Source organism: Zootoca vivipara, chromosome 16 (genome assembly GCF_963506605.1).
Source record: "Zootoca vivipara chromosome 16, rZooViv1.1, whole genome shotgun sequence".
NCBI classification, from domain to species: domain Eukaryota; kingdom Metazoa; phylum Chordata; class Lepidosauria; order Squamata; family Lacertidae; genus Zootoca; species Zootoca vivipara.
Genome location: NC_083291.1, coordinates 28,879,269 through 29,022,780, shown reverse-complemented (window position 1 = coordinate 29,022,780; position 143,512 = coordinate 28,879,269). Strand labels below are relative to the sequence as shown.

At 45.1% G+C, this 143,512-nt stretch overlaps 4 protein-coding genes across 9 annotated transcripts in view; 2 read left to right on the top strand and 2 right to left on the bottom strand.

Moving 5' to 3' along the window:
• Positions 1–16,800, bottom strand: part of ATP6V1A (ATPase H+ transporting V1 subunit A) — a 28,955-nt gene extending 12,155 nt beyond the window's left edge. Inside the window, exons 1-8 of one of the 3 annotated variants that reach the window (XM_035140676.2) lie at positions 16,427–16,800; positions 7,810–7,904; positions 6,594–6,722; positions 5,392–5,606; positions 5,086–5,223; positions 4,171–4,322; positions 3,321–3,483; positions 1,982–2,090 (exon numbers count right to left, since the gene is read on the bottom strand). In XM_035140676.2, coding sequence (XP_034996567.1) covers positions 1,982–2,090; positions 3,321–3,483; positions 4,171–4,322; positions 5,086–5,223; positions 5,392–5,606; positions 6,594–6,722; positions 7,810–7,891 — 988 coding nt within the window. In that variant the 5' untranslated portion in view covers positions 7,892–7,904; positions 16,427–16,800. Of the gene's footprint in view, positions 1–1,981; positions 2,091–3,320; positions 3,484–4,170; positions 4,323–5,085; positions 5,224–5,391; positions 5,607–6,593; positions 6,723–7,809; positions 7,909–10,520; positions 12,186–16,426 lie in introns of those variants that run through there. The other 2 variants (XM_035140675.2, XM_035140677.2) reach the window with 2 other exon arrangements.
• A 3,899-nt stretch (positions 16,801–20,699) lies between these two features.
• NAA50 (N-alpha-acetyltransferase 50, NatE catalytic subunit) lies at positions 20,700–39,575 on the top strand. 2 transcript variants are annotated; one of them, XM_035097414.2, is made up of 5 exons: positions 20,700–20,842; positions 34,082–34,215; positions 36,082–36,201; positions 36,369–36,435; positions 38,200–39,575. In XM_035097414.2, the coding sequence occupies exons 1-5, from the start codon at positions 20,835–20,837 to the stop codon at positions 38,378–38,380; spliced, it is 510 nt and encodes a 169-aa protein (XP_034953305.1). In that variant the 5' UTR covers positions 20,700–20,834; the 3' UTR covers positions 38,381–39,575. The 2 variants fall into 2 exon arrangements, with proteins under 2 accessions (XP_034953305.1, XP_034953304.1); XM_035097413.2 differs by having other exon boundaries at positions 34,079–34,215.
• A 6,436-nt stretch (positions 39,576–46,011) lies between these two features.
• On the top strand, positions 46,012–68,551 carry USF3 (upstream transcription factor family member 3). 3 transcript variants are annotated; one of them, XM_035097412.2, is made up of 7 exons: positions 46,012–46,142; positions 51,038–51,120; positions 51,366–51,427; positions 54,690–54,718; positions 54,889–54,971; positions 55,695–55,791; positions 55,941–68,551. In XM_035097412.2, exons 3-7 carry the CDS (start codon positions 51,384–51,386, stop codon positions 62,366–62,368), a joined length of 6,681 nt encoding a protein of 2,226 aa, XP_034953303.1. In that variant the 5' UTR covers positions 46,012–46,142; positions 51,038–51,120; positions 51,366–51,383; the 3' UTR covers positions 62,369–68,551. The 3 variants fall into 3 exon arrangements, with proteins under 3 accessions (XP_034953303.1, XP_034953302.1, XP_060125015.1); XM_035097411.2 differs by lacking the exon at positions 51,038–51,120 and having other exon boundaries at positions 46,017–46,142; XM_060269032.1 differs by lacking the exon at positions 46,012–46,142 and having other exon boundaries at positions 46,162–51,120.
• A 985-nt stretch (positions 68,552–69,536) lies between these two features.
• Positions 69,537–138,636, bottom strand: SIDT1 (SID1 transmembrane family member 1). The gene is made up of 25 exons (XM_060269166.1): positions 137,617–138,636; positions 118,901–119,022; positions 118,396–118,566; positions 116,286–116,331; positions 110,671–110,772; positions 109,354–109,437; positions 108,084–108,177; positions 107,097–107,168; positions 103,734–103,827; positions 98,010–98,053; positions 95,273–95,344; positions 94,084–94,229; positions 92,148–92,221; positions 91,567–91,633; positions 90,859–90,932; positions 90,536–90,659; positions 88,513–88,630; positions 84,478–84,614; positions 83,653–83,761; positions 79,276–79,352; positions 76,978–77,024; positions 76,068–76,173; positions 74,935–75,045; positions 73,351–73,464; positions 69,537–71,926 (listed from the first exon to the last, which is right to left on the bottom strand). Exons 1-25 carry the CDS (start codon positions 137,815–137,817, stop codon positions 71,864–71,866), a joined length of 2,469 nt encoding a protein of 822 aa, XP_060125149.1. The 5' UTR covers positions 137,818–138,636; the 3' UTR covers positions 69,537–71,863.
• Positions 138,637–143,512: the final 4,876 nt, after the last annotated feature.

The following is a 143,512-nucleotide window of genomic DNA, read 5'->3' as shown; positions in this document are numbered from 1 at the left end:
CTTATAAATCCTGATCAACTCACTGGGTTGTCTGGGCTGCCGGCTCCCGGGGAAAAGAAAGGTTTTCCTTAGTCTTTACCTCTCATAAACCACAGTCTCTCTCCTCTTTCACCCTGCATCAAAGGGGAGATTCTCTTTGATGCCTTTGAGGGATCCTTTTAAGTTAAGATCTTCTGTTTACGGCTTCGGGTTTCTGTTTACTGTCTCTTATGTTACCGTGGGGGGGGGGTGGCTTCCTCTTTCCCCCCTCTCTCCCAAATCCAAATTGCCTTAATTTAAATTCCAAACAATCCAAATTACTCACAGTCTATTCATTTGCTAATTATTCTTGGAAGAATTGGCCGCCTCCACTTCCCAGACTCACAGCTTCGCGCTCTCAGAGCAGCAGTGTCAGCCTGTCCGCCGCGGTTCACCTCCTCGCTCTCGGGGGCTTAAACAAAGCCGATCCGGGGAGGAGAGAGCCCGCTTTTGGCGCCGCCAGGCAAAATCCGTCCCCAAAAAGCTCGATTTGGGGCTTTTAAGGAGGTTTTGCTTCGCTGGAGCAATTCCCTCCACCTCTGAAGCGCCGAGGTCCGCTCCGCTGATCGGACCCCCGTCTGAGCAAAGATGGCGCGGTCAACCGGAAGCCCCCAGCACCTCATATCCAAAAGCGACGAAAAAAATTGCGTCCCACTTCACTGTGTGAAAAAGCTCTTCTTTTTGCCTGTCCTTAATCCTCCAATACAGTGGTACCTTGGTTGTCGAACAGCTTGGCTCCCGAACAAATTGGCTCCCAAATACCGCAAACCCAGAAGTGAGTGTTTTGGTTTGCAAACGTTTTTCAGAAGCCGAATGTCCGACGCGGCTTCCGGTTGAGTGCTGGAAGCTCCTGCAGCCAATTGGAAACCCGCGCCTTGGTTTTTAAACTGTTTCGGGATTCGGATTGCCTCCCGGAACAGATTAAGTCCGAGAACCAAGGTAGCACTGTATTTAGCTTCACTGAATGACCATGAAGCCAGGGTCAGTATGGGAATCATTTCTAGTTGGAAAACAGCAATGATGAAGCAAGCAGCTGCCACAGATGCGTCAGAACTGGCTGTTGTCATATGATTTTGTTATGGTTACCTTCCTAGGGGAGACAACAGAGGCTCAAGGGCTGTAACTGTAGGCAGATGTCTTCTGGAATGGTGAGGGGAGGGCGAGTAACTCAGGTAGGTACTGAGGTGGAGACAAGGGTGTATGTAAAATAAATATCCATGTCAGTCCTCATCCCTTGAGCTGCACAATGGAGATCTCTGATCTTAATGAAGGGGCCAGTATTTGCCAGTGGAACAGAGGGGTGGGAGGGAGACAGGGTACCTGCCAAAACTCTTGTCTAGCTCAAAAACCTACTCAAATGAGGCTCTGCCCAGTCAGAGGGACTGCAAAAACCACAAAGCAGACCCACAAAGGAAGGTAATTTACCACAGGTACCAATCTCTTCTACAGCAAATAGCAAGTCTTAAGCACAGAGCTTGGCTGCCAAGTCTCCCATTTTTCGCAGGAAACCCCCATATTTTAAACCGTTTCCCGCTGGCAGACCAGATTGGGAAAAATCCCATAAATCCCCCGGATTTCCTACCTGCCAGGGAGGCTCCATTTTGGGTGCCGGCGCTGCCCGATTTCTGGTACCCATCATGGGTAGCGCAGCACCGGAAGTCGCTTCTACGCATGTCCGGATATGCGTAGAAGCGACCTCCGGTGCCGCTCTGCCCATGCCTGGGCACCAAAAATTGGGCAGAGAGGCACCGGAAGTTGCTTCTATGAATGTCCAGACATGCATAGAAGCGACTTCCAGTGCCGCGCCGCTGCTGATCCTGCATTTTTCAGCGGGAGACTTGGCAGCTATGGCACAGAGTAAAATCCTTAATGATAAACTTAAGGATTGTCTGCACTGCCTTTGGCTGAAAAACCAGGAAAGAAGCATGAGCCCCAAATAGTCTTTTGTATTCTCAACTCTTACCAGTGTAGATGGAAGCTTCCCTGGCAGCGACAGGCATGTTGGAGGTGTTTGCTACCAGAGCAGTTCTCTTCATAATGCTTTCGACCTTACCATCAACCTCCAATGTGAGCTGCAAAGGCAAGAGAAACAGGACTGAAAACCCACTGGAAAATATGCAGGTAATAGAGGCACATTTGACAAAATTGGGAGAAATAACAGGATTGCAAATTAATTGGTCCAAATCAGAGATGATGGTATTTAACTATGATGAAGATGAAAAATGAAGATGAAAAAATAGATATAAAATTAAGAAATGCAATGAAGTACTTGGGAATAAAAATAACAAGAAATTTAGAACAAGAGAATTTCAACAAATTAAAGAAGGAAATTAAGGAAAAGCTGGAGGACTGTAAGAAAATTAAGCCTTCATAGTTTTGAAGAGTGGTGATAATAAAAATGAAAATTGTGTCTAGAATAATTTTTTTATTTAGAATGCTACCAATTAAGATATTGGAGAGAGAGAGATAAAGGGTTGGCAAAGTATGATCAATAAATTGTGCAATGGAGATAAGAAACCTAGAATCAATAAAAGAAGATGGTATAAACCCCAGAAACAGGACTGAATCTGCTGAACATGATGGCCCTATTTGGGCATTCGCCTTATGTATGAAACGTACATGCAGAGAGAGAGAGAGAGAGAGAGAGAGAGAGAGAGAGAGAGAGAGAGAGAAGAAGGAAAGAAGGAAAGAAGGAAAGAAGGAAAGAAGGAAGGAAGGAAGGAAGGAAAGAAAGAAAGAAAGAAAGAAAGAAAGAAAGAAAGAAAGAAAGAAAGAAAGAAAGAAAATGCTCGCTCACAAAACCTCCATAGGCAGATTAAGCACCCTGCTCCAGACCTTCGCTATCCGTGAGTGGAGATGAGAACAGAAGGATGGAGGTTAACATACTCAGCCCCCACTCTCCCTGTTCACGTGTTATGTTTTATATGAGAGCAGAACATCTAAATAAGGCTAATGGCATGAATTCTTCTAAACGTAGGTATGAAGCGTCATCAGTAGACATTGAAATTCAATGACAGCAAGATTGGACTGCTTCAACATTTCACTTCCAATCTCAGGGTTGCCCTATATTCCTATTCCTATATTCCTATTCACATGTGCTCTAAGGTTTATGGAGAAAACTAAAATGGAATATTAAGATTACCCCTTATAGCTTTGTTTACTCAATTTAAGTCAAGCTAAATCAACTTGGACATTAATCCCCTCCCCAAATCCACTTACTTTGCTTAGATGAGAACTGCATTGAGGCACGAAGACCACCGCCTACGTTTTGCTTGAACAGCATTTCCATACCCAATACTGACCTCTGGGAAGTCTCTGAGGACTTCAGACATTTCATTTCCTCGTTCCCCACAGCCTACGTATATGATAACATCACTGTTGGAATATTTGGATAGAGACTGAGAAATCACAGTCTTTCCGCAGCCAAAAGCCCCAGGAATAGCCGTTGTGCCTCCTTGAACACACCTAAATGAAGAAGATAGACTGCATTAATATTTTAACTCTGAGGGAAAGAAACAATGGACAAATAAGATAGAAGGGAAGTGCAACATATATTTTAAAACTGGCACAAGCCCCAAGATTTAAAGAGGACCTACTCCAGCAGTATTTAAAATGTCAGAAGAGTAGCTGTGCCCTGTGAGCACTCTTAATGAACTTTGAAAGCCACTTTGGAGCTCTTTCGGCTAAAGAGTGAAATAAAAATGTTTCAAAGAAATATGGGTCTGTTATAGCAAAAACAGAAACCTTTGCTCTTGCTTCTATGTAAACTGGCAGTTTGCATGGGCTGTATATGTTTGTTCGTTCTTGCCAACGGAAAACACAACCGAAGATGTGGTTCAGCATTAATAGGAAGATCTTCAGCTTTTTAATATTAAAATCTTTATCGTGGTTTTTCTCAACCAGTATGCCTCCAGATGTTTTGGGACTACAACTCCCATCATCCCTAGCTAGCAAGACCAGTGGTCAGGAATGATGGGAGTTGTAGTCCCAAAACATCTGGAGGCACACTGGTTGAGAAACACTGCTCTAAGCATTGCACATACAGTTATTCCAGTTATGCTGTCAGCGACAGTTCTACTATACATAACCGGAGAACTTTTCTACTAAAAGAAGCAGTAAAAAACAGACTTTGCAATCAGAGTTGCTACTTACGGAAAGAGTGCATCAAGGACTCTCTGACCAGTTAAGAGAGGGTGATTGGCGGGCAACTTTTCTGTGACGGGGCGGATTTGCCGTACAGGCCAGACCTGGACCATAGTGAATTTCTCCTTCACTCCCTCAAACTCCAGCTCCAACACAACATCCTGCAAGAGGGCGGTGAAACCAAGAACAAACAAGATGTACTGGAAACTCTGCTGGCAAAAAGTCAGCTAGGACAACGGCATGCTGCTGACTTCAGCAAAGTCCAGTTTATATTAAAAAGTGGGGTCCTGGTGTCATTCATAGTCACCAGACAGGAAGCAAACAGGTTTGCTTTTAGTGGTAGGTCCTGCGTCAAGCCACCTCTGCAAGCTGCCTCCATGACGGCAATTCAACCCTCAAGCAACCCTAATCTGCCAGGAATTTGTGGAAGTCAGTAGGACTCCCTGGTGGTGGAGAGACAGAGGGAATTTTACCGAGCAGGGTAACCTGTCTTTTCCCTGCTCAAGAGATTGCATATTCTGCACAAGTGCTGAGGCAGTGCTTGCAGAATATGGAGATCTGCCTGAGAGGCCACAGTTGTCTATACAGAGGGCATAACAGAGTGCATGGCCTCATAACAGAGAACTGGAGATTTTCTTGCACGTGAAGTGTATCAGTGAAATTGAGTCTATCGTACCCTCACCACCTCCTTCCCTAATCAGGCCCATTTCTCTCTCTCTGTCTCTCTCTCTCTCACACACACACACACGTGTGTCAGGAAAGTGCACTACAGTGACTCCATTGTTTGAGCAAGAGCAAAAATTTATGAAATGGGAAGTGTTTTCTCCAGTGTACTACCATGTCTGAAACAGTTCACACAAAACCCGGCATCATGCAAGGACATTAGACAGCGGAGAAAAACTTATTATTTGCAGAAAAACTTACAGATGTGTCGTAATGCCCAGGTGGAGCAATGTACGTCACTGTACCCCTGTTTCGCGGGGGCAACATGATCTTGTGTTTGATAAGAGAGTTCTCAGTCACTAGGCCATAAATATCACCACCTGTGATATGACTGCCAACCTGCAATTCAAAGAAACTGCTAATATTAATATACAGAGGTATTATATGTCCACAGTACGAGATGCACTAAAAACATTATGGATACCCAACTGCAAAGTGGGTCAATTCAGTTTGGTCAACAGTGCAGCCAAAATACAATCAACAGCAAACATGTTCTCCGTAACTTACCCGCAGGTTTTTGACAGGTGAAAAGTCCCATTTGAGATCTCTGCTCAGAGCTGTCACATTTACTCCTCTGGGGATGTAAATGCTCTGGGTTTGAGCGCTGATGTGTGACAGAGGCCTCTGAATACCGTCAAAAATGGCTCCCATGATTCCAGGGCCAAGCTCCACCGAGAGGGGCTTGCCAGTACGAAGTACGGGGTCTCCTACAGAAACACCAGCTAAACAATTGGTTAAGGAAGGCATCCTAAAGGTGGTGTCAAGCTAACTAGAAATGTATTAACTAGTTCACTAACCAATTAACCTTCATGGTGGGCCACAAAAAACATCTTGCAACGGAACTCAAGTTTCAGCCATTGGAGTATAAAGGCTCCCGTTCTGGGAGGGGGGGAAACATTTGGGTGAGCCAACAAGTACAGTTGTACCTTGGTTCTCGAACAGAATGAGTTCTGGGAGTCCGGAACTGTTTGAAAACCAAGGCACGTTCTGATTGGCTGCAGGAATGTCCTGCAACCAATCGGAAGCCACAACAGATGTTCGGCTTTCGAAAATCGTTCGAAAACACTCATTTCCAGATCTCGATTGTACAGTCGGATTTTGACTGTATTTTCAGACATTCCATAGAATAGCAACAAAGTTGTTTCCACTCCAGATGTCTTTCACTTAACATAAACCATCCCAGAGAGTTTAGCAAAGCAATGTGGTTCTGAAGGTGGGCAGAATAAAGTTTGGTGCTATTTTTGCCTCATCCTGGAAAAAAGGAAATGAGTCGCAAGCCATACTACAATGAACTGTATAATTCTGATAAACCTGGTGTGATATGAGTCTCTTTTACCTTCTACACAGATCATCCTTGTTTTGCTTACTTGTTTATACCTGTGTTTTTGGGTGCTTTTTTACAATTTCAAATAAAAAATACAAAATGAATTGCTTAGTTCCCCAGGTGGATAGGATTATGCCCATTATGGATGGGGTTGCACTTGCCCTTAGGGATCAAGCTAGCAATCTGGAAGTAATCACAGACCAACAATGGTGTTCTGGTGTCTAGACAATAACTTTGGCCCATAAGCTTTGGCTGGTACGCTAAGTTTACCCTCTACTTGAAACCAAGGATCTTGGCTCCCACTGAAGTAATTATCCCATTTTCACTTTTACTCTGCTCAACATACCCTTGAATGGCAGAAATCGCACACCAGCCAAAAGGATACAGGTTTCCTCATATACCTGAATAGTTGCCATGTCCCCCTCCAGCCGGATAATTTCTCCGACAAGTTCACAGTGGCCAACTCGTACCAATTCATACATGGCTGCACCTGCCATGTTGCAGGCAGTGACAACTAGGGAAAACAAAAGAAAGAGATGAATGCACATTCAACTGTGATTTCCCGCTGGTGGGAAGGGACAATTCAGTAGCTTTGCATTTTTTTATTTCTGCAAATATAGTATTTTGTTTGCAACTGGAAGTAGAGCCCAAAATATTGCTGTAATGCATGAAAGACTCCTATTGCTGAAGTGGTAAGGTAACCACGTGTTTGGGCTTCTCGGCTGCAAGTCCTGGAAGACCTGCTCCCTTTCTTGCTAGCCTTTTCCAGCTAGCCTGGGAGGGTGGAGACCGACTTACTAAAGCTACAAAAGCTGGGGCTGCTGAACAGACTAGTGGGCTGAGGTGCTATTTAGGAGTTGTTGCTGCTATTGATATTAATTTTTATATCTTTATTTTAGATCTTATGATTTATATCAAAATGTTCAATTTGGTTCTGTACTTTTTGATGCTTTGCTTTATAACTACTTTTGCTATGTTTGCAATTATGCAATTTGTTTCCGTTTTGCAAGCCGCCTCCAGCATGGCTTGAACTGTGGAAAGATGGTATACAAATAAAATGATGCATGCATGTTCCTTCCTTAAAGAAAGGTGGATGCCAGGAAGCAGGGTTCTAGCCTAGCCTTCTCCCTGGCATGCTACTTTGTAGAGCAATATTATTATTCTTTTGTGCAGAGGAGAATTCTGTCATGAGGTCACAGAATCATCAAGTTGGAAAGCTGGAAAAACCACAAAGTCATCTAATCCACCCCCTGCAATGCAGGAATCTTTTGCCCAGCATGGGACTTGAACCCATGACCATGAGATTTGCAGTTAAGACATGCAGTAAGGTCAGCAAGAAAGGAGATGGCTGGTGGTTCCTAATGTCACAAAAACCCTGATGCTTCTCAAAAGTGGGGGGTGGGGGTGGGGGTGTTTCCAACCTATGCAGAATTGGTCTTCCTTGGGAAAGGGGGCATTTAAGGTGAAAGGATGCAGGTTCCCAAATAATTTCTATCATCCTGTCCTGAGCTTTCAGACCATGCCTCTCCTGGATACTTCTTTCTAAGCACCATTTCATTGCTACTCATTTAAAGTACCGTACACATACCAGGAGAACTTACCAGGTCCTGAAACTCCAAAGACATAGCCAAAGGCATCCTCTCTGTCTTCATCACGTATTTTGGGAAGTTTGGAGAAATCCATCTTTACTGTCCAGCTAGCTGAGAAGAAAGGGGGGGGGAGAGAGAAAAGTCTAGTTTGCATGTTTGGTTAGCCTACATCAAATCACAGAAATGCCACTCACAATTAACACAAAATGCAATTCCCCCCACCCACATTACTTGCATTCTCTCACTTTTTGAGTCTGAATCTTGTGTTCCCCCCACAACTGTCAGTTAAACAGCTGAGCAACTATGTAGGACTATATACCAAGGTTATTCTGCATCTTGAAGTGTATACAAAATCTTGCCATGTAATACAGTGGTACCTTGGGTTACGGACACGATCCATTCCGGGGTGCCATTCACACCCCGAAAAGTCCGCAACCAGAGCATCACTTCTGCGCACATGCAAAGCGCGATAGAGCACTTCTGTGCATGCATGAACCGTGCAGAACGCTTCTGCGTGTGCGGCAAAACCCGGAAGTAAACACTTCCAGGTTTGCAGCGTTCTTAACCTGAAAAGACGCAACCTGAAGCGGACGCAACATGAGGTACGACTGTAATCAGAGTGATAAAGAACTCAGTAAGTATTCTTTTCAGTTCCCTATTTTAGCTGCTGATCTCTGTGGAATGCTCTTCTGGCTTGCACTCTTTATAAAGACTTGAGGCATGAGATTATTACCCCTCTCTTATTGTCCATTCCGGGTCGCCTGACCACTGCCACAGTGTCCTTTCTCCTGGCAGATAAAGAGGGAGCAGGTGACAGCAAAGGTTGCAAAGGTTTTTAGCTGGGGCAATCAGAATAAGGTCCGCTATTTGACTGCTGATTCAGGAGCCTAAAGGAGCCTAAAGAACTTTTTATTTCTGTTCTTTGTATACTGCATTGCTGTTTTGTTGCTATGGCCGATGGCTGATGCAAATAAAGATTCATTCAAGAAGGGTATCTATGAAAGTCTGTGGGTACACAATATGCAACCACAACTGCTAGCTCAGCAGCCCTGGAATGTACAGTGGTGCCTCGCTTTACGAATGCCTCGCACAACAAAAAAACTCGCTAGACGAAAGAGTTTTGCGTTGCGAGAGGCATTCGTAAGACGACAAAATTTTCTATGACTGCCGCCTCGTCTTACGAAGCGCGGCCATAGAAAGCGGCAAAGGAAGATCAGCTGTCAGCGCGGGACAGCTGATCTGCCCCTGCCTGTCTTCCCCTTGGCTCAGAGAAGACAGGTGGGGGTAAGCAGCGCCCGCTGCGATTCGGCTCTGTCCCCCAGAGCCACCGCCCCGCCCCGCACCACCGGGGAAGACAGGCGGGAGGCGGCGGGGGGAGAAGCGCTTCTCTCCTCCGCCGCCTCGCCGCGCACCAGTGGCATGAGACGGTGCTGCGGAGGTCTCCGAAGCGCCGTCTCATGTCGGGGGAGGCAGTTTCTCCCCCCGCCGCCTTGCACACAGCCGGCATCGGACGGGGCTTCGGAGACCTTCTCCGAAGCCCCGTTGCATGCCACCGCCAGTCCCCCCAGAGCCTATAGGAACACATTGTTTAAGTTTCAATGCATTCCTATAGGAAACTGGGACTCGCTAGACGAAAAATTCGTTACACGAATTGACCCGTGGAATGAATTAATTTCGTCTATCGTCTAGCGAGGCACCACTGTATTTGGTGTTGAGGAAGCTCTCAACACTATTCAGACATAGCTACAAAAGAGTATGCTTATGGTTCGAACATTTGCTACAGGTCTTCCTTTGGGCTGATCTTAAGCATCACCAAGATAGCCGTATACAACCCTGACTACCTACAAGTGTTAGAAATTAGCCAGGTGTGTTTTGCTACTGGCGTGGGTCCAGTTGCCACCACGTGGAGATCTCTGGATGCCAGGTTGGCAACTGACATCTCCATTTGGCTGGTCCCTCCAGCTTTCTTAAGCAGGTAAGCAGAATAGCTTATTTATTGCATTTATATCCAAAATCCCCCCCCAAAAAAGCATAATTCAAGAGTTGCTCCACAATCTATTTAAACTCGTAGTTGAGTAGTGGAAGGGGAGGCCAGTTGTGGGGTGGGGTTCCTTTGTTGTGCTGTTGTATTGTGAGCCGAATTGTGTTTGTATGAGGTATGGTTTTTTTGCATTGCAAGGTAGTCGAAGCAAAATTCCAAGTATGCTTGGTACTTGGCCAATAAATTATTCCTATTCCTATTCTATTTGGGTTTTGACCCTTTCAGCGGGTTCCTCTTTCCCTTAAACCTGTTTTTAACATTCCCACTATTTTATGAAGCTATCCACTTACAAAGGTTATACACTGTTTCGGAGATGGGCAAATGGGAGTTGCAGAGTTGAATACTGTACACACATTTCTACTACATTCTTTAAAGAATTCTGCTACATTAAATTTAAAACACATTTTCACCCATAACGTGGCATGTGGATTGCCTGAGATCAATTTTAGCCAAACTAAATAACCATTTTACACTGCAAGGCCTTAACAAGAGAGTCCCCTTGTTCAGCTCACACTGGGGAGTCCAATATGTTTTGATCTAAGGTTTTATAAAAGACTGGATTTTTTGCAACAAAATCTGAATCAGTTTGAAATTGAAATCACATGTGTGTCACAAATCAAGATTCTCGTCTGAAGCAATCACCCAGAAAGCAATGCATGGTAAAATACTAAAAAGTCCATACCTTAGGGGAAGCAACAAAAAAAAAATCCACAAGTCTTATGAAGAAATCCAAACACAAGCTCTAAGATATCAGGAAAAAGCAAATGATTGGCCTTCCTGGCTCCTAGCTCTCACACCAAAGAGATAGGAAAGAAGGCATTTCAGGAAGACACAGCAAAGAAAAGATTGTCACCTGACCAGATGAGTCATCCATTGCTCCCAAAAAGGACTGCTGCAATAGCAAGTCACGTTGCTCAAGGCCAAACTAAATTTAAAATGTGCTCTTTTTGAATTTCAACACACTCCACCGTGCTGAGGCTGAAAGCAAAATCAACTCTCAGTCACAAGCTGTTTCCGTGCTTGGGCAAGACCCAAAGAAGAAGAGACACACTGTTTTTGCTATCTCAAGAGCCCATTTATGAAATGATCAAGTCAGAAAATAAAATACCTCTGTTTTATTGCATTCCTCTCTTCTGCAGAACTAATGAGTCACTGTCCAGTGCTAAACACTGACTTTAACTGCAGCAATTACCTTGTGGGGCAAGAATGGGGATCTGGTGACCTTATGAAATTGTAGTCCAGGTAAAGGACCCCCTGGATGGTTAAGTCCAGTGAAAGGCGACTATGGGCTTGCGGCGCTCATCTGGCTTTCAGACTGAGGAAGCAGGCGTTTCGGGTCATGTGGCCAGCAGGACTAAACCACTTCTGGTGCAACGGGACACCATTACAGAAGCCAGAGTGCACAGAAACGCCGTTTCCCACCGCAGCAGTACCTATCTTTTCACACTGGCGTGCTAGGTTGGCAGGAGCTGGGACAGAGCAAGGGGAGCTCACCCCATTGCGGGGATTCAAACTGCTGACCTTCTGATCGGCAAGTCCAAGAGGCTCAGTGATTTACACCAGTGTTTCTCAACCTTTTTGGGGCCACGGCACACTTGTTCCGTGAAAAAAATCACGAGGCACACCACCATTTAAAAAGTTAAAAAAATTAACTCTGTGCCGCCCTATATTATAATTATGACTGTAAGAAACACTTGCCAAATATTGCTTTCTGGCGGGTCAGTGTTGTGTATTGGCGGCCGCCAGGCTCGTTTGCACTGAGCTTTGGGAAAGAGGAGGAGAAATATTGCTTTCCGGCGGGTCAGTGTTAGTTATTGGCGGCCGCCAGGCACGTGACAATGCAAATCGCCCTTCTCGTCGCCGCACATCGCGGCACACCAGCCAGCGTCTCGCGGCACACTAGTGTGCCACGGAACAGCGGTTGAGAAACGCTGATTTAGACCACAGAGCCACCCATGTCCCTTTAGGTCTAGGTATGGCAGAAACATTCCCCACACATTCACTCAGAATATGTTTTTGAGCTGTAAAACACTAATTCCACACGTTAATGCAATCATATATGAACAAATGTGGTCATACAACCAAGTGCTGATCCAGACCTGATTAGTTGCAGCAAGGTGGACTTCATGTGCTTTCAGCTTATACCAGGCACATCCAACAGGTAGATCGTGATCTACCGGTAGATCACTGGCTCCCCCCATAGAAGCTTAACAACTTTGGCTCAGCTAAAAAAAGCTCAATGTTTTCTCCCTGCACCTCCCAAAAATGGGGCTTTCCTCTCCCTAAAAAAGAGCTCAACTCTTTCACCTGAAAAAAAACAGGACTTTCGTTCCTAAAAAAACTCAACAACTTTGACCTGACCCCCCCCCAAAAAAGGGTAGATCACTGCCAGTTTTTAACTCTGTGAGTAGATCGCAGTCACATGGGAGTTGGCCACCCCTGGCTTATACCAATGGGGACATCCATATTTTATTACAAAACCTTACTGCTCATGAGTGGGTTGCTATGTAACAAAAGAAGCTGCCCCCTCCCATTACTACAGTGGTTCCTTGGTTCTCAAACTTAATCCGTTCCGGAAGTCCGTTCCAAAACCAAAGTGTTCCAAAACCAAGGTGCGCTTTCCCATAGAAAAGTAATGCAAATGGATTAATAAATTCCAAACTTTAAAAAACAACCCCTAAAACAGCAAATTAATATGAATTTTACTATCTAACAAGACCACTGATCCATAAAATGAAAGCAATAAACAATGTACTGCGGTCACACAATCAATCAAGCAGTAGCTGAACTGGGTTCCACAGAGTCACAAAAAAGAGCTGCAAAAACAAAAATGCAAAATAAATAGCAAAAGGAGACAGGCCTCAGCGAAACACTCAAAACAGAAGTGTGGCACTCAAAATGGAGCACGTTCGGCTTCCGAAAAAGGTTCACAAACTGGAACACTTATTCCAGGTTTGCAGTGTTTGGGTTCCACGTTGTTTGAGTACCAAGGTGTTTGAGAACCAAGGTGCCACTGTACTTTGCTAATAATCCTAATCCCAAAATATCAACACTGCCTAAAGCTAAGGAACATCATGACACTGACTGACCCAAATCTGCAAGCCTGATTCTTCCACGTCTTTAGGGGAGGATAGCTCTAATTCTCCACTGTGGTACAGGCAGTCCAAGCACTGCCAAAAAGTAGTTTAATCCAAGCTATCATATACACATTTTGAACCACATTCTTCTTTTAATGTCTTCAAGTACAAAATTGGTGGTGTGAACTAATGTGATACAATTGCCGATTATGCATTTTGCCCTCTCCTTTATAATTAAAAAGCTGGTTCAGACTCCCACATAGAGAAAGTTGTAATTTTCAGTCAACAGATTTCTCCTTCAGCATTCAGTATCTTAGACTGTTTGAATTATTGGTGCTATATGCATTGACAGAGGACCAAAATGTTCTGGGCCATTTCTAAAAACTCCTGCAACACAGCACTAGAGAAAATCATCTCAGAAGAGGCCAAACCTAATCCTTCTACAGTAATTTGGTTCAAACTTCACCCCAATCCAACCCAGACACATTAGTTAGATCAGAAAGAATGATTAACAGTGAATGACTAACAGTGAAACATACATGAATTATTCTCTTAAGTCTATTGCTTGGCTTGAGTTGTTCCATTGCAACTAAAGGAGAATCAATTTTCCCAAGGCAAATTAAGCATTAGGTTGATGGAAAATACTGACGTTACTTCTTCCACTTCTCAATTTTTTCTCTATTGAACTTTATTAAGACAACAGGAAATAGAACTCAAGCAGCCATTTGCCTATACAGGAACAATTTATTACACCATAGGAAGCCAGTGGTGTTTAAATGGGGAAGGGGAAATATATGAACACTAGCTGGCCCTGCCACACGATGCTGTGGTTCAGTTTGTTAAATGGAGGGTCAGAGTCCCCCTTCAGACTTCCCTGACTGTCAAGAGTCCCACTGTTTTTCGTGTGTTATGTTTAGATAGGCGGATCCCTGTGTCTCCCCCCACCCTGTACCGACCCATTACCTATCCCTGTCTCCTATTCTGGATCCCCGTAGGGTACGGAGGTAATGGTTGAGGTATCCCTGTCTCGTATTTGCCCCCCCCCCAGTCCACCCAGGGAAGGACTTATCTATCCCTGGGTCGTTTTTTGGTCCCCAGACCCCACCCAGGGTAGGGGTTACGTATGCCTGTCCCCTATTTTGGTCGTCCCTATCCCACCCAGGGAAGGCGTTACCTATCCCTGTCCCTGGGTGGGGTGGATGGCGGGGTGTGTTGTTCTCGGGGGTGCGGTACGTTGTCTTGGGGTGGTTGGATCGCGGGGTGGGTTTGATTTTGTTGGGGTGGATGTCGGTGGGGTGTGTTGATCTCGGGGTTTGATTTTGTTGGGGTGGATGGCGAGGGGGTGGATGTCGGTGGGGTGTGTTGATCTCGGGGGCTGTTTGACCTATGCAAAGGCCTATTCCCTGGATGGTCCGGGTCTCCTGGTGAGGCGTTGGATGCTGAGCGGTCTCTTCTCAGGGCGACCTGGTTCCTGTTGACGGTGCGATGTGAGGGGCGGGACAGGAGCGCAGATCAGGGGGATGGGGATGGGCGCGATCTATGGGGCAGGTGGGGATCCCTGGGGAGAGGCCTGGTCTCAGGGGGCCTGCTCCCTGGTGGTGGTGCAATCTCCACGGAGGGCGTGGACCGTGGGTCAGGCGGGATGGGGAGGGGCGCGATCTATGGGGCAGGCGGGGATCCCTGGGGAGCGGCCTGGTGTCAGAGCAGCCTGTTCCCTGGCGGTGGAGGGATCTCAAACGCCGGCTCCCTCGGCCTATAGAGCGAGATGAGCGCCGCAACCCCAGAGTCGGACACGACTGGACCTGATGGTCAGGGGGCCCTTTACCTTTACTAGGATAGAAACACCATTTAAGGATACATAGGGTGAAATTCTGACAATACTAACTACCTCTGTGTTTGGCAGGCAATATTTATAAGAGGACCTGAATATTCTCCAGAGGCATCAAAAGGTATTTAGTAAGATTTAGAAAAACGCATATTCTTCTAGGTACTTGCAAATGTGCATTAAAAGTGTGATGTTCATTTAGCTGTTAAGTCCCATTCTTCTCAAAGGGGTTTATTCTGACTCCCGGAACAGATTAAGTTCAAGAACCAAGGTACCACTGTAACACTTTGCAATTGTATATATATTTGCACAATAACGTTGCCTTAAGCAGGTGTTTCTATATATGCTGTCTGTACATACGTTTGTATGTTCACGAAGTAGTGTGCATCAGTGTTCTCCCCTCCCCTCTATCCTCTATCCAGACCCCCTAAGTGCTGGTGGAAAGAATATAGCAGTTCACTGCACCCTATGCCGTTCCTTCCTTCCTTTCGTAAAATACGTAGTACATCTGCCTGTATGTTAAAATATTTAACAGAAGTGCTTCAGGTGCCACCAGCATCAGAGGTGTGGTGAGCGACTAATGGAGAAAGGTCCTTTTTAGTGTGAGACACCCCAGCTTTAGAATACTTTCCCCTGGGGGACTCACCTTCATCTCTTAACATCAATGAGACCCTTTATTTCCCCAGGCTTTTAACCTAATCAGTTTGATCTCTGCCGATTATTTCTTTGCTCCACTTTAAAATAATGCAACACCACCATGTTTTTATTTTAAAAATGTGTTTCCTGTAATTGTTATAAACCACCCGGGAACCTATTGAAGGTCAGGCTACAAGTCCTTTACGATGCACACCCAGACACACAGCTGCATTGAGGATCTACCTTTGCTCTTTTGCTTTTACGGTATTTTGTTTTCATAGCTGCAGATGGGTAGCAGCTTGCTGCAATTCTCATTTATGCACCTCTCCTTCTACAATGTCAATGGCCACCACACATGCATTCATTATCAGGCCTCACGCAACCCATCGAAATGTCAACCGCATTGTTACGTGAAAGAGCAATTTTACACAAGCGAATGAATACAGGAAGCAAGTCTTATTTACAGGAAAACAACAACAACACCCTAAGCTCCTCAACCACAGTTTTATAACTAAAACAGCCAGAACATAACTGAGGCAAGGATTTCAGAGGAGGGAAATGTCCCACCTCTGTGGTGTTATGAGTTGTCATCCTGTTTTTCTCTGTAAGCCGCCTTAAGTCCCATCAGGGAAAGGTGGGGTACAAATAAATATTATGATAGGTTAGTGACCGGCTGTAGGGTGTTTTTGTTTGTTTGTATCCGTTTGATTACAAGACTTCCCCTGCTGTTTGGTGCCGTCTCGTCAAAAACAAGCACTCAAAACACCGCCATATATAAGCACCCCGTTTTTTTGAACCGGCCTAGAGGTGGGGAGGGAGATGCCGAGCTTTTGCTCCTGGGGGGGGGGCAAGGCGATGTTTTGCACTCTTTGAAGGGCCCACGGAGAGAAAGGCACACTTTAGCGCAAGGGAGAGGTTGGGTGAAGGGGTGGGAATGAACCGTAACAGCTCCTGGGAAACTGGTCGGGCTCCCCGCTTCTAAAGGGAGGGAACGTCGCGCGGAGGGAGCAAGAGGGAGAGAAGGGTGGTGAGATGGCAATGGCGACTCACCTCGGACTAATGACTGGAGCGGCTCCGCGCGTAGTGACTCAGGAACCGGCTGACCACCGCAGCAGCAGCCGAATGCCGATGCGCCCTTTACCCGGCGGACTAATCCTGCAGGCGCCTCCGGAAGTGACGCACAAGCACTTCCCGCCGAGCCTCTCAGCGCCCCCCGCGGCTTCGGAAGACTTCTCGCTGCGCCTGCGCGCTTCGCCGCTTCTCTCACTCCTCTGTGGTGGTAAAATGTCGTAAAATAAATAACTGGCGTGGCGCCGGATTGATCCAATAGTTTATGTTGCGACAAGCTCGGAGGACGGCGGCGGGGACGCCTGTGCGTTTTTTCGGCCCGACGCAGCCTTTATCGCTTGCCTCACAGACGTGGGTTTAGCCCCACAGAGGTATGAAAAGGATGGAGGTGCGCATCGTCCGTCCGGAGATCGAGCTTCCGGGTTCGCGTCGCGCGCCATTTAAAAAACTTTCCCGCAGAGGGATGGGAGTGAAAGCTGCCCGTCGTGGGAACCTGTGGGGGAAATCCAGGATTTCATCATAGCTATCTGAAGAAGTGGCGCATGCACACAAAAGCTCATACCAATGACAAACTTAGTTGGTCTCAGAAAGATTTTTTTAAATTTCATCATAGCTGTTGGAAGGCTAGAGCGCAAAGCCCAAATAAAAGAAGCAGAGAGCAGGGCTTTGTATCGTTGTTGTGTGTTTTTTTTAAAAAAGTTCATTTCGTGTGAACAATTTTTTTAAAAATTAGGTTTTTAAACATTGGGAAATGGCCCTCCCAAAATAAATTCAAAACCAAAGCAAACACTTTAATGTGCTTTTACACAAGCGCGCACACATATACACAGTGCTTTTTTCCTGGGGGGACACATGGGTACACATACCCCTAAACATTTGTGAATCTTTGTACTTTGGTCAATTTAATGTATTTATTTTTCACGACCTGAACTATAAAATGGGGGAGGGGTAGTCAAAATGAGAGTACCCCTAAACATTTTTTTGGGGGGAGCACTGCATATGCATACACAAGTTTAATAAAATATGCATAAAATGCAAAGTGTAATTTAATGGGGAGGAAAAAAAACCTTAGCTGATGTTGACACTGCTGTTTGTGCTGGGGCAGTTTAATAATTGTGAGTTTTCACTTGTCATATGTAAAATGATCAGCACAGAGTTCTCCCCCACTCTCCCGCATCCCCAACTTTTATGTTAATGTAACTTTTCTACCTTGAAGGAGGAGCAAAGAAAGTCTCTAAAGAATGTACTTCAGCTTCTTGCAAGAATCTCTCCTTGATTTTAAAGCTCCCTTTACAGATCCCTTGAAAGGCATTGCGTTCAGAAGTCATACTGGGGAAAGTCTTCTGGTAGCAATATAAAAACAAAAGTTGTTTTTCAAAAACAAAAAAGTAAATGCAATAAATCAGGCATCCCCAAACTGCGGCCCTCCAGATGTTTGGGCCTACAACTCCCATGATCCCTAGATTAGAGGATCAATGGTCAGTGATGATGGGAATTGTAGTCGAAAACATCTGGAGGGCCAAAGTTTGGAGGTGCCTGCAATAAATGATCCCATGTCGCAAATAGGGGAGGGGCTGTGACAGCCCTGCGGTGTAATCCACTGTTAATAGTGCAGGCTGGAGTCAAACTGAGGATGAGAGCGTTTCCTAGCAGCTCTGTAATATACCAGTGCAATTCTGTCTTTCTTGCAGGTTGGAGATTAGAGACAGGCAGAAAATGGCAGGTGACGTCATGTAAAAATCCTGAATTTTCATACTGATAGCTTTCATTTCTGCTTGAGAAAAAGCTATCAGGCTTTCACTCGGGTTCAGAGACCTATTACTTACTGATTTATCATGTCTTTTGCCATTTACATGAAAAACGTGAGCATGGTCACATGCCAATTCTGCAACGTGCATGGTGGTAAGAGCACAAAAATAGAATCCGAGAGACAAATCTCATCACCTAGAGAAGCCTGTTCAGATTTCTTGATTCCTGTTGAGAAGCCATTCTTAAACTTCTCTTTGGCAGAACAGCGTTGCCCTTAAAAATACAGTAAATGGATTTACTGTAGCTAAATCCATATTTGAAGTAGCTGCCGATATCATAATACTGTTTATGCAAATATAAGGTGCAACCATATATATTGATGCTTTTGAATTATGGTGCTGGAGGAGACTCTTGAGAGTCCCATGGACTGCAAGAAGATCAAACCTATCCATTCTGAAGGATATCAGCCCTGAGTGCCCACTGGAAGGACAGATCGTGAAGCTGAGGCTCCAATACTTTGGCCACCTCATGAGAAGAGAAGACTCCCTGGAAAAGACCCTGATGTTGGGAAAGATGGAGGGCACAAGGAGAAGGGGACAGAAGACAAGATGGTTGGACAGTGTTCTCGAAGCTACTAAAATTAGTTTCATTAAACTGCGGGAGGCAGTGGAAGATAGGAGTGCCTGGAGTGCTCTGGTCCATGGGGTCACGAAGAGTCGGACACAACTAAATGACTAAACAACAACAACAACAATGGTGCAACCGCATTTGGAAGACTGTACAATTCTGGTCGCCTCACTTCAAAAAGGCTATTGTAGAGTTGGAAAAGTTTATAAAATTATGCATGGCGTGGAGAGAGAAAAGTTTTTCTCCCCTCTCTACATCCACTGTTGTGAGGCAGCCATGCTTCTGAATACCAGTTTATGGAAACCACAGGAGGGAAGACCGCTCTTGTGCTCAAATCTTGCTTGCGGGTTTCCTGCAGGCATGTTATTGGCCACTGTGAGAACAGGATGCTGGTCCAGGTGGGCCATTGGCCTGATCCAGCAGGCTCTTCTTATGTTCTTAAATTCTGCCTTCTTTTAGACATCTCCTAAAAACTGTTATTCAGACAGACCTTTTCATTGTGCATTTCTTTCCACCAACCAGTATTGATGTTTTTATTTTATTGTAATTTGTTGTATTTTTATGAAAGTGTGGTCTCTAAATATTTTAATAAATAAATCAGGTGAATGTTTCATCAGTGCAAGGGTTTCTCCTTGCACAACATAATATTCTCTTCCTGTTCTCTCCCTATATTCTCCTAAATCTGTTTTGGACTTTTCCCCAACCCCCAGAGCAGATTTGAGGACAGCATGGGAGGAGAGGGGTGAAATTCTGTTACACTAGTGTTGATCCTTGTGCTGGAGCAGTGGTTTCCCATTAGCTAAGTACTGCGGACCCTCTCTTTCAAAAGCCAAGCCATGGACCACCTACTTCTGAAAATTTTGAGATCTCTATGGTAGTTTTTGTTACGCGAGTGGTGCCATGGGCTCCCTTAGGCGTTTCTGGGCCCCATTCTGTCAGGGGCTCTGAAGCAGTAAGACCTCATAGCTACAGACCCGAAACAAGGTGAGGTTGGAGGTAGGGGAGAAGAGGCCTACAAAACTCCTGCGGCTTCAGCTCAGAAGGAGTTGTGTGTCTGTGTCTTTGTGTTAGAAAACCTGCCAGGCAGCATTAGGGGAAATGCTTCAGAGGCGGTTGTTGAGCCAGGATATGCATACTTGCGATGTGACACGGGGCAGGAGAGGCACATGAAGGTGAAAGATTCAGCTCTTCACATATTGCCACTTTCAAATATCTAATGGTCACATGGAGGATGAAGCAAGCTTGTTCTGCTCTGGAGGGTAGGACCCAAACCAATGGCTTCAAGTTACAAGAAAGGAGATTCCAACTAAACATCAGGAAGAACTTTCTAAGGATAAGAGCTGTTTGGCAGTGGAACGGACTCCCTCGGGAGGTGGTGGACTCTTCTTCCTTAGAGGTTTTTGAGCAGATTGGGGGGCCACCTGTCATGGATGATCTGGGTGAGATTCCTGCATTGCAGTAGCGCCAGATTTAGGATGAACACAGATTCAAGGGGGCATAAAATTGAGAAGATTCATAATTGAGAAGATCCATTTGGTTTGTACAGGCCCCCATATTACGAAAGATTACCAAAGGTGCCACTGTAGATGAATATAATAAGTTATATTGAAATCGGAAAACCATCCAAGCGGCTAGACTGTTAACAAGCTTCACTTTTCTGTGGGCAAATCGCGTGGCAGAGAAAAGAACCCGGAAGTCGATCTCTGAGTGACTTCTAAACGGGGGGCGGGAACTAAAGAACCCGGAAGTCGGTTTCTGAGTGACTTCTAAACGGGGGGCGGGGCGAAGAGACTATCGGAGCACGTGCAAAGTGTTACGCTAGCAAAGCGTGCTGACGTCGTCACGTCGCCGTCGGGTGAAAGGTCGAGTTGAGGCGGGGGTGGGGTTGTGCGCAGGCGCGCGCGGTAGCTCGGAGCGGCCTGAGGCCCATGTGGAGCGGCGGCGGCGGCAAGAGCAGGCGCAGCAGGAGCAGCTTAACCGCCGCTGCTGGATCCCGGGGCCCTCGGCAGCAGCTATGAAGGGGTGAGTGCGGGACCGGCGGCAGCCGCTAATACCTTTCTCTCCCCTTTTCTTCCCGCCTCCCCCCGGCCCAGCCACCACCACCGAGCACCGGTCTCCTCAGGCGCCCTCGAGGTTTTCTTTTCCCCTCAGGTTCCCCCCCCCCGTGGCGGCGGTGGGTCTTTGTTTCCCGCGCTTCTTTCCCGGGAGGGGGGAGTTGAAGCGAAGCTGGCCCCTCCGGATTATTCTCCCAGCTCCCGTTTTCTCAGGAGAGGATGCGGTTATGTTACGTCGGCGAGGGAGGAAGGGAGAGAGGAAGCGGCTCGGACTTGGCGGGTTCTGGGTTCAAGGTGCGCCATAAGGTTGCGATGAGAGTGAGCCGTGCCTGATTCCCGCGAATGGACCAGCAGATTGTTTTCCCCCTTCCCCACCCACCCCAACTTTATTTTCATTTTTTTAAATAATATTTTTTACATTTTAACTTTAACCATTTCAAACATTAAAATAAAAAGTTCTTTCCATAGTTAGCAGAGTTAATTCCACTTTACAAGTGTCATTACATCCCTGCCAATGATTTTAACTGTTTACAGTGGTCTTTTAAATAAATTAAGAATTTACTCCAGTCCTTTAAAAATACTTGATCTTCCTGGTTTCTTATCTTCCCCGTCAGTTTTCCCATCTCTGCATAGTCCATCAGTTTCATCTCCCACCCCAACTTTAAAAGTGCCACCGTGGAGGTCGCAGGGTTGAAATAAATGCAGGACATTTTTTCTTTCTATCTAAGCAACAGCAACCCTTAACACACATAAATATTTTGTCCACGTAGAAAATCAGCATGTGTTGTAGATTCTCCTCAGCATCTGGTCAGCCTAAAGAGAGAGGGGTAGAAGATGGCTGTATGTAACAAAACAAACAACTCCCTCCAAAAGTTGCAGGTTAGGGCTAAAAGTGAGTCCTCTGAAAAGACTGGTTAAACTCCCCCCCCCTTTTTCTTTTTGGAAACAATTGACTTGATTTTACAAATATAAAATTTTTAGGTAAAGGTAAAGGCGCCCCTGACCATCAGGTCCAGTCGTGTCCGACTCTGGGGTTGCGGCGCTAATCTCGCTCTATAGGCCGAGGGAGTCAGTGTTTGTCCGCAGACAGCTTCCGGGTCATGTGGCCAGCATGACAAAGCTGCTTCTGGCGAACCAGAGCAGCACACGGAAACACCATTTGCCTTCCCGCCGGAGCGGTCCCTATTTATCTACTTGCACTTTGATGTGCTTTCAAACTGCTAGGTGGGCAGGAGCTGGGACCGAGCAATGGGAGCTCACCCCATTGCAGGGATTCGAACCGCCGACCTTCTGATCAGCAAGCCCTAGACTCTGTGGTTTAACCCACAGCGCCACCTGGGTCGCCAATAAAATTTTTACAATATCACAAATATATTCAAAAAACAAGATTCCCTTGAATCTGACTCCCCCACCCACCTGCATTACCTCCATGGGTCTTTATGTTGTCCTTTATGCATTTATTTCATCAGCTATATTTTAAATCTATCTCCATTATTCAAAGTTTTTGTTACAAGTGTTCTTAAAAACCTGCTAATGTTTTCATTTGTTTACAATGGTCTCTCAGATAAAGTGTGAATTTCTCCTATTCTTTTTTGAAGCTTTCGTCTACTTGGTTTCTGATTTCTTCCGGTCATTTTTGCTATTTCTGCATATTCCAGCAGTTTAGTTTGCCATTCCTCTCTGGTAGGGACTTTGTCTTCTTTCCATCTTTGGTTAAACTTAAAACAACTGGAGAACTGTTCCAGGCATCAGGGCGTCCTGGCGCTGCTGAAGTAACATATTGCATTCGAAATGACAACCGTATTTTATTTGATGTGTAATAGAGAAAAATAGCTACTATTGCTTACAGAAGAAGAGATTCCAACTGTGTGCAAGCCAAAGGGTGGGCTGCTTTTGGTGGAACATTTGAAATACTGAGTTTTAATATACTTCTGATGGCAACCCATATAATGTATGGGCTTATGTGTTTGGGTGTTCATTCAAAACTACCACAGCTCTTTCAGAACTGAGCGCATACTAGTATGATTGTGAGATGCAAGTGTGACCTTAATGTAACTCAAATAGTGGTGTCACTGTGTTGGTACAAATCCTCTAGTTTGGATACCAGTTGACTACTGACCTTTTACACATGTAATAGATATTGTAACTGGGCTTTTTAATACCAGGCTTGAGCTGTATCTTTGTTTTGTAAGAGACTGTAAGAACAGTTTTTGATAGAACATCTCAGTATCGCCTAGAATCCCAGAGCCACAAAGAGTGCCCCTTGTGCCCCAAAGAGCCATGTCAGTAAGCTAGAAAGGGGCTTCTATTTGCTCTCCCTCCAGTAACACGGAGGGACGCGGGTGGCGCTGTGGGTTAAACCACATAGCCTAGGGCTTGCCGATCAGAAGGTCGGCAGTTCGAATCCCCACAACGGGGTGAGCTCCCATTGCTCGGTCCCAGCTCCTGTCAACCTAGCAGTTCGAAAGCACGTCAAAGTGCAAGTAGATAAATAGGTAAACAGCGTTTCCGTGTGCTGCTCTGGTTCGCCAGAAGTGGCTTTGTAATGCTGGCCACATGACCTGGAAGCTGTATGCCGGCTCCCTCGGCTAATAACGCGAGATGAGCGCTGCAACCCCAGAGTCGGTAACGACTGGACCTAATGGTCAGGGGTCCCTTTACCTTTACCTTTACCAGTAACACAGAGGTATAAAGCAAGTAGAGTAAATCCTCAAAACCCATTACCACAGTAGACATCAAGCTAGCATAGAGCTTGCTATGTCCCAAAAGGACACCCCCTTTGGATAGGCTCTCTTCAAAAGTGGTCTGCCATTTCCCCCTACCTAGAAGTCTCTTTTCTGTGGCAAACAAGCAAGTCATGGTGGATGGTACGCGGACTACTTAGCCAGATCTGTCAGTAGCTCAAAAGACTGCAAGGCTCCTTACTTAGAGCCTTAAAATCAGCTGGGGGAGCTGTATTTAATGGGTTAAAATAGATGAAATGTTGAAGGAGGGTTGAATACACATTGAAACATGAAGCTGCTTTTGCTTTCACCATGGTTGCTAAAAAGCCAAAAAGATCGCTAACATTATAGGCTTGGAGAGAGTTCTCGGAAAGCAGAAGCTTTTTAAAAATGTTCTCTATGGAAGCTTGTAAATGCAGAGTTGATGTCAAAATGAACTGAGGAAGGTTTGGCTATCAATAAAGAAATGTGTTTGGAAATAACTTTTTTTAAAACTGTGTGTTAAAAACCTACAGGGTAACTGTTTATTTACTTTATCATTTACTTTTTAATAGGAGTACTCAAGGGAGTTTACAAGCTACAGTTAAAACCAATTTTAAAACCTTAATATTTCCCTTGCCAAGTTAAGTCCCGCACAGGATTTGTTCAGAGAATACGGAATAGCTAACCATCACTTGTTACAAAGAATCTAATGATTGTTTAATATATGATGTTTCTTTGGTGGAATACAAGACCAAACATGTATGTATCATGTATAAATATATTACATTTACAGAAATTACATGCATTGATTTACCATTTACATGAAATGGCCTGTTGGGTTGACAGCCTCTTCCCCCTTTTCCCCAGTAAGCCCACAGGCTTTGCCAAGTCTCCAGCATTTTCAGATTACAACTGAAATCCATCAAAAGGGTGGTTATTCACAGCCTATGTATGTTGTATAATTGGATTCCGACCCATGTCTGCTGGAATTGCAAGATAATTCATTTACTGAATTCCTGCCACCTGCATCTCTGGTTGATGCAGTGGAGGTCAGAGCATCTGCCCTGTAGGGTGACATCATGGGGGCATTTTGCCATTTGCTATGGATTAGCACAGATGGTGAACATGGTGTTAGAAACACAATGCTCTATGGATTCAGAAGAGTTGGTCTTGCCTTGTGTACTAAAAGAGTGACTCTTGGAGATAAGTTCAGTTTCAGTAGATGCCAATTTGCTTCTGAGAGCATAAAAGATCCTAACTGAACTACAGTCATACCTTGGTTTTCAAGCAGCTTAAGTAGTTCGCGAACGTTTTGGCTCCCGAATGCCGCAAACCTGGATGTGACTGTTCCAGTTTGCGAACTATTTTGAGAAGCAGATTGCGCTTCTGCGGCTTCCAATTGCTGCACTTTGGTTTCTGGAGCAGATTCCATTCAACTTCCAAGGTATGACTGTATATTGATGTTACACAGATGTTAGCAGCTACTATTATAGCACCATAGGTTTGCTTTAGAGTTGGTCTTTTCTTAGGCTGTAATGAACAATAGCAAACTTCCTTGACTATGCATTGTGCTAGTAGTCAGTGAGTGTCAAGGAAGGTCTGTTATTGTGCATTATTTTTCTAATACCAGGCTCTCTTGGTGGTCCTGCAGTTTTGTTCTATAATTCTTGATAGAGGTTTTGACGTTCTTTTCTGTCTTGATCTATCCTTATTGCACTCAGATATTGTCTTTTGACTTGGCATTGATGGAAATTTTTGGCAGGATCTTAGTGGGTTGTAGACTGAGTCAGAACAGCAGTACTAGTATACTACATATATATGGTAAAATATATATACTGTATGGTAAAATATATATGGTAAAATATGCATGTTTAAGTTAAATGTAAGGCTGGATCTGAAAGGCTGAAGACTGCTGGTTTAAATGAAGGCAATGCTAAATCAGATACTTTATGGATGCAGAGGGTCTCATGTTCAACCCTGACATATTCAGGTAGGGCCGGGGAAGGCTTTTGTCTGAATCCCTAGAGAGCCACTGCCAGTCAGAGTAGACATTTGCACTTGATGGACTAACAGCATGATTCAATATAAGGAAGCTTCCTCTACTTTATCAATAAATGTGCACAGTACTCAGCGTTTTAAGCATAAAATCCATTGATTTAAAGCAGAAAACCCTTTATACAACCATAGAGCATATTATTAATTTCTTAAACATTTAACTCCAAAATCCATGGTTGTGTAATACTTTTTTAACACCAACAAAATGCCACAAAATAGTGCACAAATGTTTGATTTCTCCAGAACTCTTCTGCAGGGATTGGGAGTATGTGTGAGGGGGATTAGACGTTGAAGCCTTGCTCTCAGACTTAGCCAGATGATGAAAATTGCAGACTGATTTAATATCTGCTAAGTGCTTGCGGGTATCTGGTTATGTTTAGGATTCTGTGATGAAGAATGGCTAATCCCAATTTTAAAAAATCTATTTTCAGTATGCAAAACCAAAACAACATAATGAACTACCGTGTTTCTCATATTATAAGTCATGTCTTATATTAATTTTTTCTTCAAAAAAACACGACATGGCTTATTTTTGAGGGATGTCTTATTTTTTAATAAAGTGCACGCGGGCGCTGTTTGCCGGGCTTGTCAAGCCCAGCAAACAGCGCCCGCCGATCTTCGGTGACAGGCGGGGGTGGGCGGAGAGCGGAGAACGATCTCCGCTTCCCCCCACCCCCGCCTGTCACACAGCGCAGGTCGGCAGGCGCTGTTTGCCGGGCTTGTCAAGCCCAGCGAGGAGCGCCCGCCGATCTTTGGTGACAGGCGGGGGTGGGGGGAGAGCGGAGAACGATCTCCGCTTTTCCCCCACCCCCGCCTGTCACACAGGACAGGTCCGAAGATCGGCGGGCGCTGTTTGCCGGGCTTGTCAAGCCCAGCAAGGAGCGCCCGCCGATCTTTGGTGACAGGCGGGGGTGGGGGGAGAGCGGAGAACGATCTCCGCTTCACCCCCACTCCCGCCTGTCACACAGGACAGGTCCGAAGATCGGCGGGCGCTGTTTGCCGGGCTTGTCAAGCCCAGCAAGGAGCGCCCGCCGATCTTTGGTGACAGGCGGGGGTGGGGGGAGAGCGGAGCTCCGCTTCCCCCCCCACCCCCGCCTGTCACACAGGACAGGTCCGAAGATCGGCGGGCGCTGTTTGCCGGGCTTGTCAAGCCCAGCAAGGAGCGCCCGCCGATCTTCGGTGACAGGCGGGGGTGGGCGGAGAGCGGAGAACGATCTCCGCTTCCCCCCCACCCCCACCTGTCACACAGCACAGGTCGGCGGGCGCTGTTTGCCGGGCTTGTCAAGCCCAGCGAGGAGCGCCCGCCGATCGGTGACAGGCGGGGGTGGGGGGAGAGCGGAGAACGATCTCCGCTTCTCCCCCACCCCCGCCTGTCACACAGGACAGGTCCGAAGATCGGCGGGCGCTGTTTGCCGGGCTTGTCAAGCCCAGCAAGGAGCGCCCGCCGATCTTTGGTGACAGGCGGGGGTGGGGGGAGAGCGGAGAACGATCTCCGCTTCACCCCCACCCCCGCCTGTCACACAGGACAGGTCCGAAGATCGGCGGGCGCTGTTTGCCGGGCTTGTCAAGCCCAGCAAGGAGCGCCCGCCGATCTTTGGTGACAGGCGGGGGTGGGGGGAGAGCGGAGCTCCGCTTCCCCCCCACCCCCGCCTGTCACACAGGACAGGTCCGAAGATCGGCGGGCGCTGTTTGCCGGGCTTGTCAAGCCCAGCAAGGAGCGCCCGCCGATCTTCGGTGACAGGCGGGGGTGGGCGGAGAGCGGAGAACGATCTCCGCTTCCCCCCCACCCCCGCCTGTCACACAGCACAGGTCGGCGGGCGCTGTTTGCCGGGCTTGTCAAGCCCAGCTAGGAGCGCCCGCCGATCTTCGGTGACAGGCGGGGGTGGGCGGAGAGCGGAGAACGATCTCCGCTTCTCCCCCACCCCCGCCTGTCACACAGGACAGGTCCGAAGATCGGCGGGCGCTGTTTGCTGGGCTTGTCAAGCCCAGCAAGGAGCGCCCGCCGATCTTCGGTGACAGGCGGGGGTGGGCGGAGAGCGGAGAACGATCTCCGCTTCTCCCCCACCCCCGCCTGTCACACAGGACAGGTCCGAAGATCGGCGGGTGCTGTTTGCCGGGCTTGTCAAGCCCAACAAGGAGCGCCCGCCGATCTTCGGTGACAGGCGGGGGTGGGCGGAGAGCGGAGAACGATCTCCGCTTCTCCCCCACCCCCGCCTGTCACACAGCACAGGGCCGAAGATCGGCGGGCGCTGTTTGCCAGGCTTGTCAAGCCCAGCAAACAGCGCCCGCCGATCTTTGGTGACAGGCGGGGGTGGGGGGAGAGCGGAGAACGATCTCCGCTTCTCCCCCACCCCCGCCTGTCACACAGGACAGGTCCGAAGATCGGCGGGCGCTGTTTGCCGGGCTTGTCAAGCCCAGCAAGGAGCGCCCGCCGATCTTCGGTGACAGGCGGGGGTGGGCGGAGAGCGGAGAACGATCTCCGCTTCTCCCCCACCCCCGCCTGTCACACAGCACAGGGCCGAAGATCGGCGGGCGCTGTTTGCCGGGCTTGTCAAGCCCAGCAAGGAGCGCCCGCCGATCTTTGGTGACAGGCGGGGGTGGGGGGAGAGCGGAGAACAATCTCCGCTTCCCCCCCACCCCCGCCTGTCACACAGGACAGGTCCGAAGATCGGCGGGCGCTCCTTGCTGGGCTTGACAAGCCCGGCAAACAGCGCCCGCCGATCTTCGGACCTGTCCTGTGTGACAGGCGGGGGTGGGGGAGAAGCGGAGATCGTTCTCCGCTCTCCCCCCATCCCCGCCTGTCACCGAAGATCGGCGGGCGCTCCTAGCTGGGCTTGACAAGCCCGGCAAACAGCGCCCGCCGACCTGTGCTGTGTGACAGGCGGGGGTGGGGGGGAAGCGGAGATCGTTCTCCGCTCTCCCCCCACCCCCGCCTGTCACCAAAGATCGGCGGGCGCTGTTTGCTGGGCTTGACAAGCCCGGCAAACAGCGCCCGCCGATCTTCGGCCCTGTGCTGTGTGACAGGCGATCTCCGCTTCCCCCCACCCCACCCCCGCCTGTCACACAGGACAGGTCCGAAGATCGGCGGGCGCTGTTTGCCGGGCTTGTCAAGCCCAGCAAACAGCGCCCGCTGATCTTTGGTGACAGGCGGGGGTGGGGGGAGAGCGGAGAACGATCTCCGCTTCCCCACCCCACCCCCGCCTGTCACACAGGACAGGTCCGAAGATCGGCGGGCGCTGTTTGCCGGGCTTGTCAAGCCCAGCAAGGAGCGCCCGCCGATCTTCGGCTCTGTCCCCCGATGCGCGACGGCTCGGGGAAGCAGGCAGGGAGCTCCTGCTGGGTCCCGCGCCTTCGCCTCTCGCTCGGTCGGGGCTACACGACATGGCTTATTTTCGGGGTATGTCTTATTTTTCACCAACCCTTAGAAATCCTGTCATGGCTTATTTTTTGGGGATGCCTTAAAATATGAGAAACACGGTATCATTTGCAACCAACACTCAACGGAGAATTGCTGATCCTTTAAAAAAAAAAACATACAAGCTAACCAGTACCCATATTTCTCATGCTTCTAGTGACACAAGCTCCTGGCTAGGTGGAAAGCAGACGTAAAGAGCAATCAGATGGTCATTATATTGACAGTGCTGTAGAATGATTTTATGTGGTGGTGTGGGTAAGAGTCAAATGAAATCAAATTGCTTGCTAGTAGCTGGAGAGCATGTAACTATCAAAATGCAAAGTCCCTGCATATTTTGCTTTCTTTGATCGACTTAAGCATTATTCTGCTACCAATACCATCTTCCCAGAGCTTCAGTGAAATTCTCACTGGCTCCAAATTAAGAACGCCTTTAGAGACACTTCCTTTTCTTGGGTTTATTTCTGATACCACTGTCTCACCAGTTTTCCTATTCCTCTCAAAGTCTGTGGTGCTAAAGAGACGTATTGTGGGGGGCAGATGTTTGGAGTCTTTCCCCTTGTCTACCAGGTATTTCTGTTGCCAATACTTCTGCCGCTCTTCTGACAGCAGAAGTTTTCTGTTTTAAAAGTTTTCAGTGCTTTAAAGTAAAGAACATGATATTAAACAGGCCCAACTTGTGCAGTCCAAAGTTTTCTAGAGATGGAGGGGACAACTGGAAAATTAGCAGAGAAAGTTTGAATCTTAGACATGCAAGAACACTGACTGGGGCAACTTTCTTACAGAGTAAGGCTCAAAATTTTCCCAAAAGAAATGTCCGATAGGTTGTGGATACATAAGTTTATTTCCATTTGTAAATCAAATGTGCATGTGGTCCATTTTGGTAACTGGCTATAAATATATTGAGAAGTGAGCAGAGCTGTGAGCTGTGATATTGCTGTGTTAAGGTGGCGGCTTAGATCCCTGTCTCGGTTTATTTTTGCTAATTACTTTGTAAAGAACTGGCTCATCATTCACAAGTAGACAGCATTCTGTGACTGAAGTCATGGCTGAAGCAAAGAGTTACAATCCAGCAGAGGGAAATTAAAAGCTTTTCATGCTCAGAGGGCAACTTGACTGACAAGGAAGAAGACCTCATAATGGTCGCAAAACTTCCAAAATCAGGCAGCCATGAGGGACTGAATGCATACAGACAAATCAGCTTACACCATGGTTAATATAGGGGAATTTGCCACCTTCTTCAATGCATGGTAGAGTGCAGCAATACAGATTTCATACTATTCTATCATTGTTGGCTTTATCAAGGGCAAGACTGCCAGAATTGCCACTGGCATCAGCAATGAGTTGCTGTTCTTCTAGACAGCCAGAATCTGAATAGACATAACCATATTATAAGAATTGTATCTTTTAAAGTGTCTAAATGTATATTCCCTTCCTCCCGCCCATTCCTTTTTACTTATGTGTTATGTCTTTTTCAAATGTGAGCCTGAGTCTTAGTACTGATTTTTGAAAGCGGATCTGAAAGCTTTTTGACTAACAGGTGGACTCTGTCTTAAATAAATAGAAATGCCTCCTATGTACTGCTACAGTGTGCAAATAACTTCCTGGTTCTTTGTTTAGGGAAGAAGATTGTTAATTTGTTCTCACAGTGTGTTAAAAGTCTGTACTACATGGTGGCATTTCCAACTGGCCAATAAAACATTGTTTCTCCTTTGGAGTTACTCTCTTTCTAACAAGAGGAATGTCGTGCACTTAAAAATGTATTGTTTTTAAGAAAGCTGTATAATTTGACTGTAAAATCAAGATAAATCATATAAATTCCCAGTTCAGCCCCCTCAGTACACAACAGACACAACTGCAGCTTCAGAAAGATTACTACAATTTCTCACTTAAACACACACACACACAAGCAACTCTCAAAAGAACTTGACTAATCTAAAACCTTTCGCAAAGTTGTTATTAGTGGCTGGAGCATGAGTTTATGCATAGATGCTTTTTCAGTTACTGCCTACTTTTCTTAGTCTACCATAAGCAACTATGAGTTGTATTTATATATTAAAAGGTGCTCCTTTCAAAACACTCCAAGACTTAAGTGAATAGGTATTTTTTTAAAAAAAACCTGCAAATAATGACTCACACTCTCTCTCACACACACACATACACATTCGCATAGACTAGAAATCTGAAATCTTGCATTTAAAATATGAAAAGCATCGAAGAAAGCAGTATAAAGTTCTTTATCCGTTCTTTCTTAAGACACTGCTGGAGCTAGCCTTGAGATTCTTTGACTATATTTCTCATTTCATATTTCCTGATATAGATAACTAATTTTCTAAGTGGTTAATATGAGCAAGCCTGTTAATGTTTTCAACCTCTACTATTCTCATTGCATTTGGATTCAGCTCCTGAGCGCTCAACACAGCTACTTCTCAGTTGCCTCATACAATAATAATAAATAGTAATATTTGCCAGGTCAAGTATTATCCCTCTTAGTGAAGTCAGTGATTGGGTAGGAAACTGACCCCTCCTTCTTGCCCAGTTTGGAATGGCAGGGATCTCATTGCAGAGTTAAATCTTGCACTTGTACAGCACATCTCAACCAGTGTATAAACCCCATGTGAGAGCAGAAGTCAGATGATTAGGCACACAGTATGGACTCTATCTGGCCCTATGCCCTAGCACATAAGAAATAACTAGGTGCCAGACACATTTTACAACTGGTGTGGGTCTAATTGTGACCACATGGACAGTGTTCAAAACTCCCATTGTTCTAGGAGCGTTTTGCGACAGGGAATTTCATAAACGTGAGCAGTTTCTGAGCTCTGGGTGCAGTGCTGCACCTAAGATTTCAGATTAATGCTGAGGGTGTGGGAGGAGAAATTCCTCCCCGCTAGACTTCCAATAGATCTTGGGGGCGTCTTGTACAGTTGTACCTTGGAAGTCGAATGGAATCCTTTCCAGAAGTCCATTCGACTTCCAAAATGTTCGAAAACCAATGCGTGGCTTCTGATTGGCTGCAGGAAGCTCTTGCAGCCAATCAGAAGCAGTGGAAGCCTGTCAGACGTTGGGCTTCCAAAAATAGTTTGCCAGCCAGAACAGTCACTTCCAGGTTTGGGAGTCAAAATATTCGAGAATTAAGCTGTTGGAAATCCAAGGTACGATTGTACATGGAAAAATACAGTGAGTCTTAGGTGTGCGAACTGGACACTCAAGGTGGGTGTCTCTGCCATCACTTGTATAGGCCTTTAATATGTGTTAATTGTGGTGTCAAAATATATATTTATATGAATGAAAGGGGGTGTTTGGAGAATCCAGGGTTTGTATGCAGAGTGGAAAGAAAGGAGGACCTTTTTCTGCCTCCCCACTTCCAGCCACTCTGAATACTGGAGAAGAGACCCTCTTAACAATATAAGGGAGGTGGACAGAGGAAGCATGGTTTTGTTTTTTGCAGTCTTCAGATGAGGACTAGACCAGGGGGTCAGCAAACATTTTCAGCAGGGGGCCGGTCCACTGTCCCTCAGACGTTATGGGGGGCCGGACTATATTTTGGAAAAAAATATGAACGAATTCCTATGCCCTACAAATGACCCAGAGATGTATTTCAAATAAAAGGACACATTCTACTCATGTAAAAACACCAGGCAGGCCCCACAAATAACCCAGAGATGCATTTTAAGTAAAAGGACACATTCTACTCATGTAAAAACATACTGATTCCCGGACCATCCACGGGCCGGATTTAGAAGGTGATTGGGCCGCATCCGGCCCCCGGGCCTTAGTCTGGGGACCCCTGAACTAGACCACGTGAAAATGAATAAGATTTTAGCTGCAGTTCATTCACTTTCAGCTTTGTATTCTTGTTATAAAAAAGTGTGCCTAGACTTGCCATTGTTGCACCCATAACCTAGGTTTAAGGTGCCATTTAGCTTCTAGCTTTCAAACCTCAGTTTCTAACCTTGCACATGGATGCCAGGTTGGCAACTGACATCTCCATCTGGCTGGCTTCTCCAGCTTTCTGGGTTTTGTCCCTGAGACCCTGACTCCTTTTGGGGGTTTTAACTTTCTTAATGTGAACAAGAAACTACAGCTGTATGCAGTTTCACTGTTGGAAATGTGTTTTGGGTAATGGCTTATAATATTATATGTGAAAACGTATTACAGCTTAAGTATGTTCCTGTTTTCTTGTTCTGTTGTCTTGTTTATATGTTTGACTGAGCCTTGTAATGTGAACTTGGGAATTCTTTTCATACAGCCAGTGGTTCAAGTCTCCAGCATGGCTCATGTTACTTCCTGCCATTCTGAGGAGCTAATTTAGCTTCCTTCTCAACTCTAAAATGACAGGTTGTTTTCCAGGATCCACACATTATGGCTTGGTTTACTAGGCAGCTACCGTACTATTTGTGGTTACCACTACCTGTCTCTCCCTCTCACTGAGACTTGCAGACATTCCACAAAATTGTGAAAGTGGCAAAGTGTCCTGTTTCACTTTGTGAAGAGTTTCAAAGTAAGTTTTTCTTGCTTCTTTCCCAGTGCCTTTAGATGTGTTAGGGAAGGAAGCAAGCAAGCTATGAGTGTGATTTATGGGTCTTCTATCCCCTGAAACTCCCAAAAGTCACATGTGCCAATAGATGGGTGATGGACCGTATTTCACCTCTTCTGTGGCTTTGTGTGAAGCAAGACACATGACTTCCATGCTCTCTGCAGTTTAGAGGACTTGCCCTTGAGAAGCTGGATAGATGATGGTTTGACCCTGTTGCTCTGGGTACAATCCATGTATAAATTTAATTGCTGTAAGATCAGTGTAACATGAAAGTATGGGCCAAATTTCCATATGAGTAACTGCAAGGTGTTTGCTTTTTTAAAAAGGAGTCCTACTATATCCTGCATGATAGATTTAGGTGGGTTCTGTGTAGAATGGGGATATTGCACCAAAGTGCTTGGACATGACAAGGTGACCAGTTCTACTGTTTCTAGTATAGCTTAATCAAAGTGGGATTCCTAGAGGTATTAAGCATGTTTTGATTTGTTCCAGTAGCCGGATCGAGCTGGGTGATGTGACGCCACACAACATTAAGCAGCTGAAGCGGTTAAACCAAGTCATTTTTCCCGTCAGCTACAATGACAAGTTCTACAAGGATGTGTTAGAGGTTGGCGAGCTCGCCAAACTGGGTATAGTACCTTGCTTTTTTATTTGGTGGGTTGGTGGATAGAGGGTTTTCCATTGTTCTTGGTTTATCTGCTAGATTCAGTACATCTGTTACGTGAGGATAGCTTTTCCAGATACATTAATTATTCTGACTGTATGAAGGCCTTGCAGCCTGGGCCTGCATATATAATACAGATACCTTTTATTCAGCCATCTTACTCAGGTATGTACCTCTTTTGCCTGAGCTAGTTGTCCATCCTCTTTTCCCCTTGTCTGTGCCTTTTCCTACCCCTCCACCTCCTGTTCTAGCTACCAGCTTTTACCTTCCACAGCTGCTCAGGAAAACTAGTGCCCTTGTTGGTTGTTTTAAAAGCTTCAGCAAGTGCGGGAAGCAGTGGCCCATTTCCTCATGAAGATCCTTCATGCAAAGTTGTGAGTGTTTTAGCATCACCACTCGCCTCCTGTTGACTGCAATATGCAGAACTGACAACTTATGTAGGCCTAAATTACTTTTCATGTTACATTAGAAACCCGTTTTCCCTTTATACTACATCATGGCCTTTAAAATGAATAATATCATTTTTTCTACTCAAATGCTTAACATATCTTGTCACATGTCTCTGATATGCACAGAGAGAAACCCTTTGTGTAAACCTTCGTCCTGTACACACAACAGGGTTTTTCAGCTTTTTTTAAGGTGGCCTTGGACCTCCCCTTAAGCCTATGCATGCTTTCTCAGAAGTATGTCCCATTGAACTGAATGGATTGGGTCCCAAGTAAGCCATGCTTTGAGCAGACCCATTGAAATCTTGGTCCATGACTAAAATAAGCTGTTGATTTCAGTGGGTCTGCTTTTGTATGGATCCAACCCAATGAGGCCTATTCTGAGGTGGGTATTCATAAGACTGTAGCTTTTACCTCTCGCTGCACCCCTGCAGGAGTTCAGGGACAAGCCCCAGCTTCACTCCAGGCTTTCTGAACTGAGGAAGGGGAGTAGGAGCTTACTTTGGAGCTAGCTGGCTGAGGCACTGTGAGTGTCTTGACTATTCACCAACATTTTGGTGGCAGGCAGCAGAAGCAAGAAGAGTGCCATGGTCAACTCTAGCCTTCCTGTTTAGCTTGGAGCTGGAGAGGGGGTTGAGGTCATCCCGCTTATTGCAGTCACACACACACTCTTTGAAGTTCAGCACAACTCAGTTGATGATTCAAGGTAGAAAGAGGTTTGTTCCCCTCTCATTGTCCTTGCCATAAGGTAATGAAACACACACTGTGGTGGGGGTGACAAGCAGAACTATGGACCACTGTGCATCAAAGTTATGCTTGAATGTTTTCCTAAAGTATTGCAAGATCTAGCTCTTACTGCAATTGTAAAACTCTGTCTTGATTTTATCACTTTAGGCTGTACTTCAGGTCTGATTGAATTGTCCATTATACATAGTATTTCTGGCACATAGAATATGAGGGGAAAGGGTTCTACCCCAGCATTCTCTTTAATGTGCTAGTTTTATGCATGCAGCATTATAGATCTTATTTTTACAAGAAACTATTCTGTCCCCTTCAGCCTGGAGTTATACCAGCATAGTACAGGCTTCCTTCAGTGAGAATTAGACCTTGTTTGACCTGATATTTGATATGTGGAGTTAAGTTGGGATGGGATTATTTTTATTGTTACATATTTAGTTTGAGGCGTGGAGTTAAGCAGGGATGGGATCACATTTATTGTTATATATTTAATATATATTTAATATGGAAGTGTGTCTTGCTGTTCTAATTATGCAGTATTCTTAAATCTATATATTTATATTTATCCGAAACCCTTAGGGTATGGTGGATTTTTAAAAAATCAAAATAATATGCTTTCTTCCTCTCCCCACCCCTCTTTTTGGCAGCCTATTTCAATGATATTGCAGTGGGTGCAGTGTGCTGTAGAGTAGATCATTCTCAGAATCAGAAAAGACTGTACATCATGACGCTTGGATGTCTGGCCCCTTACCGAAGGTTGGGGATAGGTAAGGCTGTTTTGTAAATGATGAGGTGGCTCTTGGCTATGGAACATGTGACTCTAAAGCTTACAGAAACAAAATTTAGTACTTGTTTATAAAATAACAAATATTGCAAGATGCAGTATTTGAAATTGGGAATAACTTTCTTCCATTTTGTCTTGCTTCCTTTGTAGGAACTAAAATGTTGAATCATGTGTTAAACATCTGTGAAAAAGATGGCACTTTCGACAATATATATCTGTAAGTAGAAAGACATTGCTGGCCCCCTAGGCAGGAGGAATTGGTTGCTTACATGTTTAGTTGGCATGCATGGAAATGTTGGCGCTCAAGTCTTGTGGCATAGTATTAGAGACCAACTGATATAAGACTTTTGCTTTTGAGTACTAGAGTTTGCTGGGAGACATTAGAGCAGGCATCCCCAAACTGCGGCCCTCCAGATGGTTTGGCCTACAACTCCCATGGTCCCTAGCTAACAGGACCAGTGGTCAGGGATGATGGGAGTTGTAGTCCAAAACATCTGGAGGGCTGAAGTTTGGGGATGCCTGCATTAGAGGCACTAATTATATTGACACTACCATGCAGTGCAAATGCTAACCACAGGAGGTACATACATTACAGTCATACCTTGGTTCTCAAATGCCTTGTGACTCAAACATTTTGGCTCCCAAATGCCACAAATCTGGATGTGCGTGTTCCGGTTTGCAAACGTTTTTGGAACCCGAACGTCCGATGCAGCTTTTGCGGTTTCCGATTGAGTGTAGGAAGCTTCTACAACCAATCAGAAGCCATGCCTTGGTTTTTGAATGTTTTCAGAAGTCGAACGGACTTCCAGAACAGATTACGTTTGAGAACCGAGGTGCAACTGTACAGTCTTGTTACTTTTTGTAAGTGATGCCCTCTTTTTTTAATCAGTATTGTATCTGGATTGTTTATTATTAGTGCCCCCTATATCCATTGACCAGGGACATGCTGAGCTCTGCAAGAGCTTATAAATAAACAGCAGTTCAAAAAGCTCCTGAGCATAATTCTGCACATGTAAACCCAACCTTGTGAATAGGTCCTCTAAAGTTACTAGCTGTCCCCCAATCTGAGATACAGCACGTGAGCATGTAGGAAAGGACTTGCTTGATCATGGCACCACAGTTGTGGGATGCCGTCTCAAAGAAGGCCCACCTGGTGCAATTGTTGCTGGGCATCTGCAGTGGTATCAAGGTATAGCTTTCTTGGGGGCCAGTTTAGTAGTATTGGTGCCTTCTGGTTTATGAGAGCCCTGCAGTACTGTATGTTGTTTTCTTTTGCATCCTGGACTTAATTTCCATCATCCCTGGGATGGCCATGCTATCTGAGGCTGATGGGAGTTGTAGTCCAAAGTACTTGGCGGACAACAGGTTAGGAAATGTGCTCTATAGTAGTTTTTTGTGTTAGAATGGTTGTTGTTGCTGAAGTCAGAAAGGCAAAAGGTAGGTAGTCGTTTACATAGGATGGTCATAGACAGTCGTACCTTGGATCCCGAACACCTTGGTACTCATACATTTTGACTCTCAAACACCACAAACCCGGAAGTGAGTGTTCGGGTTTGCAAACATTCTTTGGAACCCAAACGTCCAACAGGGCTTCTGCAGCTTCTGATTGGCTGCAGGAGCTTCCTGCGGCCAATCAGAAGCTGCACTTTGGTTTACAAATGTTTTGGAAGTCGAACAGACTTCCAGAACGGATTCTGTTAAACTTCCAAGGTACGACTGTACTTGATTTCTGGGCACTTGTGTTATAAGTTGGCATGCAATATGCAAGTAAAGATGATAGCTGAATGTAACATGGGATACAGAAGTTGAATGGTCTTTTGTTTATTATCACATCTGGTAACATCTGTTTTAATCTCTATCCTTGCTTTCCCATTTTTTCCCCTTCCAATCTTCAGATAAACAGTTCATTAGCATATAGATCCAAGTTCCAGCCTTCATAAATGATAATGCTTTTCTCCCTTGGTTTCTTTTTTTACCCCAGACATGTCCAGATTAGCAATGAATCTGCTATTGACTTCTACAGAAAGTTTGGATTTGAGATCATTGAGACGAAGAAGAACTACTACAAGAGGATAGAACCAGCGGATGCTCACGTGCTGCAAAAAAACCTCAAAGTCCCTTGTCTCGGCCAGAACACAGATGTGCAAAAGTCTGACAACTGAACAAAACCCAATGAACGCTTTCTTGCACTTTCTTGTCACCAAATAGGGAAAGAGAGGCCTGGTGTCTGTTTTTGGTTTCCCCCCTGCTCCTAATGTGTGTTGTATCCTCTCCAACAAATTAATAACTTCCCAAGGATTGTCAAATTGTATGTTTGGGTTCCATAGCTCTACTTCTTTGCAATTTTGGGATGGAAGTAGTATGCGGTTCTAGCTGGGGTGGGGCCTTCATTCGGTCTTCCAAAGGTCAGCTTTTCCTCTGTATGTGTGTGATCCTCCTGCATTCCCATTGAAGGGCAGAGTTTAAGCAATACCTTGCATCCAGGCTCCTAATACCATGCCACTTTTTTTTTTTGTAATGGAGTCTATCGGTCTCTAGTTTTGAACTTGGTTCGGCGGTTTTGGCCTTGTTTACTATTTGAACATGCATCAGTTTGGAAGCCAATCCAGAGCATTTGAGCTGCCATTTCTTCATTGTGTTTTGAGACAAAGTGGCTGGCGAGAAGATTCAACTTGCTGAGCAGTTGGCAAGTGACCAGCTGATGCCGTGTTTTCTTGGCTGATGTAGGTGAGGATTCAGAGTGGACTGTACCATCTTCCACTCTTCTCTCATTCGTTATAGGTATTGCACTAACAACAGAACGACCCTTGGCTCTGGCAACAATGGAGGAGCCAAACATTAAAGATTGCTAAAGAAGATCAGTCTGTGACTTTTACTTTTAAAGAGAGAGAGAGAAGGAAGGAAGCTTTGCCTTCTAAATGGCTCTGCTGGTTTGAACTCTGCTTGCTTGCTGAGATTATACGCTCCCTAAGATAGAAGATGATTAAAACTGTCCCCCCCCCATTACACTTCTGAAGATTTGGCACTCATCTTAGAAGAATATAAAAGGGGGTGCAATGGAACATCAGATGGAAGTGGCTTATTGGGGAGCATTGTGAGGATTCAGAAAATAACTGGTTTTCTCCTGATATTGTAATGTAAGAACTGTAGCCTACTTTACCAAGCTCTTGCTTTGTATTTTGTTATGCTTTTGTTTGCAATTTCATTTTGAGCTTCTAGCAATTCAGTACAGCAATGCCAGCTTAACATTACAACTCTTCTCTCCACCTGGGGAAACGTACCAGGGAGGGGAGGGAACCTGCCCTATCACCTAAATCAATATTAAACTGCATTTATTTCCTGATTTTGAACTTTTAACTGTATCTTGCGCTTTTCTGCTTTGAAAAATCTTTATTGAGGGTGGGTGGGTGGGGGTTACAATGTAACCTTGCTAGCAGATGTAATTTCACTGTGATGCTGAATTGAGAAACAAGGGGGTTTGAAGACCAGGAAAGTTCAAGCAATTTGCAATATTGCGCAACCTTTAATTGCGGAGAAGTCAGGAAACACTATTCCTTATCAGGCTAGCAGAATATCCTGACACCTACTTGGTCCATTAGACATTTTGCCCAACTGCATGCTTATTCTTTTGATCAGAAGAAAAACAAGTTCACCCTTCAGAATCCTTATACAGGAAATGTTCTCGTACTGCTTCTCTGGCCATAATTTGCTAAGTTTTATATTGTATTTCCTGAGGATTTGTTTTCCTTCTGCAAAGATGTTGTTGAAGCACATCTAAATCTCAAGTGCCAACACTGTTTTCCCTGATCAGTTGTAGATAAGGCAAAGAAGATCAAAGGGGAAGGTACTGCATTAAAGAATGTATATACAGCCCAAGTCAACATCTGCTCATAACTATCTTCTGGTGCTAAGGAAAGTGTATGTCCTTTTTTTTGGAACTGAATGGTAGATACTTGGAATTGGGGGTTGGGAAGTCAATGGCTTCTCTTGATCTACAAATCACTTACAGGTAGTTTTCCGCTTAGACTTTAAAAACCCATTTATATATTTTTTAATCAACTGTCATTCTGTGAATGTATTTCTCAATGTTTCTTGGGGTTTCCATTGTGCAGTCAACCTTCCTTAGTAACTATGTTCTACAGGAGGTAGGAGGAAAAGAAATTGGAAATCAAAGCTCCACTTTTCATGACTATCAGTCCTGCCAGTGATTCCTTGCTTAAAAAGAACACAGGTTTTAATCCCTAGCTCCTTGAGCTGCATCCCCTCTGCTTGAGTTTGGCAAAGAGCAGCAGTTCAGATGGTTTCTTTCTGTGAGTGCTGCAAAAGTTTGCCAATTTGGAGGAAATGTCTTGTCTTTTGAAATAGTCAAGCAGGGGGTTGTCTAAAATGGGTGTTTTTTAATGCTTCATGTAACTCGTCAGTACTTTCCATTCTCTTGCAAATCAGCGTATGTACAACTGCAGTAATTAGTTGGGAGGTTCAGTTAAATTTCCATCATCAGTGCTTCTCTTGTAGAAGTTTACAAGGAGAATGTGTGCAGCATACTTTACATATCCTATAGCAGGGTAAATGTAAAGGGGCTCAGCACCGTACTTTTCTCTTCATATAACTATGAACTTCATAACTGGACTTCATAAAGATTTTTTTTCAGTATTAAGTAACTGATATATGCAACAAGAATGGAAAAAAGCACCCAGGACAGACATCCTTTACTTGGCATGGGAGGGGGAATATTTTTGTATACATAAAAGTGGCTGGGATTACTTGATTCAGTTAATGATTGAATATGTCCATTAAAGATGACATACTGTTACGGCTGAAATAAATTCTAGTTCTGTTTTCATTAACATTTAATGGTGCCTTGTGATGTCTAGTAAATGTGAACCTAATTATATATATTTTACCCTCTGCACAAAATCAGTTTTAGTCTGCAGCTACAGGGATTGTCTAAATCCACTCCTCTCCTGCCCCAGTTATATTGATTTCAGATTTGTTTTGAATATGTTAATGTTCATCTTACATAGCAATGAGTTACCATGCTGAGAACATATCTTGATCTTGGAGGAAATTTGCTGTCTACTCCTAGATAACTGAAACTGCTTTTATCTTTCACTTCATGGATAAAGTTATTCTTGCTTAATTGGCAGCCTGTTGCAGTTATGTGAGAAGGGATGCTGTCGCATATAAAAAAGGAGGGTGTTTTCTTTGTGCTTTGTGACATGACTGTGATTATTGCTGGGGCATTTCACAAGATAGAATACCTTGTTTAAATCTTTCATGAATAAGCAAGGAAAACATGTTCACAAATTTTAGGCCGCTGCCTTTGTATATCAGAAGCAAGTTCACCTTTCTGAAATCCTAGGAAGCTAAAGATTTTTTTTTTAAAAAAAACAAAAAAACATTCTTGATAAATGTGCACCACAAGTTACCGTACATTGCCCATGAGCTGGCCTTGTGTTTTTGGCTTCCTTTCTCCCTTACCTGCCTTTCTCTGTTAAAGATGGACGCATTCTCCATTCCCCCCCCAAAAATTTTTTACCACTCTCATGCAGTAAGAGTAGGACCAGCTTGCAGAGAAACATCTCCAACCCAGACATGCCTTTTCTCTTAAGGTAGGCAGAGAAAAGCTGCAGTGGCTGCCAGGCAACAGCCTGAATTGTGTCTCACTTCTCACCCCTTCCTCTGTCCCAGCAAGAGAAATTGCTGGTCTCCAACCCTGCAAAGTATATGATATAGTAACATGCTGGCAAGCAGAGACTCTTCTGAAGCAGGTATAGTTTGGTCAGAGGATTTGCAGAAAGCCCCAAATGCAGATTCTGCTAATAAATAAGAAAGACCGTGCAGAAGAGACCTGATTGCACTATCATGGTCTCGTGGAGAATCAGGCACTTAACTTTTAAACTGGGTGAAAAGCCTGTTGCAGTACTGTTCCTGGTGGGGGTAATGTCAGCAAAGAGACTAATAAAGCAGTTCTTTGTATATATGCTTGTGTAAGAATCCACAAAAGGGGCTCAGAAAAACAAATGTCACTAGATGTAGACAAGATGCAAGCATTAAAAAATGAGGCTGGATGAACTTCTACCAGAAGCTTATCTACCCAATTCGCAGGCACCAACTCTCCATACACTGACACAATTGTCATATCCCCCACATAACAAGGCTGTGATGCAATTTGACAAATTGGATAGTCCTCTCAAGCAGACTTTCCACCTAAGCTAGCTTTGTCCTTGCATGCTTTGAGTGAAGATGAGTTTATCTGTGGAGAAGGTGAAGCAGCCAGAAACTCATTTGCACTGACTCCAGCAAAGTACTCTTGTAGGTCACAACTTGGTAGATTTACAGGAGAGAGATAAGGAGCACTCAATAAGGTTTAGTTGGTTTACAATATGGATTCCTAAAGAATTTAGGACCAGATTATCTGATTATTCTCCTTTATAGGCCTGCCAGGTCACAGAGGGGGTCATCTGATGAGGTCCTGGCGGTGCTGCCAAGATCCTCTGGAGTGACATGGACAGGCAGCACCCCTTGTCTCTTATGGAATACCTTCTTCGGGCACCATACATTAATTGTATAAATGCCAACAACAGGGTAACACTAGCCTGTGAGCGCTCCAATTGGAGAACAGCCTTTACCAAAGGTGTCATGGGTTTTGAAGACGCTAAAACTCTGGACGAAAGGGAGAAACGTGCCAAGAAGAAGGCACGCTTGGCAAACCCTCACCATGATCAACTCCTGCCCGGAAACATGTCCCCACTGTGGAAGGACGTGTGGATCCAGAATTGGCCTCCACAGTTAAAACCTGTGTTTATGGAAGACACTCTTCAATGCACACTAAAGATTTTCCCAAGCATTCCTGTTTTATTGACCTAACCTAGCCACTTGGTCACTCATTGGTTCTATTGTTTTTAAATTCTACTTTATTGTTTGTATTGTTTTTGTATCTGCTGTACAGCACTTTGAAATGTTTATGGTCTGAAAAAGAACAAATGAATAAATAAAATCATAGGTCCCTGCCAACAGGATATTCAAGGTAGGACTGACAAGTCAAACCAGGCCTAAAACGTCACATTGGTTACTGAACTGTTTTCTTTCACAGATGGCATTTTATTTAGCAAGATGTATATAGCACTTCATTTGTTAAAAATTACCTTTCAAGGCGTGAACAAGCTTAAGACATGTTGAGGATAAATACATCGTATGATCCAAGTGGGTCGCTCAGTTCATTAGAGCATGGCGCCGATAACACCAAGGTTGCAGGTTCGATCAACTCTACATGCAGCTGCTGGGTGACCTTGGGCTAGTCAGACTTCTCTGAAGTCTCTCAGACCCACTCACCTCACAGAGTGTTTGTTGTGGGGAAGGAGGGGGAAGGAGAGGTTGGACTGGATGGCCCTTGTGGTCTCTTCCAACTCTATGATTCTATGAGAATGTTAGCCGCTTTGAGACTCCTTCGGGTAGTGATAAAGCGAGATATCAAATCCAAACTCTTCTTCTTCTACAATTCTATTATATTTCTAGCAATATGCTCTCAATATTTTGCTTTCCCTATTGTACTTTACATTTACAGAGCGTGTGGTTTTTTTGTTCTCACTTGAGAAAAACTTCATTTTTTAAAAAAAGGAAGCTTCCTTCACTTTCACACTTGATCGTATCTTTCTGTTTTTAGCATATTTTCTTAACCAATGCCCTCATACTTCAAATTTATCTTCTGATGGCAAAAGTGATACTTTTTTTGGTGATTCCATACACATACATATGTCAAATGCATGAGCAAAGCAATCATCATTCCCAGTGAGTTCTGAAGTATGTGCACCAGGCTCTGGGCATAATTTGGATTAACTCCAGGGTTACCTCTGTTCTGGTGTAGTTTCGTGACCAGCTGCTCTTAAGGGACCATTTGGCATATCTAAACTTTATGTCTCTGTCATGCTCTAACCCATGTTTAACCCAGGTGGCGCTGTGGGTTAAACCACAGAGTCTAGGGCTTGCTGATCAGAAGGTTGGCGGTTCGAATCCCTGCGACGGGGTGAGCTTCCATTGCTCGGTCCCAGCTCCTGCCCACCTAGCAGTTTGAAAGCACATCAAAGTGCAAGTAGATAAATAGGAACCGCTCCAAGCGGGAAGGTAAACGGTGTTTCTGTGCGCTGCTCTGGTTCGCCAGAAGCAGCTTTGTCATGCTGGCCACATGACCTGGAAGCTGTCTGCGGACAAACGCCGGCTCCCTCAGCCAGTAAAGCGAGATGAGCGCCACAACCCCAGAGTCGGACACGACTGGACCTGATGGTCAGGGGCCCCTTTACCTTAACCTTTACCATGCTCTAACAGTCATTTACATGAGGATAGGCCAGAGAAGCTTGAAAGACTCCAGTCTGAAACATTTAAATAACATTACAGTACCTCACCCCCTTCCCCAAAGGAGTCTTGGAGTTGTAGTTTGTTACATGTGCTGGGAATTGGAGCTCTGTGAGGAATAAATTATCCCTCACAGGTAGTTGTACTACCAACCTTACTGTATGCTTGTGAAACGTGGACCACTTATAAACACCATCTCCAACTCCTTGAAAGATTCCATCAACAGTGTCTCCGAAAAGTTTTACACATCCCTTGGGAAGACAGGTGAACTAATGCCAGTGTACTGGAAGAAGCAGAGATCACCAGTGTCAAAGCAATTATTATTCTTCAACATCAACCTCGTTGGACTGGTCATGTGCAGGTGCCTGATTATCGTCTTCCAAAGCAACTACTATATTCCAAACTTTAAAATGGAAAGCGTAATGCTGGTGGTCAACAAAAGAGGTTGAAAGACTCAATGCAAGCCTAAAAAATGTTTTAACAGTGAGTCCGTAAGTGACTGTGGAGGCCAATTCTGGATACACGCGTCCTTCCACAGTGGGGACATAGGTTTCTGGACAGGAGTTGATCACAGTGAGGGTTTGCCAAGCATGCCTTCCTCTTAGCACGTTTCTCTCTTTGGTCCTGAGTTTGGGCATCTTCAAAGTCCATGACACCTTTGGTAAAGGCTGTTCTCTAATTGGAGCGCTCACAGGTCAGTGTTTCCCAGTTGTCAGTGTTTATACTACGTTTATTTTTAGATTTGCCTTGAAAGAGTCTTTAAATCACTTGTTGACCACCAGCATTCAGCTTTCCATTTTTAAGTTCGGAATAGAGGAGTTGATTTGGAAGATGATAGGCATCCGCACAACATGACCAGCCCAACGAAGTTGATGTTGAAGAATCATTGCTTTGACACTGGTGGTCTTTGCTTCTTCCAGTTTGCCTGTCTTCCCAAGTGATGTGTACAATTTTTCAAAGACACCCTTGATGGAATCTCTCAATAAGGGCTGGCATAATTCGGCGAGAATCTGGAAAGAAAACAGGCCACACTGCCCTCCCCCCACATGCGCCACTTCGAAAGCATCCTATTACCGCGCATATGTTTTCTGCTGAGCTTCTATCAGGCAGATTTCGGCTTCTTGGACGCTCCTCCGCCCCGCCCGCCCTCGTCTCTTCCCAACTGCTCATTGGCCTCTCGCGCAGTTCCTGTTCTCTCTCTCTCTCCGCCCCCGCGCCCCACGTCAATCTAACCTTAGCGTTGATCCAAAAGCCCGTGCGGGCATCCGTCTGCGCCATATATGGTTTGAAGTGGGCTGGGCCTCAGCCTTTCCTCACGGTCTCGACCTGCCCTTTCCACTTCTCGGGGGCGCCGATTGGTTGGCTGGCGGCCGAGCCGGCTCTCCATTTGCTGTCCTGGAAGAGGAGGGACGGCACCCTCGGTACCTGTGTAGACGGTACCGACGGTGTGGTGAGGAGAAGGAGGAGTTTGTAGGAGGGGAGGCGGAGGGAAGGAAGAGGCCTCCCCGGAGGAGGAGGAGGATGGTCCCCGCGGTGGGGCCGCAGCCGCTCAGCCCGCCCGGCGCTCCGTCGGTGAGTCCCTCAGGTCTCGGTCGTTGTCGTTGTCGTCGTGGCGGCGGCGGCGGCGTGAGGGGAAGGGCCGCGAGGCCGGCTCCCCCTTCGTGCGCGTACCTCCTCCCCACACACACACCCGGCCCGACCCGGCCCGCTTCTTCCCCGCCTCACGCCAAAGTGTCAGTTCGTCGGGCCGGTTGTGAGGGGCTGCCGTGGCGTCGCGCTGCCCGGTTGTGAGGGGCTGCCTCAGTTCTGTCAAAACGCGTGTATGTGTGGGGCCTCCCTCAACCCCTCCCCCTTGGAGCTGCTGAGGGTCGTCAGGCATGTTGGCGGTCGCCCCCCCCCCAAAAAATATTTGCCAATGCAATACATGGTGTGGTATTTTGGGAATTATCCAGTGCTTTTTTTCTGTGAGGACGCAGGGGGACGCGTACCCCTAAACGTTTTGTGAGTAGGAAAATGAGAGTACCCTTAAACATTTTTTAGAGGGGGGGAGCACTGGAATTATCAAGTGGGGTGAGAAACGGGTCCCTTATTCTTTCACAGCTTCACACGTTATATTTCTACAAGAGTTCAGATATGAGACAACCAACTACAGTACAGGAGACGGGGTTGTTGCTTTTATTTTGATCAACCTCCCAGGCTGCCCCAAATGTCCAGTGCTCCCGGTTGCGGCTTTCTCTGCCGGGCGAGGCTGGGGTGGGGTGTCGAGGGGACGAGGCTTCCGAGGCTACGGGCCATGCACTTCGTGTCTGGAGCGAGGAGGTCTGAACAGGGCGGCCCGCGGAAACCTCCATGTGCAAAGGCAGTGTACCCCCTGGAGCAGATAAGATGCTGGGGATGCGCAAGGGAAGATTGGTTGCAGCTCCGTGCCTTGTTTGTAAATTTTGCAGGAAGGAGGCATCTTGGGGGGCTGCTGTCGGAAACCGACCTCAGGACTAGGTGATCTGTTGCAGCGGGACTCTCCCTGTGTAGCTGTTATACAGGCAGGTAGGCAGGCAGGCAGACATGCTAAGCACTTTGCAGGGGACTGTATAACGCATTATAATCTGGATTTTGCTTGTAGCAAAGGGAGCAAGGAGTCTAGTTACCAAAATACTCATTTGATAACATGGCCATGTTGCATGCCACAGACAAAAAAAGGTCTGGCAATAGTAGTGATGATGATGATGATGATGATTTATTTAAATTACAACCTCAGTCTGGCATTGGCAATATGGGAAAAAAATAACGCTGAGTTTTTGTACAGGGCTTTTGTGAAGATTATTGAATTGAGTTATGGAAACGTTTTGGAAGTTATGAGATGCCAGATTAAGATGCCACATAAAAACCACATCCTCCTAATTTGTATCACTAGTGAGTTTCCTTGCTTACATGGCTGTCGTAAGACACTGTTCTGGTGTTGTTGTGTTATAGTTATGACATACACTTTTATTATTCAAGCTAAATGTATTAATGGTAAATTTGTTCTCTTGTTTTGTACCCATAATTTTTTATTAACCTCTTCATGTTGTTTTATTTACACACACACACACACACACATAGGCAGACATACTCTGTACAGCTTTTTGTGATAATGCAATTATATTTAGTGTTTACATGCTTGGCAAATTTTTTTGAAAACAACATGAAAAAGGGGGCAAGCATTGGGGGAAGTTTTGGTACTCTCACCCGCCATTGAACTCACTGTGTCTTGACTATACACTATTTTGGCTTTAGGCACTGTCCATGGAACATAACCTTGGCATAAATTGGGAATCGCCTGTACTTTGAAATTTTCTTCTATATGCTTAACTTTACATTCTGACAACCATATGCTTAACTTTGCATTCTGACAACCATATTAAGAAACACAGACTACAGTCCTAACAATGCAGATCCACTTGTGTCAGTTTATTTTATTTTAGAGGAATTTGTTCCCAGGTGATTGTATAGGATTGCAGCCTCCTCTTCAAAAGTAAACCAGTAAATACTACTTTCAAATCAACATGATTAGGATTAAGATTGATTGGTAGCATGCCTAAGCATTGTTTTTCTGGTCCCACTACAAATTTATAACACCAGCCCCCTCCCACACACATCCCATAATCCCATCCAATACATACAGTTGCACGAGGCATTAACTAAAAGTTTGTCTTTTAATTCTGAAATTATATTTTTTGCATTTCCAAAATTATACCATGGCCTACTGTAATTGGGGCTTTTCAACCATGCCCCCCAACACCTAGCCTGAATATGAGTCCTACGAATGTTTTTGCCTATTTTAACTTTTTGGTTGGTCCTAATGTTAGTGTTTTTATTTTTTATTCTAATGGACCAGCATGTGTACAAACATTTTATATATTGACCAGTTTATTTTTTGTGTTTTGTGTTCTTTTTCTTTGCTAAATTAATTAACTCCTCAAAGTAAATTTCTCTTGCAAACTGACTCTTGTTAAGAGAAAGTAACTACATTGCTTAACCATTCTTATTTTCTGTAAATCACTTGCAATTTTTGATGACTGCTAGCTCGCTGAAACTCATTTTCTACAAGAGTCACTTCCAATTGTTAAGAAAATCCACAAAGCAATGCATACTTTACAGAAAATTCATTGCAGTTGGAGTGTTGTGTGAACTGCATTTAATAAAAAGTGAGGATAGTTTATATTCTCTTCAAGCAACATATCACAAGGGGGGGGAAATCAAAGATCTAGAGTGTACTTGTGAGAGCCTGTAAATTCTGCCAGCAATGCTGAGTCCCGCTGTCCCTGGAATCAATGTCTTTGTTTATTATGATGCTTTGTCCACAGAGTTGCTTGTTCTGCTCTAACACTGCTTGCCATTGGCTTCTGCTAAACTCACAAGATCTCAGAAATAGGTACAAAGACAGAGGGGGGGAAAGTTTCTTTATCCCCAAGCATGATTTATAGGATGCTAGCTTACTAGATGCTACTAGTAGGAAAGCTGCCTGTGGACAAATGCTGGCTCCCTTGGCCTGAAAGCAAGATGAGCAACACAACCCCATAGTCGCCTTTGACTGGACTTAACCGTCCAGGGGTCATTTACCTTTTTACCTTACTAGTAGGATACTAAGGTGGGGGTCTAATTTGAAGTAACAAGTGCAAGTAAAAAAAGAGAACCAGATACCATATTGGCCTGAACATAAGCCACACTCCCCCCCCCCAAATTCCGACCATGAAAAGTTAAAGTGCGGCTTAAATTCATTACCTTACACCGCTAGCAAAGCGATGTGGCTCCCAAGCCTCCCCCGAGCCATTGAAATGAAGGGGGAAAGGGGAAGGTTGTCGGCAAAGTGGTCCCCCCCCCCAGGAAGCAGCCCGGGTATTGTCTTTTTTTTCTTGTTCCCCATTTACATTTAAAGGTGCAGCTTATATTTGGGTGTGGCTTATATTCGGGCCAATACGCTATCTCTTTTGATGTAAAAACTATGATCACCCTTCCAGGCTTTATACATGAAGGGAGCTGGCACATGAACAACGAATGTGGCTGTCTGGCCATGTTTAATCTCTGAAATTATTATTAATAATGAATATACCACTTAATGCCCAGTTGTCTTCTAAGTAGTTTACAAAACAAAAAACAACACTGTTAAAATACATAATGGAAACAAAATTTTAAAAAATCCTTCCAGCAGCACCTTAGAGACCAACTAAGTTACTCCCTCCTACCCCCACCACAAGGAGGGAGTAATACCCCTCCCCATCCTCTCACTATATATAAGCATCTGGTGACTTCTGTTTCAGTGTATCTGTATGTGCATGTACACGAAAGGTCATACCAATGACAAACTTAGTTGGTATCTAAGGTGCTGCTGGAATTTATTATTATTATTTTTTTACTACGTCAGACCAACATGGCTACCTACCTGTAACTAAAATACATAATGATATGCCATAATTGAAGTCCACTGGAAAACAATCCAATCGGGATGTTAAAATGCAAACTTCATTGATTAAAGTATTCATTGAAACAGCCCCATTAAAACAGCACAAGAATTAAAGCAGGAGACTTAGGTGAAGAGATCAAGGGAATGCCAGGTGCATCTTCAAAAGGCAATGGGATGCCAGTACATTCCACAACACTGGTGCCATGAGTGAAAAAGCCTGACACCACATCATTAGGGCATGGATGATATAAAACTAATCAGGTTCTGTTTGTTGATCTTAATGGTCTTACTGAGCAGTGGAGGTGAAACTGATTTTTCAGGTAACCATGTCCAGTGTTGTTTAGGGCTGTATATCAGGCACCCCAAAACTTCAGCCCTCCAGATGTTTTGGACTACAACTCCCATCATCCCTGACCACTGGTCCTGTTAGCTAGGGATCATGGGAGTTGTAGGCCAAACCATCTGGAGGGCCGCAGTTTGGGGATGCCTGCTGTATATATACGTAACAAGATGTTAAAACTGGTTCATTGACCTATAGAACCATAGCAGAGCCTTTAGTGATGGTGTGATACATGCCCAGTAAGAAGCACAATTAACCACCTGGGCTGTGGCATTCTGTACCAACTGCAGTCTCTGGACTAGTTGTAAGGCAGCCTCACACAGAGCACATTACAGTAATCCAAACGTGAGGTTACCAGCACATGAGTCACAGTAGCCAACTCAAACCCAAGAAAAGTTGAGTTTGGAAGTTCACAAATATTTGTGGAGTTCCACTTTACAAACCATAGTAGTGGTTATTAGTGGTACACAAACCAGAACATTGTATCAATATATTTTAACGTTTCTTGGGAGGGCGGATATGCTGAAAGGTGGGCTAAAAAAATCTATTTAACTACAGTAAACTAAACAGAACTTGGTTTCTCTCCCCCTCCTATTACTGAATGTATTTAATTATTCCAATGACTGTATCCTTTAAATGTAAGCAGAGGTCCTTAGAATTCCAATAAATTCTATCTGTCTCACTTAGGATTGTGAAGTATGGTTTGAGAAACATCAACACACTAGAAGCTGGAGTACTATTGCAGTCTTGTAAACAGCCACTCACCAGTGGTGAGTATAAATAAACTACCTAGTCACCTATAGAGAAGCTTTGCATGGTTGCATTTTTTAGGCTACAAATGAGGCCTAGCAGGCTAGTTAGTGTCCTTCGTGGTGCAATTTATTAGGTTGTGCTGATCTAAAAGACGCCAGCGGAAGTTTAACTGTAGAAAAAAACGCTTGAGAGTCAGGGTTTTCAGATGGAATGATAATGTTTGGTGCTTCTAGAATCGTTACTTTTGGTTCTGTTCTTCTAGATCCTCATCTCTCAAACTATGCCAGAGATGACAGAGAAGGCTCCTCTTAAGAAACAACACCGGTAAGTGTCCTGTTCACAAATATAATTACAATGCAATTCTTCGTCTATCTGTTTTCTAGGCAGGTGGTGGCAACAGGAGCATAACAACTTAAGCTTTTACAAGTGTTGCTATTAGGTGAAGTCAAAGACTCTCCAAAGATTATGATGTTCAGTGGTACTAAGATTATTTTCTGAGCCCTGTATACATTATACAAAAGAGAATACAAATGTGCACAAAATTTGGATACACCTTGCAAAGTCTTACCCTCTTTTGCAGGTAGTGTATAGAATACATATACAGTCGTACCTCGGGTTACGAACACCTCGGTTTGTGAACAATTCAGGTTACGAACTGCGCAAACCCGGAAGTGTTTTCGCCGTGCATGCGCAGAAGCGGCGCGCGCGGTCGCATGCGCAAAGCGCGAAAATCGCAAAAATCACGCTTTGCGCATGCACAAAATGGCGCTTCGGCTTGCGTTCGGCTTACGAACTTTTCGGGTTACGAACTGCGATCCGGAACGGATCGTGTTCGTAACCCGAGGTATTACTGTATGCACAAAATTTGGATACACCTTGCAAAGTCTTACCGTCTTTTGCAGGTAGTGTATAGGGCTCAAAAATAAATCGGGGGGTCATGCACAAGTAATAAGATGTCTGACAGACAGAATGTCAACAACTGAAGCTTTTCTTATAATTGTATTTCCATACCAGAAAAAGTTTTAACCAGTTGAGTGTGTGCTTGCTTAAAGGCACAAGCCATGAATAGTCCCATTTAAGTGTTTAAGCAGCAGCACCAACCCTTCTCCAATGTATATTTCCCCAATTGGTGGGAAAGCAATACTGCCCCCATGTTGCTACTACAATAATCTTAAGTCCCCCCCCCCTGCAAAAAATAAAATAAAAACCGAACAGACCAAAATGACTTGATCACAACACTGGAGCACTGTAGGGGTGGCAGGGCCAATAACTCAGCAGTATTAGTATAGCAACATTGAGTTACTTGGAGGGTGATTTTTTTTAATGCTTAAAATTCATTTTAAATTTCATTTTTGCATGAAATTAATGTGAACTCCTGTCTTTGCTGCTACCTGTTCCTTTTGGGTGGGCATGCTACTGCCCTGACGCAGGTGCACTGGATTTGTCAGTTATTTTCTCTGAGCAGTGATCTCGCCTATCCCATGGAAGACCAAACAAAAAACAAAAAACTTCAAAATAAATTGGGCAAGCCTTCTCTGTTGTTTGACTCTAGAGAGAATTAGAGGGAGATGTGTACCTGGAAAGACCAAAAACAACATAGTAAGTCCCTTCCCTGGATCATTTTGAAGCTGTCTTTTGGTCTTCCCTTGGGTTTGCATTAATATTTTTTAATATATGGTCCTTTCCATGTCACATCTGACATTTTAAAAAAATTAAATAAATGTTTTTAGTGTGTTAAATGAACTATCAAACAAACCAGTACGCCTGTGCATTATTTACATGCAACATGAAATATGACCAATCAATATAGATCCCTGTTCTGACCCTCTGCTGAACTTCCCTTATAACAAGATAAGGAAAAGATCTCTGCCAGCAATGTGGGGACAGGTCCATACTTATGTGCCATATCTCCACTGGTGTACTCTGGTACTATTCATCTGAACAGCACTGTCTAAGCTCTAGAGTTGAATGCGCTTTAGTGTTTTTAACCCACATTTTATATCCTTGTATCTGCCAAGTTTCTTATAAGACCTCTCCAGACAGGTCATGTAACTTCTCATGTTCACTAATGCACCTTCAGGGAAATGGAAGCTAAGCTGCACCACTGTTCTTATTGCTGAGTTTCTTAGTCATCAATAAGTACAGTGGTACCTCAGTTTAAGAATAGCCCTGTTTGCGAACTGTTTGGTTTACGAACTCCGCAAAACTGAAAGTAGTGTCCCGGTTTGCGAACTTTACCTCAGTCTAAGGACGGAAGCCGAACGGTGGAAGGGCACTAGCGGCAGGAGGCCTCATTAGGGAAAGCGTGCCTTGGTTTAAGAATGGTTGGACTTCTGGAACGGATTAAGTTCGTACACCAAGGTACTGCATAGCCTGCACATGATGAGAAGTGGTTATAACTTAATTTGTTCTCTTTGGTCAAGTTTCTAGTCCCATGATTGGTATACAAGTGTGCAGTCAAACCTACAAAATAAGGAAACAGTGCAAAAACATGCTTAGGATAGTAAGAGTACATAAAATTATGATAATTTCCATCAGTATGAAAAGTACAGCACCAACAGGGCAAGAGTTTCTTTGAAGTAAAGGATGGTGGTTCCTTATATAACACAGTACACACATTGTTAAGCCCCACTGATTGGGGAGTAGTACTATGCCTTTGGCAGACAATTGGCAAGCGAAAGTGGTAGGACCTTTTCTGGGGTGTTGTCTGGTTGCATCTTTGGCTAGGACACTGGCAGAGGAAGAGGAGTGCACACAGTACACACATTGTTAAGCCCCACTGATTGGGGAGTAGAACTATGCCTTTGGCAGACAATTGGCAAGCCAAAGTGGTTGGACCTTTTCTGTGGTGGCTCCCAGATTCTGAAACGTTTCCCTCATAGAGATTAGCATGGCCTCTATGCTGTGGATTTTTAAATGGGCTCTATAGACTCATGTTTTTCTTTCTGCCTTTTCCTAAAGGCTTTTTCTTCAGAGGTATCTACAAAAGTTAGCTCTGTTTTATTAATCTTTGTAACTGTTTCAAATGGCCTTTGTTAATGTGCTACTTTTGTTACTTTTGATTGTTTTAGGTCATTATATTTATTGTTCTTTTTATGATATTGCAAACTGCCTTGGCTAGGCTGTGTCCCAAAATGTGGCATATACCCTGTTTCTCCGAAAATAAGACGTAGCCATAAAATAAGCCGTAGCAGGATTTTTAAGCGTTCAAGGAATATAAGCCATACCCCGAAAATAAGACATAGCAGCAATGCTGGCCACGGCAGGAGGAGGAAAAAAATAAGGCATCCCCTGAAAATAAGCCATAGTGGTTTGTTGTTTTTTTGAGGAAAAATAAATATAAGACAGTGTCTTATTTTCGGAGAAACACTATTTCGGAGAAACATTTTATGTCTACACACACACACATAATGCAAGCCAGATATATGTCTTGGGGATCCTTACAGCAAATGTGGTTATTTCTCTTCTCCCTTTTGTGCATTTGCTGGCAGATTAAAGAGAGTGGATTGATTAAAGAGAACTTCCTAGATACCGTAGCAAATATTGTAATTTAGCCATTTACATGTTACCTTTTTTTTTTTTACAGAAAGAAAAACCGTGAGACTCACAATGCAGGTAAGAGCTTCAGTGCTGCTGTTGTCAGAATGGAGCAGGCATTCCTCTTCGAGTTCTTCCTTCCACCAAGCATGCAAATATATGCCTTCACAATCAAAAGAGAAGTCTTATTGTTTCTGGATATGCTATCAATATACTGTTATACATCTTATGTGTTCTGTTTTTGCTAGTGGAGAGGCATCGAAAAAAGAAGATCAATGCGGGAATAAATCGAATCGGTGAACTAATTCCATGCTCCCCAGCACTGAAACAAGTTAGTCTGCTCTTCATGGCAGCTGAATATTTATTTATTTATTTATTTATTTATTTATTTAACAAAATTTATATACCGCTTGGCTGTACTAAAACCTCCAAGTATGAAATATTAAAATTATCAATGAAAACAGTTTAAACATTTAAAGATTATTAGAATTATCAGTAAAGAGATGAAAATACATCAACATCTACATGTGTGGATAGGCTTGCTAAACAAAAATGATTTAAGCAAACACCAAAAAGAGTACAGCAAAGGTGCTTGCCCAATGTCAATAGGCAGGGATTTCCAAAGTGTGGGTGCTGCCACACAAAAATATAAATTTCTTACAAGTGTGTAATGAGTATTATGTGGCACCTGTAGTGCTAGTTCCAGTCAAGTGGGAATATGTAGGAGACATGATCCAGCAAGTAAACTGGTTTCAAACTGTTAACGTCTTTATATACTAATAGTAACACCTAAAGCTTGGCGCAGAAACAAATTGCCAACCATTGAGTGTAGGTGTTAGAGACTGACAGCGTTTCACTTCCATTCAGCAACTGTGCATTGCAGTAATCCAATTTTGAAGTTGCTAGTGCCCTAACTGCTGTGGTATACAAATTTAATAATAGTAGTAGTAGTAATAATAATAATAAGTAGTAGTAGTAGTAGTAGTAGTAGGCCTGTTTGTATTGTACTGAGTCTCTGAATGTTTTTCCTAATTATCCACATGTTCCCTTGCAGAGCAAGAACATGATCCTTGACCAGGCATATCAATATATAACAGAAATGAAAAGGCAAAACAATGAGCTCCTGCTGAATGGAGGAAACAATGAGCAAGGTGAATGGGGGACTGGCTAGAATGCTCTTGCTAGAATACCTCTGTTTTTATTGTACATACATTTCAAACTAAACAATCTTTGTCTAACGTAGTAGACTTTTGCAGAACCTTTGGTCATTCAGATTTATTTATTTTTTATTTCTCTGCAGCTGAAGAAATAAAAAAGCTCCGGAAGCAGTTGGATGAACTTCAGAAAGAAAATGGGCGCTACATTGCATTATTGAAAGCCAATGACATTTGCCTTTATGATGATCCCACTGTCCACTGGAAACGGAACCTTAAGCATGCAAAAGTTTCTGTTGTTATCCCCAATGATCAGGCGCAAAAGAAGAAAGGAAACCTTAAAAAGGCAAAAGTGTCTGTTGTTATCCCCAGTGACCAGCTGCAAAAGAACATCATTGTATATTCCAATGGCAGTCAGCTTGGTGGAAGCAACCAGGGGGCATCAGTCCAAGGAATAACGTTTAATATCAGTCATAATTTACAGAAGCAGACTGCTAATGTTGTTCCTGTCCAGAGGTCTTGCAACCTAGTCACTCCTGTGACCATTTCTAGTATCTATTCCACAGAAATCAAATCAGGGGCTCAGACTTCGGTTTCTCCACTGGTATCAGGCCCATCAAATCCAGCCAAGAAAAGTATTGAGCACTCTACCTCTGAGAATGAGCAATGCCTAACTACTAGTTCTAGTGCTGACAGCTCACGGAATCCCTTGCAGCTAGTGAGGCTACAGCCTGAAATGCAGAGTTCTCCACAAGATGAAGATGACATCTCCAAATCTAAAAATAAACCAGAGACTTTCAAGTTAATTGAGAAAGCGGGTTTGCCTAGCAACAGCCTTTCTTTCAGTGCTAGTGTGGACAGATCTCTGGCTCAGCTGGCAGACATGCCCCCTAAAGAGGATTCAAGAAATGGATCCCTAGAAAGCTGTGTAGTTTCTGCAGCTAATACCACTTGTACTCCATCTGTAATGCTCTCCATTGATGGAAAGCCATCTGCAGGAAACATCCTCAAAAGCAGCAGCGGACCAGCAGCATCTGCTGTAGAAATCCAGAAGGCTGTAACAGAAATTAACACTTTGCCTGCTGCTTCTATAGATAAGTGGCCTTTCCCCAGTTCTTCAGCTGTTGGCACTTCAAATTCCAAAACCATGGGTAGCCTGACGCGAATGACTTCTGCTGGAAACACCCAGACTACTTGGACTACTTTGCAACTAGCAGGGAATACTGTTCAGCCTCTAAACCGTACTCCGTCCAACATAAACGCAGCCCTCTTAAATCAGCCAGTTAACAATGCTAGCATTACAGCATCCACTCCTAACAGGATTTTGGCAACTACTCCCAGGTTAAATAATCCTCTACCTGCTGGTGAACAAACAGCTGAGCAAATCATGGTTACTTTGCCATCCTATCCATCCTTACCTATGCAGCCGCTAGTCACTAAGACGCAGGTTCTAGCACAACCTTCAAGCAGCCTCCTTCCATTGAATCCAGCTGTGCAGCTGATTCAGATGCCCCAGCCAGTAGGTCCACCTGTCACTGCATCACCTGCTAAACAAAATGTAGTCATTTTACAGCCTTCAAATGCCAGTGCAGGCCCACCAGTGTTGAGAACTGAAGTCCCCAACAAAACTGTTAGCCAGCAGATTGTAATTATACAGACTGCTAACCCAAATCCTCTCTCCCTTTTCTCTGCTCCTCCTCCTCCTCCTATCAGAATGCCTATAAATGGAGCCGCTCCCTCAACAAGTGCTAGTAATCCTATGCAAAACGCCTCTGGCCCTCATATGTTTGGTGGGAAGCATCTTGTCCATATTTTGCCAAGGCCATCTTCTGCACCATCTTCTGGCCCCACACAAACGTTTTCAGTTGCAATGGCTAACCAACATCTTCCACAGACTATTTCTTTAAATGGGCAGCTGTTTGCATTGAAGCCTGTGAAGTCCTGTTCTGGAGGTTCTGATCAAACCCCTATGCAAGTTATTCAGCCTACCACCAGTGAAGATCCAAATACAAACGTTGCCCTCAATACATTTGGTGCTTTAGCTAGCCTCAATCAAACCATATCGGAGATGGCTGGACAGAATTGTGTGCAGGTGTCTACCAGTCAGCCTACAAATCCATCAACGATCAGCAGCCAAACCACACCAAGTAACCCTGTTCTGCTGTCAGCTACTGTAGCATCCTCTTCAGCTGCTGAGAATGTAATGTTAACTAGTGTTTCGTGTTCAGTGGGTGCTTCTCCCCCCAAAACCTCATTTGGTCTGGGTTCAAAATGGTGTAATAAAAGTACTAAAAAATGCTTGGTGGCCAGCAGCAATCTTGCAGGTCAAGTGAATTCATGCAAAGATTTGAAGAAAATTGATAGTGGGGATGTGGAGGCTACCCCTGAGCATCCTGGAAGTGACATCTTGCTTGAAAACATGCCTGATAATGTGGTGTTGCAAAGCTTAGCCATATCACAAGCAAATAGTAGGGTAGCACCTAGTGACGTTGCCCAAAATGATGCTTCCGATTCCCATCCCAAAGAGAGACTGAAAGCTGAACAAGATATGGAAACTACCCTGGCATCTGACCTGAATGCAGCTATAGTGCCGAGATCGTTGCCTCTCGAATCGGCCTCATCAGAACAGTTTGAAGTGGTTGCTCCCGTCTCCAGAGAGTGTGCATCTCTGACTCCTCAAACTAATTCAGCAACAAATTCTAAGTTATCAGAACCATCCAAATGCATCCCCACCAGCCCTTTAACATCTTCTGACTCTCAGGTGACAGCTTCTCATATTTCTGGGACATCTGTGGCAAACAGTGGGGCGAGTGCAGAGGGCGTTCCCAGAACAGAGGTGTCTGAAATCTGCACAATGGAACAAAATTGTTCCATAGTCATGCAGGCCAGTGATTTGTTAGAAGAGCAAGGCCTGACCAAGATTTTCTCTGATTTCAGTAAAGTGGGAGAAGCTGTAGAAAAAAACTTCTCGGCTCAAGTTGAACACCCTGATTTTCACACCCAAAACACTAAATCAATTATAGACTCGAATGACTTGGCAGAGAAGCAGGAAGGGCTCTTGCTGGTGAACATTGAAGAGGAAAACCTTGCACAATCTCACTCCTGTACCTCTGAACAAGAAACAGTCACTGCTAACAGACAAGCAGACTCTCCCATGTCAACTAGCTCAGGCAGCAGTTGTGGATTCTCAGTTGCATCCATGTTGCCAGACACATGCAGAGAAAATGTTCCCAACAACACTTCAGTGAATACATGCAACAGCTGTACATTTTCAGAGCAAACGGATATTGTAGCTTTGGCAGCAAAAGCAATTTTTGACCAAGAGGCTCATGCAAAAGGTATAGCAGCAGTGTCAGGAGTTGCTGTTTCCGTTTCCAAGGATGATGAAGTGGCATCTCTAAGAAGAGACCAGTCTTTTAAGTCTCACACCATTAAAGATGCAGACCAGATAGAAACAGCGCCAAGAAATTTCAGCACCCAGAATGCAGTGAAAATAAATGTTGATAGGTCAGTCGAAAAGCAAAGCTGTTCTGTTGGAGTGGAAGTGTCCAGTGTAACATTGCAAATTCCAGTCTCCCAGTCTTCAAGCACATCAAGCTTAAGTGTCAATAATCTCATACATCAAAGCTGCATCATCCACCCTGTTGTGAGCTGCTCAGGTTTACCCCCGACTTCAGGCCAATCAGCTGTTCCTGTGACTATGACTCCATCCATGCCCACTAATCCATTTATGACTCAGTCTCCAGGACATTCTCCAGTGCTAATGACAGATTATGCTTCAGAACAACTGTCTGCTGTTCGGACCAGCACCATGCAGGCTTCTCAGATGCATGAGCCACACTTAAAGCAACAAAGCCAGGAAAGCCGCAAAGACCCTGTCAAACGTCCTGTTCAAGATGATCACCTGCTTTCCACACCGAAGAGACAGAAACACTGCCAGACGGCACCTATGCAGCTTGAAGGGATGGCTTTGCTGAACCAAACAGCCAACGATATTTCAGATCAAAGTCGAATCCTTGTCAACCAAATCCCCTCCAACTCTTCCAATATGGCAGTATCAGGGAGCAGTCAAGGGCACACTGATAGTCTTAGCCGGTTGTTCCCAACCAGCAATTTTGTGTCACCTGCTCTGAGGCAAGCTGAAATTCAGTGTAATTCTCAGCCTTCTGTCCCAGATCAAACAGGACAGCACCTGCAACCTATTCAACATGCTCCCACTCAAGGAATGACCCACCTTCATACCAATCCATATATAAAGCAGCAGCAACAACAGGCTGGACAGTTAAGAGAAAGACACCAGTTGTATCACCTCCAGCATCACATTTCTCATGCAGAAAGCCCTATCCATTCCCAAGCCCTCAGCGTCCACCAGCAAAGAGTAATGCATCAAGAGGCACAAATGCAGAAGAAAAGAACCCTCATCCAAGCAGCCCAGCCTACCACACTTGCTTTACAGCAGAAGCATCATGGAAACGACCAGTCACGGTCAAAGAGCAGCCAACCCCACCCCCATCACCCGCAGATGCAGCAAATGCAGCAGCACTATACATCTTCTCAGCCTGAGAAGACATGCGAGAACCCCACTGCAAACAGAACTCACCACAGCCATCCTCAGAGCCATCTGAATCAGGACATTCTGCATCAGCAAGCACCAGATGTGGGCAACAGACAGACAGGTTCTGGAGTTTCTTCTGAACATGTGCCAGGACATAGCCAGATGCAAAGACTTATGACCTCCAGGGCTTTGGAGCAGCAAATGGTATCCCAACCTAGTATTGTCACCAGGTCATCCGACATGACCTGTGCCCCCCACAGACAAGAAAGAAATAGGGTTAGCAGCTACTCTGCAGAGGCACTTATTGGAAAGACTCCCTCTAATTCAGAGCAGAGGCTAGGAATATCCATTCAGAGCTTGAGGGCTTCAGATAATCTTGAAATGAGAAATTACCTTGATATGTCTAGGAATAAAGGATTGGTAATCCATAACATGCAGGGACGCATGTCAGTAGACCATACGGTTGGATCAGATGTTCAAAGACTCTCTGAGTGCCAGACATTCAAGGCAAATGGCACTAACCAGCAGTTTGATGTGCAGTCCTCAAGGAACAGTGAAATAGGGACCTCAATGTCATCCCTCAGAGGTATGCAGACACAGGCTTTTCGAATTGCTCAGAATGCTGGACCACCCATAGACAGACAGAAGAGGTTGCCCTATCAGCCGGTTCAGGGCATTTCAGCAGGAAATGTTATTCCTCCCCCAAGAGACAATGAAAATACATGCCACCAAAGTTTTATGCAGAGTTTACTTGTCCCTCATCTTGGAGATCAAGTCAGTGGGGGCCAAAGACCAATTCCAGAGCACCAGAGAAATCCACAGTGTGCCACTTCTTCTATTGTTGAATATAATTGCCCCCCAGCAAGAGACAGTATTCACATTCGAAGAGAAGGTGATGGTCAGAACAGGGAAAGTTGTGATATGTCTCTTGGTGCTATTAATAATAGGAACAATACATTAAATATCCCTTTTTCAAGTTCCTCTGGAGATATTCAGGGTCGCAATACAAGCCCCAATATTTCTGTTCAGAAATCCAATCCCATGAGAATGACAGAGAGTCATGGAACCAAGGGTCACATGAATGCTCCAGGTTCTAGCAATGTGCATGGAGTCGCCCGACCTCCTCTCACCCACCCACCCGTCTCTCGGAATGCTGAGCAAGTCCCACCATCAGTTCGTCAACCAAATTCTTCAGTTACTCAGCGATCAAGACATCCTCTCCAGGATAACAGTGGTTCTAAAATTCGCCAGCCTGAAAGAAATCGTTCTGGAAATCAAAGACACGGAAATGTGTTTGATCCTAGTCTTCCCCACCTTCCTTTGGCTGCCAGTGGTAGTATGATCCTTGGAAGGCAACAACCTGCTCTAGAAAAAAGAGGCAGTATTGTGCGATTCATGCCTGAGGGACCACAAATGACTAATGATAGTGCAGCTCCTGATCAGCACAGTCTGTCTCAAAATTTTGGATTCCCTTTTATTCCAGAGGGTGGAATGAATCCCCCAATAAATGCCAACGCACCGTTCATTCCACCAGTGACTCAATCTAGTACTACTCGAACACCAGCCCTGATTCCAGTAGATCCTCAAAATACGTTGCCATCTTTTTATCCGCCATATTCTCCTGCCCATCCCACCCTTTCTAATGACATTTCAATCCCTTATTTTTCTAACCAAATGTTTCCTAATCCAAGCACAGAGAAGCCAAGTGGTGGAGGTTTAAACAATCGCTTTGGCTCCATCTTGTCTCCTCCCAGGCCAGTGGGCTTTGCCCAGCCAAGTTTCCCCCTTTTGACGGACATGCCCCCAATGCATATGGCCAATTCATCTCACTTGTCCAATTTTAATTTGACTTCTTTGTTCCCAGAGATTGCTACAGCTCTTCCTCCAGATGGTTCAGCAATCTCACCTCTGCTCTCTATAGCGAACACTTCTGCTTCTGATTCTTCCAAGCAATCATCAAACCGGCCTGCTCACAACATAAGCCATATTCTAGGTCATGATTGCAGTTCAGCTGTATGAAATGTAGTGGCCAGGAGTTAGAATGGTGAATTATTTTATGTGTGTAGTATGCATATTTGTGTTTATACATGCATGTGTTCATGTATGCATTTGGGATTGCCATCCTTGAAAAGACCACTCATAGCATCACTGTTTGTGGGGAGTATATATACAATAGCAGGTGCTTCTGTATTTCTACATACCCATGTTGCTAATTTAAAGTAGCAGGTGCCTATCTCAATGCTTACTAGTAAGATTAAGACTCAACATCTTGATCTGTTTTAACAGAGTTCCAGATTATCACCCCCTGTGCCAAGATGAGCCTTGTGCAAAATTAAGTCCAGGGAAACTGAAGAGTTGCATTTATAGTTCTTGGAGAGTGGTTTTTCTTTTTTACCCAGGAAGTAGATACATGAGGGTCTCAAACACATCTCAAGTTGGTACAAAGGTTTTGAGTCAATGCACACTAGATCATTTTTACTATTTGTGTTGAAGTTTATCATAGACATCTTTCATAGGGCTGACTTCATGTGATAGATTCTGATGGGCATTTAAAGCTTAGTGCCATGCCTAGCTTCTGAGGAACTGTATTAATGTATTGCGTAATGGGAAATGCTGCCTCTCTTCTGAAACATATTGTTTATTGCTCTCCTCCTGAGGCTTTTATTTTTAGCATTTTTTCTGCTAACAATCCATAGAATTTTTTAAAAAATCATTTATGTTCCGTTCCGTTCATATATGTTGATTTCTCCCCCACAGCTTGTATGCTGTGAGTTTCTCAGGGTATCATTTTTGTGTCTTGCTTATCACTTTTTTGAGGAGGGGAATTATCTCCATTTTTACCATTGTAATGTTTTTCTTTCATTTTCCCTCAGATAACTCTTGACTCTTGTAACATGAGAGCATGTAATATGAACATATTGTGTGACAAATATTGTTGGGTGAAACTGTAGGCAAATACAACATTAGTATCAAGCGCTTATTTAAATGTATTAGTTTGCACTTACAAAGCACCTTCTGTCCAGAAACTCTTTGATGGGAGCAGAAAGAGGAGCATGTGAGGGTTTGAGCACTTAGCAAAATGGGATGGTCTTGATGAGGCAAAGTTACAGCGGAGAAGCACTTGTCAGTAACTTAATAGATGAAATGTGGCAAGTAATAGGTGAATGGCTCATTTCCTGTTGTAATTGTTACAATTGCTTCTTTTTTGCACCCTTTTGGATTGTTCAGAACATACAGCAATATTGTTTCAAAGAGTCTTCCTCAGCTGATGGTAGCCAGGCTATGCCCTGGCAATAAAAAAATTGGCCTGGGCTACTTCCTTGGTGATTGCTAACTTCTTTGTGGGACTTAAGAAGAAGAAAAACGTAGGCAATTAGATAGCCAGAAGAACCTTAGAGGTAGCATATAAAGGGATCTTAGAATGGGTATAGTATATAGTCATTGCTTAGTAAATGTGCTGAAGTTACAGCATGGGTCTGTCTTGGAATAGCGATTCAACAATGTCCTCAGCAGCACCAGTTGTTTTTAGGGCCTCCTGTCTCAGAACAGGGATTTGTAATCTCCAGTGGGAAATCTGAAGTCAGAATCAGAACTGTAGGAATATCCACAAACTCAGCTTTCTAATGAGTACCCCAGAAGGTTCAGTTGGCCATACTGGAAGTTAGCTTTCTAGTATTGCAGTGGCTGATTCACAAAGGGAAGTAAGGTAGGACAGAGTGGAACAGCTTCCATGGACCTGCATGACACATGCCTGAAAACAGAGGGAATTTGAATCTTGGACTCTGACTTTCTGTGTATATCTAAAAGAAGGGTGTGCATATTATAATAGCATATTTCTGTTTTGAAGGATGTGCCTTCAGTTTGCCCTGGAGTTCAAGTGTCCTTATGTGCTTCAAAATGCTATCCTCTTGCTCACCTTTTCAGGGTAGGACCCATGGCTTGTTGCTTTCTTCTAACTCCAGCTATAGTAGCTGCCACATAACACACATTTTTGTCAATCAGCAATGGCAAAACAAGCCATTTCCTCTTAGAATCCAGTATGTGAAGGTAAACTTAGAACCCCGGGGCATCCAGATTACTTTTAAAACAACGAACAGCTCTCTTGGCCATAGTTTGTGCATAGCATGTTGGGAAGCATCTAGCTTCGTGGTGATTTCAGTTCATTGGCTTGGCAGGGTCATTCAGCCTGGATATCTGGGTCTCCAAGTGCTTGGGGAATTCATCACTGTGAAAGAATGTATGCTACCATAGTTGTAATCAAGAGCTTGATTCCATATATATTGTCTCAAGAAAAGGGTGGATACAGTAATTCTTTTCAAAGGGCATACTAGCATGATAAGACATGTGTGTGTGTGTATGTGCAGACATCAGAAACACATGGATTCCTAGCATAATTTTTTCAAAAGCAATTGTCAAGTAACCAGTTATTTGGATTCTTCATTTCATGTCATTCCAGCTACTTGGTTCAGTTTGGAGACTTCTCTGTGTTGTACAATTTAACTACTTAAGAGATGTAATAGAATTCTCTCTGAGTTTCTGATAATATCACTTGGATAATGTCTGAAATGAACATCTGACTCTTTCTTCGAAGGCTTTATCTCTTGCTGCATGAAAGTGTTGTCATTTGCCATGATGAATAAGGTATATTTGACATGCCTTACTCCACTTAACCAATTTTCTAAGGATGTGGAGCTGTTCCTTAGTGTTATGCTCCCCTGAAAAAGCTGCAGGACCCCTTAAAAACCCTTAACTATTCAGTCTGTTTAAGTTTGTTAGACATGCACTAATTGTGTTTGAGGGGTTTTTTGTAGTTCAGAAATCAGAAGGACTATCTTGATTGTCGATAGAAAAGTTAAAAATTCAAATCAATTATTATTTGCTAAATTTATAACACACTCTCCTGAAGGAGCCTAGGACAGCATTCACATCAAATTCCTGAAATTTCTACAAGTAATTTAATTCTGTAATGAAAGAGGACATAGCAGGTTAACTCTTTTTCTGTCGTGGACCCCATGCTAGGGTGTGGAAGGGGCACTTTGCTGTGCTACTTCTTGTATACACATGCCAAGTTTCTGTTGAGTTGTCCCTGTGAAAATGGAGAGCTCTGTGTTGCATTTGTTAGTCAAGTATTTTTAAAAGCACTTGAAAAGGTCTGCAGTGTCTGGACTAAAATGTATGGAACTATGAACATTTTATTTTTAAAAATTATTCATAATTAGTACTCACTGGTTTTTTTAAAAAATTAATAACTCACATTTGGATTCTTTTTTGCTTCCTTATTCTGGTCTTAAAAATGGAAGGGAAAGAAAACTGCTACTTTATAGAAATTATGATGTTGTGCCTTGACACTGCGTTGGTATTGCCTCACTGTTCTATAACTTACATTGTTTAACCACCTTCCATCCCCCGTTTTTAGTTGGTTGTGCTTTACAGTTAGTGGTACCACTAGTATTGAGAATAATCAGTTTTCTTGTCATTTTGCATCAGAGGAATTCAGTTTAAATACTCAAATAATGAAGAACTAAGGAAACTTAAAGAGAGACTTTCCAAGACAACATGGCAAGTCAGAGACATATTAGAATCCTAGTTTTCCTGGGATGCCTTTATACTATTTTATATTTGTCATAGAAGTTCATTTCTATGCAAAAGGTTGTGCTTAGGTTGTGCTTAGGATTCTGTAAACTGGTTAGATGTGGTTTAAGTGCAGATAATGGGGAAGGGCTGGAAAACAGGCCGTTCAATATGAGAAAAGGCTTCTGCATCTTATTTTTCTGAGCCAATATCTATTGTGGCCCTCCCCTTCCCCCCGCCTGGTTTTTATTTTAGTTCTGCCTCCACCGCCAAGTTAGCAAGACATCTACAGAGCTGGGAGGGTTTATGTTTTAAATTCTGTAAATTGGTGTCTATTTCCCACTTTCTGACGAAGGAAAAAATTAAGACTGCTAAAACGTTCAGTGTGTTCTGTGGTATAAGATAATAGATAAACCACTTCTGTGGGTTTTATCTATATTGAAACTTCTTACAAGGACTTTCTGGCAGACACAACTGTGGTAGATAGCTGCTAATGTGAACCTTAGTGCTGTTAAGACATTTTTTAAATGTCTGTCTTGACATTGTCTGCGGTGGCAGTTTTGCTGTCACACATGCTAGAGGAGCTTGAGTGACTGTGGGGAGTTCTGTTTAGCCAAAAATGGTCATGTCTCAGTAGAATCCTTGGAGTACAAACTGATACAAAGTCCATAAATTCGATCACATCTTATCTTCTCCTTTCAGGCGGTTGTGTTCTTCACTAAAGAGCCAACATGCAGAGATCTTCTCTCTCTTCTTTGCAGAATGTGCTGAACAAATTGGTCTGTTATGTACTAGCAAGCCATTTGACTCATCATCTCTTAGCTTTATTTTCTTAATACCGCTGTGCAGTTTAGTAACATCGCTGTCCAATTTTGTAATCTTATCAAGATCTTTTGCATTATGCGTGACCTTCTAACACTTTCTCCTTACCAGCACTGCTTAAGGGAGTTAAAACAACAACACTGGGGACTTGGCAGTTTATAGGTCCTATGGGATGCCAAACTGGAGACATGAACCATTGTGCTGTTCTCACTATCACATGCAGATGAGTTGCATGTAAATATAGAAGCTTTAACAAAGTGTGCATATCACATCTTGTATTGTTTCTGCTGGGTGCAAGCAGACAGCCCCTTTTAATGGGAGCAATTATGGAAAACTGGATACTATACAGATTATAGGTTGTATATCATCCAGCTTTGGCAGATTGCTTCATCTCCAAGCCAGAAGCAGACATCCCGATACCCTTATGATTCCCTTAAACAACTCATAGTGAGCAACGCTTCCTTCTCTTGAAAGTAACAAATGTATTCCCTTGATTTGCACCAGTTTTTCTGCAGTGCATCCCCTAAAATTCCACATATAGCCCCTAGATTCTTTCAAGCCCTAGTACAGAAATGTGTGGTGATGTTGATCAGGCACACGAATTATTGTAAATAAGATTTTGTTCCATTTATTTTGACATCTTTTTACAAATTCATTGCATTCAGATGTAAATATTTACAACAGTGGTATTGATGAAAGGTCTCAGATTTTTATTAAATGTAACAATTTATTGATTGTATAAATTGTATAGATATGAACAAAATGGTATTTTATTTTAAAAATGTACAGTTTGTGTACTTTAATTTTTGCGTACTCTATATACTTTCTAGTTCCACTTCCTGTCCCCCTTCCAGGAAAAAAAACCCAATGCCTGTGATCCTGTGCTTAAATCCTGGCTGAAGGTTGCAGCCAAAGTTTATAAACTGTAATTTTTTAAAGAAAAATGTAAAGAATTTAAAGTCAAGAAATTCTTTTTGTGGTTTTTAACTTCTTTGATCTGCCTACTTCATTGTGGATATATTTATCATTTTTAACATCAGCTAGCAATGTATAATACAGTACATATGAAGTAACAACAGTGCTTCACTTACATCCTATCAAAAGTTCTTAGCTGAAGGGCAGGCTAATATTTTACCCATTGACAATGGAAAGTGTCCTGAGTCTCAGAGACAGAATTGTGCCCATAGCTACCAAGTTTATGTTGGAGGTGGAATTTGAAACAGCCTTTCCACCTCACACTGTCCATTGCTGGCCGCAAGTTTTATGAAATACAAAGGTTGATAAACAAGTATTTGAAAAGGGGTTCATGAATACAGTCTCTTTAGACCAGGGGTGTCAAACTCAAATTCATCGAGGGGCGCATCAGCAGTTTGGTCACCCTCAAAGGGCCGGTTGTATCTGTAGGACTATGTGTCCACTCTTTATTATCATAAATTATTGTCACTGCATTCAATTATTACTGTTTTTTGTAATAATGTAAGTAATAACTAACATAGTCAGAATAATGGCAAGTAGATATTCAAATGTACAATTCTTGTACAATTTATTGAAAAATGATTTTTGGTAACTGCACTGGGTGGTGGAGGCTCACTAGGGTTTCATGCAGGAGCTTTGCAGAGCTACTGGTACCTGGAGATGCTGGGGTCCTTCTGCATGCAGGACAGATGTTCTGCCAGTGAGCCACCACCCTTCACCAAAGGGACTGGCTGAGGTTGACTCACTGGAGCTGTTCTCCTGGTTCCAGGGTTTAAGGGCCAGAAGTATAAAGCAGCATCCTATGTTTCTGAGGAGAGGGAGAGGGAGGGAGGGAGGAAGGAAGAAAAGAGGGAGTGGGAGGGAGAGAGGAAGGAAGAAAAGAGGGGAGAGAGAGAAGAGTAGGAAATAAGGAAGGGAATAAAGAAGGAAAGAAAAAGAAAGAGGGAGAGAAGACAGAGGTGAAGAAGGAAGGAAGGAGAGGGAAAGAAAGAATAAGAATGAGGGAGAGGAAGAAAGATGGGAAGGACGGAAGGAAGAAAGGAAGGAAGAAAGAAAGAAAGAAAGAAAGAAAGAAAGAAAGAAAAGAGGGAGCAGGAGGGCGAGAGGAAGGAAAGAGGGGAGAAAAAGAAAAGTAGGAAATAAGGAAGGGAATAAAGAAGGAAAGAAAAAGAAAGAGGGAGAGAAGACAGAGATAAAGAAGGAAGGAAGGAGAGGGAAAGAAAGAATCAGAACGAGAGAGAGGAAGAAAGAAAGGGAAGGGGGGGTCACTGCCTTGATTCAGTGCCAGAAAAGAGCGCGAAGGGACCCAGGGGCAAAAAGCATTTCCCGTGCAGCGTGAGGCAGCGGGTGTCCATTTTAGGAGACGTGTGTAAAGCCTCAGAGTTGCACGTTCGTGAGGCTGAGCCGCTGCTGAGCTCACGTTCATGAGGCTGAGCCGCGGCAGGAGGAGGAGGAGGTGAGGCAAGAGGAGGAGAAGGCGGCGGCTTGCCGGGTCGGTGCCCAGCAGCGCCGTACGGAGAGTCCCGAGCCTCTGGGACGCAGCAGTGCTCTGTAGCACTTTGAATCCTCCTCCTCCTCCTCCACGCGGCGCTGCTGGGTGCTTTATCTGTGCTTCAGCAGCAGCCGTTTCCAGGCGCCGAGCCATGGCAGGAGGAGGAGGATTCAAAGTGCTACAGAGCACTGCTGCGTCGCAGAGGCTTGGGACTCTCCGTGCGGCGCTGCTGGGCGCTGACCCGGCAAGCTGCCTCCTTCTCCTGCTGTGGCTCGGGGTGTCCACGCAGCGCTGCTCCGGCCGCCTTTCTACCCCCCCCCCAGGCCCCAGCTGTTTGTCGGCGCTTTGTCAGCGCGGCGCTTCAGCAGCAAGGTGCCGCTGCTGGGTCCCGCTGGCTGGGGCGCTCGGCGGGCCACATGACGAGGTCTGGCGGGCCGGATTCGGCCCCCGGGCCTTGTGTTTGACACCCGTGCTTTAGACTCTTGAGTTCAACCTCCAGGCAGCAGACATGGAGTAGGTACAAGTTAGGGGTGCAGAAGAAGCTTTGGGTGGGTTCCCCCCCCCGCTTTTTTAAAGTTGATATAAGAATGGAACTAATCTTGTTTTGAGTTCTCGGGTTTCCTTTAAACATTTGATTGCATTTGACACGACGTTGTGAAAACATCAGTGCAGAATTTCAGCACCTAAAACTCTGATACAAAAGTACCGTATTTTTCGTTCCATAAGACACACTTTTTCCTCCTAAAAAGTAAGAGGAAATGTCTGTGTGTCTTACGGCGCAAATGCATGGTCCCTGGAGCCGAATTGCCCAGCGGCTAAAGGCATATCCTGCTTTTTTAAAGAAAGAAAGAAAGAAAGAGCTAAAGGCTAACAAGAGGGAACCCGCTCAGCAGCTGATGCAAGAGATTGGGGAGGGAGATAAGAGAGCTAGCTCCCTTCCTGGCCCCTCACCTAGGTCTCAATTGTTGTCTGCAGAGGGAGACATGTGACTGGCTGATTAGATTATCTGTCTGGAAACTGTAGAAATGGGTCCCTTTCCTAGAGAAGCTGCAGAACTGTGAGTTGAACCCCATAAAAACAGGATTTTTTTCCCTTTGCAAGAAAACTCAGCAACTTTGAGCTGATCCTAAAAAATGGAGCTTTTCCCCTTTGCAAAAAAGCTGCACAACTGTGAGCTGACCCCCCCCCCAAAAAAACGGGGCTTTTCTCATTTGCAAAAAAAGCTGCACAACTTTGAGCTGACCCTAAAAAAAATTGGAGCTTTCCCCCTTTGCAAATGAAGCTTCCTCAAATATTTAATTGGGGGGGGGGCAAAGGCACCTAGGCCTCTAGGAGTTGGATGCTTTGCCTAGGGCAATTCAAGAAAGCAATTTTTTTTCCTGGTTTTCCTCCTCTAAAAACTAGGTATGTCCTATGGTCAGGTGTGTCCTATGGAGCGAAAAATACGGTACTTTTAGTTAGGTAAGCAGACAGCACATTCTGAGCTGGTTTGATAGCTGCTTTAAGAATTAACAGCGAAATGGGCTGATATTTTGGTAGATTCCGTTGATACACTTTTTGAATAACTACTACCTTACCTAGTCATAGTGAACCAACTTTTTATTCAAGAATTTAGCAAAGCAGGGGACAAACAAAAACACAGTGCCCTGCTATGTATAATCTAAAATAAAGCAATTTAGGAAAAATGTAAGAGTTGCTTCCTAAAACCATTGCTCTTCCTCTTACCAAGAGAAAGGCATACTTAAGAAAATAATCCATTTGGCATTCATAGCAAATGTTAATAATAATAATAATTTCAGCTTTCTTAAAAGAATTCATGAGCAGTCTGCTGCAGCAACAGCCAGAAGAGATAGGGGACTCATAGACCTTGAAGTATGCTAACACTGCAATACACAGAGCCTTTTACCCTCTTTGAGAAGAAAACCAACACTAGCAATTCAGTTAAAGGGGGCTGGTGGTTGTACTGAAAAATGGCTTTATAAATAATAACATGATGGCAGGGAGAGGAGTGGCAGATTGTGGATGAGGAATAGAACGTCTGTAGCCCAGATTGGAAAGCTCCTTTCTGAGGTGTGTGCTTTTCCCTTTCAGCTGTGCTATTCAAATTCGCTAAGAAATGTCTCTCCGAGGAAGAAGGGTACAGGGTGTGTGCAATTTTTAAACTGGAATTTAAATAAAATGGTGGGCTGTTATTGGCAGATGGGGTGGGGTGTCAAAGCATTCAAGTATATTGTACAGGAACAGATAGGATGCTCCATTGTAAACTAATGGTGATAAATTAAGCAGTTTGGTACCCGCTGTTTCTAGGCAGTGAGTGAAAGTGTAAGTTCCACCACTAAAATTAAAATTGGGGAGTAAATTTTATTTTTCATCAGATGGATGAAAAAGATCTGTAACACCCCCCCACCCCCAGTTAACTATTCTCTTCTCTTTGCTTTCTACCAACAATCTGGCATACAAGCCTGAGCCCTCTAGTTGCAAAAAGATTCTTGTCCTCTGTTCAGGTCTTCCTTATTTGCCAGTTGGTTTGAACAGATTTCTTCCCAGTGTGTACTTGATGTGCTTTGTGTACACTAACAAGTTTGTTTTATGTCAACTGTCCTGGGCTGGCAACACAATGTGTTTGAGTAAGCATCACCAAAACTTCCTGTGGTTCAGAAAACGGGGATCTTGTCTCGCCGCACAGAATCCAAGTCGTCATCCAGAGTCAATAGGACCTAGAACAAAGCAGAGCAAAGATTGGAGTCTGGTCTTCTGGATGGTCCTGCAGAACACACTCTCCCATGTCAGCAAACCAAAAAGCAGGCAGGCAAAGGTCAACTCAGCCTCCTGCAGAGGCAGAGCCAACACCCATGATGCCCCAGAAAAAAGGAACCTTTCAGTTTCTAGATAGTGTTGCCCACTCCCACCAACCTTTGGGAACAAATAACAGCGGGAAGGTAGCTTAGTTGATACAGCATGTGACTCCTAATGTCAAGGTCATGGGTTCAAGCCCCATATTGGATGAAAGATTCATGCACTGCAGGGTGTGGAAGTAAATTATCTTTGTGGTTCCCCTGTGTGATTATTTTTAGCAGGAAACGAGTATGGAGGTAGAGTGGGCACATAACTTTCTATCTGCAGAAGCCTATTCCTGGTTATTAGCTGCTTCTATTATTTCTCCCCACCCTACCCAACACAAATTATCAGGGGAACAAAGAGAGCTTCTCTAGCGCAGCTTGTACCAGCACTCTTCTTGCCCAAGGCTATACATTTAGCCCAGGAAAGGATCTAAAAACAGAAATGGCCATCTATGTGCAGAAGGCCCCCAATTCAAATGTTGCAGCCATCTTATCCATGCACAATACATGTGGCTACATTTTGAGAAAACCAGTGCAGCTTGCTAAAGATTGCTTGGGACAATTTGGGCCTGCTTACGTGGGCTGTATCTTGTCCTCTTGATTCTTGAGCTTTTATGCAGCTTGTATAGGTCCTATTTGGGATCTATTCCAGAGAAGTGATGCCCTGCCCCAGTGCCCTCTAGGGGCAGAAGGTAATGGTGAGTTGGTGGGCGGGGGCCTCACACCATGCCCTTCAAGCTTCGCCACCATTAGGAAATTCTCTCATGTATTAATTCAGTTGCAGCAGATAAACAGGCAGGAACAAATTCTGGCATGAATTTCTGTTGTTTGAGGCTCCCAGAAGACGTTCAGCATTTTGAGGATGTGACCATTTATATTAAACTTTAAATTGGAGGCATAAAAAGCCACAGTGACCACTCGCAACAGCAGTAATTGATGAGAACACAAACATAATGATTAAGGCCCTGCCTGCACACTTACAAGCAGTATCCTACCAATCTGAACACCAGTTACTGGGGAATAATAATTAGCATGAGAAGGCTATTGTGCACATTTCTTGCCTGTGAGCTTCCCATAAGCATCTGGTTGGCTGTTGTGAGAAAAGGATCCTGAAACTTTGGCCTGATCCAGCAGGGCCCTTCTCTCTCTAAATTAAGTCTGACCTGCATGTCCATTAAAACTGCAACAAGTATTTAAGGTAATGTGTGAGAATGCACTGAGTGTGCTATGACATGGAACTAGGTGAGACGGGAAGCCTATCCGGCATAAGATTGATAGAGGGACTTTAAGGAAAACCTCACCAAGAAGGAGAAGAACAGTGCAGCTGCTGAGAGGAAGTGCCAAACATCATGATCATCAAAGAATCCCAGAAGGATACACGGGCGGTTTATCTCTCGGGACTCTGCAGGAGTTTCCTACAGAAAAGATGGGCACAGGCAGTGAATTCCAGCTCGGTCTCAAAAGTTCTGTCTTTCTGGTGCTGTAGAGAAATTCCTACCACATGTGTGCTCCCCAACGCCCGGAAGCAGGGAAAAAAATATTTTGGGGGAGTGAGGGGGATATATGCCATGATGCCTTCAGCATATAATCATGACTTTTGAAGAGGCCTTGTTAATAATTCTTCAGCAAACCATTGGCAGTATCGTATCCCTTGACTACTGGGGCTGACTAGAATACAGGCGACTCCCCATTTACACGTGGGTTATGTTCTGCCCCCCGGCAAGCATAAGTGAAATAGGGAGGACCCCCACGGCTCCTCCAGCTTGCGAGGAGACCTTCCCTGGAGCCTAAACAGGACGTCCTCTGTGGGCTCCGTGGAGTGTCTCCTCACAAAACAAGAAGCACACTGGGGCTTTCTGGCTAACAACTGATGCACAGGAAATGTAGCAGCAGCTGCTGCTTTCCTGTCCATCAGCTGTTATCCAAGAGGATGAAGAGCATCAGCAAAGCCCCACTGCACCTCTGACTCATGAGACAACCCCCCTCTGGAGTGAAATGTCCCCTTTGGGCTCCTTGCAAGTCAGATGCGCAGCAGAGCTTTGTTGAGGCTCTTCAGCCCCCCCCCTCCGGGTTTCTGGGGCCATGTGTGATTTTAATAATATGTGTTAACGGGGGGGGGGGTGCCTGTGCAACAGCTCACATTGCTTGCAACACTGTCATTCCAGTAGTGCTTGGGGAGAGGCGAAGTTGTAAGAATATCACTTCCATGGATGTCCTGTGCACTTGGCTGCAAACCCCATTCATTCCTGCAATCCTCAAAAGCAAGGTACATTCTATAAACTTTCACAGACCTCCCAAGAGCATGAGGTGGACAAGTCTGCATAAATAAAGGACGGGTTCTGCACAACTGGTTCTCATTAATATTTGGCGTGTCACAGCATTTGAAACAACAAGGTGGCAGAAATAAACGTTGCAAGCAACGTTGCCCAGGAGCTTGAGGTGTAAGTTTGAAGACATGGATTCAAATTGGAAGGCAGAGCAAATAAAGAATTACAGCAACCAGACTGCTCCCTCCAATACCTGCAGCTGTTTACTGCAGTAAGTCTTCAAGATTGCAACGGCCACGCCAAGCAGATGGTCTTGAAAAGCCTTGCCCATGTAGCCTAATGCCTGGCAGCAGTTATTCAAGATCTTGGGCACAGCTCTTGCCAAATTCGTTTCCCAATATTGTTTTTAACAAAAAATGCCAGGGATTAAAGTTTAAGCATGTGGATCATGTGCAGGTTTCTATTATTATAGGGATGTGCTTTGGGCAGTTAAGATAATTTTGGAAATTCATGAATATTGCAAGCGTTAGAAAGCTTGGAGGAAATCGATTGCACATTTCTAAATTTATGTATTTTGTGCCTGAAGCGCAAGAGAGGGGAACAAGTGATGAAACCTACCTCCCAGCTGCTAAGGTTTTGGAAAAAGAAATAAAGGGCTGCAGCCCAAACCACGGCTGTGGCCACGATGCAGAATAGAGGGATGAGCAGAAGCCTCTCTGAGCTGCGGATCTGAAAAGAGAAAAACCTTAAAATAATCCCCTCAAATAAATGATATTTGAGCAGACACTTCCCAGGAGCCCAGGAGAACATTTAAGCCAAAGGGGTGCACCAAACATATCTGTTGCTGTGCTGGTCAAGAACCGTAATAAATCAATCAATCAATCATATCTGTTGTTGTTTTTTCCAGTCACTGATTTGAACCTAGAGTGACAGAAATGTGCTTCAATTTGCTAGAAGTTACTTTTCATACTGAGGTGTTCTTGGCAATGCCAGATGGCCAATGGAACCCCACATTCTTCCATGGCTATGGGAGAGTTACCCTGGAGGAAGAAGAACCAGATGTTTGGTCCTGCCTCCTGCCCAAGTGCAGTGCTATTCTAAGGGTTAGGAATAGCCTCCTGGAACCACAGAAAACGGGAATTCGTAGCAAGGGATTTACCTTTTCAACAGGAATCCAATAATCCTCATGACATCTATGGTAGAGCCTCAGAAAGTAAATCTACCACTAGAGTGGGCGTGCAGTAGGTAATTATAGCCCAGCAAAATGTTCAATATAAAATTGCCTTCTTGCAAATACGTGCTATGACATAATATGGGAGATAGCACTTTGACACAAATTGACACAACACGAAATAGTGAAAGGTGGCAAAACATGATGAATTTGATTTAATGTGGTTATTGGTAAAAAAAAAATCACCCCCCCCCAATTACCAGTCTTCTTCTTGGAGAGGATATTTGATACAGCTTTAGTTTTAGTAACTCTCTCCTTGGGGAATCTATCACACAGATTGGGGACTATGCTAGTTTGTGTGTTCAACGGCATTCATTTATTTGTAAAGCGAAAACTCAATAAAACCTATTATCAAAAAGATGTGAGAAACAAGCCCTGCTTTGCTATCGTTTGGCACAGACAGGTAGAACTGGTACGTTCACACAATGCATCGCGTTGTGTGATGAGCTCGCATATGAAAGCTAGTTGTTAAAGTTCTCACAATAATGACAGAAAAGAGCTGCAGGTGCTACTCCTTTACCTTCATGATGACGTAGAAAGCAAGATACAGCAGAAGATTGCAAATAAAGATGCCCAGCAGGTAGGAGGCAAAGTCTTTCGGCCGATATACCAGTCCAAAAATGGCACTAAGAAAGGAAAAGGACAAGAATTATGTTATCCAAGGTGCAGGCCTCCCATAACTTGCCATCCTGATACATAGCTCACCATGCCACCATCGCCCGCCACCCTCACTGTACATACTGAAGAGGGATGCTGCCATATTGCAGATCAAGTATATAAGAAGATACTTGTATAGAATTAAGGAGCAACTAGTACTTATTCTAATTGGGTCTCCCTTTTACAGCATTGGGACCTCCAGCCATGGGCCAATTTGCAGGATCAGGTCCCTCCGAATGGCTGACGAGGGAACTCTGAGCAGACTCCGCCCACCTGCCAAACATGTGGTGTCATTTGACACCTGTCTGTTACAAACTTCACATTTCCCGTATTTTACATGCAATTCTTCCCAAAACTAAGGGGGGATTGAATGAAAAATGCATAAAATGGACATAAAATATGCAACATTTGCTTTTTGGGCTCTGGCCCTGCTCACCATTCAAAGCCCTAGAAGGCTGACCAGGTCTGAATTCAGCCCTCAGGCTAAAAGTAGCTCCCCCACCCTGCCTTTAAGGGAACTTAGGTTTCTTCACTAACAATAATCAGAGTGATATTTGGGGAATGTCTTAAATTTATCAGGGGCCAGGGCTGGAGAGAAGACAAAATGACTAGAGAGCAAAATCTTTACATTATTTCTAACCTTCCTGCTTCAAAAGTATATAAAAAACCTCAGCTATGAGGGGGGAACTTCTGGGGCTAATCCATGTAAGACCATTCTGATTGCATTCCCTGAGCATGCTAAACACCCACAAAACCCCATACATGCCACTTACAGGGACCAGTTTACTAGGTTCCCAACAACAAGCAGGACCATTCTGTCCTAGAGGAAAGAAGCAAAAAACCCTCGTTAGCAAACCAGAAATGTGTGTCAAGTCACAGTTGCCATTGCAGCTGGAGACTCAGAGGCCCAAGGGACAATCCAAACATATTAAACATTTTAAAACCTCGTCTGATGTTTAAGTCCCATTGATTTCAAAGGGAGAGAGTTAAGTACGTGCTTAACTTTGGGACAGAAAAATGCTTCACTTTGGGCTGGATCATCCTTCTGATTCCAAAATACCTGTGAGGAAGCTTTAAAAATGTTTTCAGGTAACTGTTGATGCTTTGCTACTAAGCGTTTACAAAAAAATTTGAATGTTCTGAATGCTCCACATAATCATGAGGTTATGTGCCTTGTTCAAATGCAGTGGAAAACAATAGTTTCTGACTAGTGAACAAGTCTGCAACCTTCCTCTTTTGTGGCCACAAAGGGGAAACCAGAAGCTTTCATTTCTGAATTTAAACAAACTAATGAAGAGCACCTCCTATACGTCTTGTCTGATCTTTCACAAAGTGGGAGGCAAAGGGAGGGAGCAATAGACAACCCATGCTATCCTGGGCTGTGTCTCAAGTGTTCCAACCTAAGAGGTTCTGCCAAGCCCAAGTGAGATGGGCAGGAGAGACAGATTCATTATTTCTTCAGCCATCTACCCATGTGAAAATTACCCTTCTGCTGCAGGTCAAAACAGACATGATGTCTGAAGCCATGCTTGTTCAACTTTGTGCCCTTAACATGAGAACGGATTTGTGAAAGAGAAGAACTGAGCTGTGTCATGCCTCCACAATGCTGGGTGGTTGATGGCAGGGAGATAAGTCATTTAAATCGGATTTTTAAAATAAAATGCTTTTGGAGGAAAAATATTTCTAAAGATAGTTTTCTATTTAAGATACATTATAGTCCAAAGGCTATTCTTCAGGAAATAAGGATTTGTTTTAAGTTTTTCATGTGTGCTAAAACTTAGTAAGTTTTTTTATTGTTTAACCACATCCGTTAACAAACATGGATACATATGCTATAATGTTATTGTCTTAGTAAAATAAATTGTTTAAATTGTTATTAAGGAAATGATTCTTTTTCTCCCTCCAGAAATGTACAGTAGAAAAGTTGTCGAAATATAAACTTGTTAAACCTCACAATAATTTCATAATTATGTGTCTATGTATTTCTAATAGTATAGCCACATCAGTAATTTTTGATATAACTGTAAAAACTACTCTGAAAATTTATTATTCCCAAAATGAAACCTTCTTCTGGTTGTAAATATTAAGATGATACCAGTAAGAATGAATCTTTCTGTTAAAAAATGATTTAAATCAAGTCTTACTGACTAGTGATTTAAATCAAATCCACCCTGCTAAGAAGTGATCATTTTGCTAAAAAGACCACCTAGGGAGGTTCATGGCTGAGGTGACTTTTGAATCTCAGGCTTCCTGTCTCAAAGTTTGTGCTCTTAAACATTGCAATACACAATATCTCCTGAAAAAGTTAACCAGGAAGAACAACTTCTCTTGTTCCATTCATTCCCCACTCCAAAATTCTGATTTCCAGATGTTTTTGCTCCTTGCCAGGTCAATTGCTGACAACACAGACTTCCACTCCACGCTGATCTCACTGGTGTATCTCTTTTGGAGTTTGGCTCCAAAGATCCTGCCAAACATCACTCTTGCTCTGTGTGTGGTGAGTGTCTGGCCCCTTTCAGTTTACTCCCAGAGACCACCAAGGGGAGCAGGAAACTAAGTACTGTACAGATTTGAAATTTATATAAAAGTACTGTACAGATTTGAAGTTTATATAAAAAGGATTAGGTCGGCGGTTCGAATCCCTGTGACGGGGTGAGCTCCCGTTGCTTGGTCCCAGCTCCTGCCAACCTAGCAGTTCGAAAGCACATCAAAATGCAAGTAGATAAATAGGAACCGCTACAGCGGGAAGGTAAACGGCGTTTCCATGTGCTGCTCTGGTTTGCCAGAAGCGGCTTTGTCATGCTGGCCACATGACCTGGAAGCTATACGCCGGCTCCCTCGGCCAATAATGCGAGATGAGCGCGCAACCCCAGAGTCGGTCACGACTGGACCTAATGGTCAGGGGTCCCTTTACCTTTATGATCCGCTCAGATTTGAGGACTTTCCTTTTGATAATAAAAGCAAGATAGCAATTTCTCTCTCACCCATGTATGCATGCTCAGATGCAAAAGGGAATAAGCAGCTCTCCAAACCAGCAAGAGATGGCTAAAGAGAACAAGGGAAATACATACTGTGTACATTGGCCAGCTGCATTGTTGGATGCAATCTGTGTAGAGGACCATAACCGCACGCTGGAAAATCCCGAAGTCTGCCAGAGATTGAGAGCACAGGGGATGAAAACCTAACACAGCACAGCTCCTATGAAGGAGCTACGTTTTATCTATTATACATAATGGAGCAGTACAGTGTCTTGCTAGTATTGCTTATTTTATTGAGTTTTCATCTTCCATTGTGCATTTCTGGTTTTATTGCTATTTATTACGTTAAGGGTGCTGCATTCCTGCCCTCAGGCCAGATAGTGAAGGGCAGGTTAGAAATTCCACAAAAACAAACAAGGCTAACAAGGTGCGATCCAAATGTTGTTGGACTACAACTCCCATCAGCCCCAGTCAGCATGACCAATGAATGGTCTGTCATGATGGAAACTGTAGCTTAAGAACAACTGTAGCTCAGAACCACTGTGTTGTAAGGCTTGCAAAGGTTCTTAGAATAATAATGTACAGTGGTACCTTGGTTCTCGAACTTAATCCATTCCAGGAGTCCGTTCAACTCCCCAAACAGTTCAGAAACCAAGGCGCGGCTTCCAGTTGGCTGCAGGAGCTTCCTGCACTCAATCGGAAGCTGCAGAAGCCACGTTGGACGTTCAACTTCCAAAAAACGTTCACAAAGACCTGCATTGGCTCCCATTATGTTTCCGAGCACAATTCAAAGTGTTGGTGCTGACCTTTAAAGCCCTAAACGGCCTCGGTCCAGTATGCCTGAAGGAGCATCTCCACCTCCATCGCTCTGCCTGGACACTGAGGTCCAGTGCCGAGGGCCTTCTGGCGGTTCCCTCGCTGCGAGAAGCCAAGTTACAGGGAACCAGGCAGAGAGCCTTCTCGGTAGTGGCACCCGCCCTGTGGAACGCCCTCCCACCAGATGTCAAAAAGAAAAACAACTACCAGACTTTTAGAGGACATCTGAAGGCAGCCCTGTTTAGGGAAGCTTTTAATCTTTAAGAAATTAGTGTATTCTAATATTTCTGTTGGAAGCCGGCCAGAGTGGCTGGGGAAACCCAGCCAGATGGGCGGGGTATAAATAAGAAATTATTATTATTATAAACTGGAACATTCACTTCCGGGGTTGTAGTGTTCGGGGGCTGATTTGTTCGGGAGCCAAGCCGTTCAAGTACCAAGGTACCACTGTACTAATAATGTTATAGTGTTGGGAGCTGACTACTAGTTGGCCTAATATGGTACGATAAATTGTTTCCAACCTGTTCTGAATAGAGTTGCATTCCCTCACATAAATCAGGTCTGCAGTTTGGACCCTGCTTGATTCAGAGCCATTTCTTGACGACCAGGGGGTGGAGTGGCACATCCTGTTTTGCCACTTGAGCTGAAATAGGAAGTGCCACACTGCTCTGCCGCTGCTGCTACTCCTGCCACCACCACACCTGCTGCTGCCGCCAATAACACAACACCGCCCACTCTGCCATGACGATGTACCCTGCCAGACTCTGGTGATTTCTGGCCAATTTCTGTGCCAATTTTGTGTGAGATCTCACCCAAAATTGTGAGATCTTGCACATTCAGCAAGATCGTGCCCTAAATGGATGCGCTCTTGCCAAAAATTTGGGCTGACAGTGCTGCTGTTTATTAGTGGTAGTGGGGCAGGTAGTGTGCCATGGGAGTGCTGTCTGGGGGGTTTCTGCCACCTGAGGCAGCGGCCTCACCCTATCCAATGGCTGTGCTGGCTATGCCAGGTGGCATCTGTAACCTAAGCTGTTTTCTACCAGCCTGGTGCACTAACAGCTCCTCCAGGATAGTGAATAGCTGGTCACTGCTATTCCTATATCCAGGTTAAACTACTGCAGCTCAAGGTTCACCTTCACTATCTTTAGTCTAAGCTAGGGTTGGGTGATATATTGATATATTGTCCAAAACTGATTTGAAGTCCATATTGTGATATCAGTTTCATAATTTTGACCTGGCGATATATCACAAATCATGATGTTTGTGTGTGTGTACTATGCAAAAATCACAATATGGGGAAAAATGTGAAGCTAGCCAATGCCTCTACGTAGCTCCACCCTTATTTCAGACATCATGATATAGCAGTACATCGTGATGTTTAGCTGGTGATATATCACAGTGTTGGAAACCAGATATCACCCAGCCATACTATTCGCCTCTACAGTAGTACCTTGGTTCGCAAACGCCTTGGCACTCAAACGCCTTGGTTCTCAAGTGTTCCGGTTTTCGAATGTTTTTCGGAAGCCGAACATCCGATGCAGCTGTCGGCTATTGTTTCCAGGGCGCTTGCACCAATCAGAAGCTGCACCTTGGTTTTTAAACATTTCGGAAGTCAAACAGACTTCTGGAATGGATTAAGTGTGGCGCTTTTGTTTTTGCTATTTATTTTGCGGTGCTTTTTTTGAGGCTTTTTCGGTTAATTTGTTTTTGTGGCTGTGTGGAACCCAGTTCTGCTACTGATTGCTTGCTTGTGTGACTGTGGAAATGGATAAAAGCCCCCCATCCGAACAGTGACTATCATTAGTGCAGGTAAGAAAACAATTTAATTTTAATTTTTTTATCATCTACAATACTATCTTGTTTATTTTGTAGTACAGTACATTGATTATTGCTTGGACTAGGGCTGGGCGACATCTGATTTTCAACATCGTGATACCTTGGTTCTCAAACTTAATCCGTTCCGGAAGTCCATTCCAAAACGAAAGCATTCCAAAACCAAAAGTCTGGAACAGATTAAGTTTGAGAACCAAGGTACCACTGTGCATAGTTCCATCCTTATTTCAGACATTGTGATATATTGGTATATCATGATGTTTAGCTGGTGATATATTGCAATGTTGAAAATCGGGTAACGCCCAGCCCTAGTCCAAGCTATTGACCTTCCCCATAAGATTTAGAAGAATGAACATCCCTCCTATTCTGGCTGCTAAGGCTTCTGCATGCTCAGCCCAAAGGGAAAGATTCACATCAAGTGCTACCGTAGTTACCTGGATCAGAGACATCTGCAGCCAAGCGAAGCAGAAGAGAAAGGGGAAAAGATGCTAATGAGAGGAGCATAACGGCACAGCAAAGAAGGATAAATGTATGTGCTGCCGTTGGAAAGCCGCCGCCGCCACCACCCAAATGCCCACTAAAGCAGAAGCTGGTTTGATTCTCACAGCATGCACTTACACAGACACACATACCCCAACCAGCCTCCTCCCTGAGAAAAAGGCCACTGGCAGGAAGGTGAATAATTCCTCGCACACAGCACAGCACTAGCATGCAGTTAAGCACATTAGGCAGAGGCAAAGCCAGTACCAGATTCCATTGGACAATTGATATTGGTCATAATATAGACATGGAAGCATGGGAACGATTATGGAATATGGATATAAAATTTACAGCAGAAAAGTATATGAAAATGATATATCAATGGTATCTAACACTGAGTAAATTGGAAAAATGTATAAATCTAAATCAAGTAAGTGTTGGTAATGTAAAGAGAAAGAAGGTTCTTTTCATCATATGTGGTGGTCTTGTAGTTAAGTTAAAGCTTTCTGGGAAATGAAATATAATGAAATGAAAAAGATGTTTAAAATAACTTTTGTAAAAAACAAACAAACCCCAGAAGCTTTCCTTTTGGGAATTATAAGGACAGAACTACCTAAACTGTATAGAAACTTATTCATGTATGCTATGCTAATGTTATTTGCCCCAAAATGGAAAGAAGCAGAAGTCCCAACAAAGGAAGAATGGATACAAAAACTTATGGAATATGCAGAAATGGTGAAACTTACCGGAAGAATAAGAAATCAAGATAACAAACTTTTTTATAAAAGAACGGAAATGGTTTATTGAATATTTACAGATAAATCATAAGCAGATAAGAACATTGGCAGGATTATTGCAACAACCTGCAGTTTCATAAGAGTACATATTTAAAGAAGATGAATAAATGAGTTAATTTAGATATGCAGAAGATATGAAAAATAAATTGAAAGAACCGCAGAAAGAGGGGGAAGGAAGTCAAGTTTTGAAGTGTCAGAATGATTGTAAAATTAGTGAAATGTATAAACTAGAAAAGTATGTATAAATAAATAAATAAATAAATAAATAAATAAATAAATAAATAAATATTCCATAGGGAGTCAAGGTGAAACTCCCTAGTACCAAATCTCCGTTAGGCAATAAACAGAAATCATAAGGTCATGTCAACATGTGGCCTTTGTTCTTATTTAATAGACCAGAAACAAACAGTATGAAAGGAATAAACACCACTCCTATTCTACCTCTGGGGCTACAATCCTAAAGGTAAAAGACTGAGCAGTTCTATACCTCCAGGTGAATATATTTAGGAGGCCTGAAGCGTCAATCACCTGTCATCAAACTTACCTATCTTGAAACGACCCATGTAGTAGATCTGGGTGCTGAGACCAAGTGAGGCCACAACATGGATGACTGAGAAGAGGATCCAAAACCACAAAGCATTTTTTCCAAAAACCTGATAGCAAGCAAAAAAAATAAATTATTGTGCATTATGTCCAGTTATGAAAAAGGTCTTCCTCTCCACAATGAGAGTTATAGATGCTCTACAGACAGGTGGCATTTTCCAAACCTATCTATGTCTGGTTGTTAGAATGGTTTGAAGATGTAGACCAGGCACCCCCAAACTGCGGCCCTCCAGATGTTTTGGCCTACAACTCCCATGATCCCTAGCTAACAGGACCAGTGGTCAGGGATGATGGGAATTGTAGTCCAAAACATCTGGAGGGTCGAAGTTTGGGGATGCCTGATGTAGACACTCAAATAACCCAGAAACAGCCATCCCATGTCCTGGGAGACCTTGCAACTTTTCTGGCATTGCAACAAGCAGCCACAGTACTGGGGAGACGCACACACCAAGGATAGCACCGTTCCCAAAGCAGTTAGAGCCAAGTAATGGGCTTTAATCAGAGCACTTCTTTTGTATAAAGGGCCGTGAGTGTTAGGGTAGTATGGAAGGAGCTGTAGTGGTTGTTTTTCTAATACTTGGCTGCTGAAGAACCTGAGCCTAAAAGCATGAGAATCCTGCAGAGGTTGAGGGTAAGGCTGCGCAAGCAATTTTGTTGCAGATGCTACAGCCTATTTGCCTTTGACCCCATCCTCAGAGCTCTCCCCCAAGTTTTGCTGATTCAGTCCCTCTCTCTGAAGGGCAGAGGGTGTCGAATACATCCATACCACTCCAAGCACGGCAAGGCAAATGACCACCGCGAAGGATGCGTAGGCAGAGTAGGCGCTGGCATTGATGTCAGGGTGGCGGGTCTGGTAGAGCTTCAGCATGCACAGCCCTGCGATCATGTACATGAAGGAGGTGTCTGTCAAAGGAGGAGAAAAGGCAATAGATAGTTTCAATACATGGCAAACATATATTTCTAAATATATTTGGCAAGGGAAAAAGCTGAGTATAAAATATTGATAGAAGCAAAAGAAAGATGAGGTTTTTCCCTGCCGGATACGAGACTATGCTATGACGCATACTGTCTTTGTTGGTTGAAGGAATGGATGACATTAGAGAATTCACATATTCTAAATTTAGAAGGTCATGACAATATTTTTGGTTGGCACACTTATTTATGGTATGAAAAGGTGAAAGTTCATAAAGGGATTTACAACTCATATAATTAGGAAGAATCTGTAAAGCGTATGGGATATATATAAGAATTTATTAGAGGTAAAAACACCATTTTGGCTCTCACCATTGGAAGCTATAGCGGTAAAGAAAAAGAATATGATAGAAGGATGGACAACTTATAGAAATTTATTAAAACAAGAGGGAGGAGAGTACAAATTAAAAGAATTTAAGGAATTATCAGGAAAATTACTACATGGATACAATATCATCATTTAAATGAAGTATTTAAGAAAGATAGGATACAAGGGTACAAATATAGGATAGGATACAAATATCACAAGTGGTGAGAGACCTGTTGGAATGTAATGTAAAATGGCTGTCTAGAATGTATAAAATATTATTGAAATGGGAGACAAAGGATGAGCAAGTAAAATATTCAATGAACATTGGGCAATAGATATTGTTCATAATATAGACATGGAAGCATGGAAATGATTGTGGAATATGGATATAAAAATTACAGCATGTTATGGTCTAAGAGAAAATTGTATGAAAATGAGAAATGGATGGTATCTAACAGCGAGTAAATTGGCAACAGTGGTATTACTGGCAAATATTTTTCTAAGGGAGAAAGCCTCTCTTTGCACCAGAGGGCGCTATCACCATCCCATTGTGACTCGTAAAGTTCCTGTTGTTATGAACTAAGACCACCACAATGGGGTTCGTATTTTTCTTCAAGGTAAGAGTTCTGAGCTCCCATGGGTATGGCAAAAATTCAGAAAAATATATTTTTTTTAAAAAAACAATATTTATTTAAATTATTTTAAATGTTACAAAAGAGGAAAAAATAGGTACAGAAAAGAGAAATAATAACAGAAACATATGAAATCATATAAGAACAATAACAAAAACAATTACGAAATTCCTAGAATTTCAGTCAGATAACATTAACAAATAATATAAACACTTACAAATAATGAAAAAAGCAAAAGCAAAACAAAGCAAAAAAGCAAAATAATAATAATTTAAAAATTGGCTTCCTATTGTTTGCGCACCGCTTCCCTTTATTTAATTTTCTCTTGTCTTGCTTTATCTAAGTTACTATTTACATATTTTCTCTATACTTCCCTGCATAGCTTTCAATCTAAACAAATCACCAAATCAATATTTATCTCTTCTTTTATCAGATAGTCCTCAACATATTTCCATTCAATTTTACACCTCTGCTTAGGAATATTTCTAATTGCTGCGGTCATTTTAGCAAGATTCATAAATTCGACTAATTTTTCCTGCCACTCAAGAATCGTCGGGACCTTCTCTCCTTTCCAATTCTGTGCAATGAGGAGTCTGGCTGCTGTGCAGGCATAGAGGAGAATATTTTTCCTGTCTTCTGGTAAATTCTCTGGCACCATACTTAACAAAAATAGCTCTGGTTTCTTTTCAAACGTTTTTAGCATCTCATATACTATATTCCAAAATTTACCATTTTTTTTACATTGCCACCAGCAATGATAATAATTTCCTATTTTTACTGGCATTTCCAGCATTTATTCGAATTAACCTTATATATTTTAGCAATTTTGTCTGGTGTCAAATGCCATTTGTACATTAATTTTAACATATTTTCCTTTATCCCCAAGCACGCCGTGAATCTCATCCCCTCTTTCCATAATTTATCCCACTGGTTACTATATATGGGTCTCCCGATATCTTGAGCCCATTTTATCATAGTGGCCTTTACTACCTCATATTTAAGTTCCCATTCTAAAAGATATTTATACAATTTTGCTGTTGATTTCTCCATATTTTCTATCAAGAGTTATTGTAATTTTGATTTATTCTCTTGGAACCCAATTTATTTATGTTTTTGGAATAAGCTCTGGATTTGACAATAATGTAGCCAGCTCGTGCATTGATCTTTCACCTGTTGATATGATTTTAACTTTAGCTGTTCATTCTCCTTTATTAATAGCTCTTGATAAGTCAGCCACTTTCCTTCTTTAATTTTACTAAATAATGCCGTCATCTCTAGGGGAGAGGCCCACCAGGGTATTTTTGGTTCTAGAATATCTCTATGGTCTATCCATATTTTTAATAAGGATTTTTTTATGACATGGCAGAAAACTCTTTGTATCCCCCTTCCCCCCTCTAATAAATAGGCATGCCATCCTTGAATATTTCTGAACCCCTCTACATTCAATAACTCTTTATTTTCCAATTCAATCAATTCTCTGATCCAACACAAACCAGCTGCCACATGATATAATTTAAAATCTGGTACTCCCCAGCCTCCTCTTTCTCTAATATCGGTCAATAATCTAAATTGAATCCTGGCTCCCCCCCCCCATGAATTTGCTCAGATCTTTCCTCCATGTCTCAAATGTTTCCTTCTTCCCTACGGTATAATTGGGAGCATTTGAAATAAAAATATCATCTTGGGCAACACTGACATTTTAATTGCTGCTATCCTTGCAGAAAAAGATAATTTTAAATTACTCCACCTCTCTAAATCTTTTTTGATTTCCCTCCATTTCCCCCCATAATTATTTTCAAATAAATTTATATTATTAGCCATGATCTCTATTCCTAAATACTTTATTTTCTTTACTATTTCCCAACCCACTTTCTTCCCCAAGTCTTCCTCTTCTTTCATCCTTAAATTTTTAGTGATAATTTTGGTTTTCTTCACATTTATTTTAAAGCCTGATACTTCTCCATATTTTCGCAAACTCTCTTCTAAATTTTGGATAGTCTCTATGGGGTCTTCTAACATAATGATGACGTCATCTGCAAACACCTTAATTTTATAAATATTTTTTCCTACCTTTATCCCACTTAGATCTTTACCTTTTTTATTTCTCTTAACATATATTCTATTGATAATATGAACAAAAGAGGCGAAAGCGGACATCCTTGTCGAGTGCCTCTTGTTATTTCAAACTCTTCCGATAATTCCCCATTTATTATCAATTTACCCCTTTGTTTTTTACAAATTGCCTTTATACCTTTTAAAAAATTCCCTTCAATTCCGATTTTTTTCTACTGCTTTTATCATATACTCCCAATTCACATTATCAAAGGCTTTCTCCACATCCAGGAATATGAAAGCGGCTTTTTTGACCATAATGGGGTTCCTATTTTTCTTCAAGGTAAGAGTTCTGGGCTCCCATGGGTGTGGCAAAAATTCAGAAAAATATGACTGAAGAAGAGTCTTTGGTCCAGTGCCCCAAACAACACATTATCTAAAGAATGTGGCCACTGATTCCCCTGCCCCACTTCTTAAGTTCTCAAAGCAACATATCTCCCAAGCTACTATAGTGTTCAAATCTATGTTATCACCCTAACTGGAAGAGGACCTTGGGCACTCTGAAACTCAAAACATCCAGCCAGAGGCAGATTCAGGCGAGTGGAACTGGTTTGGTTGCCTTGGGGGCAATGCAGGGGATGCCGCAACTATGATATGTTATGGCGCGCCAAGTTTTGGTGTCGCACGGGATGCTGCTGAAATTTGAGACCCCAAGATCCGCCACTGATTCAACTATTCGAAACCAGTTCTTGGGGACTCTGTTCAAAACATCCATAGAAAAACAAACAAACCTCTTTCCCCTTAGCTCCTTTGATAGAAGAAGCCACCCACTTACCAAACTGGAAATTAGAGTAGTTGGGGCAGACGTGATAGCAAGCGCTGAGGACACCTTCCATCATCAAAGCAATGCCCATGGCATAGAAGAGGCCAAAGTGCTTGGGAATCCCATATTCCTGAAATAGAGGGACCAAGAAGAGTATCGTACATTGGTAGTGTGCATATAAGCTTGGAAAGTGTCTTTCATTCAATACTGCAGACAAAGATCCATCTGTCTAACTAACAGGCACAGCAGTTTTGGCTGGAGGTGATAACTGTGGTAGCAACTCTGTTTGAAAAATATATTGCTCTTTTACACCAGACACATTTACGAGAAGAAGAATTGAAGTCTGCCATATACGTCCTTATTTGTGCTGCTGCTTAAAATGTTCAGCCGGATTCATGACTGTTTGTGCACTGTAGGGTAGGACCGATATATTGACAAAGATAAATAATTGCAGTGTACAATTCAGCAGCAAGTTACTGTCTAATTAAGGCCATATGGTGGATGCAGATTGCCACTAAACACATAATATCTGCTTGAAAGCTCACTGTATGACATGTAGCAGCATCCGTAGGGTTGTAGCTACTGTACCGGTATATGGTAAGCCCATCATTGCTATACTCTCACACCAAACTGGAAAACCAAAGAAGTTATAGAATGTCAATATTAGGCTTACTGCGTGTCTGGAAATGTCAGATAATCACCACTAGGTATGTCATCCAAAACCTTTTTGAAGGCCTTATTGTGATATTGGTTTCATAATTTTTGACCTGGCAATATATTGCAAATCATGATGTCTGTGAGTGTGCTATGCAGAAATCACAATGTGGGAAAAACTGTGAAGACAGCCAATGCCTCTACTTAGCTCCACCCTTATTTCAGACATTGTGATATACTGTATCAGTATCCCATGATGTTGAGCTGGTGATATGCTGCGATGTTGAAAACCAGATATTGCCCAGCCCTGGTCACCCCATGGCAAACCTTTAAATAGGTATCATGTTTAGCGATGGTCTGAACTCGCCCTGAGAGCATTTGCATTACATTTGCTGGGAATTATGCATTCTTGTATATTGTAGAGCACCTCTGGCCTTTGGGTAAAATTTGGCCAAGAAGGCCATTTTATCCAAACCACGCCTGCCCACTCACCCCACCTATATGTGACATCAGATGTGAGGCAGGCAGGTATGTGACTGGATCCACTGCACACACGAGATCTTCCAGGAGCACTTGATCACACAGCCATTCCTACAAAAAGGCAAAGCCACCCAACATCAACTGATGTGCAGTGACTTCAAGCCTGCTGGATTGGCTGTGTGACCAAGTTCACCTCTGCGGAAAGCAGCTCAGTGCTAGGGAAGTGACAAAAAAACAGGGCTGGGAAAGCTTATTGCGTTGCCATTCCTAATCGCTTGGCAACCAGCTGTTCATGAGGCACTTGGGAAGTGCTGCACAAGGTGGGTAAGGCAATCCACATGATGACATCATGACTGACGGATGGGTTGTCCCACCCACCTGTCAAAATTGGCTTGCCGGTAGGGACTGATAAGGATCTGGCCAAAAAAGGTTCCCTGTGCCTATTGCACATCCAGAAACTTCATGGATAGTTTTAGCAGAAGTTGGTACTGGTTGTGAGTTCAGAGGCCTTCCCCCCCCCCCCACTTTCTCAGGGTTTGTCTGCTCCAAACTGCCCCCCCCCCCAACAAGCAGGGGAAAACATATAGGTACCTGGTATCTTTCCCCTGTGGGGAGTGATTTTAAGAGGCATTTGGAAGGAGGGGGGTTAGCTCTGCTCTCCCCTCCAGTCCACACCACCTTGAAGCCACAGTACTTTTGCTTTTAAACAAAGATTGGATAAAGGAATTGTGGTGTGCAGTCTGGCCCAAAGGCATGTGGTCACTGAGGTACATTAAAGGACAATTGTGCTAGGGCCTTTCCTTCAGTGCAACTTGTTGTTTTGGTACATGATTCCTGTAAGGGACTCACGATCCTAAAACCCTCCTGGCATTTCTACTAGGCCCATGTTAAGAGTGTGTACCGTTGTGTGGGTGTCTTTGGCTTCCAGAGAGCGTCTGTGGAGGATGTCTCTACGCAACACAATCAGGAGGAAGAGGAAACCCAGCAGCAAGTGGCCCACATTGCTGAGGATGTTGTTAAAAGCACTGCAAAGAAGGAAATCTTATTCAATATTATTTTTGTAAATGCAACCAGCCAAACCAGAAGTTCAGAAATGTAGGAACTTCTCCGGCACAGAACAGTCCATTTACAAACGGGAATATATCACTATCTATTTCCTGATTGTAAAGGAAGGAGAGAGAAAATGTAAACCCAAGCAGTGGCCTGTGAGTCACCCACACCCACCTCAGGACGCCCAGTGGATGAGCGCACAGGAAATTATAATAGCAGATGTCCTGGTTTCCAGTCACATTCACCACCTAGAAAGAGCAGTAGAGAAGGCGTCACTTGCATTCTGAATGCACCATCCCAAGGATGATGAGCAAATGGCAAGGGAGGCAAAACAGCCTCATAATGAAAAGCAGGACTGAAGACATGTCCTTCAAACCTCCTGCACAACCCAGCTACATTTCACTGTGGACACTGTAGCCTTCCTGACCTCAACACCTTAATGGTTTGAGAATGATGGTACACCTGTAAGGGGATTGGCTGTGAGGACTAAGGACCAACCTCAGCCAACCTGAGATTTGGAGAACAGGTAGACTTGTCTAAACAAGGGTCCCTATACCTTTAAAAAAACAAGAGGTACCAGAGGATCTGGAGACCTAATTTAAATGTCATTCTCTCTGTCATTGGTTCCCTGGTATCCTCTCAATCAAAGGGGTAGCCAATTAGCCATGACTTACAGCAGAAATTGAACAATAGTCAAGGAGCACTTCAGAGACTAGGAAATGTATTATCCCATAACCTTTCATGGATTACCATGAGTCTGATGGTGGATTTTAGCCCCCCCCCCCAAAATCTTTTACCATAATAAACTGATCAAGTCTTCAAGATGTTAGCACCGAGATGAGTTTTTGGTCCTAAGATGTGGGGTGAAGACAGACAACTCACCGTCTGGTACGTGATCACCAGCTGGATCACAGGCAGGGCATAGAAGACTGCTATTGTGATGATGTTCCTTCAGGACCAAGAGACCATAGGAAGAGAATAAATGGGCATAAGAAGAAGATGCACACACATTTCCACTGGGTTTTAACCAACTGCATGTATTTAATCAGCAAAGAAAGGCAAATGGACCCTACAATTTGCCTGTACAGTACTGTAAATCCCATTATTTCCACACCGCCATACCAATCCTCCAACTTCAAGACTTCCTACTTCTTGACTGCTCATTTAAAACTTGAAGCTGGATCTTAGTGTCTTGAAATTTCTCATACAGCAATTTCTGCGTTGAGCAACAGTCAGATATTATAGGGTGTAGAACTTTCCCTTCCACTCCTAGCTGACCACCATTCCACCTCCCTCTTCAGCTTCTCTACACATGCCCAAAATATCTTCTTGACGGAGGATGTCACTAATGCTGGATTTAGGCAGGCAGCTCTTATCATACCAAGAAAACATTGGGCCATCTGGAGGGCCCTAAAATTAAGATCAGAATATAGAAGGCTGAGCTTTGGCTATCAGCTCCGTACCAGAAATAAATGTTGTATTTTTTGCTGACAATTCTCCGATCCTTCCTGGATAAATCTGACAGATATAGCAGTCTCTAAAAAGAGAGAGAGAGAACAACTTTTAAAACTATATATATATATTCTGTGACAGTTTATTTAAAGCAGGCATAGGCAACCTTGGCTCTCCAGATGTTTTAGAACCACAACTCCCATGATCCCTAGCTAACAGGGCCAGTGGTCAGGGATCATGGGAGTTGTAGTTCCAAAACATCTGGAGAGCCAAGGTTGCCTATGCCTGATTTAAAGGCATGCAAGCTAGCAAAAGGCCTAGGACAGGACAGCTGCTCCAAGAACTTTTAAGAAGGAACTCAGGTAAGAATAGATGAATCACCTTGAGCTGCTTTAGTTTTTGTTTGTTTGTTTTTGCAAAACCGGTTCCAGGTCATGTCTTTGTGAAGGTGGGTTTCTAAGGAAAAACACTTTAAAAATGGCCAATTTCTTACAAATGGGGGAAAAATAGTGACATTATGGAGGCAGCCATCTTTTCTTCTGGAAAGGATTCCACGACATGATGTACAGTCACTTCCTGGGAGCTTTTCAAAGAGATATTATACCATGCGGTCATGGAGCTGTTCTGAGCAGCTTAAAATGTTCAACATGTTAAAAAGGTGAAAGTACTGCATGGATTTGTGTGTGGCTTGATCAATTGATTAGATGGGTTAATCTGCAGATCAATGTTCTGATCTGCGCATAGGCCAGGGATGCATGTGAAATGCGTGAGTTCACTCCAAAATGCAGAATGCACTGGAGCCCTCCTCATCCCTATCCTCAGGATAAGCCCATGAAGCAAAACCTCCTCCCTTAAGGGAAGCACCCACATAATTTACCAGTGCATGTCCTGCACAAGCTCAGAAAGGCATGTGCATGCATGCACTGAGACCATGAAAAAGAACAGGAACACAGACACACAGGGAGCAAGAAAGGAAAGGTGCAAATGGAGAGATGGGGAACCCTTGGCTCTCCAGATGTTGTTGGACTCCCAACCTCTACCCGCATGGCCAATGATAAGGGACAATAGGAGTCCAACAACTGCTGGAGAGCCACAAGTCCCCCATCCTGGTACAACGGGATTCCTCCCCTTATGCTCCCTAAATAAGGACCCAGCCATGTGCACATCAGAGTCTTCTGCACTGCTGCTCTCACTAAGGTTATGGGAGCAGCACTCACCAGATCTAGAGTAGCAGGAAAGAGAATACTGTATAGCTTCTGACATCAGTTGCCTGCCCTGCACAAAGTGAGTGTGTGCCTGGGGTCCACTTGCCAGTTGCCTCTCACCCCACAAAGAGTTAAATGGTACCCTCCATCTATAGCTGTGGCCAGAATTGGCTACCTGTGGTCAAAACTGCACAGGGTTCATATCTTTTATTTGTTGGGTTGTTTTTTTAAAAAACAGCTGGGTTCTTTGAACGCTTTACAGTAAAATGCAGCAACATGGATTGCAAGAGCCTTTGTTATTTGAAGGGTGGCAGGTGGCTATGAGATGTAGGTGAACCTTCTTGACTATGGTATCTGAGCCATGGAACTGCCTGTCCCATAAGGGACATGTGGCACCCTGCTTACCAGTGGCTTTTCATCTCAAAGCCTTTTCATCTCAAATTTTTCACTAAAGTCCCTGTCTTTCCTTCCTTGCCTTCCTTGCTTTTATTTTATGAATGTTCTCGAAGCTCCCAACATGAGTCTGACCAAACTTCGGGAGGCAGTGGAAGACAGGAGTGCCTGGCGTGCTCTGGTCCATGGGGTCACGAAGAGTTGGACACGACTAAATGACTAAACAACAACAACTTAATGGTTTTTATTGCTTCCCAGATAAATTATAATGCCAGATGGGATGCGTGCGTTTTTGTGTGTGACATCTGGAAGGAAAAGTTCCTCACATAAATGATCCTGCACAAAATACCTTTGTGCGAATGACGTTCTTGTCGCTTTCAATTTCAGGCATGGTGTCAAAGTCGCTTTCCTCTTCCACTGAGCTGTCTGTGTCAGAGCCATGACGAGGCCTGCGCTCCAGAGACAGCTGCTGGCCCCCACTGGAGCTTGACTCATCTGGAAAGAAAACAGGAATATTTAGAGTACGAGATGCCTCTCTTGGGAATATCAAATTTTTGGCTTAACGCACTGCCAAAAAATAATAATAATGGCATGTATTATTTGAACAAGACTAAATGGACGAGCAAGACCTCCTCATGAGTATACTCATGAGGAAAGACCTCAAGCTACAAAGGAAGTTGTCCATACTTGTATAATTGATGTTGCTTTTCTAATATTTCACGGCACAGATGCACTGTATTGCAAGCATTTAACTCATAATAATAATTTGCAGAATGATGTGTTCTGCTCCTTTGTTGTTTATCTGTACCAGCTGTTTTCTTGGGTGTCTGCATCTCGCCTCACGTCCTATTTCTGATAATAATAATAATAATAATAATAATAATAATAATAATAATAATAATTTGTTATTATTTATACCCTGCCCATCTAGCTGGGTTTCCCCAGGCACTCTTGGTGGCTCCCAACAGAATATTAAAAACATGATAAAACATCAAACATTAAAATCTTCCCTATACAGGGTTGCCTTCAGATGTCTTCTAAAAGTCAGATAGTTATTTATTTCCTTGACATCTGATGAGAGGGCATTCCACCACTACTGAGAAGGCCCTCTGCCTGGTTCCCTGTAACTTCACTTCTCGCAGGGAGGGAACCACCCCTCAGAGCTCGACCTCAGTGTCCGGGCTGAACGATGAGGGTGGAGACGCTCCTTCAGGTATACTGGGCAGAGGCCGTTTAGGGCTTTAAAGGTCAGCACCAACACTTTGAATTGTGCTCGGAAATGTACTGGGAGCCAATGAGGTATTTCAGGACTGGTGTTCTGTGGTCTTGGCAGCCACTCCCAGTCACCAGTCTAGCTGCCGCATCCTGGATTAATTGTAGTTTCCGAGTCACTTTCAAAGGTAGCCCCAAAAGTACTCTCATGGTTCCACATCTTGCCATCACATACTTTAACTAACTGTTCTAATGTAACTTTGCTACCCGCTTTATAAGCCACAGATATATCTAGCTGTGCCTTTGCAATTCCAGAGTTACTCTACCAATAGCTCCATAGCTGCTTCCCTCAGGAGTGCTGGCAGTGATAGGATGAGAGGAGGCCACAGTCCCAGACCCTGCAATGAAAACAAACATGTGTGAATAGCCTTCAGCTGACTGGTCAAAAGCCCCCACAGACTTGGCAGGGAGACTCCTTTTCGGAATGGAGAGCAGGTGCTTCCTAGTCTATGGGTTTCTGGAACTGATGGGAAGGAGCTCAAGGAACGAAGGTTACTGCCTCATGGAAAGAGGTGAAGAATAGTGCACTTTTTAGCTCATTTGCTTCTGTCTGAAGCCACAGGGAACCACCACAGGAACCAGAGAATGCTAACACACACTCCAACTTTCATCCCCAACCCACCCCAGCCCCCAAGACAGGGCTTGCCCAATGCATTTTGGCACTTGAGGCGGACCCCAAAATGGTACCTCCCCCCCCCCCTGCCAGGGAAGAAGGGGTGAGGGAAGATCAAGAACAAGTAGGGAAGAAAGATCGACATTGGGATTTGCTCCCCCTGTGGATCCTCCCACTGCCTGAGATAACTGCCTCACCTTGCCTCATGGGTGGGCCGGCACTGCCCCACTTGCAGTGCTCTCATTTTCCTACTCGTATTGAAATACTTCCCCTCAATGAAGCCAAACTTAGATTCACAAAATGTTTAGGGGTATGTGTCCCCCTGTGTCACCCCAGAAAAAAGCACTGCCCACTTGCACCTCAGTGTTGTACATGTGGATATACCTGGCATGTCATTGCATAAATTATCAGTTCTGAGTAAGAATGCTTTACAAGAGCAGTTGAGACTTTAAATGGAACGTTTGCAGGCAGCTTGTTTCAAACAAGTCTCCTCCAGCAAACCGGCAGAATGTACAACCAATGTTTGCTTAACAAGGTGTGATGAAGCAAAACTGGTTTCTGTAGCCCATCTTCCGCAATATAAGCAATGGGAGTAACCCAAAGAATGGAGCAATCACGGGGTGAGGTTACAAAAGGAAAAATATCAACAAAGCCCAGCTAGATTGCACATAATATTCAGGAAAGGGGAACAGGTGGCATATAGCATTTAGTAAAGCATGCCATTCGCAAAGTGAGCAGTGAACCATTATAGAAGGAATAGATGGACTTCAACTTCCATTTAGTGCAGCAAGCATGGCTGTTGGGGAGGGATGGTGAGAGTTATTTCAAATGCTGAAAGGCTATGCATACATTGTTTTGATTTCTGTTGTAGGTCAGTACTGTATCGGCATTCCCTTTAGTTCCCATCTTCAGTTGAGACTGAGAATGCCGACACTTACCGTGTTTCTCATATTTTAAGACGTAGCCATAAAATAAAATACGTAGCCATAAAATAAGACGTAGCAGGATTTTCAAGCATTTGAGAAATATAAGCCATACCCCAAAAATAAGCCATAGTGGTAGGCGCCGTTCTGGAGGGCGCCAAGGAAGAGGCGAGGCTGCCTGCACCTCTCCGGTCACCTCCGAGCCTCGGGAGCCAGCAGCAGCAATGCCAGCTGTGGAAGGAGGAGGAGGAGGCTTGCCGGGTCGGCACCCAGCAGCGCCATGCGGAGCGCCCCGAGCCTCCAGGAGGCGGCAGAAGGAGGAGGCGGCTTGTCGGGTCGGCACCCAGCAGCGCGTGCAGAGCGCCCCAACCCTTCAGGAACCAACGCTCCTGGCTTGGGGCTTGGAGCGCGCGGCGCTGCTGGGCACCGACCCGGCAGGCCGCCTCCTCCTTCTGCTGTGTTGCTGCTGCTGACTTCCGGAGGCTCGGAGCGCGCTGGGCGCCAACCCAGCAGGCTGCCTCCGGAGCCCCGACCCGAGGCTCGGAGGTGACCGGAGAGGTGCAGGCAGCCTTGCCTCTTCCTTGGCGCCCTCCAGAACGGCGCCTACCACTATGGCTTATTTTTGGGGTATGGCTTATATTTCTCAAATGCTTGAAAATCCCCGAGCCCCGACCCAGTGGGACCCAGCAGCATGCCCTGCTGAAGCGCCGACAAAGCGCCTACCAGCGCAGCACCAGCAGCAGCCAGTTCCGGGTGCCGAGCCGCGACAGGAAGAGGAGATAATTTTTCCAAATAAAATAAGACACCCCTGAAAATAAGCCATAGGCTTATTTTCTTGAGTAAAATAAATATAAGACTGTGTCTTAAAGGTATGTAGCCAAAATGGAATGGGGTATACTGGAAAAAGAGGGTGGAGGAAGACATACATAGATACAAAAAAGTATAGTGAGAAACATTTCATTGTCTGGACAGGTCACTTCTTGGTTCACACACACACAAAAAACTATTTTTAAATGTCCCCAGGGACAAAGTCAGGGCTGGCCAAATAAATCCATTAAGAAATCCAAGGTTTTAATATGGTAGAGATTAGCAGCACCCCTAAAAGCTAAAAACGAAAAACCCCATCAGGTGACACCAAAAAGAAGAGTCCCTGATCTTTATTAGTTCTTATTTAGGGTAAAACATTTTTACAAAGAACGTAGCTCATGTAAATTCCAATGCAAATGCAGTTTAAAATGTATGTTGGAAGGGTGAGAGTGTGATGGGCCTCCAGTTCACAGGTCAGTCTCTGAATGGCTTACAACACCCCTGCAGTGTTGTCCATGGCTATTATTTATTATTAATTATTAATTTTCCCACCCATATATATATTAGATAGGACTCCTACAGTGGGCAGGAGGTTGGATCCAGTAACCCATGAAGTGCCTTCCAGGTCTGTGATATAAGAACAGTATACTAGAATATTACCATCATCAGGACTGTGTCCGGCAATTGAAGGCTTCCTATGGTTCCTAAAATCAAGCACAAACATGGCTAATTATCCATCAAGCTATGCAGCTATTACTCTCATCTGTGAAATGTAAGGTGCTTTACAAAGCAGAGAAAATTGATTTCTAGATACCATGTGAACCAAAGTCCTGGTGGATTATTTCCTGTTTTTTAGCATCACGTGGGTTAACCAAAAGAAAATGCTCTCATGTGGGAGGCACTGGAGAAGCAGAAGCAGGACACTGGAATATGTATTTGTAAAAGCCTGGCCCATCTTCCTTCACGCACAGAGTTTTCTTCCTACACTACAAACCAGGGGCAATCATTTCATCTGGAAACCACGGTAAAATGGAACACATTGGGGGAGAAATGAGTGTAAAACACATCCTTCTTCCAGGAACAGGAGTGAACCACTGGGCAAAAGTGTACAGAGAATATTGGGGTGGGGGTGGGGTGCTTTCTCTTTTGTGAAGGGAGGAATTATGGGAGGAATCAAGAAGCTCCATATGTGAAAGGTCACATGCAAAGAAGATGAAGTTACAGTCAAAGAGGAAGTGGCAAAAAGGGAGAGGGTATAAAGAGTGCCAAGCTAATTTATACCAGTCTTTAAAGGGATGGCAATTTCTTTGACCACTCTTCTCCTGACTTCCTGCAGGGTCAGTGAAATATACTCGGAGTCGAGAGTGAATTTCATGCTCTTTATTCAGCTCATATTCATCAAGGAGAAGAAGAGAAGACGAATGGCTCTTTCCCCAAAACCATCTGCTTATATACATTATTTACACAATGGGCCTTGCGTGATTGGCTACTTCAGGGCTACACCTGTGGGCCAATTATATTGTGGATTGACTTCTGCCTGCAGCCTGATTGGCTGCTCCTACAGGCCAATCAGGTAGCAGATTCACTTCTGCCAGCCGCCTGATTGGCTGCTCCAGCAGGCCAATCAGGTTGCGGATTCACTTCCACCTGGAGTTGGATTGGGTAGCTCCCGCTGATTCTGAATCCTATTGTTCTAGGATTCAGCTCAGTACATAACACCCCTCCCCTCTAAGTTCCAGTCCTGCCCGGGAAGTTGCATTCGTAGTCCCCAAGGTCTGCTGGCCGCCTCCGTGTGCGTTGTGGCCTGGGGTGTTCCTTGGTCAGGGGTTCTGGTTCTGGCTCGTGTTCCGAGGCTGCTGGCTGTGCCGGGGCTGTCTGGTCTGGCGCCACTGAACCACTAGGTTGTGACTCTGGTTCCGGTGTCCTTCCAGCCTCGGGGCGCCCCTCTGTGCCTACTGCTTCTGCTTCCCCTGCCCACCCCTCTCGCTCTACAGGCCTCACTGCCCTGCTGTCCCCTTGGGACCCCTCTGTCCCGCTCTCCTCCCGGGTTCCTCCTGGGAATCGTCGCCGTAGCTGGTTGCAGTGGCGGCGCCAACATTGCCCCCCTTCCGTTAGTACCTCGTACGACACGGGACCGGTCACCTTGGTGACTGTGGCGGGTACCCATGCTGGGCCTGCCCCAAAATTCTTTGCATACACTGGGTCCTGGGCCACAAATGTCCGGGGGTTCCTGCCTTTCCCCACCACTACCTCATCCTGAGCTCTGTCGGGGTGAAGTCGGTCCAGTCTAGTTGCAAGGCGCCGGCCCATGAGTAGTTCAGCTGGGCTCCGGCCCGCCGTTGTGCTTGGGGTGCTGTGCTGTGCTAGAAGAAATGCGGCAAGGTGGTATTCCCAGTCCCCTTGTGTTATGCGGCGGAGGCTGTCCTTGGTGGTCCGCACCATGCGCTCCGCTTGGCCATTGGTGGCAGGGTGGAATGGTGCTGAGCGGATGTGGCGGATGGCGTTCTGCGCTGTGAAGGTCTGGAACTCCTCTGACGTGAATGCGGTTCCATTGTCCGAGACGAGGGTGTCAGGGAGCCCGTGGGTTGCAAACAGCTTACGTAGTACCCGGATGGCTGCCGCCGTAGAAGTGGACGGTACCAGTGCGACCTCCAGCCATTTGGTGTAGGAATCCGCCACTATGAAGAATGTTTTTCCCTGGAAGGGGCCAGCGAAGTCCACGTGCAAGCGTGACCATGGATGTCGGGCGGACTCCCAGGGCTGGACTGGGGCCCTTGGGGGATCCGGGCGGGATTCTTGGCAGGTCTGGCAGTGTTGGACCCAGGCCTCTATCTCTCTGTCAATCCCCGGCCACCACACATAACTCCTGGCAAGGGCCTTCATCCTCACTACCCCTGGGTGTGTCTCGTGTAGGGCTGTGAGGACCCTTTTGCGGAGGGGCTGGGGAACAACAACCCTGCTTCCCCATAACAGGCACCCCTTGTGGGCCGACAGTTCATGTTTGCGGTTTGTGTAGCCAGCGAATTCTGGCCCGGGGCTGCTGCTGGGCCATCCTCGCCACACCCAGTCCAGGACCCGGGAGATGACCCTATCTTTTGTGGAATGGTGCGCAACTTCTTGTGCCTGAATGGGTCGGTCGGGAAGTAGCTCCAGGGTCATAACCTCTTGCGCAGGCGCTGGGTCGGGGCCTGTTTCTGGTAGTGGTAGCCTGCTGAGTGCGTCTGCGTGGCCCATCGCCTTCCCAGGGCGGTGGATTAGTGCATACTGGTAGCCGGCAAGGAAAATTGACCACCTGAGGACACGTGGAGACAACACTTGGGGGGTCTGCTTCTCGGGGGCAAACAGGCCAAGCAACGGCTTGTGGTCAGTCACTATGGTAAAGGGCCGCCCGTACAAGAAATCATGGAATTTTTTTACGCCCTTCACGATTGCCAGACCCTCCTTGTCAATCTGTGAGTAGTTTCGTTCGGCTGCAGCAAGCGTCTGGGAGAAGTATGCCACCGGCACCTCTCTTCCATCCGGGAGTTGGTGTCCCAGGACAGCGCCAATGCCATAGGGAGAGGCGTCGCATGCCAGCACCACTGGCAGCCTCTCGTCGAAGTGTGCCAAGACAGAGTTCGAGACGAGCAAGTCCTTGACTGCCTGGAATGCGGCCCTTTGTCGCTGGCCCCACACCCAAGGGGCCCTTTTATCTAGGAGTCTGTGTAGGGGCTCCGCTACCGCTGCCTTATGGGGAAGGAAGGCATGGTAAAAGTTCAATAGTCCCAAGAATGACTGAAGTTCGGGCTTGCTCTTGGGCGCTGGGGCCTCACAAATGGCCCGTACCTTGTCACCGGTTGGATGGACCCCTTCTGCGTCCACCTTAAATCCCAGAAAGTCCACCTGCGGCACTCCCAGTAAACACTTTTCCCGCTTCACCTTGAGGCCCGCCGTCTGGAAACGGTGCAGGACGGAGCGGAGGCGGTCCTCAAATTCCTCTGGTGTGGGCCCGGCGATCAGTACATCATCGAAGAAGGGGGTGACGCCAGGAATCCCTTTAAGGAGAGAGTCCATTAGATTCTGGAATATGCCTGGTGCCACGCTAACGCCAAATTGCAGCCGCTTTACTCTGAATGCCCCTCTGTGCGTCACAATCGTCTGAGCCTCTGCTGTGGCTTCGTCCACAGGCAACTGTTGATACGCTTGGGCCAAGTCCAGTTTGCCAAAGATTTTTGACCCAGCCAGGGTGGCGAGGACATGGCTGACCACTGGTACTGGGTATGCATGGGCCGTGAGAGCCTTGTTTATGGTGCATTTGTAGTCTGCACAGATGCGGACCGAACCGTTCGGCTTGACGGGTGTGACAATTGGAGTTTCCCAGGGGGCGTTGGGCACCGGCTCCAGCACTCCTTGCTCCACGAGTCGGTCCAATTCCTCGTCTATGCGGGGTTTCAGGGCGAACGGGACCCGGCGGGCCTTGTGCCTGATGGGTCGTACAGCGGGGTCTAGCTGTAGGGCAGTGGGGGGTCCTGTATATCGTCCCAATGCCCCATCGAAAACCCCTGGAAACTCTTTGCATATGGCGTCCACGTCCACTTGTAAGCTAGTGCGGTTCACCCCGGTAACGGCTAGCCCCAGAGGTCCAAACCATGCCAGTCCCAGTAAGCTAACGTAGGGGCCCTTAACTACCAGCAAGTCCAATTGTTGCTTTCGCCCTCGATATTGCACCCTGAAGGTCCCCACCCCCATTGTAGGGACCTTACGTTTCTGGAAGTCCCGGAGGGTGAATGGGGCCGGCCTTAGTTTGGGACCCCCATTAGGGCACAGTTCCCTTAATGTTCGGGCCGAGATTATGGATAGAGTTGAACCCGTGTCCAGCTCCATGCGGCATGGGGCTCCCTCTATCTGTACCTCTATATAAATTTTCTCTGTGCTGGGATGGGGCAACTGGAATACCTGGTAGTCCGTGATCTCCGTCGAGTTGCCTTGGTGCATGGTGCCGTGTGACCTGGGGCTCCTGGGTCGGTCATCTGATGCTTGTCGACGGGTGAGTCGAGCCCGACACACCCGGGCGATGTGTCCCAATTTTCTGCACTGCCTGCACTCTGCGTTGCGGAAACGACAGGTCCTCCTCTCGTGGTTCTCCCCGCAGCTTGCACAGTTCCCTCCTTCTCGTCGAGGCTGCTGTGGTGTGTGTGCTGCTTGAGTGCGCCGCTGTACTCGGTGTACTTCCTCCCTGTCAGATTCGGATTCGTCAGTGAGGTCTTCGTGGTAGACCCTCGGTTGGGATGGCGGGGCCGGTCGTGCCTCTTGCGTTGACCTCTCGGCGGCTTCGGTTGCCAGGGCTTCCTCCAGAGCAATCTGGAACGTGAGGTCTTTTTTGGCGTAGAGGCGTCGTTGCAACATCTCGTCCCTCAGGCCACCGACGAGGCGGTCACGAAGCATGTTCTCCAACTCTGAGAAGTTGCATAACCGGGCGGCTTGGCGGAGGGAGGTCACAAACCCAGTTATGGTTTCCCCCGGGGCTTGCCGCTTTGCGTAGAAGGCATTTCGGCAAGCTACCACCGAGGGCTGTGGTGAAAAGTGCTCCTTCAGCCGTTCCATTATTGTTTTGTAAGAGACGGTAGCGACATCTCTAGGTGCAAGGAGAGCCCGGGCAATTTCAAACGTCTCCTCTCCACAGACGCTGAAGAATGTCGCCCTCTTCATGGCATCGTTGGTGACTTCTTTCGCTTGCAGGAGGAAGTTGAAACGGGCGGCGTACCCTTCCCAGTCTCCTGATGCTGGTTTGAATGGCAAGAAGCTGCTGTCGGTTGCCATTCTGGGTTCCTTGGGTCCTGGAGCTGAAGCCTGGATGCACGGTGCGATGCAGCGGTGCAGCAGGTGGCGGTGCTGCGGTGCAGTGCGTGGTGGCGGTCAGCTCAGCAGGATCCCACCTTCGTCGCCAGTGAAATATACTCGGAGTCGAGAGTGAATTTCATGCTCTTTATTCAGCTCATATTCATCAAGGAGAAGAAGCGAAGACGAATGGCTCTTTTCCCAAAACCATCTGCTTATATACATTATTTACACAATGGGCCTTGCGTGATTGGCTACTTCAGGGCTACACCTGTGGGCCAATTATATTGTGGATTGACTTCTGCCTGCAGCTTGATTGGCTGCTCCTACAGGCCAATCAGGTAGCAGATTCACTTCTGCCAGCCGCCTGATTGGCTGCTCCAGCAGGCCAATCAGGTTGCGGATTCACTTCCACCTGGAGTTGTATTGGGTAGCTCCCGCTGATTCTGAATCCTATTGTTCTAGGATTCAGCTCAGTACATAACAGTCAGGCATGTCAGTACAGTAAATGGAAAATGAGGCAACTGGCTTGCCCTCCATGTGGCCACTGCTGAATGCTTCACCCACCTGACGTAGTGCACAAATGCAACCACCAATGCGCCCAGATAGAATGAGAAGAAACTCAGAAAGCTGAAAAGGATGGCGTTCACATAAACAGAACCTAGGGGAAGGAAAAAGGATCTGCCATCAGCATATGAAGAGGATGAACCCATAAGTCTATCCCTCTGCCGCCAGGTTGCTCTTGCTCCTAAAACGGTAGCACAAGTGTTTTCACTCTCTCCAGAGCTTTGCTGCAGCAGACCAGGGGTGCCATGTCCCATTTCCCTGCGTGAGGTGAACTGGGAACATGTCGCCACCAGCTGTTGCCCTGCCCCCTTGCTGCCTCCCCACCTCTCCGACCTGTGCAGTGGTGGTGAGATCTTGTGAGATCTCACTGAATGAGATCTTGTGAGATCTCACTGAAGTCTCCCAAGATTTCATTGAGATCTCATGAGATCTCGACAGAAACCGGCGCCGGAGCTGGCACAGCTTCTCCACTGGCAGCAGATGTGGCGGGGTGGGAGGCGGAGGCAAGGCAGGCAGCAGAGGCGAGTTGGGTGCTGCCTTTGGGGCTTCCACAGTTTGAGGCGAGCGCCTCACCCTGCCTCATCAGTGGGGCAGGTCTGCGGCAGACCAAAACCTGGGCAACAGAGAATGTCCGATTCTTCCTCCTCCATTACACAAGCACATACTTCTGTCCTGCAACTGGAGTCAGAGCCATGTGTGACCCAGGCTCTGCAGTCTGCCCCACAACATAAACTGGCTTTTCTCTGCTGCTCTGCAATTTAATATCTGTGTGTTTTTACTTAAATTACCATATTTTCCATCTATAAGATGCCCCCATGTATAAGACGCTCCCTACTTTTGGGGACTCAGATTTAAGAAAATGGCCCCATGTATAAGACACTCCTTAATTTGTGACATAATTTATTAGGGGAAAAAACCTAGTCTTATACACAGAAAAATATGGTATGTTTTTAACTAGCTGTCATTTTTTCATCTGCTCTTTTTGATTGTTGCATGGTTTTCTTGGCATATTGCTTATTTGCTACGTATGGATTTTGTTATTATCTGGAGAGGGGTATGTATAACAAATAAATACACTGAATAAACTGGGTGGGGTGGGGTGGCGATAATCAGGAGGGAGATGTAATAGCTGATTGTGTCAGTATGTTCCAGTGCTTCCTTCAGAGAAGCAAGTTTCCTCGGGACTACAGTGGGGGAGAAGAGGGTTGCATTGCCATTCTATGCCTGCTATGAGGCCAGCAACAATTATCAGCCCCAAAACCTACAGATAAAACATAAAGGTGCATTTCAACACCGTGCCTAGTTTGGCCTTGAAAGTGGAACAGTTCTGTGAAAATTAGCCATTTTGTACTATTTTTTTAAAAAAAGATCCTATTATTATTATTATTATTACTAGTGGTTTTCAGCCCGTTCAATAACGGGCGCTAGAATCCTGGGGTTCGGAGAAGCGCTTGCGCAGCGCTTCTCCGAACCCTGGGACCTGTCCTTGCTGTCGGCGGCAGGGGGACAGGAACGGAGGAGGAGAAAGCGCTGCTTTTTCCTTCTCCGTTCCTCTCCCGCAGCCGCCGACAGGAAGCAGATATCCCAGGGTTCGGAGAAGCGCTTGCGCAGCGCTTCTCCGAACCCTGGGACCCGTCCTTGCTGTCGGCGGCAGGGGGACAGGAACGGAGGAGGAGAAAGCGCTGCTTTCTCCTCCTCCGTTCCTCTCCCGCAGCCGCCGACAGGAAGCAGACATCCCAGGGTTCGGAGAAGCGCTTGCGCAGCGCTTCTCCGAACCCTGGGACCCGTCCTTGCTGTCGGCGGCAGGGGGACAGGAACGGAGGAGGAGAAAGCGCTGCTTTCTCCTTCTCCGTTCCTCTCCCGCAGCCGCCGACAGGAAGCAGACATCCCAGGGTTCGGAGAAGCGCTTGCGCAGCGCTTCTCCGAACCCTGGGACCCGTCCTTGCTGTCGGCGGCAGGGGGACAGGAACGGAGGAGGAGAAAGCGCTGCTTTCTCCTCCTCCGTTCCTCTCCCGCAGCCGCCGACAGGAAGCAGACATCCCAGGGTTCGGAGAAGCGCTTGCGCAGCGCTTCTCCGAACCCTGGGACCCGTCCTTGCTGTCGGCGGCAGGGGGACAGGAACGGAGGAGGAGAAAGCGCTGCTTTCTCCTCCTCCGTTCCTCTCCCGCAGCCGCCGACAGGAAGAAGACATCCCAGGGTTCGGAGAAGCGCTTGCGCAGCGCTTCTCCGAACCCTGGGACCTGTCATTGCTGTCGGCGGCAGGGGGACAGGAACGGAGGAGGAGAAAGCGCTGCTTTCTCCTTCTCCGTTCCTCTCCCGCAGCCGCCGACAGGAAGCAGACATCCCAGGGTTCGGAGAAGCGCTTGCGCAGCGCTTCTCCGAACCCTGGGACCCGTCCTTGCTGTCGGCGGCAGGGGGACAGGAACGGAGGAGGAGAAAGCGGCGCTTTCTCCTCCTTCCTTCCTCTCCCCCAGCCGCCGACAGGAAGGACGCGCGCACTCTTCCCCCCCCCGCCTCCTCCAACCGCCGCTCCGGCGGGAGCGGCGGTTGGAGGAGGCAGAGTGGGGGGAGAGTGCGCGCGCGCAGTCTCTGCTGTCCAATCCCTGTATCCCTGGGGCACATGCGCAGTGACCCAGGGACACACGGGACATCTGGACGCAGGGACAACATGGACATTATTATATAGGATTATTATTATTATTATTATTATTATTTTATTGAATTTATATACCGCCCTATACCTGCAGGTCTCACGGTGGCTCACAGAACAAAATCAAAATATAAAACCACAAAATATATAATCAAAATAAAAACAACAACCCAATTGTTGTTGTTGTTTAGTTGTTTGGTCGTGTCCGACTCTTCATGACCCCATGGACCATAGCACGCCAGGCACTCCTGTCTTGCACTGCCTCCCGCAGTTTGGTCAAACTCATGTTCGTAGCTTCGAGAACACTGTCCAACCATCTCGTCCTCTGTCGTCCCCTTCTCCTAGTGCCCTCAATCTTTCCCAACATCAGAGTCTTTTCCAAGGATTCTTCTCTTCTCATGAGGTGGCCAAAGTATTGGAGCCTCAGCTTCAGGATCTGTCCTTCCAGTGAGCACTCAGGGCTGATTTCCTTAAGAATGGATAGATTTGATCTTCTTGCAGTCCATGGGACTCTCAAGAGTCTCCTCCAGCACCATATAATCAAAATAAAAACAACAACCCAATACCCCCCCCCAAAACCCCACATTTTAAAAAGGCATAGGATGCATTAGTGCTTTCTAGACTCCTCCTATCTACAGGGACATTGTTCCCAAATAGTTTACTTCTCTTTCAGAGGCTCATCATAAGAAGAAGTTAACATGATAGCCAGATACCTTTAATGGAGGGCACAACTGTCACTTCAAGACTCTTCATGCGCTGCAGGTTCCAGGTGTAGTTAGCCTTTCCTAGAGTAAGAAGATTGCAGGGTGGGAGACAGGGAGAGAGAAAGAATTTATTGTGGCCTTGGTCATGCAACAGCAGTTTAGGCTATTCTGGGCAGAACACGTTGGGGTGCTGTATAAGCCCTCACTAACTTGGGGACCTCTCCATGATGCAGCACAGGAATTGTTGTACTCTGGTCTTTTTGAATGACACCGCTTTCATAATTTTTCAAGAAAAGCAGGAAATGAATGAATGAATGAAATCAACAAATGCTAGATCAATTACAAGAATCCGTGTGATTTCAAAGAATGAATTTATTCAATGTGCACTTAAGACTTTTTGGAAAATTTTAACTAATATTTTCCCCAATTAATAAAAGTACTCTAAAGTTTATTTCATATGCAAAATTCAAGCAACCACTGCTGATTGGTGGTGGTGGTGGGGAGGAAAGCTGATTTTTTTTTTTTGGTGAGGTTTGAGTTTTGCTGTGAAAATGCACATTAAACCCTTAACCTTCCACCATTTTTTACACACACACACACACACACACACACACTGCAGCTATTGTTCCCATAATCCACTACTGCTTAGGGAACAAAAATGATAGGACACACTGAAGAGGCAACTGGGCAACATTCCTTTGAACTTTGATACATATCAAAGGCAGGATCACACTGAAAGTTATGTGGTGCAGATGCTATCATCTCTTGATAATAACTCTGGCCAGATATTATTTATAGGGTTCGTAAGTAGATGCCCAACCTGGGAAGCTCCTTCCTTCTTTTCACAGCTGCTTACTGGGCTTCTCTAGGATCCAACTACATTTAGACAACTGATGAAATTTCATATGGACATTGCCATTGCAGTCTAAGTGTGTCCAAGATGGTGCTTTATGAATGGGCTGCTTTCCCCAACCATACTGGTTCCAGTCCTCTTACCTCGAATGGAGGAAGGTATTGATCCCCCGCAGGCATAGTCCTCAGGCTTTATGACAAATACAACAAAGAACTGCATGCTTGGGAAGTCCTTTTTCTGCATAAGACAAGAAGCAAAATTCATCTTTAAAACTGAGTCTTCTAACAAATGAGAGGATCTCTGTAGTTCAGATGTAGTTAAGTCATTGACAGACTTAAACTGTTGTATGATTCAAAGTTGTTGGATATCAGTACCTATTACATTTACAGAGTGGATCTATTCTCCAAAGAATAGGGAGGGCTCCTATTGGGAGGGCTCCTATTGCTAAGTCTCAAGTCTCTAGGACAGGGTGGTCCAAAGTGTGGCCCAAGGGCCACCTGTGGCCCTCAAGGCCTTTTATGGCAGCCCTCAGCAACATTTGACATTCCCCCTTAGCTTTCATGCTGCTCTCCCAAAGCCAGATAAGCAAGGGGCTGAGCTTTGGGAAGGAGACATGAGGGCTCTGGCAGGTTCTCCTGCCTCCTTCCCAAAGCCTAGGTAAAGGGACCCCTGACCATTAGGTCCAGTTGTGACCGACTCTGGGGTTGCGGCGCTCATCTCGCATTATTGGCCGAGGGAGCCGGCGTACAGCTTCCAGGTCATGTGGCCAGCATGACAAAGCCACTTCTGGCGAACCAGAGTAGCACACGGAAACGCCGTTGACCTTCCCGCTGTAGTGGTACCTATTTATCTACTTGCACTTCGATGTGCTTTCGAACTGCTAGGTTGGCAGGAGCTGGGACCGAGCAATGGGAGCTCACCCCATCTGGGGATTTGAACCGCCAACCTTCTGATCGGCAAGCCCTAGGTTCTGTGGTTTAACCCACAGCGCCACCCGTGTCCCTTCCCCAAAACAAGAATAGAAACTTGGAGAGGGTCATAGAACCTTTCTCCATCTATTGTACATCCCTGTCTTAAGCTCAACATTTTTTGAACCTAGAGCTGCCTGTGGCTTGAACAGGGGTAGGCAACCTAAGGCCTGTGGGCCTAAGGCCTGTCGCCTTCTCAGTCTGGCTCAGCGTGTTTTTACATGAATAGAATGTGTGCTTTTATTTAAAATGCATCTCTGGGTTATTTGTGGGGCATAGGAATTCGTTCATCCTCCCCCCCCCCAAAAAAAGTCTGGCCCACCACAGGGTCTGAGGGATGGTAGACCAGCCCACAGCTGAAAAAGGTTGCTGACCCTTGGGCTAGAATAATAAAGTGAAAATGAAAAACAGGGAAATGGCTTAATGGATAGAATAAGCAACTCACCTGCACAGTGATGGCTGCCTGTTTTGTCATGGATTGGTAAACGCCATTAAATTCCACATTATGGTCCAAATCATAAACTGGACACTGCAACAGATAGACATTGCTTGTTAAAAAAGTTGTCTTAGGTTCTCTGGTAAAGTTATCTTGCACAAATCTTTTCCTGAACTGCAATTTTGCACTGTACAATATACACCATATAATATTTTTCTCAATATTTACGGCAGATGCCGTTTAATGTGGCAGCCTCCAGTCTCTACCAGTGTCTCCTATTACTTTGTGAAAAAGCTCAGTAAGTATCCCCTCAAAAACCCACAATGCACATGGGATTGTTTGCCCTTTATTCTAAGTTCCTGTTTGTACTGTCTTGACCTGTCCTGAATTGATTACTTCCCCTTAAACATGACTGCTTTACATCGAAAGCCATCTCCTGTATTTTAAAACATTACATGTTGATTCCAGCTGACCAAGAACAACCGACTTTCACGAGTCTGGAAGAAACTGTGTACAGCTCACAAACAGTGCGGTACCTTGGGGAGGGGATAGGCAGTTCATTTGTATAATAATTTTTTTATTTGGTTTTAAAAGTATTAAATTATAACAACCCAAATTACATATCCATATTTAGAGATTTCTCCAAATCTCTGGACTTCCCACCTTTCCCTCCATGGGTCCTATTGTACATCTTCTTAACTGCATATTTTTCCACAATCCATATTCTGTATCTTTCCATCTTATCCATAATATTTGTGTTATAAAAATCCTGCTAGTGTTTTCATCTGTTTACTGTGATCTCCTAGATAAATTATAATTTCCCCCCATTCTTTATCGAAGTTTAGGTCTTCCAGTCAGTTTTGCCATGTTGGCATAGTCCAACAGCTTGATTTGTCATTCCTCTCTGGTAAGGACTTTATCTTCTTTCTGACTCTGGGCTAATAGTACACCTGCAGCTGTTGTTGCATACATATGTGACAATAGCCAGTTCTTTTACCCCAGGTGAAGCCCGGGTGAAGGCTTCCAGACTGTGTGTGTATGTACACAAATGCACGTGGAGAGGTGCCAAACTGGGCCTTTGACCCGGATGAAATAAAGCCTAGTTTTGCCCCTGTCACTAGCCATTCCCCTGACCAGTGACCACAAACACACCTAAGCATATTCTCACCATTTGGCATGAGACCTCAGTTCAAACCATTTAAATCTTAAAAGCCCAGACAAAGCTCCCAATGCCTCAGACATAGTTACTGATGTGCGGTGCTAAGCCTGGGAAAGCCACACCAAAATGTTCTACCAGGCTATTACAGCCTTTCTGTACGACCTTACCACAATATCCTGGATGGAGACAACGGAGCATGGGTAGACTGTCTCGGAAGTCACTCTGACTATGACAGAATCCACATCTGGAGGGAACGTGTACAGAAAATACTATGGAAAGAAGGAAAGGATTTTAGGGTTCTTTCTTGTCATGCGCTAAAAACATCCGTATGTCATGAGAAAAGCCACGCCCACTGGAGAACCCAAATTCACAGGAGAATTGAAGGAAGCGTGACCGGTTTGCCCACATTGGGCTCCAAGCTGAGAGGGCACCTCAGGGGACACTGCAACAATGGGAAGCAACAGAAGGCGAGAGTTGGAGGGGCACCAAATTTGGCCTTTGTACAGGGCGCCGCTGAAATTTTAAAGCCCAAAGTCCGCTACTGCCAACTTAAGCAAGTCCCTCGTCGCAGAGCATTGGTCTGAAGGCACATGGCATGGAAAGTGTGCTGAAGGTAAGCAAGTCTCAACCTGCTCAGTGCCCAGAAGGAAGACTCCCTGGGCACACTGCCTTGAGTTCCAACATAGAGGAAAGGTTGAATTTCACAAGAAATAAATACTGAGATCTATCATGGTGAGCCACGCCCACCAGCAGTTGTCCAATCAGCATCCATCACAGGCAAGGTTCAGACCCATGTGGCTGGAGACTTAAATGTGAAGGTAGAAATTCAAGAGTGACCACAGGAGTGGCAACTTCCGCATTGCCAAGCTGTGGTTGCGGTCAGCTCCAGTTAAACAGTATGAAGTGGTGGAGCAAGCTGTTTATTTCCTCGGTATTGACTGTAAAACCTCAGAGCAGTTAAATGGTGGCAAACATAGATTAAACTGCATGCACATGTGGCAAGGAGCTGCAGCCGCTCCTAGGCTCCGTCACGTGCTCCTCTTCGGTTTATGCAGTTGAAAAAATTCACCATTCACTCACACAATCGCAACAGCACAATAACACAAACTATGCATTGTCTTGGCTGCCGCTCTGGCCTTCTTTGAGAAGAAGGGCAGGATAGGAATTTAAAATGAAATAATAGTAATAATAATGGCCATTAATCTCCTTGTTTGTAGTGCACCTGTCTTTTGTACCCATCTTCACAGGGTCAAAAAGCTTACTGTTACAATTTCATCTCTTGTTGAATGAGCTCAGCCTGTGTTTTGGCAAAAAAAAAACCTGGCAGACATCATTCTGAAAACCAGAAAAACCAGTTCCTCAAAGATTCTCATTACTGCGGCCTATGAGGACTACAGTGTAGTCATTTCACAAATGCTTCCACTAGCCAGTGGGGGAAATAATATAAACCTTCCTATTTCTTTATCATTGGCATTAATGAGCTACTTCTCTGCTAAAAGTACCGTACCCCTAACACTGTTACAATAAAGTAAAAAGAGAAGAAAAGGGAGGGATGGGAACTAGGCTGAGGCTGAAGGTTAACTGAGGAAAGGGATGAAGGAAAGTCCATTGACATATTTGCATCCAGAGAGAATACATCTTTGAAAAGATAACTCACAAGGTGCTTGCCCTCACACTCAGGTAACCAAGCTCAGATACAAATCTTCAAAAGCAAAGCAAACCAAAACAGAATGTTAAGTACGTAGGAATTTCTTATGCAAGATTTGGTAAACAGAGTTAAGACTGTTACACCTAAAGATGGTGGAAGCTTGAAAGAGGTGCTTGAATTCCACTATGGTCCAAAAGAGACGTTGCTTATTGTGTGCTCCCTATTACTGAAGGAGCTGCTTTTTAATACATTTGCCCTTGTCCACTATCAGTCCCATAACCTGGTGCCTTTCAACTAAGCAAATAGCTTTTCTCCCTTAGCAGATCAAACAAGAAGTGGACTTTGCAGCCATGGGTAAAAATGAGCAACAATGTTTGAAGCGGGGGGTGGGGCACTTATATGGGACTAAAATACTTCTGCTTCTCACAATGTACAAAGATTATCCTCTCTACTATCTCCGCTGCTTTTCATAGCTATGGTGTTTTGATTCAGAACTCTGCAAGTGTGTGAAATGTTGTGGCAGGAAAAGGAAGGGGCATAATTCACCAACAGCAGGGAAGGGATGGGACACTGTAGCCAGAAACATGACTCTCAGAGGCCAGGCTCCAGCATCTTACGTCCTGTGCCACCAAGGCAAGTTATCTGCTGAAGAAGATGCAGACTGAACTCTGCTCTTCAGAGGTGCCACTTTAGGGCGTCATTGCAAGCCCCACCAGCTGACTTGGAACCTCATCAGAAAACTAGGGTTGCCAGACTCAATAGAGGACAGGACTTCTGTGCCTTTAATTGCCCTGCTCTCTTTTGAGTCTGGAAACCTTAAAGAGAAACCAGCAGACCCTCTGTTTAATTTCCAAGCAAAGGGTCTGCTAGTTTCTCTTTAAGGTTTCCAGACTCAAAAGAGAGCAGGACAATTAAAGGCACAGAAGTCCTGTCCTCTATTGAGTCTGGCAACCCTACAGAAAAAAGCCCCACCTACTGCTACAAAGCCTGAGCCGCAGGGCCCACTATTCAGTCTGAACATTTCATAGACTTAGAAAATCCTGCTAGGCTGAGCTCCTGCTCTCCACCACTCCTCACACAAGCCACTACTTCTTGCAAGGTGACAACAACAACAACAACAACAACAACAACTTGTTAATTATACTCCAGCCACTCTGGGTGGCTCACAACAGAATAAACAGAAATTAAAAACAGAATAAAACATCAAACATTAAAAACGTCCCTAAACAGGGCTGCCTTCAGATGTCTTCTAAAAGTCAGATACGTAGTTGTTTATTTCCTTGACATCTGATGGGAGAGCGTTCCACAGGGTGGGCACCACCACCCAGAAGGCCATCTGCCTGGTTCCCTGTAACCTCACATCTCACAGTGAGGGAATCACCAAAAGGCCCTCGGGGCTGGACCTCAGTGTCCGGGCAGAATGATGGGGGTGGAGATGCTCCTTCAGGTATACTGAGCCGAGGTAGTTTAGGGCAGTGGTTCCCAACAGGTAGTCTGCGGACCCCCAGGGGTCCGCGAGCTATGCCAGAGGGGTCCGCAAGATGCTAAAAAATATATTAAATATATTTCGTATGATAACAGATTTTTTGTTTTGGCCGCTTCCTGCATGAGCAGAGTCTAGCGCAAAACTAGAATTAGATAGAGGCAGTAGTTCTGCTGTATGCCGTTAGGTGGCGCTTTACAAACACTACTGTTTTGCAAAGAGGCAGCGCGCACATTCTACTAACGCTCACCTCCCCAAGATGCTTTGCGTGCGTCGGCTTCATTTGTGCGCTACTGCGCAGGTACCCTGTCTTCTCCATTCCCCTCCCTCCTCCCTGGCGCACGCTGCCTCTTTGCAAAACAGTAGTGTTTGTAAACAAAGCGTTGTTTTTCGCGGAAGCTACAATTCGCGTAGTTAAAAATGGACCGTTGGTTTAAAAGTGGTTCATCTCATTAAGAACTGAAAATTAAAACTAACTGTATACTGATGGAGTACTCTGTTGTAACTGTAAAAAACGTATAAATATAAAATATAAAAAGACTCTTAATTTGGCTCTCACTTTTTAATTTTAGGATTAGGAATTAATAGGCTCGATGAGGGGTCCTCGAGAAAATTTTGTTGGGAACCCCTGGTTTAGGGCTTAGAATGTGCTGCTTGCTAATGATTTGTTCCTTGGGCCATGGCCTCCCCGTGCACCTGGACAGGCAAAGAGCCTGGTAGAAGTATGCAACACAATATTTCCAATGGCCACAAGTAATGCTCTCTGCTGTCCTGGATGGGCGTTATAACAGGGTTCTGTACACAGATAGACTTTGTATTTGTGGGCAACCACAGGTGAAGGACATCCAACACTATTTATTACATTGCCCACTATATACAGAACCTAGGGAACGCTTTGTAAATGCCTTGTTTGTCCAGAAAAGCTACCTCCCCCACCCACGGAGAGTGTGCTATGGCTGTTCAATATTGCTACCGTGCTTCTCCTAAAATAAGACACGTCTTATATTTATTTTTCCTCCAAAAAAACACACCACGGCTTATTTTCAGGGGATGTCTTATTTTTTCGAGCGGGAGCTGGCAACAGCATGCTGCGCCGAGCCCCGACCCGTTGAGAGCCGGCAGCAGCACACCGCGCGGGACCCGTTGAGAGCCAGGGAGCAGAAAATAAAAATGGCAAGGCTGCCCTTGTAACAAAGCACAATAATACCGTAATACTGCGGAGCTCAGCGGGGTTCCGGCCCTCCCATTTGCGTGCTGCTGGGGAGCAGAAGAAACGCCGTGATCCAAGGATCCAAACGCATCGGCAGAGCAGGAAGCAGCCGCAGAGGCGGCTGTGAGAGAAGAGGCGGCGGAGGAACCGGCAAGAGGCGGCTGCACGGGAGCCGCTTCGGGGAGCGCAGCACAGCGCGAAGAGCCTGGTGAGAGGCAGCTGCGGCTGCAGGTGAAGCCCAGGATCTGCCTGGGCGACTGGGGACGAGCGCCCTGAGTGCTGCGGCGGTAGCGAAGAGGCGCCTGATCAGCCCACTTCTCAGCTGATCGGGCGCCTCTTCGCCACCGCCGCAGCGCTCAGGGCGTTCGCCCCCAGTCGCCCACGCAGATCCCGGGCTTCACCTGCAGCCGCAGCCGCAGCTGCCTCTCACCAGGCTCTTCGCGCTGCGCTGCGCTCCCCGAAGCGGCTTATTTTCGGGGGATGTCTTATATTTATTCTACTAATGAAAAGCCTGACATGGCTTATTTTTGAGGACCGTCTTATTTTAGGAGAAACACGGTAATGCTCCAGCAACTCATACTGTTTGCACTGGCAGCAAGAAAGGTAAGGAAGAAGAACCTGGACAAAATTGAAGTACCAGTAAACTGTGAGAGAGATTCAGAGGTCTAAAATATTGTATGTTGTGTGGCGTCCCCACTCTACAAAACCATTCAGTAATGCATCTGCATTTTATTATTTTGATGGTACAGGCAGTGGCTCTGTTTTTTATATATAATATAGATATTTCTTTTCCTGGTTGTGTTTGTATGGTTTTGTTATGGCATTTGGCTAGTACAATAAAGCTTATTTACCATATTTTTCCATGTATAAGATGCCCCGATGTATAAGGTGACCCCCTTTTTTTAAACCCAAAATTTTAAAAATCTATATTTTAGGGTTGCCATATCTCCAAAAATGAAAACCCGGACAATAAGAAGTGGCAGAAACTTGTTGACCCAGACATTTGCTAAAGAATGAACAAATCCCACCAGAGGTCAGCCTGTAATGGTTGGTGGAACTGGTTCTAGCAGCTTCTTCATGGCAGCTGCAGGAAGGTAAGTGGTGTGGTGTGGTGTGGTGTGGTGTGGTGTGGTGTGGTGTGGTGTGTGTGTGTGTGTGTGTGTGTGTGTGTGTGTTTTAAACCCCATGCATTCACCATCCGTGTATAAGACGACCCCCAATTTTTTACTAATTCTTTTTAGCAGAAAATATCATCTTATACACAGGAAAATACAGTACTTACAATGGCCACAAGATAATGTTTTATGGTATTGTGCAATTAGGGCATATCAGCATCTTAAGAAAGGAGAGGTAGTGATCCTAATAATCAAACTACTAATTATACTCATTTGCCACTGGGGGGAGGGATGTATAATCTATAGCATTCAGTACTTTAACTTACCTGAGGTTGGGAAGGGCTGGCACTGAAGCTAAAAGGAGTGTTCGACCTGAAAACACAGGAGGGGGGAAAGATTAGTATGGATGCTGACATAAAACCCAAAATACACCAGAACGTTGGCAGGCAAAAGGTTTTTGAAGGTGAAGCCCATCATAGGAGCCAACTCCAGGGGGCCATGGGTGCTTGGGCACCCACAATAATATAATCGTGGGGGCCAGGCACCCACAAAGTCAATGAGAAAAGCCATAAGGTATTTTCCCTGCTCATCAGTTCATTTGGCATATAACAGGTTGGTACCAAAGCAACACTGAGAAGCTGGATTATGAAAGCATCTCTTTCTCCTTGAATCAGATGCCCTGATTTACCCTGTTCACCCTTCATGGAAGAAAGTGATCTCTGAACCTAAGGTCTTTTCTTCAGAGGGAAAAAGTCAGGCAATTTCATTGCATCACTTAAGGCAGGCTTCCTCAAACTCGGCCCTCCAGATGTTTTTGGCCTACAACTCCCATGATCCCTAGCTAACAGGACCAGTGGTCAGGGATGATGGGAATTGTAGTCCCAAAACATCTGGAGGGCTGAGTTTGAGGAAGCCTGGCTTAAGGCAACAGATCAATTATCAGGTGACTGTGATGGCTTCTTCAGCAGAGATCAAATTACAGATGTTTTGAGGGAAAATCAACACCTTCCTCCTGAAACCATCCTCTGTCCAATTCAATATGATTTACTTTCTGTATGGAAATACAGAGGAATTACCCCACCTTCCAGCCACAATGCGTCAGTCTTGGTTGGAGTAAAAGTGCAAGAGGGAATATGCCAATCCCTCTTTTTACCCATTTGTTTATGATAGCAGTGGTTCTCAAAATTTCTTCTCTGGGCCAGAATCAAAAGTTGTTTCATTTTATTTTGCAATGCATTTGTATGAACAACTCCTGGCTGTGTTTGATTTATAACACAATTACTTTATAATATCATCATGGGACATCCAGTAAGTATAAAATAAATGCATCTACATGAGTCATTTCCAAACATGAGTCATTTCCAAAATATAATTATAAACGAGCCCCTTACATATGTACCTTATGTATGTACACAAACTCAATGAGTTTGATTGCCCTTGAATCTTCCCACCAGACTTGCCATCCTCTCCTTCCACACCAGTTTGGTACACTACACTCTTTGAGAACCACAGATTTATAGTGTTCCGTTTTGCTACAAGTCTGTTTCAACCATAGCTGCCAAGTTATCCCTTTTTAAAGGGAAATTCCATTATGCTGAATAGGCTTCCTCGTGAGAAAAGGGAAAACTTGGCAGCTATGGTTTCAACTCTGTAAGCTGCACTAATGTTTCGGAAAGCAATTACTTCCTTTATCTTTTTGTATGCTTTGTGATAATGGTGTGTGTGTGTGTGTTTTAAGTAAATCAAATTACCAATGGCTGAATAAGCAAACTCTTAGAAAAGCCAGCTGGGGTTTCCATGGATATTCAATAGCACAAGGCAGAAAAGTGAAAATCTCCATGTATATAAAAGGGGGTCTGCATTTATAACGGCCCAGCACACACCCAGTATGTCAGGACAATCTAAGACAGAGGGGTTGCAAGTTTAAGGTACGTACGCACGCGCACACACACACACACACAAACAAACCACAAAAATCTTGAGGATCCAACTAAAATGTATCCAAGAGTAAAAAATAAGTTTTAGGCTTGGACTCTGCCCAGAAGATGCTGTCCACCAGGAGTGCCAGCTTGGCCCCGTGACCATGGGTGCCCCAGGCCGTGGGTGCCATGCAGCGTGTGTGGCCTTGACACCGAAATTTGTGGGTGCCTGGCTCCTTCATGGGGAATTTTGTAGGTGATCGGGCACCCAGGGCCTCAGGGAGTTGGCACCTATGCTTTTGACTAGCTTTCCCTTGCAGCAAGCAGCAATGAATCTGTCTCCAAGCTCTGCTAACAATAAGCCAGAGCAACCTGAACCAATTATATACTGTACCGTATCTCAAAGTAGCCTACGGTCTTCTAGTCACAGTGGTGATACGTATGTGTAACCGACAGCAACAGTGAATGCAGCACGAAAAACACAGATGAGCTCAGAGTCAAAACGTGAACCACTCACATAAGTTGGAAGCTCTTAATCTTGGTGACCTGCAGTGCGTATACGGCATTATAGGGGGCCATGGAAGCCACATCTACAAATATGATCTGCTCAGAAGGTCCACTGTCAGGTGTGGGCTGTGAAGGGCAGAGGGTACGGCTCACTTCTTGGTAGTTATAACTTCTTTGGTAACTGAAAAAAACAAGAATAAAATCCAGAATTCTTCATACCCAAGAAAAATGACAATGCTAAATTCCAGGGGAACAGCCACATTGATCCATATTCAGTAGGCACTGATGAAAGGGCTATAGGATTCTGCAGGAGCCCCATCATGCCAGCAGAATTGAGACACACCTCTGCCACTGAAGATATCCTTCCACCACTCCACAGATACAATGGGTGGGACCTGTGATGCAATGATATGCTCTCATCCCCTATTCAATGAAGGGGACTAAATATGGAAAACCTTAAACAGAATAGCAACAAATACACCAAGTCCGGCAATGACAATATTACAACTACTTACAGGCCTCGAAAAATAAGTGGGACTTGCCAGGATAGCACTCCTTTCTGCTGCCGAACTACAAACAAGACTGGATACTGAAGATCTTCAGAGTTACTCTGTACATTAACCCGGACTGCATCCACCTGCAAAGAGGAAAAAAAAAGTACAAGCACTCACTAATTAAAAACCCACATAGCGTCATCTCCAAGGGTAACCATGATGGGGAGGCAAGGGGAACAGATGCTCCCCCGGCCTCTGAACTTGAAGTTCCAGATTTCATTTAAAGAACAACAACCAGTTTGTTTCTAGGATTTGTCAAACCTGGGATATGAGGCAAACATTTGCAGGCACCATTCTCCTCATTAGTTTTCTGAGAAACTTGCCTCCATTTTGCCAATGAACTTGCCATAGACGTTTAATATGTTGTTACCTGCCCCATGTAATAATCTCATTTGAGAGATAAGGGACTTGGAATATTGTCACCAGTATCTCTCATAGCAAATGCCACTTGGCATTCTGCTGGAGTGTCCTGCCCCCATCCCCCTGCGTCTTATAAAGATCATAGCTGCCAAGTTATCCCTTTTTTCCAGGGATTTTCCATTATGCTGAATAGGCTTCCTCACGAGAAAAGGGAAAACTTGGCAGCTATGATAAAGATGTCCTCCACAGGTGCATAGGAAGGAGGATACGGCCCGCCCCAGGTGTCATCCTTGAGGGGTCTGTGTGACAAAATGGCACACCGTGGGAGGCGGCACGAGGCCTCGCCTGCAGTGTGCCCAAGCCACGCATCTCGCCTGGGAGTGACGCGGTGGCTCAGGGCCACACGCTGCCCAAAATGGCAGCGTAGGGCTTGCATCCACCAGGCAGACTCGGTGGGCAGCTTGCCGTGCCACCCCCCTGGGCGAATTGCCGTGCTGCCCCCGTGCACCACTCCCATGCACGGATTGCCTCGCCCCCATGGGTGACTCGGCCCACTCCTGCCGCTCTATGCCTCTGGCCCTCCATCCTGAGATGGGCAGTAATCTTTCACTGGGGTTACCCACCCTGACTGCCACTCCTGTTATCTCACATCAAAAACGTCAGAAGGTGTAGTGATAAGCCAAGCTTTTCCTGCCCACAATGTCCAGCAAAAGAGGAAGAATGTAGGAGAACCTGTAATTGCCTGTCAGCTACAGACCCAAAACATCCGCAGGGCAGAAGTGGCTCAAGAAGCCAGATGTCCTCACGACAGATGTCTATTAATGTTGCCATGGCAACACAAGCTATGCGACAAGCATATCTTTCTCTCCTCCATAAAGTTTAATAAAAGCTGGAAAGGCAACCTCGAGTCCAGGATCCATGGGGACAAAATGAAACCTGTGATATTTCACACGTAAATTCTCCCTGTCAACCCAACGCTTTATACTCTGCACCACATCAATAGTTGCAACACATCATAGGCAGAACTGGTCACACTGCTCTGAATCCACCTCTTGTCTAGGCCAGAGAGACAGTGGTGGGGATTTTTGAAAAACTTGTAAGCATGACAAATCCCTGTTCTCACCAGATCAATGTGGAATTAGAAAGATTAAGAATTGTAATTACTACAAATTATAAAACCTCAAAGCCTATAAATTTAGCCATTTGTCTTTTTATTTATTTCTTTGGAACTTCTATGGCATTCTATCATTCCCATGTTCTCCACAGTCATGAAGTCTGAAAGCTCACATAATAAAATAAGCCTATGTTCTCAGAATATAGGATGTGGCCCACACAAAGGCCTGTTGCTGCCTAAAGCAAGGGACAACCCCCACCCCATTCCTCTTGCTGAAGTTCACACAGATGAATTGTACTTCCACAGGATACTATCCTTCATTGCACTCCAAGAGAGGGGAGCAGGAGCCCTTCATAGCACATAGAGACCTGTACTGCATAAGGGAGGGTGTCTCCTCTCTCTCTCTCCCTCCCTCCCTCCCTCCCTCCCTCCCTCTCCCTCTCTCTCTCTCTCTCTCTCTCTCTGTGTGTGTGTGTGTGTGTGTGTGTGTGTGTGTGTGTGTGTTGCTACCACTGCCCCACTCCTTCCACCAATCACTGCCTCTGGCAACTGCCTCACTCTGTCAGCCTTGAGCTACACAAAAGCTCTGATGCCAGCCACATGAGACTTCTGGTCCATACATTGCCATCTTTTGCACTGAATAGTTTTTGAAGAACAGAAGCATGGGTGTAGACAGGGGGGCAGGAGGGGGCAGCTGCCCCCCCCCAGAAGCAAAAAATTATTGTATTTTACAGACCATAACCAATACTTTGCCCCTCCAAAAACTGAAGTGGAAAGGGCTTTGCTTTAGCAAGAGCAGCTCTCCACTTGCTGGGGGCGGGAACACAGCTGTAACAAAAACACATCAAATAAATAAAGCAAAGTGGCTACCAGTACTTAAGCAGTTAAGACAATGGAGCATAATATCCCTTCAGGCAAGGTCCACCCTATTCACCCTATTGTTATTCAGTGGGAGTTGTTAATGGGCATTCAGGGATCGCATTAACAGTTCTATTGGCGATTTAATGAGGGTGCAGAGGATTCAATTTGACTGAGGTGGCCCTGCAAGGCTAAAAGGAAGTGAATAAGAAGGGGGGGGGCTGTAGCTTTGATAGACACAGTGATGTTTATAAAAAGCATTGGTGTTCCAGTCTGCCCCTCCTCCTGCATCTGTATACTGTAAATCAGGGGTGGCCACCTCCCAAGAGACTCTGATCTACTCACAGAGTTAAAAACTGGGAGTGATCTACCCCCTTTGGGGGGGTTCAGGTCAAAGCCGTTGAGTTTTTTTAAGGAAGGGAAGCCCTGTTTTGGGGGGTTTAGGTCAAACTTGTTGAGCTTCTTTTAGGAGGGAGGGAGGCCCATTTTTGTTTAGGGCTTCAGGTCATAGTTCAGCTTTTTTTAGGGAGGAGGAAAAATTTGGGTGAGCTTTTTTTAGGGGTGCCAGTGATCTAGCAGTGATCTACCACAGACATCCAGTGGTCTACTGGTAGATCACAATCTACCTGTTGGACGTGCCTGCTGTAAATCAAGCAGAGAGAAAGCTGCTTACAAGGCTCCTGTACAGGTGTACCGGTATCTTCCTCTTGCTGCAGAGTTCTAGCATCACAGCGTCACCCAGAGGCACCCACAAATGTGAGTTATCCCTCTCTCTATTTCTTCCTTCCTTTCCTCCCTCTTCCATCCTCAATAAAATACGGGGGGGGGCAGATAAGCCCCACATAGAAAGCCCATCAACATGGGGGGGGAGGACTCTTTAAAATACAGTATTTACCAGTAATTTCTTTTTTTGGGGGGGAGGCACCTAGGCCTCTAGGAGTTGGCTGCTATGCCTAGGACAATTCAAGAAAGCAGAATGATGCATATGCTATGGTAATATATCAATAGAATCATGGAATTGTAGTCGGAAGGGACCACAAGGGTCATCTAGTCCAACCCCCTGCAATGCAGGAATTTTTCCCCAATGTGGGGCTTGAACCCACAACATGGTTGAAATATTATGCTGATATGCAGCAACGCCTCGGAGCCATCGAGACTGCGGCCCTGTCTTGCCTCGCCCTTGCCTGCCCGACCCTCCCATCCTCTTGCTGCAGAGTTCCAGCTTCACAGCATCACCCAGAGGCACCCACAAATATGAGGTATCCCTCTCTCTATTATTCCTTCCTTCCCTCCCTCTTCCATCCTTAATAAAATACTGGGGGGGGGCAGATAAGCCCCACATAGAAAGCCCATCAAAATGGGGGGGTGACTCTTTCAAATACGGTATTTACCAGTAATTGGGGGGGGGGGAGAGGCACCTAGGCCTCTAGGATTTGGCTGCTATGCCTAGGAGTAGGACAATTCAAGAAAGCAGAATGATGCATATGCTATGGTAATATATCAATGGAATCATAGAATTGTAGTCGGAAGGGACCACAAGGGTCATCTAGTCCAACCCCCTGCAATGCAGGATTTTTCCCCCAAGGTGGGGCTTGAACCCACAACATGGTTGAAATATTATGCTGATATGCAGCAACGCCTCGGAGCTGTCGTGACTGCGGCCGTGCCTTCCCTCGCCCTCACCCGCCCTGCCACCCCCTCTCGCCTGCCCGACCCTCCCGTCCTCTTGCTGCAGAGTTCCAGCATCACAGCGTCACCCAGAGGCACCCACAAATATGAGTTATCCCTCTCTCTATTTCTTCCTTCCTTCCCTCCCTCTTCCATTCTTAATAAAATATGGGGGGGGCAGATAAGCCCCACATAGAAAGCCCATCAACATGGGGGGGATGACTCTTTCACATACGGTATTTACTAGTATTTGGGGGGGGGAGGCACCTAGGCCTCTAGGAGTTGGCTGCTATGCCTAGGAGTAGGACAATTCAAGAAAGCAGAATGATGCATATGCTATGGCAATATATCAATAGAATCATAGAATTGTAGTCGGAAGGGACCACAAGGGTCATCTAGTCCAACCCCCTGCAATGCAGGAATTTTTTCCTAAGGTGGGGCTTGAACCCACAACATGGTTGAAATATTATGCTGATATGCAGCAACGCCTCGGAGCCGTCGTGACTGCAGCCGTGCCTTGCCTTGCCCTCGCCCACCCTGTCACCCCCTCTTGCCTGCCCGACCCTCCCGTCCTCTCCAGCCAAGCAGGGTAGCCGCCGCCGTTGCCAGCCCCAGAAGCACAAGGTGGCCGCTGCCGCCGCTGCCGCCACCACGATGTCGTCAGGCCAGCTGGCCCTGTAGCCCCGCCCACGTTCCCACTTTGTGGCCCCGCCCCTGAATGATCATGGCTTGCCCCCCCCTAGTTTTGATCCTGGCTACGCCCTTGAACAGAAGCTCATATTTTGAATCCTATAGAATCCTATAGGCCTTCTTTGAGGTGTTTGCAAACCACCCAGAGTTTGCAAACCACCCAGTATCATGGAAACAACCTGAGATACAATTTATAACATCTCAGCATTGTTTACCGTGTGTGTGTGTGTGTGTGTGTGTGTGGTGTAATGTAATGTTGCAGTGCATAAAAATGGAAAGTAGATGGTTACCAACCTCCTGGTCATAGTCTCCTTGGTTACCACCGAATGTTTGCTTCTATAAACTACACCATTAAAATATTTTATTGTTGTATCCCTTTTCTGGCATCTAAAGGTGAAGGCAATCACAACTTTGAAAAGGTGTACCTTATGTTGTGTCAATTTGTGACCACTTAAAGTAAAGCTTTAATTGCAAGTTTTCAAAGCCTTCTCAAACTAGAGATGTCTTGGAACTATCATTGCCTGAGAAATTTCTAACCAGGCAATGCTACATTTGATATCTTGTATCTATGTCAATGCTTAAAAATTTAATGAAATCCCCTCCAGGCTATATACATGTTCTTGAGAATGCAGTCCACAACAGGAAAAAAAAGATTCCCCATCTTTGCATCAAGACTAAATTTCTTTCAGGGTTTCATTAAAGCAGAGAATACTTTAATATTCATGAATGGCTCTGAATATCTGAATGGGTATCTGAAGAAGTATGCATTCACATGAAAGCTTATACAGTACTCAGAACAAATTTAGTTGGTCTCTAAGGTGCTACTGGACAATTTTTTTAATTTTTTAATTTATTTCAACTGTGTCGGACCAACACGGCTACCTACCTGGCTCTGAGTATGCAAGTCAAAGATTTGTATAATTTTCACCCCAGAAGTGGGAGAAAAAGGCCCCATGATTCTGGTCTCCTGCTGTGGCTGAGTGGTTAGGAAACGACTCTGTGGTATCTGCTAGGTAATTTTAATCCCAGGCATGCCCCTCTCTTTTGCCCCTAATATGACTGGTGTGTGTGTGGTATGTAAAACATCAGTGAAAAAAGGTATGTAAAACATGAGTCAAAAAAGAAAAAAGGTGCCAGAATTCACCACCTAAGTCGTGTGGTGTGTAACATAAGCAAGCAAGTACAACACTTCCTGTTTGCCCAGAGTGGACACACTGGGAGGTGTTACTCCAGTTTTAGAAGGACTTCCTGTCACACCTGGTCTGGAACTTCCTCCCCCTGCGTGTAACCAGATAGGTGGGCATAACCCTGGGAGACCCCATAAGAGAAGCTTATGGGGTCCTCTTCTTCCTCTTGATGCCATGCTGCTCTCTTGATACTGATGTCTTTTGCTGTCTGCTGGCTGTCAGCCACCAGGACATGGGCTCATTCCCATATGGGATGAACTCAAACCTTCTTCTGTAACTCTAAGCTAAAGCCTGCATTCAGGGAACTGAATGTGAGTAAACTTCTTATTACTTTTTTAAAAAAGCTTATTGTGTCTTTATTCTTTTTAGGAGGGACAAAGAGGTCTTACCAGGAATATACTCCAATCTGGGCATACCAGATTGGATTGCCTAACTAAAGAGATTCAAATGGCTCTGCAACTAGCTTCCTGCTGTGTATAGAAGGGAATGAACTCTGCTGTATGACTCACTAGTATGAGTTAGGAATGATAATATTTAATCAATATATACTCTCCTAGTACACTGGTACCTCTGGTTAAGAACTTAGTTCAGGGGTCCCCAGACTTACCGCACGGCGGGCCGGTGCCCGCCGCGCCGACCGCGCGGTGGGCCGGAGGGCAGGGGAGTGCGCGCGCGGTGGGCCGGAGGGTGGGGGAGCGCGCGCCCGTGCGCATGCGCACACGCACACGGGCGGGGAAAAAATCGCCGAAAATCGCTTGTGCGCATGCGTATGGGCCTCCCCCGACCCGGAAGTGCACCAGAAATGACCTCTTCCGGGTCGGGAGAGGCCCATACGCATGCGCACAAAGGATTTTCGGCGATTTTTTGCCGATTTTTTAGATCGTCGCTGCGCCGCGCGCTGCGAGAGCGGGCGGCGGCAGCGGGCGGCGGGGGTCGTCGCGGGCTGGATTGGAAGGCCGATTGGGCCGCATCCGGCCCGGGGGCCGTAGTTTGGGGACCCCTGACTTAGTTCATCCCGGAGGTCCGTTCTTAACCTGAAACTGTTCTTAACCTGAGGTACAACTTTAGCTAATGGGGCCTCCTGCTGCCGCAGCGCCGCTGGAGCAAAATTTCTGTTCTCATCCTGAAGCAAAGTTCTTAACCCGAGGTACTATTTCTGGGTTAGCGGAGTCTGTAACCTGAAGCGTTTGTAACCCGAGGTACCACTGTATCCACAACATTCCCACAAGTCGCCAACCCAAACACCACCGACACCAACATCTTGTAACCCAAGTCATGTGACAAGATGCCGGGTTGGTCGCTCCCCCCACCCCGCTCAGGCCGCTTTGGCTGCCATCCTGCGCACCTCACCACTTAGGGACCTCCTTTGCTGGGTTGAGCAGACTTCTTGAGCAAAGCATGGCAAAAAAAGAAAAAAAATCCCTGTGTGAGAGCATGATGTCCCTGGAACCATTGGACTTGGGGTGCAATAGTATCCCTTTGCATGCTCTGTAAGATACAAGATCCGAGATGGTGTGCTGGAGGTATCCCCAATTGTCGCACTGTCACTGGCTGCTTCTATTGCCACACATAATGGGGTGTGTTGCCAGCCCCACCTGCAATTGGAGGGCAGTAACAAAGATTGTGCTTATTAGGGCAGGGTATCCTTCCATTTTCTAACTTTTTAATAAAAAGTTATTTCCCCCTCTTGCCCTAGGCTGAATAAGCATAGTATTTGGCAGGTGTACAGTGTATTTGTGGACTTCCATAAAGGTGACTACAGTGGTACCTCGTGTTACAGACGGGATCCGTTCCGGAGGCCCGCCCATAACATGAAATGCCTGCAACTCGAAGCGCTGTGTCTGCTTAGGAGTGCAGCGTGATTTGGCGTTTCTGCGCATGTGCGAGCGGCGAAACCCCGAAGTAACCCGTTCTGGTACTTCTGGGTTGCCGCGGGATGTAACGCGAAAAGACGCAACATGAAGCGAATGCAACACAAGGTATGACTATACAGTATAGGATTGCTCTATAATGGACTGACCTGTGAACCAGGAAGTTAAATCTTGCCTCAGGCACCACACACAAACACATACACACCTTGCAACTATGAGAAAATACAGTGTTCCTGTAGGGCTTCCTGATGCAAGGAATGGGAAGTGCTTTGAATATTAGATAAACGCAAGGCATTATTGCAACATGTAACCACTGTACCCACCCCATGTGATGTTTTCTTTCAGCACTAATAGACACCAGAAGGGAATAGGGTTGCCAGACTCAATAGAGGACGGACTTCTGTGCCTTTAATTGCCCTGCTCTCTTTTGAGTCTGGAAACCTTAAAGAGAAACCAGCAGAGCCTTTGCTTGGAAATTAAACAAAGGGTCTGCTGGTTTCCCTTTAAGGTTTCCAGACTCAAAAGAGAGCAGGGCAATTAAAGGCACAGAAGTCCTGTCCTCTATTGAGTCTGACAACCCTAGAAGGGAAACTTGTTTTAATCAGGACTATACCAGAATGAAAAGGTTGACACCCCTCCCCGTGTGTTACAGTACTAATGAAAACCAGGGCTCCCTGCAGCAGTTAACAATTTAAAAATAACTACAAGTTCAGCTTCACATCTGGCTTCAGCCTTAGGGTGAGTATATTCACATTATGGCTTACTCCTCCATCTCATTATTTAATTCTGCTCTAACAGGTACCCTGTTTCTCCTAAAATACATAGCCATAAAATAAGCCATAGCAGGATTTTTAAGCATTCGAGGAATATAAGCCATACCCCGAAAATAAGCCATAGCGATAGGCAGTTTAACCTTGTAGGTTAAACTGTACCATACTTAATAAAAAAAATAAGACATTCCCAGAAAATAAGGCAGTGTTTTTTTTTTGAGGAAAAATAAATATAAGACGGTGTCTTATTTTCGGAGAAATACGGCATACAGACCTTGTATACCTAAGATGCCCTTGCAATTTACTTTACATTGGATCGACCACACAGGCGGGCAGTGTCCGTATAGGGAAACATCGATCCCACATGAGGAACCAAGTCATGGAGGCACCCTTAGCTGAGCACTTTGTAGAACACCATCATTCAGATACAGATTTACTGTACACTGCCCTTTGGGTCAATCAGAGAAAACTTGGGACGAGGAAAGATTACGTTAGATTATTACACCAACAAGAAACTAGATTGATTTTTTTTAATCCCTACAGCCGGGGGGTTTAAATACAGAATCAGATTTCAACTGCTTTATTTAAGGTTTTTTACACATGGCTTTTGTTTGTGTTTGTTATGCTAGATTTTGTATACTGTATCTTTAAATTTCCTGAAATTACCTGTGATTTGATACACCTGTGGATAGCCTTTATAATTCCAATAGCGTTCTGCTATCAGTATCAGTCTACTACACTTGCTAGTGAGAACTGATCCATAGTCATTATTTTTACCTGAGAAGACAATTTATTGGGTATGTATTTGTCATTCATTTATTTATGTTTATTGACGTGCAGGTTGGCCATTTCAATTTCCGTTTTATAATTTAATGTTATGTATTCCATTTCATTGTCAGCTGATGAAGACTTATCCTTGAAACAGTTCACCTATCCTGGAAAAACTGTTCTGTTCTGCTTTCTGTTTGCTGCTGCATTCTACAGCACTTTGAATACATTATTCCTGTGTTTGGAGCACCTTTCACTGCAATATTGCTGGATTTTGACTATTGAAAGGCATCTTGCCTCCATTGTGGTGTTCCCTGATAGTGATTGATTACGCCTACTATTTCTTTTCTATGAACTTTTGCATAACTATGCATGTATCATAGGTTGATGTTTATGATTTGTAAATATTATGGCTTGATCAAATTATTGGTAATACATTATTAGCCACGCGTTGCTTTTGGGTTTGTTCAGGGTTTGTACTCCAAGGGACTTTGGCAAGGAGGGGGGCCTATGCACTCTGTCTGTCTCTGACATAACAGTTCGCTCAGTCAGTTTAACAGCGAGTGAGCAGAGTCAGCAGTCTGGCGCTATCACAGATTTCGCAAACATTTCGCTATTGTCACACGGATCCTCCTCCTAGCCAATCAGGAAGTGGGATCCCCTTCCTCATTGGCCGAAAGGCGAATGCATGCAATTGGCTGAGCTGCCGAGCAGGAGGCGGGAGGACTCGAGGAGACGCGGGGAACTGCGGCAGGTAAGTCTCTCTGCATTGAAAGGGGGCAGGCTGGTCATTCTGCATTGAAAGGGGGCATGCTGGTCATTCTGCATTGAAAGGGGGCACGCTGGACACTTAGCAGGGCATAGGCAGGATCACTAAACTCATCACATGCATTCGACATGTAGGGCCAAAACCCTCCTCAAACAAAGACTACTCGGATTGAAGTTTGGTTGGTTCAACAGTGACGAGACAGATTTCGATCCATATGTAGCTGCTCCAGCTCAACATAAGTTGATGTAAGCCAGTGGGTCTAGCAACCTTTAATTTATTTTTATTTTTTTGCTGAAAGAGTAAGGCAATAGGCATGAAGGTGAATAAACATTATGTTAAGAGTAAAGAAATGGTTATACAATGAAGGGGTGCTAAAAGTGCAGCAAGGCAAGAAAGTGATTTTCTTTTTTTTAGAATTTTAGCAGAATACTACACCTATATCATGCCATACAAAAAAGAATCTGGTGCACAAGGCAGGAAAAGGAGAAAGATAGAGACAGAGCAACAAGCTAAGCTAGCTGGAAGCCTTCACCGGTTTTTGGTGAGTACTGCTGAAATTACAGCAGGACCATCAGCAGCAGACTCATAATCCTGATCCTGTGTCGGTGTCACTTGAGTGCATTTACAATGTGGAAAGAATTAGAAATGCGGCTGCATAAACAGGAGACTATTGATGCTGCTGCCCAGCTTGCACAACAGAGGTCATTTGAAAAATGGAAGGCAATCTTAGTCAGAATACTTGATTGTGTTCTGTATCTAGCCAGGCAAACCTTACCCTTACATGGTCACTCTGAAGATTTAAAAACAGATGGTAACTGTGGAAATTTATTAGAAACTTTCAAGTTACTCTCCAAATATGACCCAGTTGCCAAACATCTTCACAGAGTACAACGCACAGATGGTTACGTTGTGTCCTATCTCTCTCCACAGAGCCAGAATGAGTTTATTAGCCTGCTCGGCGATCACATTCGAACAGTCATCTTTCAAAATATCATAAAGGCCAAGTATTTTGCTATAATGTTTGATAGCACTCCTGATATTTCACACACTGACCAAATGTCCCAAGTGATTCGATATGTGCATATTGAAGATTCAGAAGTCCATGTGACAGAGTCTTTCATTGACTTTATTCAGTTATATGGGAAATCAGCTGATGTCATTAGAAAACAAATTTGTGACAAGTTGCAAGCTGATGGCCTTAAACTAGAGCATTGCTACGGCCAGGGATACGACAATGGTGCGACTATGGCTGGACACATTAGTGGTGTACAAAAACGTATTTTGGATATGAATCCCAAAGCAATGTTTGTGCCATGTAACAATCACTCGCTCAATCTTGCTGGGATGCATGCAGTTGGTGTTGGGACAAAGTCTGTTACTTTCTTTGGCACTGTGGAAAAGGTGTATGCATTTTTCTCAAGCTCCACCCACAGGTGGGATATCCTTAAGAAACATGTACCAATTCGTGTAAAGTGATCGTGTAACACAAGATGGAATTCAAAGCATGAAGCTGTATGCGTACTTGCTGAACACACTGAGAAAATAATAGACGCTTTGGAAGCGTTGAGAGATGGGCCAGAAGAAACCTCTGAAACCAGGGGTGATGCAGGAAGTCTTTTAGTTTGCATAATGACATATGTTTTTTTCTCTTTCTTGCATTTTTGGAACCCAGTACTAACCGAAGTAAATGATACTCAGATCTACCTGCAGCAAGGAGGACTTGCGCTTGATCAATGCGTGCAAAAGTTAAAAGCATTGGCTTTATTTTGTCATAAAAAACGTGATAGTCTAGTGTCAAAGGCAACTGAGAAAGCTCTGCAGGTATGCAAAACCTATTGCATACCTACAGAGAGAAGAGTTGGAAGACGCAAGTAGAAGATGGATGGTGAGAACAGTTGCGATGCTGGCTTGACCTTAATACAGGAAACAAGCAGAGAACAACTGGAAGCAATTGATCAGCTTCAGGCAGAAATTAAAAACCGTACTACGCAGATGAATACGCTTCACCAGCGATTTGCTTTTTTGCAAATCCAAACATTGTTGGATACTGGAAAAGATGATTTTATTAAGAAACAAATTCAGCACACGTGTGCTCGGTACACAGAATTGAATGCTGCATCTATGCTCACCGAAATAACTCGACTTCGGCACCACATTATCTTGTATAAGGAGGTCAATCCTGATGAGCAGGTTGCAAACTGGTCAGCTTTAGATTTGCTTCGCTGGGTGTATAAGTGGAAGCGGCAAGAAAGTTTAATTAACTTTGTTGTCACCAAGGCCGGTGCTAGGGTTTTTTGCGCCCTAGGCGAGATCACCTTCTGCCCCCCCATTAATAAAAAATAAAATAGAAAAAATAGAAGAAGAAAAATAGAAAATAGAAAAAATAAAAATAAAAAATAGGAAAAAATAAAAAAGTAGAAAAAACAAAAAATAAACAATTGATCCGGCTAAAATCAATATACGAACGATCACAATATTTCAATGGTGTTTTTAAGTGAGTTTAAAAACTTCCCAAGCGAGGAAGCCATGGAGAGGTGAAGGAGGGATGCTCCCTCGCAGCCACCGCCGCTGCCGCCGCCGCTCAGGGCCAACGCCGCCTCATCCTCCTCCCCCGAGCTCGGCAGCAGCGCTGTGAGGGGGCGAGGCGGCGACGGCGACCGGAGGCTCAGCGCACTTCCCTGGGCAAAGAGACCCGCGTCCATGGGCGGCAGCGGGCAGGCTTGCCAGCAGCGCCCCCTCCATTTTGGCGCTCTAGGCAGCTGTCTATTTCGCCTAAATGGACGCACCGGCCCTGGTTGTCACATTAAGAATCTTTATTACTATCCCTGTTTCTACAGCGAGTTGTGAAAGAAGTTTCTCAAAACTTAAACTAATTAAAACATATCAGAGATCTACAATGGGCCAAGAAAGACTGAGTAATCTAGCAATACTGTCCATTGAGAGACATTAATGTAGATTTCAATTCTGTTGTTGAAAAATTTGCGCTAATTAAAAGCAGGCGAATTTAAATTAATCTGTATATACAGATTGATACCTTGCACTTCTATTAAAGAATTACAATTAGAGGTACAGGATTGAGGAAGTTGGCTCCATCTAGCCCAGTCTTGGATCATCTCCAGGGTATGGTTCCATTTTGATGTTTAGTTTTTGTTCTTGATATTTTTTGTCGTTTACGATGGTTGTGAGACGACATATAATAGCATGGCCCATGCTAGGTTACTACATTTGTAGATTTGTATTCATAGACCTGCTGAAAATGTGGAGAATGTGTAATGCATGTTTGCAGTCAATAAAGTGTTTGAAAATAAACTTATATTTAGATGCATTTTACTTTAATTACATCAGTATTTTCATAACAAACAATACATGTGCTTAGGGGTAAGGGTTTCTTTAACTAATCTAGTGGAAGAGACTCAAGTGCTAAAATCCACAGGTTAGGGGGCGCAAATTACTTGCCTTGTCCCGGGTGCTGACAACCCATGCTACGCCACTGCTCGTCTCAAACCACCACAATCCTAGGTCCATATTCCCTTCCTCTTCCCCCTCTCTGAAGCATATTTCATCTTTGAAAACAGACAAAAGGATGGGCTAATATGGTCACACTCTTATCTAAGGAAGCATGTTTTGTGGGAAAAGCAGGGTACAGGCCTGAACATCATGTGCTGCTTGTGAACTCCTGCAAGTTTCTGGCTGCTGCTGTTGAATATGAGATGGTGTCCTTCCATGGACCTGGGGCCAGATCCTGCAAACCAGCTATTGAAAGAGGGCCAGGATTCATTGCTTTTGTTTTGAAGCAGTTGGGTAATTTGATTGCAATTGGCAATTATGCATTTGCTTTCTTTGCTCCAGGTGTGTCCCACCTTTTCCTTGTAACTTGTACCGGTACATGGATTAAAGCATTATCTTCAAGCATTATTATGGGGGTCAGAGCAATACATTTTGCTACATGTGTGTTCGTGTAGTTACCTTTCAGTGGAAAGGTGGAATATAATCAGGTATACCTAGAAATGCACATGCACAAACACACATTCAGAATAGATACTTTATTGTCATTGTACATAGTACAATGAAATTGAATGCCATCCCATAAACAAAACAAAAACACATTACAGCCACACACACACACACACATACATACATACAGACCCACCCATCACAACTCCCCAGGATCATATTATTTAGTTACAGCATTTAAGATGGTTATGCTCTTGGATAGAAACTGTTTTTAATCTATTCGTTCTTGATTTAATTGTTCTGTATCTCTTGCCCAAAGGCAATGGTGCAAAAAGACTATATCCAGGATGAGATGAATCCTGTAAAATATTATTTGCTTTTTTTAAGGCAACAGGAATTGTATAGTTCTTCCAGAGATAGGAGAGGATGACCGATAATCTTTTGGGCTGTGGTTATGACCTTCTGGAGCACTTTCCTATCCATGACTATGCAGCTAGAAAACCAAGCACAAATACAGTACAGTGGTACCTCGGTTTATGAACACAATTGGTTCCGGAAGTCTGTTCATAAACTGAAGCGTTCATAAACTGAAGCGAACTTTCCCATTGAAAGTAATGGAAAGTGAATTAATCCGTTCCAGATGGGTCCGCGGCGTTCGTAAACCGAAAATTCGTAAACCGAGGTGTTCATAAACCGAGGTTCCACTGTATGTAAGAATGCTCTCTATGGAGCCTTGGTAGAAGGACACCAGCAGTCTCTCACTCAGCCTGTTCTTTTTTAAAAGTCTGAGGAAATATATTCTCTGCTGGGCCTTCTTCACCAGAGCAGTGGTATTCACGCTCCAGGTCATACTCTACTCAATGGTAACACCCAGAAACTTAAATACAGCCACCCTCTCCACCCAGTCCCTGCCAATATACAAGGGCTGAATGTCTGCCTTTTTCTTCCTGTAGTCCACCACCAGTTCCTTGGTCTTGGCAGTATTAAAGACCAGATTATTATCTCCACACCAACCATAGAGCCATTCCACCTCGTCCCAATAGGCAGACTCACCCCCCCCCCAGAAATGAGCCCCACCACAGTGGTGTCATCAGCAAACTTGATGATTTTGTTGCTAGAGTGGATAGCTGTACAATCATGGGAATAGAGCAGGGGACTCAACCCACAACCCTGTGGGGAGCTGGTGTTAAGGCTAAGGGCTGTGGACATATATGACCCTACTCTAACCCTCTGGGAGCGGTCTGACAGAAAATTCAAAACCCAGAGACAAATGGAGTTAGAAAGTCCAAGCGCCTCTAGATTGGACATCAGTCTATGGGGGAGGATAGTGTTAAAAGCAGAGGTAAAGTCCATGAACAGCAGCCTCGCATAACTCCCCAGCTGCTCCAGATGGGACAGAGCGGCATGGAGGGTGGTAGTGATAGCATCCTCTGTGGATCTATTCGCCCTGTATGCAAACTGGTAGTTATCAAATGTCGATGGAAGACAGGAAATGATGTAACTCCGTACCAGTTTCTCAAAACACTTCATAATAATCTGAGTACGTCATACCTCGATTTACAACCACCTCTGTTTACAACCACCGCGGACCCATCTGGAACGGATTAATTCACTTTCCATTACTTTCAATTGGAAAGTTCGCTTCAGGTTAAGTACGCTTCAGTTTAAGTACTCCGCGGACCGTCTGGAACGGATTAATCCACTTTCCATTACTTTCAATGGGAAAGTTCGCTTCAGGTTAAGTACGCTTCAGGTTAAGTACAGACTTCCGGAACCAATTGTGGTTGTAAACCGAGGTACCACTGTAAGTGCAACTGGTCTGTAGTCATTCAGATTACTAATTGTGGATTTTTTTGGCAGAGGAACAATAGTTGACGACTTCAGGCAGGGTGGGATAATAGACTGGTGTAGGGACTTGTTGAAGACCTTAGTAAAGACTCTCGCCAGCTGGCCTGCACAGCCCCTCAACACCCGTCCAGTGATGCGATCAGGGCCAGCAGCCTTCCTTGGATTCACCGACCTCAGTACCTGCCTCACCTCATGCTCTTCTACAGTAAATGAAGGGCCACTCTGGGCTGGTACCTGTAATACAGCCATCTCCGGTGGCTCCCTCTCAAAGCGAGCGAAGAAAAGATTAAGCTCCTCTGCCAGTGAAGGGTCACCATCGACGGCACCAAGGTTCGGTTTGTAGTTGGTAATCTGTTGAATCCCCTGCCACACCTGCCTCGTGTTGGTTCTACTAAAGTTATCCTCAATCCTCTGCTTATAATCCAGCTTTGCCCGTCAAATACCTCTCTTCAAGTTAGCTCTTGCGGTGCTGTAAAGCTGCACATCGCCAAGCCTGAAAGACCTGTTCCTATCCCGCAGCAGGCACTGGACCTCTCTGTTCATCCAGGGTTTCTGACTGGGATAAACCAGGGTGTATTTATTTACTGTGACAGTATCTGTGCAGTGATTGATATAGCCCAGAACTGCCACCGTATGCTCTTCCAGGTCTGGATACATACTCAGAAATAATAAAATTCATTCTTATAAACCTCTGGAGGAGGAAGCAACATGCCTTGAGTTAATTCCAACATATTTTTAGTTGTTGCTGGCACACAACCAGGGAAATGTTCAGGGAAGCCCCAGATAGAAGACATTGTGTGGATTGGAACCACCTAGAGTGGCTGGGGACAACCAGTCAGATAGGCTGCATGTAAATAAATAATTATTATTGGTGATACTTCATTGATGGATGTGTCGGGAGGGGGGGCTCTTTGTGACTATTGTGATGGATGGACAATTTTCTGGTGAGGTTTAGGCTGAATATGGCTACTCCACTGGGCAGGGTTTCCCTCCTATTTCCCCTTTGTAGTTTGAAAGTCACCCAAAGCCTTTCGAGTTCCACAAGTCATTTTCTGTGTCTTGTGAAATCCTCTTTGCTAAATGACCCAAACGGCAGATGGAATCCACTGTTTTTATAAGCGAACATCAGACTCCCTGGGTTCAACCTCTACCCTTTTGGCACCTAATGTGATTTCATGTCCAATATTTTAAATAGCTTTTTTACATGTCCACCAAACATGATAAAATATCCCTTTATGTTCCTTTCATTTCCAACATGCATTTGGAATATTTTGTATGTATTCTGAATAATTTATCAGGAGTTCAAGGCTAACGGTGCATCATTTTATAATTTTTTAAAAAGAATTGGTGAGGACCAGGCCCAAAGTAGATGATCCCCTTGTTGCTCCTTTCACCTTCTGGGAAATGAAATTGTTGGAGAGGCTATGGAGGAAATTGTTGGAATGATGAGAGAGAGAAATTCCAGAGGAGGCATCCTGTTAGGCTGCAACAGATTGTAATGGATTGCTTTGAAATAGCTTCACCATACATAGAAGCTGGGTACTCTAATAGATATATCTAGCTATATCTGGGTAGGTAACAGTTATATCCCAATATGTTATATGGCATCTCCAAATATTTTATGAATGCATTCTCATTAAACAATAGATGTTTGTTTCCCTGACAAATATCCATCTATATATATACAGTACTGGACAGGTGCAGGTGGCGCTGTGGGTTAAACCACAGTGCCTAGGGCTTGCCGATCAGAAGGCCGGCGGTTCGAATCCCCATGACGGGGTGAGCTCCCATTGCTCTGTCCCTGCTCCTGCCAACCTAGCAGTTCAAAAGCACGTCAAAGTGCAAGTAGATAAATAGGTACCGCTTCAGCGGGAAGGTAAACAGTGTTTCTGTGTGCTGCTCTGGTTCACCAGAAGCGGCTTAGTCATGCTGGCCACATGACCCGGAAGCAGTATGCCGGCTCCCTCGGCCAATAAAGCAAGATGAGCACCACAGCCCCAGAGTCGTCCGCGACTGGACCTAATGGTCAGGGGTCCCTTTACCTTTACCTTTACTGGACAGAGCTAATATGTTTGGTGACTCAAAAGCTTCAGACAAACATGATGCCTCTCTCTTTTTCTGAATAAAACTCCCAAATCGAGCAAACAGCCACAGAAAATGTTTCATCAGAAAGAAAGGCAAGAAGTTAACGATGGATGCATTAAAAAAAAAAACAGCCACACACACAGACCCCAAAACAATGCAAGTGTTTCCTGGGCAACTGGAGAAGATATTGGACCAGACAAATCGACATTTCTCCCACCCCCACTTTAGAGAGACTCTCAAGGAGGGAAGATCAGCAGCCTGCGGTCCCAAACCGCATCTAAAGCGCATTCCCCCTCCAAAGAGGGGTTCGAGACATAAGCGTTTCCCCACCGAATCGCACCAAGGTCGATCCATCTCTCCCAGCATCAACTGTCCAGCTGCGGCAGCTAGTCAGCTGCAGGCACGCAGGCAGGCAAGACGGGTCTCGCTTCCCTGCCGTGAACCTCCTGCCCTTCCTATCCAAGCTCTGGTTGCAACAGCTCTTCCTCAGAGAGGTCTGCGGAGGGCTGTCTGTACCCATCGACCATCCATAACGGCGGCCACACAGGCCTGCCTCTCTCCTCGCGTCACCCGCCCTGCCTGGGGAGTTGGGGGGGGGGCGGGAATCCATGCTCCTTGCCCCGGCAGGTGAATCTGGCTCGGGAGTCTGGTGGTGACTGAGCGCCCCTGGAGCCGCCATGGCTCTGCTACCGGGCAGTGGGGAGGACAGCAGCCTTGGGTGGTGCTTCGCCTTACCTGGCCCGGCTTGCTGGTGTAGTTGAACGTGTAAAGGCGCTCGGCGGCTCGGTTGACCTGGCCGGAGTAGATTTTGTCGAACTGCGCTGCCTCTTCTGCGCCGGCGGCACCGGCGCCTCTCCTTTGCGCGCGAGGAGGCTGCAGCTCGCGGGTTCCGGCGACTGCCAGCAGGAGCCCGGCGAGCCTGGCCCAGCCGCTCATGATCCCCCAGCCAGGTGGAGGAAGAGGAAAAGAAATCGGGAGCGGCTGAAGCAGGGTCCGCTCCAACGCCGGGCCTGGCGTCGCCTTCAAGCCGTGGCTAGGCGCTGCTCTCCACGCCGGGGGTCTCCATGCGCCCGTTTGCAGCTCGGCCGTTCCACAGACAGCCGTAGTAGTGGTGGGTGAATCCGGATTGGAGGCGCGTATGCCGGATCTACCTTTCCCCCCTCTGCGTCTAATTGATAGACGCCGATCTCCCTCGGCAAAAGGTTGGGTCTAGACAGCAGCTTCTTCTACTCGGCGCGCACGGAGGTATCCGCAGATAACGCAGCAGCAGGCTGCGCACCGCGCAAAAAGGTTGAGATCCCGCAGCAGAAACCCGCCCGGGTTATGGTCCCCGGGGAAGGGAAGCCGGCCGAGGGTTGGAAACTAACTGGCTGCCTTTTACTTCTCGACTGCCAGGACGTGTCCTTCGAATTTTAAGTCTTGCGCAAGACGGAGATAGCCGAAAGACGCGACCCAAAATCGTTTATTGCGCGCAGGGCTCGGCAAGCAGAAAAACCCGGGCGGGAAGCGAACTCCGGTTGGAAACATCACTTACGATTAACCTTTCACGATGGTTAAGTTTATTGTTATTTGGAGAACCCCCCGCTTGCTTTTCTCGCAAGACATCGTCTCGTAGGCAGCGATCTGTAAAAATAATGCCCGCAGCAAATCCCACGCTAGTGCCTGGGTGGTTTGCGCCAGCCTCTGCCACGTGTCCATTTGCACGCTCCTGCTCATATAATCTCTCTACTGTACTTCCTACCATACGCAGCACTTTCGAGAAGGTTGCTAGTACTTATTATTAAAACGTCACATTTAGCTTTCGGATGGGGGGCGGGGGTGAACAGATTATACTGAGATAAATGGTTACGGAAGTCAGCCACTTGCAATAAGCGTATTTTTGTAGCCCTGATTAAATGCCAGTTTCTAGAGCTTCGTTCTTGAGCAATTACTTTGATTCATTGATTTAAAAATAAACATAGCCTTTAGTACCTTGGGTCGTTTGAACAGCAAAAAAACAAATGACACAATAAGTTATGCATGAAGAGCGAAATGACCAAACCTGGCTACAACCCCCCCCCCCCAAAAAAGAATGCTTGTTGCATTTGCAATGGGAGAGCATCCCACAAATCAGAGAAGGACCAACCTTCCTGTCTTCAGTGATGGTACCTAGGCAAGTTACTGCTTCAAAGAAAAAGCACAATAAATTATGCAAAAACAACATAACTAAGGTTGGGGGCGGGGATGTTAATACAGACAGAGCCAACTAAAAAAGTCAGACAGTTTAAAACAATAAAAACACTCAAATTACTTCAGTAAACAAAAAAAAAGTTTTAACTTGATTCTGAAATAGAAGTGCTGAAGTTGTAAGCACCTTGCAAGGTAGGTGCCACCCCAAAGAAAGCCTAATATAGGCATCCCCAAACTGCGGCCCTCCAGATGTTTTGGCCTACAACTCCCATGATCCCTAGCTAACAGGACCAGTGGTCAGGGATTATGGGAATTGTAGTCCAAAACATCTGGAGGGCCAAAGTCTGGGGGTGCCTGGCCTAATACATGTGAACACAAAACAAGCTTCTGCCCCCCATTGGAATGTGGATAACCCCCTCTTAGGCATGTTGGTACAGCGAGTCCTTCAGATGCATAGCCATTTAGGGCTTCAAAGGTAACCACCCAAAACTCAAAATGGGCTTGGAAGCGAGTAGGCAGCCAACAAGGTACTTTTGTAATCTGTGCAATGTGATTTTACTGCACTGGTCAGCATAGCTGCCAAGTTCTCCCTTTTTTTAAGGGAAATTCCCTTATGCTGAATAGACTTCCTCGTGAGAAAAGGGAAAACTTGGCAGCTATGCTGGTCAAAATTCTGTCAATGACAATTTGCATTAAAGGAAGCTTCTGAGTAGTCTTCAAGCACAGCCCCATTATAGTAGTCCAGCTGGGGTCAGGCTATCCCTATCCAAGGATGGTGATAGCCAAAGAACTATTTCCTTTTTCCTTTCCACCTTGCTGTATATTGCAGTGAAGGAAGCTCTTTTATGTCATGCCCCTTAGCAATCCAGGTCACTATCAAGTGTAAAGCAAGCTAGTTCCTTCCTTTTCAGTATCCTATTTCTCCACCTCACCTTTCAATGGACACCCTCAACTTTCCAGTAAATATGTCCTTCTAATCTTGGAACAACAAGTGTTTTCTCCTTAGCTTCAATATTGTCATGCAACCTTTGTTAATGCTGCCAAAAAGCAATCTCCTTACCTCATGAGGCATGATGGGAGTTGTAGTCGAACACCTGGAGGGCCACAGGTTGTGCACACCTAGTCTAAAGCAATAAAACAAATACCAGTTATAAAAAGATGGTAGCACTGAAGGCTTGCCTAAAAATAACTGTTTTTAGTGGTTCCCAACTTTTTTTGGCAATACTCCACCTAAGCATCTCTACATTCCTGATGACCCCCCCCCCCCGACATATAATTCTTATATGTGCCCCACATTGGGAAGCATGGGTCTGGAAGGTTCAGTTTTTATTTGGAAACCCAGCCATAAACAGTTTAAAGGATGCATCTTTCAGATTGCTACAGACTTCTGTAAAAAAAAAAGTATGGCTGGCTGACCTAGGTAGCTTGAGATCTAATAAAAGGGGGGATTTCAGCACCACCCCACATCACCAGCCAGAGTCCAGAAGCCAGACCAGATGCTACCATTATTGAGCATGTGCCCATACCCATTCCCTTTGCCATCCCTTTGCACCCCATCCATCCTGTTGCCTCTTTGCTGACTATGGAAGGGTGCCCCCCACCTTATGGGTCTGAGTTATCATGTATAGTGAAAGGACAAGAATCCAAAAACCAGGAAGAAGCCCTACTCACATAGAGAACAGTTTAAAGAGATGAAGGAAGGCAAGGTTTGGCTTGCGGGGGGGGGGGGGGTCCCCAGGGCTCTCTTCTGAAATAATAGCGCCTACACGCTATACCTTTTGAAGCACATTTGAAGCACTATCTTCCCCTCAAGGAATTCTGGGCTCTGTAGTTTGTTATGGGTTGCTAAGATTTGTAACTCTATGTGATGGGTAAACTACATCGCCCAGAATTATTTGAAAGAAAGCATGTTTCCAAATGCAATTTAAAGGTAAGGTGTGTAACATAGGAGTGACTTTCCCTCACTCGTATTAACTATTGCAGCCAGCCCACAGTCTTATAGGTTATGACCTATAACAGGGGTTGGCAAAGTTTACCTTGCCTGGGCTGGTTCACTCCAGCGGAGATCCCTCTGTGGGCTGGATTGCGGGCACGTGAGCATGCGCGCCCGCGATTTCCAGCATCTGTGTCTGTGCAGACGCAATTTCCGGCACCGCTAAAGCAAGTCCCTGCACCGCACAGCACTGCACTGGTTTAGTGCAGTGGGGGGGGGGACTCGCTGAGCAGGTGGCTTGGTTGGAGGGCAGCTTGTGGGCTGGTTAAACAACCCCCATGGGCCGCGGCTTTAGGTTGCTGACCCCTGACCTAGGGGCGTTGCTAGCCGCTTTGGCACCTGGGGCGTCAAAGCGGAGGCACCCCCCGGGTGCGGGGCACCACACCGCAGCGTCGTGACGTCCCTCGCTGGCACGCCCCTCGCCTCTGTCCAGGGAGAGTGTGCGCCCTTCCTGCTGCGGTGCGTGCTCTCCCTGGACGGAGTCGAGGGGCAGGCCAGCGAGGGGTGTCACAAGCGTCGCCTCGCTGGCCCGCCCCTCAACTCCACCCAGGGAGAGCGTGCGGCAGCAGGAAGGGAGAGCACATGGCAGCCGAGGGAGCAAGCCGGTCCTGGCAGCGGCCCGGCAAAAACCTTGCTAGGAACTGCAGGGGCTTGCTCAGCCAACGGGTGCTCTCCCTGCTGCAGCGCACTCTCTCACTGACTAGACGGAGGCGAGGGGCGGGCCAATGAGGGGCATCAAGCCACCCACAAGTGTGACGCTACCTTGCGTACATTTTGGGGTGGGGCGCGTGTTTTGGGGGCGGGGTGGGCAGCCGTGATGGCGCCCCTTGTATCGTGCAGCTCGGGGCAGCCCGCCCCCACCGCCCCTATCTTCCTACGCCCCTGCCCTGACCTATAATAATAAGAATGAATTATTATTTATACCCCATCCATCTGGCTCGGCGGCTCCCAAAAGAATATTAAAAGCACAATAAAACATCAAACATTAAAAACTTTCCTAAACAGGGTTGCCTTCAGATGTCTTCTAAAAGTCAGATTGTTGTTTATTTCCTTGACATCCAAAGGGAGGGCCCCACTACCGAGAAGGTTCCACAGGGAAGGCATTGGCAACACTACCGAGAAGGCCCTCTGCCTGGCTCCATGTAACTTTGCTTCTCGCAGTGAGGGAACCAGCAGAAGACCCTTGGAGGAGAACCTCAGTGTCCAGACTGAGCGACGGGAGTAGAGACACTCCTTCAGGTATACTGGGCCAAGACCGTATGGCTTTAAAGGTCAGCACCAACAGTTTCAATTATGCTCAGAAACATACTGGGAGCTAGTGAAGATCCCTTAGGACTGCTGTTATATGGTTCTGGTGGCCATTCTGAATTAGTTGCAGTTTCCGAGTCACCTTCAAAGGTAGAGTGCATTGCAGTAGTCCAAGCGGGAGATAACTGGGGCATGCACCACTCTGGTGAGACAGTCTGTAGGCAGGTAGGGTCTCAGCCTGTGTACCAGATGGAGCTGGTCTAGCTTTCCTGGACACAGAATTGACCAAGACTCTGGAACTCCCTCCCTAGGGGATGTTAGACTGGCTCCCTCCTTGTTGTCCTTCTGACTTGTTCCAACAGGTTATTGGGAACTGACTGCTTTTAATGAAAGGGACCACCTTGAGATCTTTGGATGAAGGGCGGTATACAAATTTAAATAATAATCATAATCATAATCATAATAATCTACGATTCTACTGTAATGCTATTTGTATGGTTTTAACAGATTGTAGCAAAAAATCTACTAGCACATTTGAAAAGCTAAGTAGGGTCTGGTATGGTATCATATTGGATGGGTACTGTGACAGGTACCTTGGTTTACAACTATAATCCGTTCCAGAGGTCTGTTTGTAAACCAAAACAGGTTGTAACCCAAGGCGCCTTTTCGCCAATGGGGCCTACCAAAAAAATAAATGTTAACAACCCCCCCCAAAACAGGGCTTGTAATCCAAAAAAAGGTTGTAAACCGGGACACGCACTTCCAGGTTTGACGTGTTTGTAATCCAAAATGTATGCAAACCAAGGTACCGAAGATGCCGAAATCCAGCATCGCCTGAGCTCTGCGAGTGCGGCTTTCTCTCAATTGAAGTGCAGAGTGTTTGAGGACCGGGACATTCGCAGGGAAACCAAAATGCTTGTTTACAAAGCTATTGTACTACCAACCTTACTATATGCTTGTGAAACATGGACCACTTATAAACGCCATCTCCAACTCCTCGGAAGATTCCATCAACGGTGTCTCTGAAAATTTTTACACATCACTTGGGAAGACAGGCGAACTAATATCAGTGTACTGGAAGAAGCAAAGATCACCAGTGTTGAAGCAATGATTCTTCAACATCAACTTCGTTGGACTGGTCATGTTGTGCGGATGCCTGATGATCGTCATCCAAAGCAACTACTCTATTCTGAACTTAAAACTGGAAAGCGTAATGCTGGT

Coding starts and splice junctions, on each gene's coding strand:
- SIDT1 (XM_060269166.1), bottom strand. CDS start 137,817: ATGAGCGGCTGGGCCAGGCTCGCCGGGCTCCTGCTGGCAGTCGCCGGA. Junction 83,762..84,477: donor GCCTTGCCGTGCTTGGAGTG/GTATGGATGTAT, acceptor GCTTGCTATCAG/GTTTTTGGAAAAAATGCTTT. Junction 73,465..74,934: donor AAAACCTTAGCAGCTGGGAG/GTAGGTTTCATC, acceptor TCTTTTCTGTAG/GAAACTCCTGCAGAGTCCCG.
- USF3 (XM_035097411.2), top strand. CDS start 46,092: ATGGTCCCCGCGGTGGGGCCGCAGCCGCTCAGCCCGCCCGGCGCTCCG. Junction 46,143..51,365: donor GCCCGCCCGGCGCTCCGTCG/GTGAGTCCCTCA, acceptor CTGTTCTTCTAG/ATCCTCATCTCTCAAACTAT. Junction 51,428..54,689: donor CCTCTTAAGAAACAACACCG/GTAAGTGTCCTG, acceptor TTTTTTTTACAG/AAAGAAAAACCGTGAGACTC.
- NAA50 (XM_035097413.2), top strand. Junction 36,202..36,368: donor TTACCGAAGGTTGGGGATAG/GTAAGGCTGTTT, acceptor CTTCCTTTGTAG/GAACTAAAATGTTGAATCAT. Junction 36,436..38,199: donor ACTTTCGACAATATATATCT/GTAAGTAGAAAG, acceptor TTTTTACCCCAG/ACATGTCCAGATTAGCAATG.